A 144,179-nucleotide genomic window follows, 5' to 3' on the forward strand; every position below is an offset into this window, starting at 1 on the left:
AAGTACATTACTTGCGAAGGGAGGTATTCAAATTTACATTCACCCCATTTCAAATTGCTTAGTCATTTATGACATGGCCGAAGAGTGAATGTTCCTAATTTTTTTATATCACCTCATTTCCACAAGTGCTAAAGAAACACTGAAGAATGGAAAACGTTCTGTCAGCCATCATGGTCTGATTAAATTGCTAGTAGAACATTCTCTTAGGGATGTTTCACAGATGGAATGGGGGGTATTTGAAGACATATTGCAGTTTAGGGTTGAAGATGCCCTTGTTGCATATGAGCCAATAGTTGAAAAAGAAAATATTGAAGAACCCTCTTCTCTTATAGTTTTTGCCGAGAATGAATCTCCTACCGTTGAAGGAGTTGTTACTGTTACAGAGAAAGAGATGGCTGAGACAAGCATTGAGCAACCCTCCACTTCTTTTCAAAAAGAAGTGGCATCTTCTAAAAGAAAAGGGAAGGAATTAGAAGGAATTAATGCAGATGATGAACCTATGGTTCAGTTGTAGGAAATTCAAGTTTCTCCTACAACCAAGAGGCGTAGACCGAAGAGAAAAAATCCTGTAGCAAATCCATAGGTAGAAACCATTCCTGCAGCCACTCCAAAGGTTTATGTGAGAAGGACTCGGAGCAAAACCCAGAGGGCCCGTCCAACAGGTGATCCGATAGAGGTTATTTCAGTGGAAGCATCGAAAGAAGGGAGCCTTGTAGATGTTGAAACTCAGAAGGAAGATGATGTTGATAGACTCTCAAATTTGGCATATGTGGCATAGTAGCTTGAGGAACCTATTGAAGAGATTCCACGACCTAAGGTAACAACTATTAGACCTCCATCATCCCTAAGCAGTTTATCTATTGCGTTAACATTTTATAGGCAATGAGAAATAGAGAGGGCTAGATTACAGGGGATTATTAACAAACAACAAAGGGAAATTGAAAAGAGGGATAATAAAATTGAAGAATTAGAGGATAAAGTTGATACAATCACTAGTATGGTCCATGAATAATGCAATGTAGGGCACCGCCAAGAGTTTATGCTCTGCATTTAAGGGAGCAGTATTTAAATTTTAAATTGAACCGCATTGTCAAGGACCTTAGCCCCTCTTTAGAAACCCCTGAGGAATTTTATGATGCTTACCGGACTTCCCCAACAACTGTGAAAAATTTGTTGTGTGAACTTTATTTGCATAACTATGTTGTAGCTTCTAATAGTGAGTGGAATCCCTTGTTATACATTGGTGATATCTACATAAAAGCTTTAATGTCATGGATTCAAAATGAGATTAGCATGGGGGCACAAGCCAGAGCACACAAAGATTTTGAATTTGATTGTCCATTGCCATTAAGGAAGGAAGCAAAAGAGCCAAGAGTTCTTTATTATGAATGGCATAAGCTACTGGTAAGGCAAGATGTTAGGAATCTAGTGCTGTCGATGAGGGAAGAAATATTCGAAGCATATGAACATTTAGTTCAAAATGAAAGTGCAGCTGCAATTGATGGCTTAACTCAACGCTGGAATAATTTGCTAGAAGAATTGAAACAGGGATAACCTCATTCACTGCCAAATTTCCATGCAACTATGCAAAGAGCCCCTAAATATATACAACTGGGCAGAGTGAAAACCAATAACTGGTTACCTTTGATCTTTCAGCCTCCTATTCTTATGTGGCCATTATTAGGATGTAAGACTACAGATAAGCCCTATGAAGTAGTTACAGAAGAGGCCAGATGGTCCAGGTTGGAAAAGATGAAAGGGTTTTACTGGAATTTAGCTTCAGGAGGAACAGGTCAAGGAACCATTGGTGACCTAAGAGTTAGTGCAAGAATCAGAAATTTTCCTCTTGCTGGAGGATCAACAAGACCTTAAAGTTGGGGGGCATGATTAGTTGAGACATTGGCATATTTTTATCCTTAGAACTCTTAAGCTTTTGTCATATTTTGATTTACATAATAGTAATGATGTATCAGAAGTTTACTATATGTATTTTAGATGTTAGCCTGAACCTATTAAAACATGTTTTGTCTTTGCCAGTTTATTCTTGCAGCCATGTTATTCATTCATGTTGCCATGCAGATTGTTTAAGGCAATATCATGTGTGAAATTAATAGATGTCCTGATTAATTAGAATATGTATGTATGTTCTTGTATGTTATTCCTTTTGAAGTGCAGGGAATAAATGATGCTGCGGTGGAAGCTCTTCTATCATGCCAGTTGCAGGAAGAGATATTCAAGGAGATGACTGAAAGATCGAACAACAAAGATGTTGAAGAGCGTAAGAAATGACAAAGGAGAAGTGATCACGCGATACTAATGATGTCTAACTCGAGTGGACATTGGTGTTGTAAATACCGCCACAGTATGTTATGACTGTGGTTCGGTTTAGATCCACATTTTTTGTAGCTTAACTCTAGCTATCTCCTTTCTCGATTAGTTATCTGCCTCTTCTCTTCAATGTGATCTGTGTTGTTTAAAGTAGACATTTTCTTTTAAAAATAAGCTCTTCATCTCTTCTCAAAGGTTAGAAAGAAAAGAGAGAAAGCAAAGCAGAGAATTTTGGAAATAAAGTTACAAGTGTTTTTGAGTTTCTTTTTATGTTGAATCATGTAATGACTTTAGAAGAACAATGAATAAAAATATGTTATTCTGAGCACTTAGAGTTGTTTTTGGGAAGCCTGGAATCACTCATCCAAGGGGGACCACTCGGTGAGTGTTCCTGTGTCTTTGTTAAGATTAGTTTTCTTCTTTAGCTGCAATAGATGTTCTTGCATTGACTGTTCCTGCAGCCATTGGAAACAGATCCACTGACTGTTCCTGCAGCCAAACCAAAACAGAGTAATTTCTATTTATCAACATTGAACTTAGCCACTATTGTTTGAATGAATTTATGTTAATGCATAAGTTTTCCTGTAGCCTTTCAATAGTTTCAATTCTTGCTTATCTTTTCCGCATAATGTTAGTTGTTGCAGTAATGCAGAGTAGCTGTTGCAGGAATTTAGTGCATATATAGTGCAGACTCATTTCAAGTATTACGTCCCTGGGTTGACAATCAAATGAACACTAGTTATTGAAGTAGTGACTTTACCAAGTGAATGTCTAACTTCGGGTTGAGACTTCAACTAGAGTTATTATTCTTATTGTTGGGTTGAACAACACCAAAGAAAGACTAGCTTAAGGATTCTTATGAGTCTTTGTACCATTTGATAGCAAAGGGAACCATTTAAGATTTATCAAATGGGTTATCAACAAAGGGTGAATAAGTTTAGATGCACAACCTTCACAACAAATCAAATAAAAATGAGACACAACAAATTGGGATGCCAATGTATTCTAGAATTGGGATATTTAAGAAACTCAAATATTGAGAAAATATATACAACATTTGTGCCTTGAGTGGTATGGCCTAGCAACTCCTCCCCACCTCTCCCAACTTCGGGAGATTTTCTTGATGTAAGGGATAATGAAAGCAAGAAAACAAACTTGAGGAAAATAGATATTAATGGGGGAAATCACTATTATAACTAATAATTTAAAACCTTTGAAGCTTGGCAAATGACAAAAGAGGAAGCTTAGAGGCTTGTGTAGAGCCTATACATTGTAAAAGAAAATACTTTTTTTATAAACTCCTTGGAATGAGTGCTCATCCTTGCTATTGTGTGTAGAAATGTGAGACTCAAATTTCTTAGAAGAGGTAACAAAAAAAAATGTGAAGAATTTTTTGGAGAGATATTCATAAGATTTGATTCACAATTAGGATTTCTCACTAAGACATTACGAAACTTCGATGCAATCAAGATTGGACTAAATTTAAGTTAGGGGCAAAAAAATTGACATAAAATGATAAAATTTGGGGGTTTCATGTGTTAAAAATGGCCAAATCATTGATCTTGCTACTAATTAAATTACTAAGATGATTTGATAGATTTAGAGTCTTTTTTTCTTTTTTGAAAGCAACAAGATACATAAATAAGGTACATGATTAGTAGAGATGAAATTATAAATAATGAAGGTTTTATGTTTTCATCATCATTGGACTACCACGTATGTTGATTTTAGACACTTACAAATTCATGACATGCTTTATTGTCTCTTCGAAAAAAAACCTATGACTCTAACATCTTATTCATTATAAAGATTAAAGACATATAACTTTATTTATCATAAAGACAATTCAATTTAGAAGGTGCATTCTTAAAAATTATCAATACAATCTTTATTTTGAAGACATGTAAATTTAATTTATTTTATTTACAACAAATATAAAATAAAAATCCGTTTTCTGTGATACGCTCCATATTGAGCTTTTACACTCACCTATCAGGTAACACGCCTGAAGACGATCGAGGCAGATTATTTGATGGTTCAGAATAACTTCAGAGAGCATACAGAAAGGATTTCCAGGCCAACAAATTCGGGCTCTGGTATTCAAAAGAAAAACGAAGCGATTATTAATTTACTGTATGATGGATTTTGCGAGAGTTCACTAAGAGAATCTAAAAAACCGAAGGCAAATAAAAAAGGACAACAATGGGCTGGGGATGGACGAAAAAGGAGAGTGCAGAGCAATCACAACCACCGGAAGACGATGATCAAATTCACAAGGATGTGCTCTTAGCTGGACGAGATGCTTGTTATAAGGTTATACCCACTATTTTTCTTGCATTTTATATACTTTTTAAATTAGGCCACTCTTTGAGTTTTGAGCTTTTCCGAATAAGCTTCTAATGTTAGCTTTATTCAGGGCACTACACACACGTCCTCCGGAGAAAATGTAACTACATGATATACTATTGAATTCCATTGTTTTATTCAACCACATAATATCGTTTATTAAAAATAAATAAATGTTTCTTTCATGATAGATTGAATTTTTGCTTTGCATTTGTTTGTTGCTTGGCGCAGGCTCGTGACATGTTCTACGCTTGTGTGGAGAAGAATGTGAAGAGTAAACCCACAGAAATTGCATCAGTGGGGCTCCTTTATCCTGCGGAATGCAAGCGTGCCAGAACTGAGTATGAAAAACAATGCCGACCCACATGGGTAAGTTCTATACCTACAGTTTAATTAGAAACAAGAAAGAAAAAAGTGGGTTGGAAATTAATTTGGGTATAGTTAGAATTGCAAACGAATGCGGACATAGGCACAACAATTTGGAATTTCAACTTGTGATTAACCCACATTAACCTAGACGATTCAGACTTAAGAATATTTGGTAAGAGAAAAATGGTTGGGAAATAGATTTTGATATTTCTGAGCCTGTATTTATTAGGGATTGTATGGAAAATGTCTGAAACTCTTGGAAATGGTATTGGAATAAGTACTTACTAGGAAGCTGAGTTCTATGGAAGTTTCTAGAAACTCCTAGAGACAGCTCAACATTTTTAGAAAACAGAGACCTTTCTGGTAGCCTTGGCAGGAAAAATGTTTTGGAAATGTGTTTTTGTGATCTAGGTGATTTTGATAAAATGTAAATTCAAAAGTCAGTCGAATTCAGTGCCTTTCAAGCTCGTGTGGAGCATTGGTAAACCCTAGTGCATAACTGCTGTCATTATTCGCAGATAAACATTAAAAAAAGGGAGAAGAAGAAAGTCTTTGATTAAAGGAAAATGAAAATCTGATGACATTTTATGACATTTGAACTTGCGACTAATTTTTCAGAACATCAAAATGTCAACTTCAAATTGCATGATGTGTACAGTGTAACTACTATCATTGTTCTGGAAAAGTTCTATGATAAAAGGGAATTAAAATCTGATGACATTTTATAACATCTGAATTTATGACTGACTTTTCTAAACATCAAAATGGTAACTTCAAATTGCATGATGTGGTTAAAATATGATAAGCTTATATTGGAACTTCATGTTTCAAGTTCTGTGACCAGCAGGTCAAGTTCACGTTCTTAAAAAATGCTACCCAGCTGATTGGGATTTACTTTGTTAACGCTTGTGCACATGCGCAGCTATTAGCCATGAACAAAAAGGGGAAAAATGATAAAGTGATAAAAAGTAAATACCATATGAGAACTGAACAATTTATGCTGTATTAGCACTTTAAAATTTTCTCGCAAGTTGTAAAGGTTGCTTGATCAGCTGTTATGTAATGACAAATTAATCTAATGGTCATCCAAGAATCTATTGTTAAAAGAAATTTATAAGCATCTAACCTGGATCATAATCCATTCTAACATAGTTTTCTAGAGCTCTGAAGTGATATATTAAAAGCTTATATTGATTAATCAGTCTGGTTTAAGTACCGTGATAATGAGTTTTTGTATGTCACTCTCCTTATCTTCTATATCCAAACCGTAATTTCCCATTCTTAAACTTCAGACATCTAGGTGAATGTCTATGTGAAACCTTTCTCATTATCTGAAGAAGATACATGGTACAATAACCTATTGCATACTTTAGCTCTTGAAAAAAAACTCTTCGATTTCTTACTTTAAAAACTCTAGCAATGTTTAGTTGTACATTACGTTAGCAATATAAGGGCAATAACCACCTTTTAAGGCAGCAATACCCATTTTAATCTCTACATTGTACAGAAATGTACAGGCAAACATTATGATTATTGAATAAAATAACACTTTCCTCCCCTAATGGTCATATTTTGACCATAAATCAAGTACAATTTTGAATGTCTCAAATTTGTCTTTTCACAAAGCCATAGCAAAGATATTCACTACTTGCTATTGAGTATGCTCATTCAATTTCTCCACTTCTTTCTATTGACCTTATTACTGTAGCCATTGTTGCCTTGACTGACTTTAGCACTTGGGCCTATTTCCATTCACAACTCAATTTTATCAATCTACAATTGAAGTGTTCTTTTCCTTTGACTGCATAACCTGTAGCTATTGTGGTGTCTCTCATGCACCTCTCCAAAGAAGAGGCAGTTGACTTAGCTAGAGGCTGCAAAACAAAAACTGCATTGCTGGCCTCCGGAAGAGGGGTGATGACAAATTTCGGAGAAGGCAGATCCTCCTCAACAACAAGCATTGATGTAGTCAAAGAAATCGTAGGAGCTGATTTCCTACGATGAAACTTAGGAACGATACCCTGCTCAAACTTATGCTTAGGCAGTTGAGGTGGGGGATTCACATCAACCGTAGCAGGTTTGAGGACCCTAGGAAAGATGCAATAGAGATGTGGAGAAGAAATGGGAGGAGTAGACAAGACTGCACTAAACACCACCTGTGTATGAAGCATGTCTATGGGCTATGAAAATGGAGGGACATTTGGGAGAGAGGTGATAAGAGGTGGCTCTAAGGAGGAAGCAATGAACATCTACACCCGCTTAAGGCGAGGTTCATCCACAACCCCCAAAGTAGCTGGAAGCAACACAAAAGATGGAGCAGAAATAGATGTAGAGACAACATGAGCAACAAAAACTGGAACAGGAACGGAAGCAGAAGGAGTAGAAGCGGGAATTGAAGACACCCTCAATCTTCAAAGCAGCCTCACGCTCTCAAGCCATTGCTCGTCGATGACACTTAGGTTCGTGCACAAGCTGGTTTTGACATAGATGGGCTCTAGGAGCAAAAGCCTGAGAAGACCTCGTAGCATCCTGCGTCACAGGGGGAGCCGTTTGTGCTGTTGCCGGTGGAAAAGAAGGCTCAACTGATGAAAGATGAGGTACCACGAAAGCAAGATCTATAGAATCAGTTGCAAACACCTTTCCTCTTTTTTCTCTGGGAACAGTTGGAGGAATAGGGGCCCTGAGAGGTTGAGAAATAGGTGCCAAAGGAGAAGGGTGAGTATGTGGCGAACACTTACCCTTGCCATACAAAGTAGGGCAAGGGATATCTGCAAGGATGGGAAGCTCAAAGGGAGGGTGGGCCTTAGACTTTGGCAACACAAGTGCCTTTCCTTTTTCTGTGCTAGGCACAGTTGAAGGAACAAAAGACACCATTGGAGGTTGCGTGATTCTCGACTGATGAGGAGGCCTACCTTGAAGAATGGGCTTGTCCTTAACTCTCAACGAAGATGGAGCGGAAGATGAAGCATGTTGCTGTACAGGAGTAGACTCAGATGGAGAAGCAAATGTAGGAGGGGCCAAAGAAATAGCAGGTTGGACTGACTTAGGTGCTAACTCCTTGGTCTTACTTGTAATATGCTTTGTACAACAAATCGCCACGGGGTAGCATGGGTTCAACTGGAGCAGGCCAGAAATGATCAAGAGAAAAGCCCCCATGTGACACCAGTGGCTGATATCTAGTATCTTGGATAGTATGCATGGTGCCCTCATGAAGAAACTTTAAACATGTGCACTACTGAGGGGATTGCATCCATAGAAATAGCAGGTTGGATTGACTTAGGTGCTAACTCCTTGGTCTTACTTGTAATATGCTTTGTACAACAAATCTCCACGGGGTAGCATGGGTTCAACTGGAGCAGGCCAGAAATGATCAAGAGAAAAGCCCCCATGTGACACCAGTGGCTGATATCTAGTATCTTGGATAGTATGCATGGTGCCCTCATGAAGAAACTTTAAACATGTGCACTACTGAGGGGACTGCATCCATAGAAAACAGCCATGGAATGCCTAGCTTCACTCGGAATCAGTCAGACTTAGGAATGATAACAAATGTGATAGAAACTGCCATGAGTCCCAGAAGGACCGTCAAGGCAGTACATCCCATAGGAGGGACAAAAATACCATCATGTGTACGAATGGTGGCCCTACACGTGACATTTTGCCCTATTCAATCTGTTGATGAAGAGAGCCTCCTCCGTGATTACATTGACTCTTCAAGAGGGGTCAACCATAACACTTGTGATAGTGTTACCATTGATCTTGGCAGGGGTGTAAAGAGGATCGGGTTCTCCGCAGTATGACGAGTCAAGAGGTGTGAATGATATATCAGTATTCTTACCCTTCTGACTTGGGGGAGAAATTGGAGTAATGGTGACCATGTTCACATTAAGGACAGTCACTTGGTGGAGGAGAAGATGATGAAGAATTAAAATTAGTTGAATGTGGAGGGAATGGGATGGTGTAGATCTGCAGCTCACTATTAATCTTATGGACAAACTTATTTGATTTATGTTTCTTATCTCCGACTTGGATGGTACCAATGTCTGTATGGTCTTGGACAATGTGTCTTAGATGCATATAACGTTTAGTATCATGACCAGTCCCACGGTGATATTGATAGAATTTTGAACCATCATACCAACGAGGGTATGGTCTGTTGTCTGGGAGAGGTCGTATCTCAGAAAGGGTTACCAGGTTATATTTTAACAATTTTTGCAGCACACTCAGATAAGAATCAGATAGTTCGGTGAACACCCAATTACAACGAGGCTCCTGTGTGCTCTTCTCAGTTGACTGAGGGATTTTTATTACATTTTCTATAGCCTTATTTTTCCTGGACCCACTTGATTGAGGAACATGTAGCTCCAAAGTTATCAACACGAGAATTCGAAGCCGGAGCTCCAAATTTAGTCATCGTGTGCGGATGGTCTATGAGAGTAGTGCAAAGATTAGAGAAAGGTGGTCATTTGTTTAAGGAAAGTTTCTCCCTTAGTGCTGGCTACAAGCTACCAATGAACATCCTCTGGAGATCATTGTTAGGCAGGGCATAAGGCATCTTAGAAAACACAGATTGATACCTCAAAATAAAATCAGTTAGTTTCTCATTAGTTTGCTGTATAGAATGAACAATGTCAGTGATAGTGACCTTGCTACCAATGTTAGCCTGAAACCTTCTGAGTAACAAATTCATTAACTGGTCAAAGGTTTGAATAGAATAATCAGGTAAAGAGCTATACCATTCTAGTGTGGTCCCTTTGAGAGACCAAGAGAATATATTGACCAAAATATAATCTTGATTATGGAAATCACTGGAGAGAGTAGTAAAGGAATCTATGTGCAGTTGAGGACCTCCATCACCATTATACCTGTTGAATTTTGGAATCTCAACCCCTTGGAGTAGGGGAGCATTAAGGATATGCAATGCAAGAGGGCCGTGACAGTAGTATGGAGGAAGCGATGATTGATTAGCAGCATTTGTGAGATTTGCAAGTTGTTGCAGCTGCCCCATATTTTGCAATATGGTATTAAGGATGGGATTGCTAGGTGGCGGAGGCGTGAAAGGAAACTTGCAGCCATACAAATGACAATTTCCACATAACCCAATTGAGAAATAAACAAATAATCACTTAGAATCCATATGCAAAGAATAAACAACAAACCCAACAAAGAGTGAGACAAGATATACCTTTGGAAAACTCTCATGTGGGAAAAACCCAGCCTCAAAAAGCATCTATCATCCATGTATTGTCAGCAATGCAACATTACAATACACCATGAAAGCTTTCAAAACCCTAGCCATCAACAAGCACTCCATGTGAACAAGCATGCAACACACATCCCATGCCATGTTTCCAACCTCCACAAATGCTAACCTGACTTACTCAAACAACTACCCTTGTATTTGCTTTTATAGACACAAGCTGTCACAAACCACCAAGTGGTATTACATTAAAACCATGTGCTAAAACCATGGGCTAACTACCCCATTGACCTCACATCTAATATTGGGTACTTTATTAATTGACTTTCCCCAATATTAAATAAATACAATGTAATATATCCCAATGTTACAATACAACTCATCAAGTGGCCCTGAGAATATTCCCTAGGAATCTTTACATGCTACATGTCCATGTGCAACTCACATAATAAATAAAATATTACAATTATAAACATTATTATTGAAAGGTGTACAACACCTATTTTCCCAACAAGGTGGAGGTGGAGGCGGATTACCCATGCCAATAGAGACCTGGGTAGTAGAGACATTACCGACACTAGCACCAGAACCAGCACCCGTACCAGCACCAATAGCAACACCAATGCCAACACTAGCATTGACACGAGCACCAACACTAGCACCAACACTAGCACCAACACTAACTGCAAAGACATGAACAATGGAAGTAGCGACAACAGAGCTAGGAGTTGGACCGGTATACACCAAGGGAATACGAGAAATGTTGATACTACAAATTGCATTACGAGATAAAGGATTGATGGTAGGGCCTGGATCAACCATATGGACTGACACTCCAGGTATAACAACACCAATTTGAGGACCAGTGATGTCGGACTGAGTGTCTTGAGGCTTAGCCGCAACAGAGGCACATGAGACCCGACAATCATGGATGATTCCCCAAGCACCTCAAGGCCCTTACATTCTGAGATAAGCATCTCTCTTAGATTATTGATGATAGAGCCTGCCTGAGGGAGGACATTTTCTTGAGGGAGGACATTTTCTTGATTAAGAAAACCTTCAAAATCACTTAGGTTCTCCTCAAGGGATTGAATTTGATCAAGCGAAACTGTTAGAGAAAATTCATGATCCACAAGAGAAGGAGATTCAGAGGGGTATTCGTCGAAGTGTTGTTCCAAGAGTTAAGTTGAGAACCAGATGTAGCTAAGCCTCCTAAACCCAGAGGAAAAGATTGAGAAGGAAAAGGATCATTAGGATCTACATTCCCCAATAACATTGGAATAGGTCTTGTAGGACTATATCTATTAGGAGGAATGCTCATTCTCAAAGTCCTCACCACAATCTCCGAAGCAGTTTGGGTCGTAAAGCTTATAGAAGAGCTTCAAAACACTCTAGCAACCTCATGAATGAGTAAGAAAGAGGTAGACAAGGAAGGTTGGTTATTTTAAACTTTGAAAGGTTTTTGCAATAGTTTTTGACAAGTTTCAAGAGGTGAGTTCAGGTTGGGTTCACTAAAATGTAGAGGAGGAAAATTGAATCATTGCGTAGGGTGGTTAGACCCCACGAGGACTCGATATCCTACTCTCCACTTCGAGCAAACCTTCAGGTACCACAACCTTTCAGTTTGCTCACTTAGATGATAAAAGAGTGTCTAATTGTGCAATAGCAATGGATAAAAATATTTAGATCACAAAGGTTGAAACTGAAAGTACAGGTTATTAGGACCATCTAGACAATTTTGTACACTCTCTATCTAGTACGTGCGTGCGGTTCAAGGATGATAGTGCAACGAGCAAACAACCTGTACGAACGAGGCACAAAAGTTCGTACCAGAGGGTGCAAAACAACCAATATATCGTACTCTTCTCTAAATATGATGAAAATCTTGAACAAAAAACTAACAGAATGAAATAGGTTGGTAAAAAGAGAAGAAGAATGGATGAATACTCATAGAGGGTCAAACAATGAAGTCTCCAACACACTCCATGTTCTTCATCATTGCACCTTGTTGATGTGTATTTTGTACACAACCAAACACAGAATAAAATACCGAAGTATCTTATCCTCTCTTGAACAAAGTTCCTGACTGCTGAAGATCTCGCTGAAGGATCAGTCGGAGTAACTCCAAGGTTCTGTTATGTAGGATCTCTACGTGTGGATAAGCTCTTTGTGGTATGATGTGATTTTGCTCTTGATGACTAAACATCTGATTCGCTTTGAATATTACTGGAACACAGCATTTCACTAGTCTAGACTTTAAAAAAAAGGAAAAAAAGGATGAGGGCGAGGAAAGGATCTAATTCTGACACTAAGAATGTAGGAGCAATGAATGATCTTTGATGAAATTCTAACTAAGTCTTGTTTTGACATCCCAGGACCATCTCCACAAGGTTAGTGTGATCTTCGGAGGAAAGCTTTATGATGTTCAGATCATCGCTACATGCATAGACACCATCAGGCTAATGCATGTCAATGAAAAAGCGACAATTGAAGTTAAGCTTAAGCTGAATGATTCCAGTTGGCTACACAAGGCAAGTCTGCAATCAACAAACTGCTAGTAGTATGGATATACGAATTTCACCATCAATCAAACACATTTCTTCCACTCATCTAATAACACGAAATCAAATCTGAGAAGTATAAAGACCATGCAAATTGTTGAATCGACCCATAGATTTCACCATTTCTTCAATGAAGTTTTACAAGTCTTTTCCAACAACATCTTGGCAACAATCTTTGCCTTCTCTTGCTATTCTACTCTAATTGCTATTCTATCAAGTGACTATTCACTATTAGCTACTATTCACCTACTATCAACTATTGACTAACTATTAGCCTTTACAAATGAGGAGCCAGGGCTTAAATAGTGCCCTCAATACAATTCAATGGCTCAGATCAACTTAAGATCAATGGCCGAGATTTTACAATGAAAACTCTAATTAGGGTTTGTTACAACAAACTTAATTCTGACCAATGAAATAATTGCATTATTTGGACCCATGTCTTCTCTGGAATAATCGACCAATGGATAACCGGGGTAGGTACATCAAAGTTTGTGCCATCTTTGATGAGTCAGGTACATTGAATCTGGACACGCTGAGGTGGGCCAACCCGACTAGAGGAGTGATGACTGAGACGCCACCTTCTCTGACACTTGCAACTTGGTTGATATTCAATTTGATGATGCCGAGAAGCTAACTTTAATTAACTCTTTTAAGACTATTTGCTTCTCCAATGGACCCTTGCTTTGACCTCCTTTGTCTTTGATGTGCAGGATGGATGGTGTACCTTTCCTTCAAATGTTGGACTGGAAGAGGTCGTCCTTGATGATGCTGGGCTGGAGAAGGCAGTCCTTGATGATGCTGGGCTGGAGAAGGTCGTCCTTGTTGATGCTGGACTGGAGAAGGTCGCCTTTTAACTGCAAGACAAACAAAAAGATGATTAAGGACACATGATAAATTCATTTCAACATAGCATTTTCAACTTAAATCATCAACGAAAAGATGTCAACATGAAACTTGCCCAAGATTTTCTCCAGGAATAGACCCTATAAGAATTTCGCCCTGGACCCTTTGGAAGGGTCAGGAGCGAAATTCCAACTTTAGCTCAAAATTCACATTTTTGAAGGTCAAACATCTTTCCAAGGCATTCCACATAGCTTTTCTCACCCTAGTCCAGGCTTGACTTAGCACAAAATTTGGAGAAAAGGATGGTTTTAGTGTTTTTCGCTCTGGACCCTTTGGAAGGGTCAGGAGCGATTTTCAAGTTTTGAGCATGTTCCTCCATTCTTTCAACTTCAATTCTCCTCCAAGACTAAGGACACATTGCCTCACTCCTATCTAGGCCATAAAAATCAAAATTTCAACTTGTCTTGCAAAGAAAGTAGGTGATCCTAGGATTTTCGCTCTGGACCCTTTGGAAGGGTCAGGAGCGAAATCCTTGGTTTGGGCTAATTTTCATCATTTTCAACACCAACTAACTTTAAAAGGCAAGAACATGTCTCCTTGCACCCATCCAAGCCATGAAAACCTAACGTTTGACTAGACTTGCAAGGAAAATAGGTGGTTTTAAGAATTTCGCTCTGGACCCTTTGGAAGGGTCATGAGCGAAAATCACTTTTTGGCTCAATTCCTTCAAGTTTGATAATCATTGTTAAGTCAAAGTCATTCCTGAGGACCTCTCCCATCAAAACTCGCCCTAGTCAGCACTTGGCTTGGCACAAATTTGGGAAAAAAGGTGATTTAGAGAAAATTCGCTCTAGACCCTTTGGAAGGGTTAGGAGCGAATTTCTTAATTTAGGCTTATTCCTCCATCATTTCAAGTTGCACTCACCTCAAAAGGCTAGAAAACACTTCTCCTTTCACGTCCAACCCAAGTTTAACTTGATTTTGCAAGGCAAAAATAGGTGATTGAAGGATTTTCGCCTTGGTCCCTTTGGAAGGGTCAGGAGCGAATTTCCTCCTCTGGCCTAAAATCATCATTCCTGGAGACAACAATCAACTCAAGGGCAATCTTAAGGGCATCTTTCACCTTGGTCTAGGCATAGTTTAGCATAAATTTGAAAGGAATAGGTAGATTTTAGGTTTTTCGCTCTGGACCCTTTGGAAGGGTCAGGAGCGAAAATCTTGTTTTCGGGCTATTTTGCCATCCTTTCAACTTCAAATTACCTCCAAGACTTAGAACATCTTGCCTCACTTCTCTCCAGGGTATAAAAACCAAAATCTTGACTTGATTTGCAAGGAAAAAAGGGTGATCTTAAGAATTTCGCTCTGGACCCTTTGGAAGGGTCAGGAGCGAAAATCTCATTTGGCTTCAAAATTTGCATTCTTGGTGACCAAAATCCACTCCAAAGCAATCCAAATGACCTCTCTCATGCTTGTCCAAGCTTGGCTTTGTTCAAAATTTGGAAGAAAAGATGATTTTAAGGATTTTTGCTCTAGACCCTTTGGAAGGTTTAGGAGCAAAAATCTCTTTTAGGCTCAATTCCTTCATCTTTCATGGTCTCTAGTAACTTAAAGTCACTCTTAAGGGCAACTTCCTCTTAATTTTGCCTTATCCCACATTTGACCTAGCAAGAACTTGATAGCAAAAAGAAGTTTTGAGAAAATTTGCTTTGGACCCTTTGGAAGGGTCATGAGCGAAATTTTCATTCTTGACCAAAAATCATTATTTTTTCAACTTGAAACTTCTTTGCAAGGTAGGATTTCATCTTTCATCTTTCATTGCCCTAGGAACAAGGTTTCATGTCCAAGAAAGGTCAAAAAAGTAGGGTAATAAGGAATTTCGCTCTGGACCCTTTGGAAGGGTCAGGAGCGAAATTCACTTTCCTGGCTAGAATCCTTCATTTTCATAACTTCCAAACATTCTCAAAGGCTAAATCATGCTCATTCTTCTTCTCATCATGTCTTGGTCATCAAGATTTGGCTAAATAAGGAAAGAAATGCCTCTTAGAGAGATTTTCGCTCTGGACCCTTTGGAAGGGTCAGGAGGGAAAATCTTAACTTGGACTAGATTCTTCATTTCTCCCTTTCAAAACGACCTCAAGAGGCAAAGACAAGTTATTTCTCTTCCATCCACGTCATAACAAATCAAAACTTGATCTTCTTCATTGCAAAAATAAGAGCTTTTAGGAATTTCGCTCTGGACCCTTTGGAAGGGTTAGGAGCGAAATTCCAATTTTGGTCCAAAATCCTTCATTTCTCAACGCTTTCAAACACTTCAAAGGCAACAAGATTGTCCATCCTTCCTTCCAAGATACCCTGCAAATCAAAAATTAGTCAAACTTAGGAGGAAATGAGCTTTAAGAAGATTTTCGCTCTGGACCCTTTGTAAGGGTCAAGAGCGAAAATCTCATTCTAGGCTAGATTACTCACTTTTCAAACTTCGAACCACCTCAAGAAGTAAACTTAGATCATTTTCCACCTGAGGAAGAAGGTTTCAAGGTCAAACAAGGTAGCAAATGAAGTTTATGATGAATTTCGCTCTGGACCCTTTGGAAGGGTCAGGAGCAAAATTCTCCTTTAGGCCAAAATCTTGTTCTTCAAAATCAATCAAACTCCCTCTCAAGGCAAAAACATACCCATTCATCTCCCATCAAGCCAACGCCTAGCCAAAATAAGGAGGAAAACAAGAGTTATAAAGATTTTCGCTCTGGACCCTTTGGAAGGGTCAGGAGCGAAATTCCTAATCTTGGCCAAGATCCTGACTTCATTTTCACATTTCTTCATTCAAACAAGCGTTTTTACTTTCATTCAAGCCTAGGAATGTATTAGTTCTAGGTTTTGGTCAAAGTAGAATGTCTTATGGAGAATTTCGCTCTGGACCCTTTGGAAGGGTTAGGAGCGAAATTTGACATTTTGGACTCTCCGTCAGGATCATTTTATGGAATATAACATTTAAGTATACTTATACTTTAAGTTATATTCCATATATACTTTCAGGATGTTTGAGAGTGGTTTCAGACCTCCAGGAGTTATATTGCAAAATCTAGTTTTTGGAGGATTCTTCAGTTTTCTAGACTTAGTCAAATTTCAGGATCAAGACATTCCAGACAGCCAAATTTCAGGATCAGGGCATTCCAGACTTAGTCAAATTTCAGGATCAGGACATTCCAGACAACCAAATTTCAGGATCAGGGCATTCCAGACTTAGCCAAATTTCTGGGCATTTGAAGATCAGGATGACATTCTAGACTTCATCACTCACCAACTCGACCTAACTCAGACCTTCAAGAATGATACCCACTCACAAAGCAAGACACAATTAGCAACGAGAGCAAAACCAGGCCCTAAGGAAGACTCTCAAAGAAACCCTAATTCTGGGGCACCTGCTGACTCCCCTGGCTCAAGCAAAGCCTACCATCCTATTGATCCCCTGGCGACACTCAAAATGCAAAGGCTAACAGACAAACCCTAAACACCTAGAAAGCAAACCCCAGAAAGCAAAAAAAGTAGGGGTCCCCATTTGTAATGGGGCGATGTGTGAATACGTCACAACACACCTGCACACATACGAATGAGGACAAAATGTTGGGGTGGCTGTGATTAGAGGTTTGCCATAGTCAAACTCCTGTTTTGGTGTTTCCATCTCCATGGACAGCTAGATAGATAGATTTGGATAAAGGAAGTAAAATGATACAAAGGGAAATAAACGATAATGGAAGAACAATAGATATGTTGGATAATGAGAACAAGATAACCTAGGAAAGGAACACTTCTCTCCAACACTAGAAACCAAGAGCTTGATGGAGTGAAGAAGAGTGTAGGCTTCCCAAGTTGGCAGAGCTTCACTATGAGCAACAAAGGAGATGAGATGAACCAAGAAAATGCAAGAGGCTGTGCGAGATTGAGAGTGTGAGAATTTCGAGAGAGCTAGAGAGTCCAAGAGAATGTCGGAGAGAGTCAAAATGAAGTGAAAATGGCAAGTTTAAAGGGACTGGAAGTCGTCCCGAGGTTGGTGCGAGCCCAAAGAGGAGTTACACTGCTAGAATTAGCAAGTGTAACATCCCAACGGTCACCTTCAATCGTGGATATTTGTGGGACAAATGTGCAGTGCACAATCTGGACCAAATGGTCGGGAAGACAGGCATTGTAGATGGCAAGGAAGGCTGAGCAAGCTGATGAGCTAGAAGCTCGATCATTGTTTTCAATTTGGCTAAAGCAGAGGCCAATGCAACGTGAAATTGCACAGGGTTGAATTTACGACATTACACTTCCTATTAGGGAAATTAGGCAACCATAAGTAGTTTAGTTGAAATTTGCAAGGGAAAAAGTGAACTTGTCCTTTCTTCCTTTAGAAATGATTTATGTATGGGGCATATATATGGGTATCAATGCCTCATTCATAAGTCTAAGAGGCTAACATTGTCGGTTATGGGTATTGATGTTGGTTTTGTTTTTGCTTTATCCTTTGCGGACGATGATGTCAATCATAATTAGGTCAATGAATAGGATAGGAGATTACCCCTACATTTATAAAACAAACATTTAAGTTTATATCTTGTCATTTTAGTCTTCTACATTAAATTTAAGCTACTAGTTTGTCCCTTACCATGCATGAATCTAGTTCTTGTTTGTACTTAGTTTGGATTTGAGATTGTTTCATTAGAGGATTTTGTCAAGGTGTGGGCAAGCAATTGTGGGTTTGTCCTAGGCATTTCCATGAAGAACCTAGTAGAAAATTAGTGTACTCTTCTTGAACCCTCTGCAAATTGCATTGAAAAATTAAAAAAGATCTTTAATTACAATAACATCCCTCTATAAATCACATACTCTTCTCACACCCTTCTTGAACAGAATGGTGGCACCATCAAATATATTGCTAGCACCATTGATTTCCTTCATTTTGTAGACATGATGTGATGCAACATGAAGTGGGGAAACTTTCACATGCAAATTAATGACACTTTGAAGCTACTTGTCAAGGTTGACATAGACATGATTTGTATCACTAAACTCTGTCATATCCTTGTTCATGTTGGAGAGAAGCTTGAGGCCTCTGAACTAGATAAGTGGATTCAAGAAATTAAGGTCGATTTTGAGGGTAAAATTTCTTATGAGGAATTTATTGATATGATGATGGCCAAATGATTTTAAGCTTTTTTTGGAAGCATGTAAGGTAGAGGATTTTTTTTAGCTCCTACAAGGTAGGGTTTTTATAGCAGAAGAGAGAAGAGCTTTTTAGAATAACTATTCCCTCAACTATTAGATTGACTTTTCAACAAATTGAAAAAAAAAGGGGAAAAGTGTTATGTTTTAACTGTGATAGCAAATATAGTCAAGGACATAAATCTACTAAAAATAAACTATTCTACATTAAAGGGCTGAGTGAGGAAGAAGATGGCAATGAAGAAATATTAGAATTTGGCAATGAACTAGATGAGGAATTAGGTCAAGTTAGTGTGTTTCTTGAAGAAAGATAGAGTAATAGTGTGATAGACTCGCGAAGCACTCACAACTTCATCAACAAGAAGTGGTTGCTCATTTGAATTGTTTTATATATTTGGCCCCATAACTTGAGGTCATGATTATTGATGGTGGTATTGTCAATTGTTTGAGGAAACGCCATAGCATTGAATTATCCATGGGAGAGTATTAACTTGATTGCCCTATATTTGCTATCCCGATGCATGTATAGACATTGTGTTGGGAGTCTAGTGACTTATTGCATTATGGGACAATTGAGATCAACTTCCAAGAGTTACTCATGCGTTTTCACTTAGAAGACATGTCAACCAAATTAAGAGGGTTGCAAGTAAAGTCTTTGTAGATAGTAAGCTCTCATCAAATGCAAAAGATGCTTAACAAAGGGGTAGATGGGGTTGTAGACCTATTGTTTTTAGTAGAAGCCTATTAGTCAAATGTTCTTATATTGCTAGTGCTACAAGCAGTTGTAGATAGTCGCTTAGTAGTTTTTGGAGATATGCCAAAGGGATTGTCTCCTAAAAGAGATCACGATTCATACCATTCAACTAGTCCCAGGGAGCCAGTTGCCCAACAGTAGGTTATACAAGTACCCATATGAATAGAAAAGTGAGATTGAGAAGATGGTACAAGAGATGCTAGAGGTAGATATCATCAGACAGTTAGAGTGCTTATGTAGAGAAAAGTGAGATCAAGAAGATGGTACAAGAGATTCTAGAGATAGATATTATTAGGCATAGTCAGAATGCTTACATACAGAAAAGTAGAATAGAGAAGGTGGTATAATAGATGCTAGAGGCAAATACTATCAGGCATAGTTAGAGTGCTTACATACAGAAAAGTAAGATCAAGAAGATGGTACAAGAGATGCTGGAGACAGATATTATTAGGCATTGTCAGAGTGCTTACTCCTCTCTAGTGGTAATGGTGCTAATGGTGCACAAGAAAGATGACACCTGATGGATGTGTCCTGATTATAGAGAGCTTAACAATTACACCATAAAAGATAAGTTTCTAGTTCTAGTAATTGATGATTTGCTAGATGAGCTTCATGGTACTATTTATTCTACCAAACTTGATTTACATTTTGGTTATCATTAAATCATAATTAGAGATGAGGATGTCCATAAGATAGTTTTGCAAACCCATGAGGGCCACTATGAATTATTGGGGATGTCTTTTGTGTTAATGTTTTGTAGCTTCGGTCAGATAATTCTAATTGATGAAATCAAATGCTTAATTGGCCTAGGCCTATCGGCCTTAAGCATTTGATATCTATCCTCTACAAGTATTAATCCATTATTTGCATTATGTATTTAATAAGATTCTTGCTTAAATATTAATCTTGAAATATGATTATGAATTAATCATATGTATATAGTTATATAACTATACATTATTAAATATACACATATAATTAATTTGATTATATCAAATAACATTTATCATATGCTTATCGATATTTACTATCGATCAGATTATATGCGTTTAGCAGATCATATTAACAATGTAACAAATGCAAATTGGTTACCAATAATTATCGACTGCATTACATTACGTATCGGCGTGTTCTTACACGACCGAGAGACATGTCTCTACGTGGACATGATCCACGTGTGATGTCCCCATCTAAACAATCAAAACATGTTAATGCCCGCTCTAAAATAGAATTTAATAATAAACAATAATAATACAATTAAAATATAAAAATATCTATATAAAACCAATTCCTTGTATAGAAAGCCTTTTGACTGATTTCAGATGCATAAAACAATTCACATATAATTCAGATGCTATACCTCATACAGGGAATATTTTCTGATTATTTCTATTGTTAATCCTTGGAGCTGATATTTACAGTTGGGGCCTTTTCCTTGTGGGCCCCACTTCTCCCTTCTTAATGGCTGGTAGCTGAAGATAATGGAAGGACCCAAGAAAACACAAATAAAAATTTCTCAACTCACTTGTTCGTTGAGCTTGATTGCTGCTGCTATTTCAAGTGTCTAGCATATCAAATGGTAATCTTTGTGGCAGACCTGATCTGACACATGTCAGAATGGTGTCCCTAGCAACAATATAAAGTCCTTCAAACTCTTCTGAAGTGAAATACGAATCACACACTGAGCCATATAACTTCTTGTCTTCACTCACACATAACACAATTTTAAGGCATATCGTTTCCTATGCTGTCGAAATAATAATCTTCAGAAATATTATTGGCCACGCTCAAGTATTCATCGGATGCCATAACACATAAGCCCGATCAGGAAAATATTCAGTCACCACATAATTCATATAAACTATCTAACCGACAAATAACTAAATGGTGCGATTAAGCATCCAGTGTTTATTAACCTATTTGGATTTGAAGGCTAATCAATTACATAGTGAGGGGATGTGAATCTAATCGATTATCATAAAGTTAATGAAATGGTGCGATCAAGGATAGATAAGAGAAGCGATTACAAAAAGGCAAGAGACGTGTCTCTTTAGACGCTATTCCTCATCATACATTAAGATGATTCGAATTCTTTCCAAGGGGGAAGGAATAAGGTGGTTTATGAGTGGTATCGGTATTTGAATTTGCTCTAGTCGAACATCTGCCTTAGGCACATTCAGGTTGTATGGATTAGAGGAATGGAATTGGAAATCAGAGACGACACCATTTGCTGTAAGGGAAGAATATATGATTTATCTTTGCGTCTGAATGCTCAAGTAGAATAACAGAAGTCTGAATCAGCATTCAACCAAATCTCTTAAAAGATCACAGTTAGAACAGAATTCATCACGTAAGCAAGAGGATCTTGTATATCAGGAACAGCGATAGTCGACATCTCATCAATCCATTACTGGAGACAGATATTAGTTTGACAAGGACCTGAAGCAGTGATCAACATACTACTTCAGTTTAACTGTCTTGTATCATCATCAAGGATGATGACAGAGATTGTTTGCACAGTATACTGCGCATATATTTCAAGGAGATATCAGAGATAACAGTTGACCCGTACATCAATATTGATATATTCTTTTAATCTTGTATAACATAAGATTCATCCTATACATACCAACATATTACGAACTGTTTACATATCAGTAATTCATTACAATTGCAATCCATATACATAAGACTTACACAGTTAGTTGAGCACTGGGAGCACTATCCTTATGCAAGCTCGGTCAACAATCCAATTCTTGCATAAAGGGAAAGGTGCAAATGTGGTGTGTTGGAAGACAATCGTTATATATATTTAATTGTAAGAGCGTTGTCAATGAAAGCATTATATCAGAGGAAGTGACAGCAAGAGATTTGGATTATGTATCATCTACTCCCAAGAAACTATCAAGATAAGTTTAATCCTCTAAATTATTCTTAGAATTTTAAGTTAAATATTATAAGGAAATATATTCAATTTTGATAAAGTTATATTTATCAATATATTACGGCTCTCACTTTAAGTTAAAAATGTTGTTTCAGGACTAAATGATGGTAAACCCCAAAAGGGGACATTACACCACGTAGAGGCATGCCTCTACGAAGGCATGTCTCTCTTCTTATATAAGGAGGGAGACAATCGTATTGTGGACATACAAAATAATTACAGTGCAGAAATAATTACTGCCTCCCAGAATATTGCAGGCCATTTGCTGTTGGAAATTTAATACATTAATTGATTCTATTTTCATGTAAAATTGCAATAATATTAATATCAGTTTTAATTGATCATTGTACAGCAGTTCATGTTAAATTAATTGATATACAAAGGAATCCTTATATTGATATAAGAAGTGGAAATTGCATTAATAAGATTTAAAAGATCCCATATTCAAATCTGATATAAACATTAACATGGTATCAGAGCCAGGTTTAAGGAAGATCCAATCAGATTTGAGTCTAAAGGCAGTCAAAATTTATCATTTGAATTTATTCAAAACACATACTCTTCTCCTAATGGCCAATGGTGTTAGATTCGAGGATCGTCTTGAAGGCGCCTCCAACTTTGTCTCATGGAAATTCATAATTATGATCACATTAAGAGAGCAAGAGTTAGAAGCCTTTGTAGAAAAGGAAACAACTATACCAGATGAAGAAGATGAGAAGAGACAATGGATAAAGAACAACAATAAGACCATGAAGCTGTTAGTAGACGCAGTCAAGGATCACGTAGTACCTATAATCTCCAAGTTAGATACATCATTCAAAATGTTCTCAACATTAGAAAGCATGTATGAAATAAACAATACTAGCAGGGCTCTATCACTAAAACAGAAACTTGACCATATGAAGATGAACAAAGGAGAATCCATTACATTGTATTTCATGAGGATCACAGAATTAAAGGACCAACTCTCCACCATTGGTCACCTTGATAGATAGCAAGGAGCTAACTATGTTAGCATTAAATGGATTACCTGCTTCATGGGAAGGATTCATACAAGGAATTAGTGCTCGCTCAAAACTTCCAAAATTTGATCGATTAAAAACAGATTGCATTCAAGAAGAATCCAGGCTAATTGCAAGGGGGGATGGTCATAGCCCTATCAATGAAGACATTCATGTGCTGAATTCCTCTTCACACAAAAAGGGAAAGAAAAAGAACGTCAAAAGGAAGAAGGACAAAGATTCAAGAGGAAAATACTCATCCAAGAGGAAGAGGGATATGACCAAAGTACAATGCTTCAGATGTGACCAATATGGGCACTATGCCATAAAGTGTCCGGACAGACCAAGACCTCAAGCTAGTGTTGTAGAAGTTAGTAAGTCAAGAATAGAGAATGATTCAGAGAAACTTGTGTTCTACTCAGCTCTTTCAAGTCAAGTATCAACTAACCCTAATACCTGGGTAATTGATAGTGGAGCATCACGTCACATTACAAGATTCAAAGAACACCTTGATAGCCTAATAGAAAATTTTGATGAGGAAGTAACTATTGGGGATGATTCAAGTTATCCTGTAAAAGGAATTGGGACCTGTACTATAAACCTAAATTTAGGCATCTCCCTTCAACTCACAGATGCATTATATGTCCCAGGGATAAAGAGAAATTTAGTCTCCATTTCAGCACTTGAAGACAAAGGATATAGAATCACCTTTATGGAAGGAAAGGTCTTGGCATGGCCAAAGAACTCAACCATCAAGAAGGCCTATACTATTGGAGTAAGACGTGGGTGCCTCTACAAACTTTGTATTTCCTCCTCTCAAGCTTTAATGCATGAGTCAACAAGCACAAGCGAAATTTGGCACAGGAGGTTAGGACATCTTCATTTCCGAGCTCTCCCTTCAATTGAAAAAATGGTGATAGGTCTACCTAAACTAAAGCAAAATCATGAAGGAACATGCAAAGGATGTGCTCTAGGGAAAAACACAAAAGTTACGTTTCACACCAGTGATAGCAAATCTAAAAATGTGTTAGAAATTATTCATTTTGATTTATGTGGACCCATGTCTATAACCTCTTTAGGAGGATTTTTGTATTATGTTATCTTTGTAGATGATTTCTCTAGGAAGACATGGATATATTTTTAAAATGTAAAGAGTCAGAAGAAATCCTTATGAGATTTAAGGAATTCAAGGCTCTAGTAGAAAATATATCTGGTATGAGATTAAAATACTAAGAACAAATAATGGGGGGGAATATACTTCAGATAACTTTAAAAACTTTTGTAGAAATGCTGGGATTAAGGAGTATACAATTCCTTATAATCCTCAACAAAATGGAGTGGCAGAGAGGAAGAATAGAACTATTGTAGAAGCTGCTAGAGCTATGATGTATGATCAAAACTTAGAAACTTCTTTTTGGGTTGTGTTGACGTGTATTTTGTACACAATCATACACAGAATAAAATACCCAAGGGTACCTTATCCTCTCTTGAATAAAGCCTCTGATTGCTGAAGATGTCGCAAAAAAGGATCAATCAGGGTGACTCCAATGTTCTTTTATGTAGGGTCTCTACGTGTGGATAAGCACCAGTGGTCGTTGTGAATGCTGTTTCATCAAGGGGCCTTACGTCCTCCGAGCTGTAGGAACAGGATTTCCCTAAACTAATAAGTTCTCAAAAGATCAAAAGGTAGGGTTTGCAAGGGATAAATTCTAATCTAATCCTAAGAATGACCCAATGTAGGCTAGACTTGGTAAGATTCTACCAATTTCAATATTGCCATGAAATAACAACCCAACTGAAATTGATGCGATCTTCTAAGGTAACAAATGATTTTTCAATTCATCAAGGATCATAGACACTACCACAAAGGCAGATATCCAAAGCTCAATGACGATTGAAGGTTTAAGTAATTCAAGTCTCTCTAGTTGACCACACAAGGCGTTCCTACAATCAGTAAGAAGCTAGTGGTTTGGAATGTGAATCTCACCAAAGATCAAGCCCAACACTTAGTCCTTCAAACTTAAATACTACTTCGACTGAGAATGATTCAAGAAAACAAACAACCATGAAGATAGCCACAAGAATTGCAATAAAACACCATAACTTCAATATTTTATTGATCCCAAAGCTAAAATAGACAACAATTGCTTGAAATTCTTTCTTCAAAACTCAATCTTGCTACAAAATAACTTTCTTCTCTCCAAAAGCTCTAATCTTCTAACTATTTCTTATTGCTCACTATTTCTAATTACAAAATAAAAATGAATGAGGGTATATATAGCATCCTCAATTACAATGAACGGCCCAGATCAAAAGAAGATCAACGGCTGAGATTCTGACACCTAAACCCTAATTAGGGTTTGATTACAAAAGTTCCCTTTTTATTGAACAATATTAAATGCATAGCCAAATATTTAATTGGCACAAAAATCTAGGAAACATAGACCAATGATAATTAAGGTGCCACATCATCTACAACAACCTCTCTTCTAGAACCTTATTCCCTTTCCAATGCTCCTTTTTAGCATATGCAATGAATCTGGACACGATTCCCTCAATCTCAGCAATAGGAATCTCGGGAAGATTCCTCATTCATTCCTCCAAGTGAATAATCTGATCAAAGGCCTTGAGAAGAGCTGCGTCCCATTCAGGTTCGAGTTCCTTGATTTTCTCAATCAGGAGCATAGTAGCAAGCATTTGATCCCTTTGCTCATCTGTGATAACATTCTCATCTTTGCAAAAGATGACCTTGACCCTTTCTTCCAACTCTTGAAGATCCACATCTATCTCAACTTCGATCCTTTTGCCAAGGATAGTACATTAAACCCCAAACACCTTGTCTTGGATTGGATGGATGACCTCCTCCACTTGGTTGCATTTGGCGCTGGTGTCCTCAAAAAGAACTTCCTTCATCTGGAGTAAGGTTGACCACTGGAGTAAATTATGAGCTCCTCCATCCATTATCTTTTCTTGTGCTAAGGTCTTCCTTGGTGTTTGCCTGATTACTTGAAGAACAGGAATGATAACATCTTTAGTATGAGCAAAGGCGGCTACTGTTATCATTAGGTTGTGGATGATCTCAAGGACCTGGATAGCCCGATGAATGGTCTACATCATTCTTGTTGCAAACTCAATGGCAACTGTATGGGATTTGTCAATCCAAGAGCTCATAAGCTGGACCAAGCTCTTAACTTTCTCTGCTTCACCAACTGATTCAAGGGGAAGTGCTTGCACAGGAGATACTGCTGGATCCTGACGTCCCAAAGGCTGACTGAGGTGGCTAAAGTAGCCTCTCCAAGCACCTCTCTCTCTCTCAAGTTTTCTATTCTTTTCCATTTCTTCTCTAGGCTTGTCTTTAAGTGCCTCAAATGAATCAGTGGCCTCATCTAGTGTCTGCTCGGCTGTGAGTGGACCAAGCTCAATGGTTTCTACATCATATTCTTCTGCAAGGATTTCACCCTCGTACTTGTCCACTGCCGGTGTAGCTATCTGCAACTTCTTGGATCCTGTCTCATCCCTGATCATCTTGGACATCTTGGTAGCCTTCCTTCTTTCTGTCACTTCCTGAGAATTTCCAACAAGGCTTTCTAAATCAATTACATTATCTTCATCTTCGATCACAATCACCCTTGTTAGTCTCTCCTTCAACCAATCTGGAATGGCAGACCTTGTCTCTCTAACTTGTATTTCTTTAGGTAGTGGCTCTTCTTTCCGGAGAGGAGACATCGCTTCATCATCATTCTTGTCTTCATGTAGCTCATTGACCTGGGGAGATGGACTTGATGAACGTTGAGATGCCTGTCCTTCTCCATGTTTATCATTCTGAACCATTGATTCCATAGATTCCTCCACTTCAAGTGTCCTCTTCTCTTGTCGAGAAGATGTGCCAGATGAGCAATCTTGATTGGCTTCTTGCTTCTTCTTGGAAGATTCTCTTTTCTCAGGTCTTTCCTTCCTCTTCGCACCTCTAGGATGAGGATTGCCTTCACTTACGCTTCTGGGGTGAGGATTGCCTTCGCTTGTGCTTCTAGGATGAGGATGGCCTTCACTTGCGCTTGCTCCTTCTGCCGACCTTTCCTCCAAAGTAAAAGTCATAGGTATGTTTTGCTCTCTCAACTTTTGATGTTGCACATCAACCCATCTGCGAGTACAGGACAAAACTGGGGCCATCAAAGCTTTTAAGTCCACAACCTCAGGTTCATTCCAATCTATCTTTACTGCCTTGTCCTCTCTATCATAGGATGACTGGAGGTGCCTGCCACTGTCCTGAGCTTGATCGGCCACTCTGTAAACTTTGCATTTCCGAATGAAATCCAAAGGCAATATGGAATGCATCTTTCTTTTCACTTCTAAATCATCTGAGAGATTCATCCAAAAGTCCTCTACCTGACATTCATGCTTGTATTTTCTACCAACTGTCTCTTCTATATACCCATAAGGATCAAAACTCTCCCTCAATGAAAAGAATGAAAATGAATATAAGGCCAACTCTCTTTCCGCTTCATCTAAAGCTAGAGCATTAGGACATACCTCAACTGAATTCCCTAGTATGATAGGTACAGGAATCCCATTTCCATGCCTGTGTCTGAATGCCTTCGCATAAGCTGCCAACTGCCTAGTCACCTCAAGTAGTACTATCCTGTTTGTCGGATATCTTGGCAACATATATGGAGGTGAAGGACACCCATGAACTCTAATATATGTAAACTTCTGGAATTGGATAAACCAGGCACCATACCTCTTTACAAGTTCTTGTGCCTCCTGAGATAGCCGATTATGAATCCCGCCTTGCAGTGTCCTGGTGATGTTCATTGTGAAGGTATCATTGATTAACTTGTAGTTACTTCCTGGTGGATGATGCAAATGAACATAAGAGTCACAAACTCTGACTTCTCCAGGTCCTCTTCCAATCACTCCTCTGTGGGGTAGTCCTGCATATTCAAAACTCTTGATCAAGGCATACATGATGTACGAGCTCATGTGGAAGGATTTAGTAGCCTTCAGTCTTCTCAACTGCACGTCCAAGCAATGGCTAATAATTCTAGCCCAATGAATTGTTCCTTTTCCTTGAACTATCACTTGGATGAAGAAGAACATCCACTTCTCAAAATAGAAGGCTTGAGGAGCCCCTGTAACTCGATTAAGTAAGGTTATCAAATCTCTGTACTCCTCCTGGAAGTCAATCCTATGTGGTGTGTTGGGAATCTTGCTTAGGCGAGGACGACTTTTGAGTAACCAATTCTTGTTGATGATGCTCAAGCAAGTGTCTGGATCATCCTCGTACATGGATCTAGCTCCTTCCAAGCTTTTGTAAATCATATCTTTATGTTCTGGTAGATGAAGAGCTTCACTGATAGCCTCATCTGAAAGATAAGCCAAAGTGTTTCCTTCCTTGGACACGATCGATCTTGACTGTGGGTCGTAATGGCGGGCACACTCGATCATCAGCTCATGGCACTGGATTGCTGGAGGGAAGCCGACCGCCTTGATAATGCCACTTTCAATTATTCTCCTTGCGACAGGTGATGGCTTTCCAATATAAGGGACCTCTCGAAACTTCTTCACACTGAAGTTTCCCAAGCTGGTATCTCCAATGTTGCTCCATTTTGACACGATCTTGGTCTCCATTTCTTCATTCCTTTGATCTTCCTTCATGAGGGCTGGACGACTGGTGGATGCTCCTGCCTTTGGGGTCGCCATCTTGACACCTACACAACATTTCATAATGAGCAATATACCTTGGAATGTAGAAATATAGATTGGATTTAAGCTTTAAATTTAGGAAACTTCATGATAAATCTTTGAATTATCATTTCCTAAATACGATTATGCAATTGGAAATTCAAAATTTCAAAATTTCAAAATTGGGCTAGGAAGATCTTCACCATACCTCTCTTTGAGAACTAGCTCTAAAAAAAGATGCAAAAATTAAGAAATTCGCTAGGCAAAATGAAGATCGAAGTCTTCTAGCAAATGCACCTCCTTCATCAACTTCACCACCTTGTGGGTCTTCAATGCCTTGAGGAAAACTCGCCCCACCTCTAACAAAATTCGCACTCCTCCTTGGTTCAAAATTTGCACTTCTCCTTGGATGAGATTTCGCTCCTTCTATTGCTTCTCCAAATCGCATTTAAACAATGATTGAATGATGGATCAAAATGTTTCAAAATACCTCCCTTATATAGGCGCTCATGCATTGCAATTGCCCATAGGCCGACTTGAAAAATAAGCCTAAAATAAATAAAAAATAAATAAAAGAGGAGGCCGACCTTTATTAAAATAACATCCCAAGCGCTCTCTTTTTTAATTTAATTTAATAATAATTAATTTAAATGCCTTTGTAATTAAAATTTCGATTTTTTAAAAGGCTAAATTAATTATTAAATGCCTTATGCGAACTCATTAAATGCCCATTTTAATTAAAATATATTCCAAAGTTTTAGCGGATTTAGCATTTAATGCAATTCAAAAAATTTGGCGTCTAAGCATGGGAGATATTTGGGACATCAACAACATCGCTCTGGTCCTTGGGAGAGGGACAGGAGTGCCCATGCATTTTAGCCTTGTATTTCTCGCTTTTCACGTTCAAAGTCTTATCCTGGACGTCCAAAATGGCCTTTTCGCTTGGAATCTTGAGTTTGATTTATTCCATCTATGGAAGGAGTGTATCTTAAAACATTTTCGCCCTAGTCCCTTGGTGAGGGACAGGAGCGATCCACCTTTTGCTCTTGGTTCTTGTCTTTTCCAATCGCCAATTCATGTTGCAGGGCAATCAATGATCTTCCTTGTTTGTTTTATGCATGCCAAACTCGTTTCTCCAATACCAAATGAGCTCTTCCAAGGATATTCGCCTTGGTCCTTCAGTGAAGGACAGGAGCGATTTTGTATTTGTGCTTAAGTTAGTCAATTTTTTAGGGTTGGTTCCTTGTTCATCGCCGTTCGAAAGACATTTTTGACTTTGTACAACCTTGCTTTGGTGTGGCTTTGGAAGGGAATGATTGTTTTTGTGAAAATCGCCTTGGTCCTTGAGTGAAGGACAAGAGCGCCATTTAGTTCTTGGTACAAACCCTTGATCGTGTCAACTTCCAATTGCCTTCAAGGCGAAAACGTCATTGCTTAATCCATCTTGAGTCTTGCAAACGAAAGTAACACTCCAAAATGTTAGGCAATAAGGCAAATTTGAAAATTTCGCTCTAGTCCCTTGGTGAGGGACAGGAGCGCCTTAGCCCATTTCATCAAGTTTTGTGGTTTTTTGTAACTTCGTTCTTCTTTGAAGCATTCCAAATATCATCGCCATCATGTGCCTTGGCTTGGATTCGACCAAATTTGGAAGGGAAGACTTTATAATGCATTTTTCGCCCTGGTCCCTGGGAGAGGGACAGGAGCGCCTTGGCCAATTTGGACTCCACTTGTGCTTTGCAATCTTTCAAAATTATCTTCAATGGAGCGATTATGCCTTCCTTTACTCCTCTCAAACGAAAAACGCGCTTTACCTTGGCCAGAAACTTGTCTTGAGGGAAAATCGCTCTGGTCCCTGGGTGAGGGACAGGAGCTTCCTTTAAAATCGCCTTGGTCCCTGAGAGAGGGACAGGAGCGCCTTAGCCAATTTGGATCGATTTTCTCCATTGTGGTCCATTCAAGTTATATTCAATGAGCAAAACATACTTTCCTTGTCCTTCTCAAATCGCGAAATCATTTAAATCTTGCAAGGATAAGGCAAACTTGGAATTCAAGCTCCGGTCCTTCAGTGAGGGACAGGAGCGATTTTGCAAATCCAAGCCTATTCGTCCTTTGTTAGGCTTCCAAACTATCTTCAACGGGCTAAAAATACCTTCTTTCATTCGTTTCAATCACAAAACTACTTCGTCCTTGTAAGAAAATTGCACTTTTTAGAAAATCGCTTTGGACCTTCAGCAAGGGACAGGAGCGCCTTTTTGCAACTTGGTATATTTCCTTGGTTGTCGACTACTCAAATTATATTCAATGGACAAAACATGCCCTCCTTGATCTCTTCCAATCAAAAAATTGTCTTGGTCCTGCAAGGACAGTGCAAATTTGAAAATCAAGCTCCGGTCCTTCAGTGAAGGACAGGAGCGCCTTTGGTCCTTAAGGTCAAGTCTTTACAATTTTCATCTCAAACTTCCTTTGCTGAGAAAGATATCATCATTTTGCAAGCTATGAACAAAAGTCCAAATCCAAAAAAATGTCTAAGAAGGTGTGTTTGAAGAAAATCGCTTTGGTCCCTGGGTGAGGGACAGGAGCGATTTGTCCTTGCTGGGCCAAAAGTTCAATCTTTTGTTGCCAACGACAAAGTCTGGATACTCCTTCATGCTCATTTCATCTTTCCTCGCGTCCTTGATGCTTTAGTTCGATCAACCAAGGCCCAAAATGATCTAAGAAAACCATTTCGCCCTGGTCCTTCAGTGAGGGACAGGAGCGATTTGGTCTTAAACTTTAAAAACTTGTCATTTTGAGTCCTCAAAATCTTCAAAACCTTCGATTCACGTTTGATCATATCCCCTGGCGACCCTGCACAAAACAATTAAGACAAGTCAATAACCAAGATGCACAAAATATTAATTTCGCCCTGGTCCCTGAGAGAGGGACAGGAGCGATTTTGCCCTTATAAGCCAAAGTATCAAAAATTTAGGTCTTCAAATCACTTCATCATGCAGGGCTAAGTCATCTTCAAGTCCAGGAATCGGTTACCTTGCTTCCAAAATTTGGTTAGAGTTTGCCCAGACAAAATGAATAATTCCATCATTAAAATGCTAACCCCTAGACCTAACTTGAATTTGCCCTCAAAATCCTAACTTGACCCATCCTGAGACATACTCAACTTCCTGACAGACTCAAGCTATTTCAAAATTGCAATCTCCGTGAGGATGCTTAATAATCATTCAAAATTAGACTGGACTCGGCTTGAAAATATCAAAAGGCAACTCCTAAGGCTTAACCCTAGTCCAGACGACTCACTCACTTACTCAAAATCCTAAAAGCGGAGAGAAGAACAAGCAAAACAAAAGCAAAAAGAGGGGGTCCCCATTTTAATGGGGCGATGTGTGAAATGGTCACAACAGGTTGAAGCCTCTAGTACTGCTGTATATGTACAAAATAGAAGTCCTCACTCTCTCCTAGATGACAAAACCCCTGAAGAAACCTTCACTGGAGTTAAACCTGATATAATTCACCTAAGAATCTTTGGATGCCCAGTCTATATTCATATAACTAAAGAGAAAAGATCCAAATTAGAACTCTCAGGCAAAAAAGGCATATTTGTAGGTTATAGTGAAATATCTGAAGCCTACAAAATCTATATACCTGGACAAAGACAAATTGAGTTAAGTAGAGATGTTATATTTGAGGAAGATATTGCTTTTAGAAAATCTAGAAGTACTCAAGAGTTAGAAGACCTAGAATCTCCTCTAAACATGGAAGAGGATCTTGCTCCTGAGATTTAGAGGGAGACTCAAGAAGTAATAGAAAATGAAGGACAAAATGAACTCATGGATCTTGCAAATGAAACTAGAGGTACTCATATGAATCGAAAAAGGCCACTTTGGGCAAGAAAAATGATTCAAGAAGCTAAAGACTATGTAGCACCACAAGGGACCTTCAAGGAAAGCAAAAGACCTCACAGGTTTTCCAGCAATGTTGCCTTGATGAGTGAGATCATCAAATCAGAGCCTTCCAGTGTCAAGGAGGCCATTGAAAATCAAGTATGGAAGGATGCTATGACAGAAGAGTATCAATCCATAATTGAGAATGATGTTTGGGACATTGTGCCCCGACCTAAAGACAAATCAGTAGTATCCTCAAAATGGCTTTTCAAAATCAAACATGCGCTAGATGGCAACATTGAGAAATACAAAGCACGATTTGTAGCCAGAGGTTTCTCTCAGAAGGAAGGGATTGCCATATGGCAGCATTGAGAAATACAAAGCACGATTTGTAGCCAAAGGTTTCTCTCAGAAGGAAGGGATTGACTATGAAGAGACTTTTGCCCCAATTGCCAGATATACTTCTGTTAGAGCTGTCATTGCCATTGCTGCATCTTAAGGATGGAAGATTCATCAGATGGATGTGAAGACAACTTTTCTGAATGCGATAATAGAAGAAGTATACTTAGAGCAGCCTGAAGGGTTTGTCATACATGGAAATGATGCATATGTATGCAAGTTGAAGAAAGCCTTATATGGGCTCAAACAGGCCCCTCAAGCTTGGTATGAAAGAATAGATAAATATCTTCTGGGCTTAAACTTCTTCAAGAATGGTGCAGATCCGAATTTGTACTTCAAGGTAATAAATGGTGAAATGTTGATTCTCATTTTATATGTTGATGACTTATTAATTACAGGAGAAGATCACCTAATTACCAAATGTAAGCAAGACCTTGCTTCAGAGTTTGACATGAAGGACTTGGGTCTTTTACATTATTTCCTTGGTTTAGAAGTTTGGCAACAAGTAGATCGCATCATTCTAAATCAAGGAAAATACACTATTGACATTTTGAAAAGATTTGGAATGATGGAATGCAAACCTATGTCTACTCCTATGGAAACAAACTTGCACAAATTAAAGGAAGCAACAACAGAATCAGAATTTGCAGATCCTACCTTATACAGGCAAATTATTGGGTCCCTAATGTATTTGGTTAACACCAGGCCTGACATTTGTTATTCAGTTAATGCACTTAGTCAATTTATGTGTGAACCAAAGGAGATACATATGGTTGTAGTGAAGCATATTCTGAGATACCTACGTGGTACTATTGGGTATGGTCTTAAATATACTAATGTTGATCTAGATCTTCATGGTTACATTGATTCAGATTGGGCTGGAAGTTGGTAGACAGGAAGAGCACATCAGGGTGCTGTTTTAGCCTAGAATCAGCTATGATTTCTTGGATCAGTAGGAAACAATCCTCAGTAGCACAGAGTTCTACAGAAGCCGAGTACATTGCAGCTTCCATGGGAGCAGTATGGCTAAGGAAACTCCTTGTGGGGTTGTTTAGACAACCTTTGAATCCTACTATCATCCATTGCGACAACCAGAGTTGTATAAAGCTTTCAGTAAATCCAGTGTTTCATGACAGGTCTAAACACATTGAGATTCCTTATCACTATGTTAGAGACATGGTTGAAAGGAATGTGATTTAGCTGAAGTATGTTAGTACAGGCGAACAGACTGTAGACATTCTCACCAAACCTCTATCCACGACAAAGGTTGAGCACTTCCGGGATAAACTTGGTATGGTTGGAAATATAAGTTAATTTGAGAATAAAATCTAAATAATTTAAATTCTGTTGTACTAAAAGGTGTTTAATGTGTAAACCCTTTGTCATGTGTGAGACTCGATGACTGCTTGGGCCTTGTGAACATTTTTGAAAGATGACGATTTTTCAAAATGAACACTTGTATATGGTTGATATTGTAAAGTGACGACTTTGCAATATTTTAATACAGATGCAAAAGCATATGGATTTCAAAGAATCGATGTTGTTCAATTAATCAAGGAGACAAAGCTCCTTTAAATAGAGTTACAAAGACGATGTTTCTAAAAGAAACAATCGTTAACTAGAGGCGAAATTAGAAACAACTTAAATGATCATTAATAACACAGAGAGAAAGATATTATTCTAATACCCTCCCTTAATGGTCATCGTTCTAACTACCAAGAGAAATAACAGAGAAGGTTGCCCCCTTCTTCTCAAAACACGCTGCAACAGAAGACAAGAGCCTGCCACTAACTCTGCCACTTGAGATGAGTCTGCCACCAACCCTCCCAGAAACTGCAGAACTTCTGGAGATACCCAAAACAACACCAACCGTCCAACCTGATGTTGGAGAACTGTTCCTACCTGTAACTAGAGACACACCAAGAACAGTTGTCACGATTTTGAGGAAAAAATCGGCAAACCCTCCAAACTATTGCAGATGAGCAAGATGCCCGAAAATAGACTGCAAATAAGAGACTAGTGTAGATGTTCGCACAACTCCAGGTGTGACTAAAAACAGACTGCAGCAAAGTACAATTTTTGAGGAAAAAATCATAAACCCTCCCATGATTTTTTTTTTACAAGGATAAAATATTTAAAAACCCATAGATAATTTTTTAGGACAAAATTATTAAAACCCATCAGAATTTTTTTAGGTAAAAAAATATTAAAAACCGAAACAAACATCAATACCAATAAGCCATCTTCATGCTTTTCGAGGCATGAAAAACAAGGTACTAAGAAGATGCTAAGTGCACAAAACTTGACTGCCTTCCAACATCAAGTTGGTCAATGACGCCATCTTGCACATTTCCCAATGCATGGAAAACAAAAAAACTGAGAAGAGGCGTTGGCATGAAATTCAAAAAATTCGAATCCCAATGTAGAAACAGAGGCAGATGCAGGTACAAACTTCAAAAAATGAAGTACGACGGGCACGAATTTCAAGAAAAAAATTTCGGTTGGCCTAGAAAAATCCGAAGACAACCCAAAAATCCTTGCGAAAAACCCAGAAAGAATCTGCTGTCGGAATCTGGATCCGCTGGCTCGAAAATGGAGGCACCCAAAAAATTCTGACGACCCAATTGAGATCTCGAAAAACCCACCACAAATCTGTGCTCAGAAATTTTTTTCGACTGAATCTGGAGGGTCGAAACCCTAGCCGAAAATGCAGATTTCTGTCCAAAAATGGCTGAAAAAATTTGCAGGCGGGAAAAAAATCGTGTCCCGTAGTTGCGCGAAATGCAGGAGAGGGCAGAAAATAGCCAGAAAACCCTAGTAGCTGCAGCCAAAACGAACTGCCAAAGTAGCAATTTCGAATAAACAAAGAAATTTTTCAAAAAAAACTGTTAAATTGAAAAATTATTTCGAAATTAACCAAGGCTCTGATACCATAATATAGATGCAAAAGCATATGGATTTCAAAGAATCGATGTTGTTCAATTAATCAAGGAGACAAAGCTCCTTTAAATAGAGTTACAAAGATGATGTTTCTAAAAGAAACAATCGTTAACTAGAGGCAAAATTAGAAACAACTTAAATGACCATTAATAACACAAAGAGAAAGATATTATTCTAATATATTTAACATCACTATCATGCTGGATATCATGAGACTTGATATCTATGAACATGTCATGATAGTTAGCATCTCTGTAGATATTATGGTGGGTATCATGAGACTTGATATCAATGGATAACCATAATAGTTGAGATAATCATGGTGGATATCATGTGACGTAATATTCATGGATATGCCATGATTTATATCCCTATGATAGGTATCATGTGACGTGATGCCAGTGCACATATCATAGTATATATATATATATATATATATATATATATATATATATATATATATGAGAGTCATGGCAAATATCATGTGACTTGATATTTGTGTACATGCCATATCTCTCAGATATCACGGTGAGGTGATATTATTGGATCTACTATGTTCTGGATAGAATTAATCCTCCCTAGCTAAGAAGGAGTGTTAATGTTTTGTAGCTTCGGTCAGATAATTCTAATCGATGAAATCAAATGCTTAATTGGCCTATTGGCCTTAAGCATTTGATATCTATCCTCTACATGTATTAATCCATTATTTGCATTATGTATTTAATAAGATTCTTGCTTAAATATTAAAATTGAAATATGATTATGAATTAATCATATGTATATATTTAATAATGTATAACCATACATTATTAAATATACACATATAATTAATTTGATTGTATCAAATAACATTTAATCATATGCTTATTGATATTTACTATCGATCAGATTATGTGCGTTTAGCAAATCATATTAACAATGTAACAAATGCAAATTGGTTACTAATAATTTTTCGACTACATTACATTACGTATCGACGTGTTCTTACACGGCCGAGAGACATGTCTCTACGTGGACATGATCCACGTAGAGGTATGCCTCTATGAAGGCATGTCTCTATGAAGGCATGTCTCTCTCCCTATATAAGGAGGGAGACAATCGTATTGTGGACGTACAGAATAATTACAGTGCAGAAACAATATCGACTGCCTCCCTGAATGTTGCAGGCCATTTGTTGTTGGAAATTTAATATATTAATCGATTCCATCATCATGTAAATTTGCAATAAGATTAATATCAGTTTTAATTGATTATTGTACAACAGTTCATGTTAAATTAATTGATATACAAAGGAATCCTTATATTGATATAAGAAGTGGAAATTGCATTAATAAGATTTAAAAGATCCTATATTCAAATCTGATATAAACATTAACATTTTGGCCTCATAAATGTGCCATCTACAATTCGAAGTTTGTGTTTAGGCCATTTTTATTGAAATTTGTTTTGGTATTTTTTGAAGACATCTTAATATATAGCAAAACTTGGGAGGAACACTTGCAACATGAATCAAGTTTTGGACATTCTTGAATAGCATTGGTAATCTAAGTGTGTTTTTGGAGTTAAAAAATTAGAGTACCTAGGTCATATTGTTTCACATGATGGAGTCAAAGTGGATCCTCACAAGATGAAGGCAATATTAGAATGGAAAATGCCTAGGACCCTCAAGAACCTAGGGGATTTATTAGGGTTTTCTAGTCTTTTTTGTTGATTTGTAAAGAATTATGGTAGCACAGCATCACTTCTCACAACTTTGTTGATGAAGGATTCTTTTTAGTGGAATGAAGTAGCTACTAGTGCATTTGAGAAGTTAAAGGAAGCCATATGCAGAACTCTAGTTCTAGCTACCCCAAATTTTTCTAAAACATTCTTTGTGGATGTGATGTTTTCAGGCATGGCATAGGAGCAGTACTCATGCAAGAGGGAAGACCTAAAGCATTTGAGAGTCGCCAACTCAAAGGTAAGAATTTGTTGAAGCCAAGTTATGAGAAATATATGATGACTATCTTGCATGTAGTCAACTAGAGAGCTTCTCTAACGGGAGGATGCTTTAAGAGAAAGACAGATCATGATAGTCTCAAATGCTTCTTAGAACAAAGGTTGTCATTTGAAGAACAAAAATTCGTCACATTGGGATATGTTTTAGAGTTCATACATAAGAAAGGAAAAGAGAATGTTTTGGCTGATGCTCTATCTAGGAGGGATGAAATCACAGTCACTATTGTATGCTATCTCCATATTGTAGGCAAAGTGGGTAAATGAAGCATGAGAAGACGGGAGAAGGAGAACGATACTCAAACTCATTAAAAAACTCCAGCAAGATTCAATTGTGTTAGATTTTTTATGGAAAGGAAATACTCTATGATAGAAGGACATGTTGTACTTATGCAAGAATTTAACCCTATATGCTTCTTTAGTAGGTGCACACCTACGATTCTTGAAGACTTATCATAAAATCAGGCAAGATTTCTTTTGGATGGGCTCGAGGGGGATACATAATTCTATTTGTAGTAGAATGGATGATGGTTTGCCAACAAAATAAAGGGGAGACAATTAGAACTTTGGGGCTTCTGCAACTCTTACCATTCCAGGCTAGAGGTAGGAAGTGGTATCCATGTATACCATCATGGGGTTGCCTAGGTTGGAAGGTAAAAATGTCATTATGGTTGTGGTGGACCGATTCACCAAATATGCACATTTTTGTGGTTTGTCACACCCATTTGTAGCAAGTACTGTAGCAACAAAATTTATGGATACCATTCAGAAATTGCATGGGACCCCAAAAATAATATTAAGTGATTGTGATCCAAAATTTACAATTAATTTTTGGACTCAATTATTCTCATGTCTGGGCACTTAGTTGGCTCGTAGCTTGTCATGTTATCTCCAATCAGATGGACAAAGTGAGGTGGTCAACAAGTGCTTGTGGGGATATCTCCAATGTTTTGCTTCGGATAAACAAGAGATATGGGTGCAATTGCTTCCACTAGTAGACTAGTGGTATAACATATGCACCTTAGTGGTGTTAGCTATGCACATCACTCTACAATTGTTACTTCTTTGACAACTAGTGCAAGGAACTAGAAACCTACAGTTTTGTGCAACATGTCCATTTATCTTGAAAATGAAACAAAAGATGCACTCTTGTATCATGTTTACTCACATCCTATTCTACCTCCTTAGGTTTGGCTAGTGGTGAAGTAGGTGGAGTGCAATCTACCCATTTCTTTTTATCTTCTTTGCCCTCTTGAATTGGTTTTGCTCTCTTCTTGCTTAGATTTGCTGCTTATGTGCAGAAAACATATGGAATCATTTTTAGGCTTTACAAAAACAATACTAGGGGAATATTTACTTCTCATGATTTGTCCTTGAATTGTGCCTAGTGAAGACCTCTTAGAGATTTTGCCAATCTCCATGCTTGCATAGCCATGAACCTCAAATGGTGGTCTTTCCTTAACCATGATGGGTTTTAAGTAATCCTTGGCCATTGTTGGCAAGTTTTCTTTCATCATAATCCCATCCTTGCAAGCAATTTGGAGCCTATACCTTCGGTATGTATTTCAAACTTGCAAGTGGAATTACTAGAGATACTCTTTTTGGGATCAACATTATAGGGTTAGAGATGCTTATCGAAGATCATTTTGTAGGTATATTAACCTCCCCCTAGGCTTAAGCACTTGGGAGAGGTGCTTGAAGGTGAAGACAAGGTGTAAAGCTGAAATGCTAGTAGACTATAGTTATGTACTCTATAGACTTAACATACATTAGAGGTGAAATCTCTATCCACAAATCTTCAAAGATCTTTTCTTGGCTACTATGTTCCTTTGCTTAAGTACTCCTTCCTTTAAACCTCTAAGGATGGATCACTTTAAATAGGGTTACAATCCCCAAAGTTCATTTCCAAAAATAGCCAACATCATTAGCTTGACCAATGTTACAATACATCGTTGTCTTGACTGGAAATATTGGTTAGGCAAGGTAAATATACATCGCCAATGGACAAGCGGTAGATAGAACATCATTGACTCCACATCATTGGACTAATTGACAATGTCCTAGCCAATGATGCACAAAAGATAGGAGGCGAAATAAATATTACCAACTCAGCCAATAATGTTTGTTAGATAGGGGGACATCAAAGGGTGTTGAGGATGACATGGAGGAGGGTAATATGGATATGAGGGTTGAGGAACAAATGAGGTAAAAAGGAGGGGACCTAAGGGAAGGGCCACAAGCAATCAATAACCACTTCTCGACAAATACATAAGACAACCCACTTCCATCTTGATTTGGGAGGTTAATGCACCTACCCTTATGTCAGAAAAGTTATTTTTAGGTGTATGCAAGACCTAGATCTTTGTGAATGGCTTATTAATTGTTAAGATCACCTTGCCATTCTGGAGATTACCACATAGATCTCATATTGGTGGTCAACACAATGCTCAATGCAAGCACAAATTCAAAATGTAAGCACTATCTATGAAGAGTGGTATCCTTTAAATCACTATGAGGACAAGTACATGAAATTATAGTAGTTGTGCCAAAGGTAGACTCAATAGGTGCAAGGTGATACAAAGAAGCTACATGACTTCCTTACACATTTGCGAGTTCATGATACAAAGTAGATAAGGTGCTAACGTACATCAGTGGACTTAACTTCTATTTGCACCAACAATGGAATTTCTCATCCTTGATATATTGAGGTAAGCATCTTGCCACGCCTCCAAGATTGAAGCCAAGGCTAAGATGAAGATCAACTCTTCATACATCGTTGCACATGAGTCAGCTTAAGCTTGATAGGCCAAGTCCTCAAGTATAGAAGTCAAAAATTCCATACCAAGAATATCTAAGTAGCCTCCAACATAGATTGATAAGTTTGTTGACATTAGACAAAGGCAAGAAGTAAGGGAATAACTGGTGCAAGTTCCACTCCCACAACAATTATGAATGTTGCAGTCAACAACTATCAATCTCATAGTATACATTAGGCTCAACTCAAGCAAAAGAAAGCAATTTGGATGGTACTTGTATGAGTGTTAGCACCTTTATCATTGACATCTTGAAGGAAAGAGAATACCTCTCCAATCCATGCATAGGATCAACGACCAATCCTTTCATGTCGTTTTTGATTGTGGGAGTCAAACGAACATTGTTGTGCAATATATAATCAAGCATGTATGTTTGATGCATGTCCTTAGCCTAATTTATTGGGGCACCTTTAGTAAGGAATTGATATTCAAATGTGAAATTAATTACACGTGCAATACAATCACGTATGACATAATGCCATTGGAGGTATATGACATTCTAGTTGACGAGACATACGTCTATGGTTGCCACAATACTTATAGTTCTTAAACCACATTGCTGGTCTGTCAAAGTCAATGATACCATCTACAACATCTTGGATTTCCTCTTGAAGATCAAAGTCACTTTGGTATCATCCAAGCAATGCCACAAATTTATATCCTACATGCAAAAGTTTGTGTTGCTTATGGTCCTTTGACATAACGCCATAATGAACATACATGGGTATTGTTCCAACTTCCAAGTGTCAGCATGATGCTGCAAGAATTACTTCACAACTTATTCCAATAGTATGGGGATGTCTTTGAAGAACAAAAACATGTCCCAATGCACTATGTGAAAGCATCAAGTCAACCTTGTTCCAGGATCTACACTTTTGAATAATTTGTTTCATGAAAAATTCATTTGGGAGAATGACAAGATTCAGCGCTAGATCTAGCAGTTCATTGATCAAGGAAAGATATGACCAAACTCTTCTGCTTGTAGAAGTAGATAGTTCTAAGACCAAATAAAGATGGCTTTTGGTGCTTATGCATTCACTATCACACACTCGACAAGATAATACAGAAATCAGTTATCCACTAGGCATGCATTGACAATCTTTGAGGCCAGCTCTGAGGCACACATTACATAACTATTATTGATATTAAATTTGCTTAGCATTAGAATCTTGCTCATTTCGAAGATGTTTGGAAGTCCACATTCAAAACAAAGAATTGTATGAATGGTTGGCTGGGTGTTTTGGTTGACCAATACATTAGCAATATTCATGCACCTTCATCAACTCCTTTGTCATTGTCTGCGTTGATGATGATTTAAACTTTAGTAAGACTTGGGTGGAGCACGTTGAGCATGTAGCATGTGTCTTAGAAACATTGTGCGAGGTGCTAGCACAAGTTGTTAACCAATTTAAGCAATTTTACATTTGGTGTCGTGCAGATCTAGTGTCTGGGCTACATCATCAACCACGCCGGTATACATGTATATATTGGAAAGAATCTAAGTAAATGAAAATCACCTAAACTGTGCACAATCTTCTGGATCTCAGGAGTTTTCTTGGTTTTACAATATCTACAATAAGCTCATTCTAGGATTCTCATACATTTCATGGCCGCTGAAATAAATTTTGTGCATGAAAGCTTCCTTTGAGTGGGCATCTGCACAGCAGTGTGCCTTCAAGGTGCTGAAGCAGTGACATTGTTCAGTGCTAATGTGGCTATGCCAGTCATCTTCAAGTGACATTGTATTTTTAATCATTTTTGTTGTAAGATTCATGGCATAGCTTTGAGTTGGGGATTTAGAAAGATTTGTGATTCAACATATCTTTTCACTTTTCATTGTGCTTTAACAACAACTGCTAAACAACACCATATATATGCAATCAAAGCTTGCTGAATAGTATGAGCAGCAGAATTGATTCATTGCCAGCTGGAAGAAAAGAAGTCCCTTGTCATGATGATGTATGGGGTCTCATTATGCAGAACAAACTGATACAGAGAATTGATCTCAGAATTGGGAGTAACTGCAAAATTGTGATTACAACTAGAGGTAAAGAAATTTGCAGAAATCTGGAGGCTGAAATTTATGAGATGGAATATTTCTCTAACTAAGATGGTTGGAAACTGTTTTGTATTTATGGCTTTTCAAAGTGTGAGGAAATAGATCACTGGAGCACCTTTTGAGTATAGCTCACAATATTGTAAACGAATGTGGAAAGCTGCTGTTAGCCATCAAGACAACAGCAGCATCTCTGGCAGGCCCCACACTCTGGAGGGATCAAGACTTCAAATTTAGCCAGTTTAAACCTGTATCTACTTTCAATGGTACCACGGAATTTCTCAAATTGAGTTGTAATTTCTTGCCTGCACATTATAAAGCTTGTTTTGCTTATTTCTGTTTCTTCCCTGAGGATGAGAAAATAGAGTAATCTCCTTGTAAATCTCCTGAAAGGAATTTCAGAAGAAAAAAGACCAGTGGGATATTGGATGAATATTTTTAGAATTGACCTATCTTTGCTTGTTTGAGGTATATGGGAGGAATAGGAAAAGAGACTAGACAACTTATTTAGAGTTTATCAACTAAAGAACCATTTCAGGGTTCGTGATTTGTTTCTTGAGTTGGCTGTGTATCTATCTCAAGAAAATAAATGTGCTTTAGTTGTTGAGGAGGCCTTCAGAAAATCCTATTCCAAGAAAAGTAGTGTTGATTTTTGTAGTTCCCCCCGAAAAGTATAGGCTATGGTGATGTCATGCCACAGTTTCTTCGTACATGTTCTCTAAGACTTATCTGGACTTGATCATTTTATGAAAATGCATGTAAAAACAATCCCTGCAAAATTCTTTATCGATATGAGAGTGTTAATGGTTTTGACTTGAGCAGGAATTAGATCTCTGCATTGCCTGATTGTGCTGGAAAGCTTCTCTAGGTTTTAAAGTTATCTAACATAACTGTTGGAGAGGTACTCATGGGTATTGTAAGGCTTAAGAGTCGTTGATTCCTTGATATATATGTATAAACTACTGTTTTGGATATGTGAACTGAAACATCTTTACCATATCAATATACGTAAGGTCAGTATGTTTTGGCTGATAGGTCAATAGAGGATGAATGCTTTTTTGTAGGGCTTCTTGGATGGTCTTCGTCCATTCAATATTGTTTGTCATTTTTGTTGGAAAATTCCAAGCATTTTCTGTTGGAGTTTATCCCTCAACCCTACAACTCTTGAAGATAATTGCAATCGAACACTTATCACACACAGAGAAAACTAGGCTATGGAGGCCGAAGTGATTCAAAAAGATGAATCATATTGATTATTTGAATATCTGAATAATGAAATAGTTTTACAATGAATCCTCATAAAGGAAACTTAAAAGCTAAATAAAACAACCCTAAGGAAACCCTAAGTGTGGATGGAACTAGATCATGACATGTGTCCTCATCATATGACTTGAGACATTGAAAGGAACATGACCTAAGTAAGCTAAAGCACGAGAGTACTAGACTACTCTAACACCCCCCCTGAAGTGCAACTTAGGGAGTAGCTAAAACCTCTAAATGTGAATGCATAAAATATAAAGGATGGGTCCAAGCAACTAAAGGCTTGACAAGGTACCCTTGAACAAATGAAAAGATCTCTCACAATTGAAGGAAAGGAGAAAACCACATGGGAAAAAAACTCCTCTCCAAAAGAGAGAAATACAAGATGAAGGATTACGAAGCCTCCAAAACAATGTCCCCAAAAGAATAGGAACATGAAGAACCTCCTCTGAAGCACAAAGAAGCTGCAGACAACTGTCGAATGATGATTGCTATAGTACTGGAAATGAAGAACCTCCTTTGAATTAGGATGATGATCATGATCAAGAAGACAACAATCTGCATGAGTGCCCCCAACGACACTACTTGAACAAAGAACAAATGGCAAACAAAGGCAAACATTTGACAGTCAAAGATATAGATGGTGCATGAATCTATATGAGTGACCCCAACGACACTATTTAAACAATGCAAGAGTAAATTGCAAGTTGAAAATACAAGTAACAATAGTTTGAAGAACATTGAACAATTGAGAATGGAAGGTTGCCTCCACAAGATAGGAACAGAAGAGTGTCTATATGGTAAGTGCTTCATCTCACTGAAATGCATGGGTAACCAGTTATTGTATCTGCTTAGTACATAGGAACAAAAACTAGATACATAGCTCACTCCAAAACGAAACCAAGGAAGCACTAGCACCAATAGTAGAACCTGCCCCCCCCACAATGCTGACAAGGGAGAGGCAGGACAGGTCCATTGAAATTATGTGTCACCAAGTAATGCGTGAAGGAGAAGAAACATCTGAACGTGCACATGGAAGTACCTGCAACTAAAAAAGGGTTTGCCAACTAAGGCACACATGCATGATGCTAGAATCACTACGATTCGTGTTGTTGTGGAAGGGACACTCACTTGAGAAAGGTGTGATGGCAAAACTAAGGCACTAGAACAGCCCCCCATGGCACTTGATAATATAGTGCGAGTACAAGATAGACACCACAGGATGTGTGAAATCGCCAAAAGCATGCACAGTAGTGTCACTTTATTTTAGTGTGTCTACAAATGAAAAAGTGCATTCAAAAGATCCCTAAGATACCCAAATAGGACAAAACACTGGAAATACATTTAGAATAGCCTAATGAAGTCATCCCATGCAAACTAAATGATTGCAGGAGCCAAAACAACCAAGTAATCAACCAAAATGTGAAAACACAAAAAGCTGAATTAAATGTGCCTGGGGCAAAATCTGGAAAAAATGCATGGATAGCCTAGAAAAGCTTCAAGAGAGCTTTCCAATGCTGCAAGAATAATGAAAAGCAAAGGAAATGGAAATTGATACCAGCTCAAGAGTGAAAACTACACATCTAACTTTAATAGGTGATACAATATACCAGCAACAAAAAACTAGAAAACCATTTGGACTATTGGAAATAGTGTGGAACCAATTTTCCAACAATATCTTGTTTGCGAAAAACCAACACCATACACCCAAGTTATGGCAAAAAGAAACAAATCCCCCCTTTAAGCAAGATGAAGGGATCAAAGGGCCACTAGTGGTGGACTGGAATATTCCTAGATCATTGGAAAAGAACCATTGCATTGGAAAAGCTACTTGGTTGTTGAAAAAAGTTCGGGAAAACACAAAAATTTACCGTGAAGTGGAGAAGATGCTTAAAATATGTGGATAGCCAGAAAATGGTACCGTGTTGGGAAAAAAACCCAATTGTTGGAAAAATATTGAGAGGTAAAAAAAATGCCAAAATGTGCCCAAAATGACGAAAAAAAACTGACGGGTCCAAGAAAGTGACAAAAAAAGTAAACTCACCAAAAATTGTTGGTTTCTCTGGGAAATAGTGGAAGCTTGAAAAACTCCAAAAATCATGAAGCTGAATGAAATATTTGTCAGGAGGTTGACAATGCATGTGTTAGAAAACACCAATTATTTTGGAATTATCCCACCATGAGAAAGATGTGGGGCATCAAGAATGTTAAAGCAATGTTAGGTTCACATGAAAAAAGGCCTACCAAATTAAAAAAAATGCCCTGAAAATTAAGACAAAGGATGGTGGGAGCACAAAAGTCGTTGCTGATTGGGAAATATCAAGGCACCAAAAAAACAAACTGTTGGATAAGAAATTGACAAGGGAATGATGGATTTTTACAACAAGGAAAATAGGCCGTTGGTGGAATTTTAAACACACGATGTTAAATTTAATCTTTAGAATGCCAAAAAAATACAACCCGCTGGCACAACTACTAGCTGAAACCCATAGCATTTGGGATGGAAAAAGCTCTGGTCACCAAAGTTTCAAATGCCACAAAAAAACTACACTCATTCACCAAAAGAAGCTTGTTCGTCTAAACAAAAAATTCTTGTCCCTCCAAGGAAAAATGCCATCGAATGTTGATCTCACTATGCATGTTAAAATAGACGTGTGCATGTGAAAGCTTGCATGTATTTAAAAATGCCCGCCCATTCAATAAAATCAGCCAGTAGATCTTTTAAAATGCCTGGAGTTAAAAACATGCAACCTATAGGTTAGGGATGCGAGTGTCAGAAGAGTTACACACTTGCAATGAGATGGGAATGTGATTGTTGAAAAGAACTCTGTTGCTGGCCGACGACTTAAACAATGCTGCAAAAAAAGTTAACAACTACCACACATGTGAAGGAAAAGGCCGCCAAAATGAAGGGTGATGGAAAAACAACCACACAAAGAGCAAGTGTCGCTACCCAAGAAAAACATAGCATGAGTGCCCAAAAACAAACACCTGAAAACACAATGTGTCATCCTTGCCAATTTGAAAAAGGGTTGACTAAACTGGCGCTAATGAAGATTCTTTGATGGTGAGGGAAATCCACCAACTAAGAAGACCCAAAAAACCCAACAAAGCCTCACAAAATCCTTCAACAAATTTTTTTTTTGGTATATTTACTAGCCGTAGAAACCACAAAGGATGTCGCAGGAAGGGGGATATGGCCGCCAAAAAGGGGAAACATGAGCTAGAGATTAGAAGCGCTGTTAGGGAAATCTCCACCACTAGGCAAAATTTTTCTGAAACCCTCAAACCATGGTGCAAACCAGAAATTTTTTTTCTGCAAATTGCAGATCCACTGCCAAAGGGAGCAAAAAATCTCAAAAAACATAGAGATCTAGTATGAAGCCTAGAACCCCTTTAGATTTAGAATAACGAATGTCAAATTACCTAAAAATTATCCAAAAAATATGCCAGAATTAGAAAAATGCTGAAAAGACTAGATTGCATGAAAAATTGTAGCCATAGGGGGGCCACGGGATTGCACAATGATTTTATGACCTGTATGGATCCATACAATTGTACAGGTTCTATATAATAATACAAGAATCAATGTGGCTTGAATCTCATGCCCATAAAAAATTTCTGCAAAACTTTCAAGGGTTCTGATTTCTGTGTTTGGACATAGGTCTATTTGGCTCCACAGTGTACACAAAATTCTCCCAAGACCTGATCTCTCAGAAAACAGACAAGGAATTTCTGATTTGGGGCTCTGATACCATGTTGGAGTTGATCCCTTAACCCCACCGTTCTCAAAGATCACTTGCAATCAAACACCTGTCACACAAAGAAAAAACTAGGCGTTGGAGGTGTATGTGGTTCAAAAAGAGGAATCATATTGATTTTTTGAATATTAGAATAATGAAGTAATGTTATAATGAATTCTTATAAAGGAAACCTAAAAGCTAAATAAAGTAACCCTAAGGAAACCCTAGGTGAGGATAGAACTAGATCATGACACGTCCTCATTATATGACTTCAGACACCAAAAGGAATATGACCTTAATAAGCTTAAGCAGTAGAGTACTAGATTTACTTTAACATAACTTTGTAGGGTGACTTTAGGTAGAAGTGATTCTATGTGTATTTTTGCTTTTCATTGTTCTTTAGCCATAACAACGAGCCAACAACACTATAAACACAAGATCCATGCTTGTCTGCTATTATAAGGGTATTGCTTGTTGAAATGGCTTTGAAAATAATATCTTTGATTAATTAAAGTGTCTTCTTAGTGCCTGAAAGAAGTTATATGATTTTGTAAGTGTTACTTGTTTTACTATAACAAACCTTTAATTGCAAAAGGATAAAAAAGAAAAAAACATCTCTTGAATTGCAAGACCATGGATCAATATTTCTGTCTATGTGCAATCTATAGATTTGGCCATCGGAGGAATCAAACAAGGTCCATTTTCTCAAATGGGCTGCAACTCAAATTTATGATGTAAACATGATGGGTATAGTGGAAGGAGCATGGAGGAGCTTGCGACCTAGCAAAAATAATAAAATAGAGCAGTTTACAGGAAAAGGTTCAAGCTAATGCTTCTTTATTTCTGTCTTTTGTTCGTGAGTCTAGCTCATCTTTAATCCTTTTATGTTGTTTTCCTTGTCATGATTAAGTCATTGAGATAAGCAAGTAGAAAACCAAGCAACCCAAATTCATGTGCAGAAATAACCCCAACTGCAATATTCAATCTAATTTATTGTTCTTCTAGATCAGGAGTTTAGAGATCCACCCCCGACATTGATTGGACTTTGTCTGAAGGAGGAGATGATGGCTTTCTCTAGAAGCCTAGGTCCTATCTAGATAATGCATAACTTCCATGGGACAATAGCATAGGTTAAAAACCAGATTTGCAAAGATAAGCTTAGATCTTTCCATTTTCACTATGTGAAAAAGTCTACCCCAAAACTATATATTTTGTTTCTGTAATGTCCCGTTTTAGGAACAATGCAAAATAACGACAAAATGTAATGTTCTGAAACCACTTGAAATGTCCCCTTATAAGCTAATTAGAAATTGTGGGACAATCACTTGAATTCTCTAAACTTACAACATCTGATTTTGTATTAAATCTATAAATGTGTGTAAAATGACAATAAACAATATCACTTGCTATCTCTGCTATATGTAATTGTATGTATGCTAAAGTGAATTGAAATGCCTTGCACTTAGTGCAATGATTACTTGTTATCTCAGATGTAGATATGAATAAATAAGGAAGGAAACTCAATGTAATCTGCAATACTTAGATACTGCTGTCTGAATAGATACTTTTACACATACAAGGAGAGGTCTGCTGCTACTTATGAATTGCAGATGACAGGGTCTTGCTCTTTCTGATATGCTGATGAAGATGTGCAATGTGCATCCTTGAACTGCTGCTATGTCTGATTCACTGATAAAAATATGCAGGTGTAGATATTAGTATAACTCTGTGGTGATACGTTGCTGTTCCTGATGTATACTTATATGCTTGCAACAATAGATGACTATGCTGTTTCAGATTTGACTATGAAATCATGCAAGATTGGTGCCTTCTCTTTTCAATGACTTTGTTCCTAATGCAACCGATTATGTGCCTACGGCAATTGCTCTTTGAGAGCGATCCAAACTGGATGAAGGAATAAGATATAAACTCAATTGATGCCCTTTGGAAATGATGGGGATTGTCTTCATATATTATAGGATGAGGTGTCTTAAGAGACACGTCCCTTGTCTCTTCCTAATCGCTGACCATTATTGTCTTTAATTGTGCCTCTTCGCATTATAACCAAAGTGGTTATGGTGCATAAATAATATGAGATTAAGCATAATCGCATCCCTTTCATGAATTGAGACTAGTTAAGGGATAATGAGCTATTTGCTGCCTTCATGATTAAACCCGATACTCATTACCAATCACTCTTTATATGCTTGATTGATACCCTTAGGTATTGGTAGTCAAAGATTATTATTTAATGGTCTGATCTGATAATTGGCTTGATTGATGTTCCATCCAATCCTTATTCTTCCCCAATCAATTATGGTTCGTTACACAGATCTGCACCCTATTTCGTACTTGATTCCTTTATCACAGACTCTAATGATGCTATACTGATAAAGACATTGTATCTTTAGCTCGATCAACATCATGCTGGTTGACTTGTTGCTATATTTATTCAGATCGAATGTAGACTATCGCTGAGTTCTTTAGGTCTCCCTTTGACCATCTTCAATATTAAATCTGTTGGGGGGAAATAATGGAGAATGGGCATATATATATGATCAGTGTTATTCTTTGCTGTTTCGATGTGTACCACCTTCATGTTGTCTTGATGATGATGTTCAACATCTGATTTTGATCCTATTATTGCATAGGTTGATCCTATTGTATCAATATGCATAATGGTAGAATTGTGGCCATATGTGTAAGATGGATCAAAGTCATTATGCTTGACATCTTATAGCTTGGTGTGCTGCATATTCTTGAAAACCCCTTTGATGGAAGCTCAACTTCGAAAGCCTTGGATGCTCGCAAGTCTTTATGCCTTGATGGATGGCTCATATATCAATTCCTTATTTGTCTTTACCCTAATAATTCATTGGGATAGGGTGATTTTCTCAATGTTTTCCATTCTGCAGTTAATATAAATATACAACCTAATATTGGTACTATGTACCTTATTACTTTCTAACTCTTAACTACTTAAAGATTGTCATTAAGGCTGCCACCCTTGATCACACAACTGTTTATTGTTTGTTTGATTTTCTAGGCCAAAGTTGGGGACATTACAGTTTCCCAAAGCAAACAGTTGTTTTCTCAAAGAAGAATCCTCCTCACATCCTCACGGTGAGTCCCTCACCTCCAAACTTCTCCTTCTAAGAAGAGGGAACAAATAATATGGCTTATCAAAGAATGTGCCCTAACCTGTGGTGGCATGGGAGCTTTGCCAGGACTGAAAATGCTTAGTTATTGGATCTAGAAGAACAAAACACCTTGTAGATATATTGATTTACTAATGATTCCCAAGGTCATTTTCATGCTGTTTTTGCTTTTAAGATTGAAAAAGATCAAATATTTCAAGGGGGTCCTGTTGACGTGTATTTTATACACCATCATACACAGAATAAAATACCAATAGGCATCTTATCCTCTCTTGAGAAAAAGCCTCTAATTGCTGAAGATTCGCATAAAGGATCAGTTAGGAAGACTCCAAGGTTCTGGTTAGTAGGGTCTCTACGTGTGGACAAGCTTCCAGCGGTATGATGTGATTTGCTGTTTCCTTCAAGGGGTCTTACGCATCCGAAAGTTTAAGATTTTACTAAACTAAAGAAACTTTCAAAAAATAACAAAAGAGTAGGGTTTTCAAGAGGTCTAATCTAGTCTAACCCTATGAATGACTTAGTATGGACAAGACTTGGCAAGATTCAACCAACTTCAATTTTGCCATAAGATAACAACTCAATTGAAATTGATGCGATCTTCTAAGGTAATAAAATGATATTCAATACATCAAAGGTCAAGGACACTACCACGAAGGTACATATCCAATATACAATAATGATTGAAGATTAAGGGACTCAAAGTATTCTCCAGTCGACCACGCAAGGCGTTCCTACAATCAGCAAGAAGCTAGTGGTATGGAAAGCGAATCCTACCAAAAATCGAGTCTCACACTATGTCCTTCAAATTAACACACTACCTTGATTGAGCATGATTCAAGTAGATTAAACAACCATGAAGATAACCAAGAAAGTTGCAACAAAACACCATAACTTCAATATTTTACTGATTTCCAAGTCATCATGTACAACAATTGCTTGAATTCCTCTCTTCAAAACTCAATCTTGCTACAAAATAAAATTGCTTCTAACTCTAATCTCTCTAATACAACAAACTCTCTGAAATCTAACTATTGACTATTACCAAATGAAATGAAAAATGGGGGTATAAATAGCATCCCCAATTACAATGAAAGGTCCAGATCGAAAGTAGATCAACGGTCAAGATCATGACACCTAAACCCTAATTAGGGTTTGTTACAAATGGCCTCCTTTTTACTGAACAATATTAAATACATAGCCAAATATTAAATTTGGCACAAAAACCTAGGAGACATAAACCAATGACAAATAAGATGCCATGTCATCTATAACAACCTTTCATCTAGAATCTTATTCCCTTTCCAATGTTCTTTTTTGGCATATGCAATGAATCTTGTCACGATTCCTTCGATTTCTGCAATTGGAATCTCGGGAAGATTCTTCATACTCTCTTCCAAGTGGATGACCTGATCGAATGCATCTAGAAGAGCTGCGTCCCAAGTAGATTCAAGTTCCTTCGTTCTTTCAATCAGGAGCATGGTAGCAAACATCTGATCATATTGCTCATCTGTAACATTTGCGTCCTTGCAAAAGATGACCTTGATTCTATCCTCTAATTCCTGCATATCCACATCTGTCTCGACCTCGATCCTTCTACCAAGAATGGTACGAAGTACCTCAAATACTCTGTCCTGGATCGGATTGATCACCTCCTCAACTTGGCCACATCTAACACTGATGTCCTCGAAGAAAACACTCTTCATATGGAGTAAGGTTGACCACTGAAACAAACTGTGAGATTCTCCATCCAAGATCTTCTCTTGCGCTAAAACTTTCCTTGATGTGTGTCTAATTACCTTCAAGACAGGAATGACGACATCCTTGGTATGGGCAAATGCAGCTACTGTTATCATCAAATTGTGGATTATCTCAAGAACTTGGATAGCTTGATGAATAATCTTCATCATCCTTGTTACAAATTCTATGGCCATTGTATGAGATTTATCCATCCAAGTACTTGTACGTTGGACCATGTTCCTGAATCTTTCTGCTTCATTGATTGATTGAAGTGGAAGTGCTTGCACTGGTGATCTAGCTGGATCCTGACGTCCCAAAGGTTCGTTGATGTGCCTGAAATATGTCCTCCATGCACCTCTCTCTCTCTCAAGCTTTCTATTCTTCTCCATTTCTTCTCTAAGCTTGTCCTTCAATGCCTCAAATGAGTCGGTAGCATCATCTAGTGTCTGCTCTGCTGTAGAGGGTCCTAGCTCAAATGTCTGTATATCATATTCCTCTGCTAGGATCTCACCTTCATATTTGTCTACTGCCGGTGTAGCTATCTGCAGTTTTCTGGATCCAGTCTCATCTCGAATCATCTTGGACATCTTGGTAGCCTTTCTCTTCTCTGTTACTTCGTGTGAACGTCCAACAAGGCTCTCTAAATCAATTGCACTGTCCTCGTCCTCTACTACGATCACCTTAGTTAATCTTTCCTTCAACCAATCTGCGATAATCGATCTTGTTTCTTGAACTTGAATCTCTTTATGCACTATTTCTTCTTGTCTGGGAGGAGATGTCATTTCATTGTCTTCTTTATCTTCATCTAACTCATAGTCCTGGAGAGATCCATCTGGTGAACCATGCTGTGCCTATCCTCCTTCCTGCCTGTCATTCTGTACCATAGACTCCATGGATTCTTCCACTTGAATTGTTCTCTTCTCAGGTCTAGAAGAAGTACCGGATGATCGATCTCTGTTAGCCTCTTGTTTCTTCTTGGAAGATTCTCTCTTTCCAAGTCTCTCTTTCCTCTTCGAACCTCTTGGATGGAGATTGCCCTCACTGGCACATCGAAGGTTACCTTCACCTGAATTTCTAGGATTAGGATTGCCTTCACTCATACTAGCTCCACCTTCGGCTGGTTTCTCTTCCAAAGTGAAAGACATAGCTATGCCTTGTTCTCTCAACTTCTGATGTTGTATGTCAACCCATCTGCGAGTACAAGACAAGACTGGTGCCATCAAAGTATCTAGATCCATGACCTCGGGCTCATTCCAATCTAACCTTATTGTTTTGCTTTCTCGATCATAGGAAGACTGGATATGTCTGCCACTGTCCTGAGCTTGGTCGGCCACTCTGTAAATCCAGCATTTCCTGATGAAATCCAAAGGCAATCTAGAATGCATTTTTCGTTTCACTTCAAGATCATCTAAGAGATTCATCATAAAATCTTCTATTTGGTACTCATGCCTAAACTTTCTGCCGACTGTCTCCTCTAAATGTCCATGTGGATCAAAGCTTTCTCTCAAAGCAAAAGATGAAAAAGAATACAAGGCTAACTCCTTCTCTGCGTCATCCATGGCTAAAGCATTAGGACATACCTCAACTGAATTGCCCAAAATGATAGGTACTAGAACTCCATTCTGATGTCTGTGTCTGAATGCCTTCGCATATGCTGCCAACTGTCTTGTTACTTCAAGTAACACAATTCTGTCTGTCGGATATCTCGGCAACATGTATGGAGGTAAAGGACATCCATGCACTCTAATATAAGTGAATTTCGGGAACTGAATGAACCAAGCACCGTACCTCTTTATGAATTCCTGTGCATCCTGAGATAACCTGTTGTGAATTCCACCTTGCAACGTCCTTGTGATGTGCATCGTGAAGGTATCATTAACTAGCTTGTAGTTGCTCCCTGGCGGATGATGCAAGTAGACATAAGAATCACAAACTCTGACCTCGCCGGGTCCTCTTCCAATCACTCCTCTGTGAGGTAGTCCTGCGTACTCAAAACTCCTGATCAATGCATAGATGACATATGAACTCATGTGGAAGGACTTGGTAGCCTTGAGTCTCCTCAATTGTACGTCCAAGCAATGGCTAATCATTCTAGCCCAATGTATCGTACCTTTCCCTTGAACGATCACCTGGATGAAGTAGAACATCCACTTCTCAAAATAGAAGGCATGAGGGGCTCCTGTAACTCGGTTGAGCATAGTAATCAAATCTCTGTAGTCCTCCTGGAAATCAATCCTGTGCGGTGTGTTCGGGATCTTGCTTAGACGGGGACGACTCTTGAGTAACCAGTTCTTATTGATTATGCTTAGACAAGCATCTGGATCATCTTCGTACATTGACCTGGCTCCTTCTAAGCTCTTATATATCATGTCCCTGTGCTCTGGAAGATGGAAAGCTTCACTTATAGCTTCCTCTGAAAGGTACGCCAAAGTGTTTCCCTCATTGGATACGATCGTTCTGGACTGTGGATCATAGTGACGAGCACACTCGATCATCAACTCATGGTACTGAATAGCTGGAGGAAAGCCGGCCGCCTTAATGATACCACTCTCGATTATTCTCCGGGCGACAGGTGATGGTTTGCCAATGTAAGGGACCTCTCGAAATTTCTTCGTGCTAAAGTTGCCTAAGTTTGTATCTCCAATGTTGCTCCACTTGGACACGATCTTAGTCTCCACTTCTTCGGTCTTCTGATCTTCTTTCATGAGAGCTGAACGACTAGTGGATGCTCCCGCCTTCGGGGTTGCCATACCTACACAACATTTCATAATGAGAAGCTAGATTTTGCAATAAATAACATAGATTAGAGAATATTTTAGGAAACTTCATGATAAGTCTTTGAGTTATCATTTCCTAAAATAAAACGATTGAGCTAGGAATTCAACTTTCAAAATTTCAAAATTCAAAATTAATGCTATGACGATTTAAAACTTAAAACAATAAAACCAAATCGCCATACCTCACGAAAGAGCTAACTCTAGAATGCAAAATGAACAAAATTCGCCTAGGCAAAATTGACGTTACGAGGCCTTCAACGTGATCTCTCTTCAAATAGCAATTTCGCCACCTTTGGAGATGCCCTTGACGTGATCTCCTTTAAATGATCGATCCTTTATCAATTCGCTCAAGTGAAAACCAAGTTCGCACCTCCTTGGATGATGTTTGCGCCTTCCTTTGGATATGAATTCGCACCCCTTAACTTGAAATGAAATTCGCACTTGAACTCAATTTCGCACTTCTCCCTTTGTCTTCCAAATTGCATGTGAAATGGCAAAAAATGATAATGCGAAAATGAAGATTTTCACCCTCCTTTTATAGCGCTTACCTCTCACCCCCATATAGGCCGACTTGGTAAATAATAAGGCAATTTAAACGACTTTTTAAACAAATAACAAAGCCGACCTTTATATACCAAGCGCAATATTTAATTTTTAATAATAATTTAACAATTAATTATTAAATGCCTTCATTTTTAATTAATAGACTTCGATTTTTACAAGGCAAAATAATAAAATAATACCAAGCGCAATATTTAAATGCCATTTAATTGAATTTTCAAAACATATCGAATTTTAGCATTTAAAATAAATTCAAAAATATTTGTTTTGGGCGCCAAAATTTGAAAATGAAATATACATACCTCATCGCCCTGGTCCCTGACTGAGGGATAGGAGCGATCCATCAATTTGGTCTTGATCTTTGCATTTTTGACGTCCAAAGTCTTCATCTCCACGTTCAAATCGACATTTTAGCTGGGTCCTTCGAGTTTGATTGACTTGTTTGTGCGAAGGAATGTCTTTAAATGTGATATCGCCCTGGTCCCTTGGAGAGGGACAGGAGCGATCCTTGTCTTCTAGCTTGAAATTCATCGTTTTTGATTCTAACTCTTCGTTCATTGCCTTCCAAATGGCGTTTTATACCCTTTGCAACTTGTTTTGTTATGATCTTCGAAGGATAATAGGTGTTTTGGCAAATATCGCCCTGGTCCCTTGGAGAGGGACAGGAGCGATCCTCATAATTTCTCCTTGACCTTTGTAAATTCGAGCCTCAATCATCTTTGTGAAGGACAAACAATGCTATTCTTTCATTCCATGCTCATTTCGCTTGAATTCCATAAGACATTTAAACGTTGGAAGGATCATCGCCCTTGTCCCTTGGAGAGGGACAGGAGCGATCCATGTGTCTTGGCTCAAATTTGCAAACTTTTGATCTTGGTTCTTTGTTCATTGCCTTCGAAATAGCATCCTTGATATTGCCTATCCTTGCCTTGTCTTGGTTTTGACGGGACATGAGTGTTTTAGTAAAAATCGCTTTGGTCCTTGTCCAAAGGACAGGAGCGATATAGGCCTTTTGTACAAATTGGTAGCATTTTAACGTTCAACACCTTGGTATATGACCTTCAAAGGACGCCTTGAACCTTTTACGACCTTGTAAAGTCTTGACTTAACGTGATTTTTGCATGAATTGGCCAATTTATTCAATATCGCTCTGGTCCCTTCCTGAGGGATAGGAGCGAACTGGGGGTCTTGATGTAATTCGTTCAATGTTGACGACCCTTGATGCTTTGTGCTTGATGGAGATGCCTTAAGACGTCCTTGCCACCTTGTTCTCCGTCTTAGAAAGTCTTGAATTTGGAGGAACGATAGTATAATCATTATATCGCCCTGGTCCCTTGGAGAGGGACAGGAGCGATCCTGGCCTTGTGGGCTTCATTTCACTTTATCATCTTCGAAAACTATCTTCAACGGATTCGTAATGTTCCATTCCATTCACCCATGCCTTGGGGTCCATTCAAATTGAGCAAGAAAATCATCTAAAGTAAAAATCGCTCTGGTCCCTCCCTGAGGGACAGGAGCGAACTTAGGTATTTAGGTCCCTTGTTGACGTTTCATAATCTTCAATTTATCTTCAACGGGTTCAACTCACCTCCTTTCTTGCCTTTGAACGTAAAACTGACTTGATCTTTGCCCAGTGCGTGCCCTATGAAGAACTTCGCTCTGGTCCCTGGGAGAGGGACGGGAGCTACAAAGAACTTCGCCCTGGTCCCTGACTGAGGGACAGGAGCGATCCTGGCATTCTGGGTCATTCTCCTTCATGACGGCACTTCAAGTTATATTCATTTGATAAAACATATCTCCTTGGACCTCTTCAAATCGTCAAATCATTAAAATCCTGCAAGGACAAGGTAATATTTGATTTGTAGCTCCAGTCCTTCACTGAGGGACAGGAGCGATTTTGACTCCTGGAGGCACTTCCGTGTTCGTGAAATTCTTCAATTTATATTCAACGGAAAGATCACGCCATTCTTCATCACTTGCAATTCGAAATTCATCTTGACTCTGCAGGGACAGTAAGATATTTGAAAACAAGCTCCGGTCCTTCACTGAGGGACAGGAGCGATTTTGCTCCTACAGGTCAAAATATCATGATTTTGCACATTTAATCACTTCACGAGGCAAAAACAAATCATTCCCAATGCCCGGGATCAAAAATCAAAAATGTCAAAATTTGGTCAAAATTACTCATTTGGACAAAAATTCACACTTCATCTTCAACACTTAGACAAATTTAAGCTCAGCACTCAAAAATTCCAATTGAAAATAGACCACTATGGCGAATTCATTTCATTTAAAATTGCATCCTACAAAAGGAAGCTCAAAAAGCTCCCAAAACTGATTGGATTCTGGCCTGAAAAGACGACAATTAAAACCCTAAGGCTTGACCCTAAATCCAGACAATTGACTGACTAACAAAACCCTAAAAGCGAAGCGAAAAGCGAGCGAAAAACGAGCAAAAAAGAGGGGGTCCCCATTTCAAATGGGGCGATGTGTGAAATGGTCACAACAGGTCCTTAGTTCATAAAAAAATCAAGCTTGTTTATGGAGGATCAGGCTTCAGCATTCAATCTTAAAGAAGATCTCCCTAGAATGGTACCAGTAAGAGTGAGTCTCCTCTTACCCAATGAATAGTGTTGAGAATCATCTTTGGAAAAAATGGGAATGTTTTAGGAGATTACATTGTGTTATTTGAGCTAGCCAAGAATCTCGGAATCCTCAACTACGCTAGAATATGTGTCAATCTAACTCTTAGACCAACCACTCTAGGATAAAATCATTCAAGATACAGGATATATAGAATGGGAGTAGCGTTCTAGCTGCCTTCTGATTATGAGAACATCCCTTTCAGATCAACACTTGGCAAGTGTGTGCCCATCTGATTTGTCATGTAATTGCAAAGAGAGCTCTAAGGCAGATGAAAAGAGTGTAGCAGAGAACCCACCAGGCACAATGTACAACACTCTATCTCTGCAAAACATGGAAAAGGGTTTTGTTGTGACCTTTTCACACATTGCCCCATTGCAAATGGTGACCCCCCTTTTTTTGCGTTGGCGTCTAGTTGCTTTTTAGGGTTTTGTTGATTTGGCAGTAAATTTTGATCTCTAGAAGCAATTCACTTTCAGAAGTTTGCACTTTGATGCTAGCATAGATGAAGGGTCCTTTTAATTGAAGGGTAGAGGCGAGTGCACAATATTGACAATTTTATCAAATGTTTACAATACTATCGATATGTTACAAAATTGTCAAGTTTTGTCATGTTGCAAGGTTGTCAAGAAAGAGGTCAAGGTGAGCGAAAATTGGAATTTCCTTCTTAGGGTCGTTTTTCCACCCTTTGAAGAGTGGTTGAAAGTTTGAAACCTAGCGATGGAGTTTGTTTCAAGACAATTAAAAATTTGGAAATTTCCTTCTACCTATCAAATTTCCACTCCTGGAAGTTGAGTGCTAAGTGAAAGAGAAATTGGAAATCTTCATTGTGAAGATCGATTTTCCACTCTAAAGGGAAATTTACAAGGCAAAATTTGATGAAAGTGAGGATCTTCCTTGTGGGGTGCGAATTTCCACCCCTTCCTTGTGCTAGTTGATTTTCCACCCCTTGCAATTGAACGAATTATCAAGAAGGAAAGGAAGTGAAGGAAATCAAATCTTCCTTCTAGGGGTCGATTTTCCACTCTAGGCAAAATTGTGCTAGTAAATTGGAACAAAGGAGGTTGAAAAACATTGAAATCAAAATCTTCCTTCTACCTCGCAATTTTCCTCTCTTCCTTCTAGGGGTTGTTTTCCCACTCTAATGAACAATGCAAGTCAAAAATGGAATGAAGAAGGTCAGAAAACAAGCAAATCAAATCTTCCTTCTACATGTCGATTTTCCACTCTTCCTTCTACATGGCGAATTTCCACCCTTGATCTAAGTTGAACGATGAAAAGAAGAAAGTGAAATTTTTAAGGCAATAAAAAATGAAATCTTCCTTCTAGAGATCGAATTTCCACTCTTCCTTCTAAATCAAGCATTCAGTGAAATTTTGAGAAGAGAAAATCTTTCTTCTTCCTTGTGTTTTTCCACTCTTCCTTGTAGGGTGCGAATTTCCACTCAAATTTTTGATGAATTTTTTTTAAGAGCAAACCTTCCTTTTGCATTGTGAATTTCCACTCCTTCCTTCTACAGAGCGTTTTTCCACTCCTCACTTAGGCAATTGAAGGATGATTATAAGATTGAATTTGAAAAAATGAAATCTTCCTTCTAAATATCGATTTTCCACTCCTTCCTAGTGGGGTTCGAATTTCCGCCCTTCAATAGCAAATAAAACTTGAGTGCTTGACATTAATTAATGATTATTTAATTGCAAAATCGCATGAAGGAATGAAGGATGCCGACTTGACAATCAAGCAAAGAATGCGAATTTTAATTGCAAAATAAAAAAAAACGTTCTAGATGCAAAGCCTATAAAGTAAAGGAGAAAAGCACTATTCATTTCGAAACAGATTCAAGTTCTCAACCAAATTCACATTAAGAAGGTCTTCGTAAGTTCGCAGTCAGCCAGCAAGAGGTTAAAATTAAAATTCAGTCATATTTTCTTCAACATTGGGAGGCGAAGTTGAAAGCAAAAATCGAATTGTTGGAGAGAACTAGAGAAGGCTGATCGAAGATCAAAGTCTAAATCGTTTTTGTCAAGGAAGAGCAATCGATTTTTAAGGCACACATTCAACTTTCAGTGAAATCTGATCTTATCAAGTAGGGGATGCCAGATTTTGGCTTAATTTGTGAGGAGTTTCATATCCAAATATTGTAAAATTCATGTTCTATTCCTAGAATTATCATTTAAAGCGTTCAATTCTGATTTTAGGATTTAAAAACCAAGATTTGTAAGCAGAAATCAGAACTTAAATAATTCTGGAATTGGTAACTTGGAAACGTTTTTAATCATTATTCGTTTTCAAACCAAGTTTTTGATTTTGAGCTTCATACAGGAACATGTCGAGAGCAAGGACCAAAGGTAGTGCGAGGAAAGTTCAAATGAAGACTGTGCTTAGAGGTTTCTTCTTGAAGTCTCAAATTTCATCAAGATGGAGGAAAGTTGGAGATATCAACTTGGAACAGCTAGATTTGGTCAAGCTCAAAAGAAGAATGTTTGGCACTTGAGATCAAATGCCATCCATATTGGCAAGTAGCATGGTTAAGAATGGAATCTACCAAGCCGCCAGTTTCCCGCCAGCAGTTCAATTCAACAAGTTGATGGTTGAATGTGCAAGGCATTATGATCCCCAAACAAGGACAATAGTAGCACCTAACGGAGTGGTTCTTGCATTCCTCTCGGAAGAAGCAATTAGAGAGGCAATTTGTATTCCTCATTATGACAGGATGTTGAACAGAACAAGGCAAGAATCAACGACATTGTTTGAAAAGGTACCTAGAAGATTGATGGGTTTTGTTCTTCGGATTGGATGAGCGGACCAAAGAGACGACAATCTAAGCTACCAAAGAAACTCATGTATACTGATTTCAAGGATGAGTACAGTGATATGGTATTCATGCTAAATAGAATCACGGGGAGTCCACAAGGAGCGGTGTTTGAAACGTGGATGTTCTATTATGTAGAAGAGATTTCTCTAGGTTTGAAGATGATAAATTGGGCTAAGCTGATTAGTGACAACCTAGATGTACAATTGAGGAACCTAGAAAGGACAAGGACATTCTACATGAGCTCTTCTGTGATATACATATTGGCCAAAAACATAAGATATAAGGGGTTGATATGTAAAGGTGAAGTGGGAAATAAGAGAGACCAACTTAAGGTTTATGATTGCTATCCCCACTTGCAATTACATGAGAAGGAGCACCATAGAAGAGTAAATGATGGATTCTTGATGTATCTCACTCGTCTACTACAAGGAGGAACACATAAAAGATTATCAAAAGAAGCTATGGCGCTAGTAGAGAAGTATGGTTCGTGGTTCATCTAGTTTCTGACTTTTACATACCTAAGAATCTAAGGGTGCACATACCATTCGTATAAGCTTCCAAGATACCCAACAGATAAGATGGTGCTACTTGGGGTGGTGAGGTAGTTATTTGAGTTTGATTTCATTCAGAAAGAGTAGCATAGACTTGGGGTATCCTTTCCTATATCAGTCGGCAAGATGTTAGAGACATGTCATACAACCCAAGCAGTTAAGACAACTAATACAGAGTTGCAATTTTACCAACTTGGCATATACAAGCCTAGATTGAACTGTGATCCTCATCATAAGATTCACACAGTGGAAGGGAAAAGATACAAGCATAGAGTCGATCTAGAAGATTATTGGGCTAACCTCACGGATGAATTTGCAGTTACAAGAAAGATGTGGTCCAAGATGTTAGTTGATTTCATTAGAAGGTGCAATATTTTCCCCGTTCCTAATCAAGTGAAAGATAATGGAGAATATGTATTGCCTCAATACGAGCAAGAGAAGGATAAACCTATCCTAGCACCAAGCTGGTCACAATTGGAGCTTATAGATATAAATACATTGATGAAAGAAGTGATAGACAATTCAAGATGGTGGATTGATCAATAGATTGACAAGTTGAGAAATCACGGCGTATCCCTTACACATGGCAAAGTAGATGATGAGGATTCTTCTTCCGACGAAGATGAAACAATGAAAAGTAATGAAGAAAGAAACCGTGAAGGAGAAGTTTGAGTTTTCAAGAAAAGGAAGGATACTACTGAGAGTCCTCAAACAGAGAAAATTATGGGAAAGGAGGTTGGTAGTGTGGAATCTTGACATAAGAAATAAAAAACAATTGCTACTTAATCAATTATGTGCACTTCATCAGTTAGAGAGCTTGACATGAATCAAGAGAACAATTTGAGAGTGTAACATGGAAAAGAATTCTGAGATCAGGAGCAACGAACACCCTCTCAAGATCAAGCATCACCAACTATGAATCATCTTGAAGTAAAAGAGACAATTGTAGTGGAAGATTTGGGAAATCCTAACCCAAATACAAATGAAGAGCTAGATGAGGTCATCATTTTGGCCTTGAGAGGAATCAATGAGGATAGTCAATTGGAAGATGGAATGGAATTATCTACAACACTTGATTGGTTGAAAGAAAGAATGAATAAGAAGATAGTGGAAGAAGTTCAACCCATTGAGGACATAGATGATTTCTGTGCAAGGATTGGCAAAGCTAAGGAGCAAAAGAAGGCAAAGAAGTTCTCTCATATCGCAAGGGACAACTCAGGATCACATAATCTACAAGTGGCAGTTCCGACGATTGATTAGCCAAGAGAAGTAATCCCTCCAATGGACTATGAGATTAGAACACTATCTTGGACCAACAACGAAAGAGCAAGAATTTCAAGAGTTAAATGATTCCGCTAGGGCAATCTAGGATAGACTCAACAAAATTAAAGAGAAGAAAGATAAGTTGGAATCAAAAAATATGAGATTGAAAGAGTTCATACAATGGTTAATGAAACTAGTGAGGCAGGAAGATGATGTTTGTCCCACCTATTTCCATTCCACAAGAATCATTTGAAAGTTTCGAAGCCATGAGAAGCATAAATCAAGAAGTAAGGAAGTGGATTGAAAATATTTCAAGGCAAGCGAAAGAGTTTCTGTAAGGATTCGTTCAGATATATGATGAGATAGTATTGTTTAAGGGAAGAATCCAAAGTGTGGAAAACTAGTGGGAATATTTTCCAATGGCACAAGATAAGACAATTCCTCGCCTCGAGTTATTAAAAGGGATTCCTATGCAAACGTTAATACAAGAAAATGTAATTGAAGAAGGAAATATCTATGGTTTCAACCATTGGTATAGTTCCTTGATGATAACTGAAGCATCACTCAATAGAATGAAAGGAGATTGTGAGAAGATAGAAGGATCCATCAAGGGGATGCAATCAAAGATCCTTACATCCTTGGAGGAACTATTAGGCCAAGAGACGAGTGAGGTCGATGGTTTGAATTTAGAAGAATTGAAGGAGAAGGTGAAGGCCACTTATTTCTTGGGGTTAGAATCTATCAAAGAAAACCAGTTGAATGAAATCCTTTTCTTCACGATTTTCATGAACCATCCCCAGAGACAACAAGCGAAATGGGAGAGGATCTTCGAAGCATACATAGAAGAATTGGACATGATAGAAGTACTGCTTGATGCCTTGCCAAATATCACCATGGAAGAACTCAATTTGATCTTGACCATATTCATTGAATGTGGTATCGGGGAAAAAGATAAGGGAAAATCGGATTCTAGAAGATAGTCTGTTAGATGATTAGGTGACATCTAATTTTCTCATTGGCTCTTGCTCCTAGTAGTTTGTGATGAGGAGAATATTCCATTTTTATTGCATAATGATTTTCAATAAACCCTAGTTTTTGGGATGATTTTGGCCATTGATTCTAGATCAATTTGGGCCCTTCATTTGGAATAAGAGCTCTATATAAGCTAGCTCATTTCATTTGTACCTCATAAGAGACTTTGGAGAATTGTTGCTAGAATGCTGCCCAAATTGATATGACATTGAAGCTTGGTGATTTTATATGCTATCTTGGAGTATTTGTATGGTTTTCTATCTTCTCAAGTAAATATAGATTTGTTTAAGTTATTTAGTTAAATGGAAGTTATCGTGGATGATTCATTGTGAAACTCATATGTTCATACCATTTATAATTTGTTGATTATAAGTTGTAATGCATGGTTGGCCTAGACCTTTAAAATAAGCTTAACTTCGATTGCTTCTCACTCATTGATATGCATAGCTTTTATGGTGTTGATGATTGTTAGTAGTAATTTGAACATCATTTGCTTTCCTTAGAAGGTCACACCAGCTTTGCCTAGTTATTCATTGCATGGTGAAATAAAGCATGGTTGAGTTTCACTCAGTCATTCATTATCTCTTGCATTCCAAGATAGATTAGGATTTCTCAAACCCTATTCCTTTTTCACTTTTTTATATAAGTGATTAGTAGTAGTAGGCAAAGAACTTCATTGCAAATCATTTGGACAATATAATCTTTGAAGTCAGACTCATAGGGCATTTCCCTTGTCTTGAAGTGATTATCTCCTAGAACAATTATGTAAGTCCCCTTGGATTATCGACAACCACATCAACCATTGTGTTTATCCACACATCAAGACCTGACAGTATAAACCTTGGAGTCATCTCAAGTGATCACATAAGTCAACATTTGGGAAGATTTTGTTCAGGAGAGATTAGAGTATTCAATACTTTATTGTGTTCGAGGTGTCACAAATCACACATCAACAGGTATCACTCAAATAAACAAATCTTATAAGGCCCACAACAAGAACAAAGAAAATTAGAACAAATATCAGAGCATCATCCCTCTTGAAAATACATTTAAATTGCTTACGGAAGAGGATGTGAATAAACAAAAGTTGTCACCTTCTAGGCTAGCCGAAGGTTCAAATCTAGATGCACACAAAAACAAAGGCCCCATGTTCATCTTAGTTGCAAGATCTGTAAAATCCAACACAAGCTAAAACTTTGAGTAAGAACAAATCACTCTCTAGAAGATCTTATCCCTATAAACCTCTAGATCTAGGGTCCTACTGAACTGGTGGACAAAAAGAAGAAAAGAAAATCATCTAGGGAGATCCATTCAGGTCACTTTGAGTTCATGGAAAAGCCTAAATAGTAATATTTAAATTAACAAAATGATTTATTTATGGAGATTGAAAGAGCACAGGGAGAAGACTGAGAGTCCAAGCAGGAACCTTTAAAAGAGAAGATCTTGAGGTGCAGATACTTTCTTGGAATGTAAGGGGAATCCAACAAACTCAAATTCTCAAACTGTTGTAGACAATCACAAGATTGATCAAGTTCTAGTTCATCAAATAACCTACTCAACACAAATCAGGAGTTGGCATTCTAAGGGGCTCTAGGACAACAAACACCTTCTCTTTTGCCAAATACCAAGAAAATGAGGAATAGGTTCCATGCAGGTATGGTCTCAATACCTACATAACCCGGGGATGCGTCCCCGGCCTAAAATCTCCCGTGCCCGTATCGGGGATGTTTCGGGGACTTGGAGACGGCTAGGGGATGGAGGGGACGTCCCCCCGCCATCCCCAAAATTGCAAAATTTGTGGGAAACGTCCCGGAAACTTGAGGACGATAGTGATTCTCAAAGGGGACGTCCCCCCATCCCCAATATGGCTGGGGGACATTCCCCCCATCCCCTAACCGTCCCAGGGACAGCCGTCTCCCTTTTCCCAGCACATTTAAAAAAAAAAGACTCAAATGCTCAAAAAAACATTTTTTAATTTTATTATAGGTCTGTAAAACTGGATTTTCACTAATATGATGGGTAAACATGTCTGGATCACTTCCAAAAGCACTTAGAAATAATGAGCAACAGGCTAGTAATAAATTTCACAAACACTTAGAACTCAATAGTGTGTAAAAAAGTGGTTGCAGGTCTGCAATATTGGACTTTTCACAATCATGAAAGGTAAATAGGTCTGAATCATAGCCAAAAGCACTCAGAAATATGAATAACAACTTGGTATAGAATTTCACAAACACCCAAAACTATGTAGTGCATAAAGAAGCGGTTGTAGGTCATAATAGAAATGGAAGACTATCAAAATATCCTCCATCCAGAAAGAAATAAAGAACTACATACAAACAAGTGTTGGCATATTGACAATGGATTTTAAATTATGAATGCATATTGAGTATTGACAATGAATTCTGAATTCTGAATGCATATTGAGTATTGACAATGAATTTTGAACACAAATGTGGCATGTTAAGGTTCTATAATGTACATATACTTGCTTTATCCATGTTTTCATATGAATATAATGTATACATACATGCTTTACTATTTTTCCTATGAACATTTAAAATTTCCCTATATATTTAAAATTTTTCCCTATATTTTATATAGCTGTCCCCTTTGCCGTCCCCCCGCCATCCCCAAAATTGGCAAACAAATTTGCCATCCCGGAAACTCATCCCGCGGTCCCCTGCCGTCCCTGTCTCGGAAACTCGGGGTAACATAGCTCAATACCTATTTCTCATACCCTCGCGAAACTTTAGCAACCTACTTTCTTTCAATGGCAAATATGATTCATGGTTGTCAGCATCTACATTCCTTAACTGGGTACTTGCTATATAGAATATCTACAAGATTTGCTAGAATGGCTGCCTCACCACAAGGATAATGATAATCCTTATGGTAGATTTTAACTCAATAAAAACTCTATGAAAAAAGCATGGGGGCAGTTAATAGAACATATATGTTGCAGAAACTTTGCTTGATCTAATTCAACATGCTATTTTAATAGGCCTTGAATTTTAGAACGAATCTTATACATGGATAAATAGGTGTAATGACCAAGGAAAATTGTCACTAAAAGTGGACAAAATATTAATTTCCAATAATTGGCTGAGTCCCTGGAAACAAATCAATTCCCAAATTTGTGATACTATTCTCTCAGAACATTGGCCCTGTTAAGTTTATTCAAATTCTGTGATCAAGAGGATAGAAGAGATGAAGATATAATCTGAAATTAAATTTAAACTGCTGTAGTGTGAATGGAAGGATGCACAACACTTATCGATTGCTGTATTGTTTTCCTCCTCATCGTATGAATGTTATATATATGTGAATGAGAGGGTACGTAGTGAAGACCCATGTGGGAAGACACATCTCTTCCCTACGTACCACTCATGATAACACAACACTTTAACAAACACTAAGATCATCGCTTACTTGACTGATCGTAAGGAATGCGATTTACCATGAATCACTTAATCATAGCCTTCGTTAACATGAAATGGCGTGATCGGTGGCAAACACCATAATTCGAATTTGATTTTATTTATCATTTATTGTTAACGTATATACTAATAGTTTATCCATTATTATATATGTTAACATGTAATCAATTTATCATGCATCGGAATTATGAAATTATACGATCGACGCTACAAGAATTTACATTCCCTCTTAGCTAGGGAGGACACATTTCATGTTAGAGAAAACATCACAATTCATCCATTAATTGTGAAAGGGAAGAGATATCACACCATAGTGATATTCAGAGATATGGTTCAACAATGAATATCAAGTCTCATGATACTCACCATAACTCATAGTTATCAAATAAGGTATGTGCACTAGCATCAAGTCACATGATGCCTACCATACTGATAACGATTCATGGCATGTCCACGAATATTATGTCCATAATATTCACCATGAAGATCTCTATCATAATTATGGTTTATTTAATGATATCAACCAACTGATATCTACCATAATGTCTCAGAGATATATACTATCATGACATGTCCACAGATACCAAGTCACATGATATCCATCAAGATAGATAAATTGATAATTGTAAAATCGTCACCTTACAATATCAATTTGAAACAAGTGTTCATTATTGAAAAGTCGTCACCCTTCAATAATGTTCATAGGGGGCCCATGAAGTCATGGAGTCACGCACATGACAAATAAAAGAGTTTACACATTAAACATCTTAAATATATTAGTATATCAGAATAAATGAGACTCTATCTCAAAATTAAATAACATTTTCAACCATACCAAGTTTATCTCTAAAGTGTTCAACCTTGATCCTGGAGAGAGGCTTGGTAAGAATGTCTACAATCTGATGACATGTACTAATATAATTCAGTCGGATCACATTCCTTTCCACCATATCTCGAAGTCAGTGATAAGGAATCTCAATGTATTTAGACCTGTCATGAAATATTGGATTCATTAAAAGCTTGATGCAACTCTGATTGTCACAATAGATGACAGTAGGATTTAAGGGCTGACCAAACAGTCCTACAAGCAATTTCCGGAGCCATACTGCTTCTCTTGCTCCCATGGAGGCTGCAATGTATTCAACTTCTGTAGAACTCTGAGCAACTGAATACTATTTTCTACATATCCATGAGATCATTCCTGATCCTAAACTGAAGCAGCATCCTGATGTGCTTTTCCTATCAACTACGCTTCCAGCCCAATCAGAGTCAGTGAATCCATGTAGGTCAAGGTCTACATGTTTATATTTCAGACCGAAACCAATAGTTCCTCGAAGATATCTTAGAATATGCTTTGCAGCAACAAGATGTATTTCCCTAGGTTCACACATGAACTGACTTAGTGTATTAACAGCATAACATATATCAAGTCTTGTGTTTACCAAATACATCAGAGATCCAATAATCTATCTGTAGACGGTAGGATCTGCAAACTCTGATTTTGCAGCTGCTTCCTTTAGCTTGTGCAGATTTGTCTCCATAGGTGTGGTCATGGATCTGCAATCCATCATTCCAAATCTCTTGAGTATATCAATGGTGTATTTTCCTTGATTAAGGATTATACCATCTGCCTGCTACCAAACTTCCAATCCAAGGAAATAGTGAAGAATTCCTAAATCCTTCATATCAAACTCAGAGGCTAATTCTTTCTTACACCGAGAAATACGATTATCCTCTCCTGAGATTAGTAGATCATCAACATAAAGAATAAGAATTAATATTTCACCATTGATTACCTTGTAGTAGAGATTTGAATCTGCTTCATTCTTGGAAAACCCTAATTCCAAGAGATAGTGATCAATTCTTTCATACCATGCTCTAGGGGCCTATTTCAGCCCATATAGGGCTTTCTTTAATTTGCAGACATGTGATTCAGCCTTATGAATCACAAAACCTTCAGGTTGCTCCAAATAAACTTCTTCTTCAATCTTACCATTCAGAAAAGCAGTCTTAACATCCATTTGATGGACTTTCCATCCTTTAGATGCTGCAATAGCCAAAACTGCTTGGACAGAAGTGTATATGGCAATAGGAGCAAATGTCTCTTCATAGTCAATACCTTCTTTTTGTGAGAAACCTTTGGCAACAAACCTTGCTTTATGCTTCTCAATGCTGCCATCTGCTGCATGTTTGATTTTGAAGAGCCATCTAGAAGATACCACAGATTTGCCTTTAGGCCTAGGCACAATATCTTAGACATCATTTTTCAGAATTGACTGATACTCTTCTGACATAGCATCTTTCCAAACTTGATGCTTGAGAGCATCTCCAACACAGGAAGGTTCTGCATCAATGGCCTCACTCATCAAGGCAGCATTACTGGAAAATGGGTTAGGTCTCTTACTTTCTTTGAAGGTCCCCTTTGGAGCAGCATAATTTTCAGCTTCTTGAAGCATCTTTTTAGCCCAAAGTGGTCTCTTCCTAGTTTCGGGATAAGGTTCTTCTAAAGGTAAGTCTTGAACTTCATGCTTAGTGTTTTCAGGGGTCTCCCTCTGAATCTTAGGGATGGGATCCTCATCCATGCTTGTAGGAGGATCTTGGTGTTCTAATTCATTAGAGCTTTTGGACCTCCTGAATGCTATGTCTTCTTCAAAGATGACATCTTTGCTTAGTTCAATTTGCCTTTGTCCAGGTATGTATACTCTATAAGTCTTAGAGGTTTCACTGTACCCAACAAATACCCCTTTCTTTCCAGAAGGTTCTAACTTTGATCTCTTTTCTTTGGGAACATGAATATAGACTGGACACCCAAAGATCCGGAGATGACTTATGTCAGGTTTGTTACCAGTAAAGGCTTCTTCAGGGGTTTTATTATCAAGAAGAGAATGAGGACATCTATTTTGAATGTACACAACTGTCCTAGATGCGTCAACCCAAAATGAGGTTTCTATATTTTGGTCAAACAACATAGCCCTAGCAGCTTCTACTATAGTCCTATTCTTTCTTTCAGCTACCCGATTTTGTTGTGGGTTATAAGGTACATTTAACTCCCTCTTAATCCCAACATTTATACAATAATCTTTAAACATATCAGAAGTGTATTCCCCCCCATTGTCTGTTCTTAAGGTTATGATTTTCTTACTTGTCATGTTTTCTGCAAGAGCTTTGAATTCCTTAAATTTAGAAAGGTTTTCTTTAGACTCTTTGTACCTTAGAAAATATATCCAGGTCTTCCTAGAATAATCATCTACAAATATTACATAATATAAAAATCCCCCTAAGGAGGGTACAGACATGGGTCCACATAAATTAGAATGAACTAATTCTAATACATTTATGGATTTACTGTTGCTAGAATTGAAAGACCCTTTAGTATTCTTTCCCAAGGCACACCCCTTGCAGACTCCTTCAGAACTGTGACTTAGCTTGGGTAAGCCAATCACCATCTTCTCTATCTTAGGTAGGGCATGAAAATGAAGGTGCCCTAATCTTCTGTGCCAAAGTTCATTCAAATCTGGAGTCTCATGAATCAAGGCTTGAGGTGGAGTGGTGCAAAGTCTGTAGAGGCTCCCTTGTCTTACTCCAATGGTGTGGGCTTTCTTGATGGTGGAGTTCTTTGGCCAAGCAAGTACCTTTCCTTACATAAAGGTTAATCTGTAACCCTTATCTTCAAGTGCAGAAACTGAGACAAGGTTTCTCTTTATACCAGGTACAAATAGAACTCCAGTCAGCTGTAGGGATATGCCTGACTTAGGTTGATATTGCAGGTTCCTATTCCCATAATTGGATAATTTGAGTCATCACCAATTGTCACTTCATTTGAATTTTCCACAAGTGTATCTAGGTGCTCACGAAATCCAATGATGTGTCGAGATGCTCCGTTGTCAATCACCCATGTGTTGGAACTGGAGGTGACTTGACTAGAGAGGGCTGAGTAGAAGACTAGTTTCTCAGAATCACTCCCTTTCTTAACTTCTACCATTGAAGCCTGTTGCTTGATCCTGTCTGGACACTTTATTGCATAGTGCCCATATTGGTCACATCTGAAACATTGTACTTCAGAAATGTCTCTCTTCTTCTTTGAAGACCCCTTTCCATTTGAGCCGTTGTCCCTCTTTCTCTTAAAGTTCTTCTTTCCTTTCTTGTGGGAATTAGAGTTTAGAACTTGAATGTCCTCATTACCATTGTTTTGTTTTACTCCTCTTGTGACAAGCCGAGATTCCTCTTGAATGCAATCGGTTTTCAATCTATCAAACTAAGGAAATTTAGAATGAGCACCGATTCCTTGAATGAACGATTCCCATGAGGTATGAAGTCCATTTAGGGCCATCATAGCAAGTTCTTTGTTGTCTACTAGATGTCCAATAGTGGATAGTTGATCCCTAAGCTTAGTGATCCTCAAGAAATAGGATGTAACTGTCTCTCCTTTGTTCATCTTTATATGGTGTAGTTAATTCTTCAAGGCGAGAGCCCTGCTAGTGTTCTTGATTTCATAAATGTCAGCTAGGGCTTTGAACATCTGAAAAGCCGTCTCGTATTTAGAAATAACTGGCACAATGTGATCTCTCACTGAATCCACAATTATCTTAAGAGCCTTCTCACTATCCTTGCTCCACTGAATTTTCTCCGTATCATCAGAGGGTTTAGGAATTTCACTTTTGACATGGGAGTCAATTTTATTTTCTTTCAAAACAAGCATGATCCTTAATTTCCAAGATACAAAATTGGATGCTCCATTTAGTCGATCTTCAAACCTAACTCCGGTTGCCATTAGGATTATAGGAATGTGATCTACTAAGAGCCGGGTGAGAGTCTATATGATCGTTACAGAATTTAATTTGATCTTCCTTAACTTAGCTCTGATACCATGTCAAGTTTATTCAAATTCTGTGATCAAGCTGATAGAAGAGATGAAGATATAATCTGAAATTAAATTTAAACTGCTGTAGTGTGAATGGAAGGATGCACAACACTTATTGATTGCTGTATTGTTTTCCTCCTCATCATATGAATGCTATATATATGTGAATGAGAGGGTATGTAGTGAAGAGATATGTCTTCCCACGTGGGAAGACACATCTCTTCCCTACTTACCACTCATGATAACACAACACTTTAACAAACACTAAGATCATCGCTTGGGAAGACATATCTCTTCACTACATACCACTCATGATAACACAACACTTTAACAAACACTAAGATCATCGCTTACTTGACTGATCGTAAGGAATGCGATTTACCATGAATCGCTTAATCACAGCCTTCGTTAACATGAAATGGTGTGATCGGTAGCGAATACCATAATTCGAATTTGATTTTATTTATCATTCATTGTTAACGTATATACTAATAGTTTATCCATTATTATATATGTTAACATGTAATCAATTTATCATGCATCGGAATTATGAAATTGTACGACCGACGCTACAAGAATTAACAGGCCCATCATTCTCATGCTCACCATGCCAACACAGCAGGAGAGATAATTGTTCTGTACTGGAATTATGTGGTTAACACATCTAGAATTTCTAGATAAGGTCAAGCAGTGCTGGAAAAGAATTCCAACCTGCTAATGTCATATAATATGTTCAAATTCACTGAAAATTACAATCTCTTAAAAAATGAACACAAGTCTGAGACGTCAACTCATTTGCAAAGTTTTTAAACAAGCAAGGTTGGTGAAAGCTGCACTGGTGGAACTTCAAAAGTGGATAAGGGGAGATGAATTCATAAATACTATGGCAATAGAAGAGCAAAAGATTGATCTCCAAATTATCCACTTTGTCTAAGAGAGAGAGAGAGACAGAGAGAGACCATACTGGAAACAATGTTCTTGTGACAAATAGATCTTGGCTGGTGGCTCAAAACAGTTCCCTCTTTGATAATCCTGCTCTAAATATACAACATATAATTTTATTGCCCACCATCAAAGATAACATGGGAACATAAATATCCTCTTAAGAATGAGATCCTGGAGACTGCAACAAAATATTTCAAAGACATCCTCTCTTATGAAGACTCCAGTCTGGTTGCCATCATAGCTGAAGAGGAAATAATACAAAATATCCCAGGGCTTCTAAATACAGGTGACAATGATGCTCTTTCAAGCCAACAATTAAGGAGGAAGTAAAAACAAATTTGTTTGGGAGAGAAATAGCACCAACTGCTTTACACTTGCATCTGCTTTTTAGGTGGTTACCCATCTCAATCAAACACAAATACCAAAATGGATGATACTTTGAAATGTTCACACATGGTCAAAATCCATCCACTTTTTATGGACTGTATTCCATGAAAAATATTTAACAATTATAGCCCTCCAAAAAAGGGTTGGAGAGGCTTTTTGGTTTCACCTGAGCTGCACGTGAGCATGTGAAATAATAGAACCTATCTTACAGTGCCATTTGGTGAGGGAAATTTGCCAAGCAATTCCATTCAACTTCTAAGTCAAGATCCCTGTTTCTCGATGGAAACAAAAGCAACTGAAAGTATGGTGTAAAGAGACAACAATCTACTTAAAATTCCATTGAGGAGAGGAACAAAAGGACCTTTGAAGCCATGTCGAATTTGACTTGTCAGATTTTCAAATGGGTTCATATAACATTATGGAAACCACTAAAAATATTCAAGGTGTGTAAACATCCTCTATTCTTGTAATGTATGGGGCTTATTCAATGATACATTCTGCTATACTCCAATCTGTAATTGATAGAGTAAACCTTGCTTTCTCTGATTTAGCAATTAAGTTTGCTAGTAGTATAATCACTTAGTGTTTGATATTGATAATATAATGCTATGTCTGATCGTCAAATGATATAAGCATGCACTAACTTTGATATCATGAAATGGTGATATAGTTGCTTTCTCTGATTACAACCAATATATCCACAACTTAGAGGGGCTGTCTCAGATTTGGAAATCGATAAGATTGTGCACCCAATATTGTGCCTATGGCATTGCTCACTAGGAGCAATAATCTGATTGCTATATCTGATTTATCTTTTTAATAACTTGCAATGTTTGAGGGAATTGCTGTGTCTGAATTCTGAATTGGTAATATGCAATGTAATGGCCTTCCCTTATGTGTAATCTTTATACTTATGCCACCGCTGTGCCAATTTGGCAAGATGCTCACCAGAGCAGATCCAATTAAGGATAAAAAAAGTAATAAGTTTCCAAGTTCGATGTCTTCTCTCCCTATGATTATTGATGCCTTTATATCTGCTTCTTTGTTTGGAAGATTGTGACTTTTCTCAAGAGATATGTCCTTTGTTACAAACTTGTTTTAATAACAATTATATTCTTCTTTAAGGCATCGTTCCTCTTGGTAATGATAATCATGCCATATAGACTTTACTAATTGTCTCCCTGAATGATTCTTATTCGCTGACTTCTCTACTACTCTTAATACTGAATATCACTGTTTATTAAGGAATCACTGGCCATGTGATAGTTTCTGTTTCCATCGCTGCATTATATCCATCGATAATATCTTGATCATTTGTATTTTTGTTTGGTCTTCATGTATGATTGATATGTTTAATGATTGCTGCTTGCTCATATATCTATTCCAGGTTTATTTAGTCGATGTTTATCTGGTTGGTCTGCTGTAATACTCCATGATCGACAAAGTCTTCCTCCTTGCTCGTACCGTTTCCTACCCATGAGATTCTAGTGGGTGAACGAACCAAACTCCTCCCGTAACGCAGGACTTAACTCCAACCTTTGTAATGTATCACTGCTACATATAAATATCGAAACTATATCACTGATATCCTCAATATTTATTATCTATTAACCATACTTAGTGGTATTGTAATTTGTCCTCAATTGAATCGTCAGTGATAATCGCTTGCACATAATCTCTTGCTCGGCACAATAGAATATAAAATATAATCGGTGTGATTTGCTAATTCCCTTTATGGCGTCTTCAAGCTCGATATACTCACTAAGTGTATTGCCGCTGATATCTGACATGTAAATGGTTTTGAGAATATTGATGTCACGTCAAATCTTTCCAGAGACTTCTAAGTGTTTGTTTGCGTAGTCAAAGATAAGTCTTTGAAACTCTGATTGTTCATTCTCCTTGTATTTAATCGCTGCATTTTGTTTGATACCAATGGTTTGTACTTTGTATCGTTCATGGTCTCTTCTTGGCTATTGCTTTTATGGTCAACCATCTTAGTTTTGCTATTTTAAGTTTGGATTTTACTTTCAAATTCGTCTCTATAGGAGACTTCCTTAATTTGATTGTCCTCAACGGACTATGCTTATAGAACTAATCTTTAGAATGTATGTTTGGATTAGATGAGGACATTACACCCTCCTATCAACGTTCCAGTCTTTACTTATCACTTTTCTTACATAAGTCATTCTAACCCGATTACCCATCAGTGGCTTGCAATGGAACTGTTTACATATGTATGATCCTTTGATATGCTTTGCAATTTTGTCTCTTCAGAGACTTCACCAAATTGAAGAACTTGGTTGCCATGATGCATAAAGTATAGGGACATCACAGTTCTCCACCAACATGAATGTCTTTGTGTTTGCAAAATTTGGTGAATAGCTATTTGCTTCAAATGGCAAGGCACTAGGGCTCAACCAATGAGGGGATGGGTTTATCCTAAGTGTGATATTGCACCTATTTATTAAGTTTATTTAGGATATTAGTAATACTTTATTTTCCTCTTCTAAGTAGCCAATTATGATGTGTTTATTTTGACTTGATGTACACAATTGCCACCACCACCTCATCAACTCTTGATTGGTGGTTGTGAAGTGCCACCTCTATTCAGTCAAAGGCACCACTATTTCAGTTAGATTAACTCACCTTCTAAGTGGGACAATGTGAGAGCTAACTGTTGAATATTGTCATTGAGCAGAGATGTTATAAATAAGGAGCAGAGATAAAACTTAAATTAATATGTATATGCAGCGATTATATATTCCTAAAAGCAACAACATTGAGTTTAAATAAATAAAAATAAGGTATATGCTGGCTGACCTGCAGTAGAGAATAAAAGAAATTAAAATGTTTATTTTTCTCATTTAGGGCCGACCACCGTCATGTAGTTGGCGCCCATTTTTGGAGGTGCATTTTAAATTAAATAAAAAATATCTATCTTGGCCGACCCCCCTTGATGCAAGCATTTACCTTGGGCAAAGCATTTAAAAATGATAAAAAATATATATTAATAGCTTCTGGCTGACCTCATTGAGGAGGCATGACCATTGGATGAAGGGGTGCTATTTGGAAGGTATAAATGAGAGATGCGGGAGGGTTATTAGACCAGAAATTATTGAATATCCTTCTGATTTTTAAGAGCAGATCTGGACCTATTTGGGAGCAGATTTATGAGCATAAATAAGACTTAGTTGAGAGCAAATTTATGAAGAAAATCAGACATACTTGAGAGCAGATTAATGAGTAAAAGACAGGCATTCTTGGAGCAGATATGGAACCAGATTTTTTTCAGATTTGTGAGCACTAACTGAAGCTTATATTGCAGATCTGAGTGGGGACATTATTGCAGATTAGAGAGAAAAGCTTTAAGGCAGATTTTGTTGAAGTTGTGAGCAGTTATTGAAGTGATCTAGGACAAATCCTAGAGGAGGTTACAAACAAATTAATATATCCCCTTTCGAAGGTTGGTGCTTTGTATTTTGAAGATTGGAAGATTGGTGCTTCTCATCCAAGAGATTGGTGTCTCTTGCAAAGCTGGGAATTGGTGTCTCCTATGGCTTGGTGCATATCAAGTTGTAAGAAGTTTCCTATAAAACAATATTTAACCATGGTTTTCTTCCGTAAGGGTTTGCATGTAAATGATGTGTGCATCTTGTATTCAGTATTGTTAGATCTTACTTGTGTGGATGCTTTTGATTAACGCTTTGTGATTGCTAAAGTTTAAATAAGTGAAAATTGTTGTATATTGATTCATCCCGCCTTCTCAGTTAAAGTTTGTGTTTTCTTCAATTGGCATAAGAGCAGGTTCCTTCTATAAAACCTAACTGCTTGATGGGAGATCTTATAGAACACACGTGGGTGGGCAAGAATCATATGGTTTCTCATCAAACCGAGCACCTCTATTTGATGGGACAAATTACGTCTTCTGGAGGATAAGGATGAAGATGTATTTAAATACCCTAGAGTATGACATTTGGCAAACAATTGAAAGAGGCTATACAACACCTGTTACTCCCCCAACGGATCTGTTGTGACGTTTTCACACATCGCCACGTTGCAAATGGGGACCCCCACTTTTTTTCGCTTTCTAGGTTAGTTGTCTTAGTTTAGTTGTTTGGTAGTGTCTCTTGCTGTTAACCTTGTGCTTGGAAGAGGTGTAGTATCTTAGGTGGCCAGGAGGTAATCAACTCAAGTCTCTCTCTTTGTGTTGGAGTAAGGTCAGTTAGCTCTCAAGGCTTAGGGAATGAACGATATATGATGATCTTTTCATCTGATCATCATCATCTGAGATAGAGTCAATGAATGCAAGCATGAAGATCATCATGAGATTGATGCAAGTTGAAGGCTTAGATTGCCAGAGAAGGCTTTAATAATGACTAAGGACCCTTTGAGTTGGCAAGGTGAGTGCTACTGCTCAAAATTGGCTGTCACAGTCAGTGACCCCCAAAACCCCCACCTGGCCTCAACTATCAGTCAGTGCCCCTTCCAAAGCCCGATCTCTCCCTTGCTTAGTCAATGACCTCTCCAAAGTCCGATCTAGATGAGGATGCTTTTGCTAGGCGGAATGAACATTTCAAAGGGTCAATGCTTGATGTTTGATGAAATTGAAGTGATTGAGCAAGCGTAGCTAACATCTTTTGCTCACAGTCAGTGAGGGGTCAAAACCCTGACCTTGCTCAGTGAATGCTAACTTAGAAGTCCGAAATTCCTTGGATGATTGTCAATGCATGCTAAGAACTCCGCCCAAGGTTAGATGAAAATGTCTAAGTCAATGATCATGTTAGTGGTGGAGGTAAGATCAATTCAATGAATCAGGCAAGATAAAGAGAGATTAAATGAATCATCAATGAAGTGAAAGCATGATGTGATAGAGATTGGAAGTTGCTTCCACTTGAAGGCCCAAAATGTGACTAAGGCATAGTCAATGCCCCCTTGAAAGTCTGGCCTGCCACTGTCAATGCTACCTCCAAAGCTTGATCAGCTTGTGTCCAGTGTCATTGACCCAGCAAAAGTCCGATCACCTTGAGGCTAAGCTCGGGAAATGATCAAGTTGTGAAAGACTGTGTGGTTGAGATGAGTGAAATTCCCTTGCAGCAAATGGGATGTCTCAAACATGGCAATTGAAGGAGTAAAATCAAACATTGGATGGTCACTTCCTTTGACCCTTTCAAACCCTGACCTAGCACTTGCTCACTTCCTTTGACCCCCTCAATCCCTGATCAGGCTTTGAGAGGATTTCCTTTGCCTAGTCAAGAGTCCAAACAGATCTCACTCATTTCCTTTGACCCCTTGAAGGCCCGACCAAGGTGATAGAGTCTCTATGCTTGGAAAAGATGAACTTTAATTGAAAGATCATGGTGTTTGGGATAAGTCAAAACTTCCTGCAATCAGTGGAAATGCCTTGAACCAGCTAATTGAGCAAGTGAAACCGACACCTTATGTGCATTTCCTTTGCCCCCTTGAAAGTCCAATCTGCTTTTGAGTACTTCCTTTGACCTCATAGAAGTCCGATCTAGGTAGGAGACCTCTGAAATTTTGATCAAGGAAGAGCATTCGATGTTTTTGCAGCGATTGGTAAGATATTGAACTTGAGCGAACAAGCTTGATGACATTGCTGGCACTTCCTTTGAGGCATTTCCTTTGCCCTCTCAAAACCACGAACTTCCTTTGAGGCATTTCCTTTGACCCCCAAAACCACGACCCATCACTTCCTTTGCCAAACCAAGGCATTGACACCACTTCCTTTGCCCAACCAAGGTATTGACACCACTTACTTTGCCCTATGAGATCCACTAACTTCCTTTGCCACCTGAGATCAGGTATGTCTCAGACCTGAAACCTATCCAATCAGACATATAAAAGTGAGAAATCAGGCCTGAGACACAAAATCAGACTCAAATTGATGAGAATTAGGTCAAAAGAAGGGAAATCAGACTTAAAATCAGATGTTTCCATGATCAGAAAATTCATTTCCAGATTTAGAAAAGGTAGTGGGAAGCTTTATTAATTACTTTTTTACAATGTTTTGGTTCAAATTATGTTTGTTCCAGGTTTGATGCAATTAGGATGAACATACAAAAGAATGTGAGAAAGTCAAGACTTCAGGGCATGGAAGGAAGATCACATTTACAGGCAAGAGGGTGAATCAAGACATAGAGGGCGAGCAAGTAGCAAGGGCAACACAAGGATAGGGTCATCAAACACAAAGCACTTCAATGCAAGGAGAAGAGATCAAGGAGAGCACAAGAAACTCCAAGCTTGGTATGATCTTTTGCACAAGGAAGAAATTTTGCACAATCTTGAATTTCCTTCGGAAATCCAAGAATCATTGCTAGTATAGCAAGATGGAAGCTCCAAGGCAGAGGTGATCAAGACGAGATAGTTTCAGAAGAGTTAATCAAAGTTAGAAGATGATGCAATTTGGGAATATCTCCTACCTTCTTCTCATTCATGATTGAGCTTGGAAATGTTGAGTATCAAGTGATATGCCTCCATCACTTACCTTTGTGATGTGTTACAAAGATCAAACAAAGCTAAGGTGGGGTCCAATCATCATCCAATCACATCATTCCAAGATAAGGCATCCAGATTCAATGCACCTGACTCATCCAACAAGGCAAATAACCATCACGTGGGCACAAAATCTTATGTACCTACCCTTGTCACTCATTGGTCAATTATTCAAGGAAGGACATGTGTCATATAGAATGTAATTTTATTATTGGTCAAGCATTAAATGTTGTGTAATGGGTGTAAGAAACCCTAATTAGGGTTTCTATCTTTCAATCTTGGCCACTCATTGTAATGAGAGCACTATATAAGGCTCCACTCTTTCATTTGTAAAGGTTGATAGTTCAGCAATAGTTGATAGTTAGTAGAAAAACAGCAGATAGTTAGAGTAGAGTCGGAAGAGACAACAAAGATTGTTGCCAAGACTTTGTTGTAAGCAGCATATTAATTTCATTGAAGATATGGTGAACTTTATGTGTTGATTCAGCAATTCGCATGGTCTCTACTTCTCATTTAATTTTCATGCTGTTTAGATGAATGGAATAACTTTGTGCATGATCAATGGTGAAATTCGTACATCCATGCTACTAACACCTTGCTGATTGTAAAGTGTCTTGCGTAGTCAACTGGATCCATCTTAGCCAATTTTAACTTCAATTGCTACTTATTCATTGGTATGCATCATCTTGATGGTGTCGATGTAGTTGGTAGTGATTTGAGCATCATACACTTACCTTAGGGGATTGCACTAAACTTTATGGAGTTGCTGCTTTGCATGGCAAAGCAAAGTCTAGTTGAGTTTCACCAAAGATTGTTCATCGCTCTTGTTGGTGTTGGAAATAAGCCACATCTGGACTGACGATGGACTTGTCCAAGAGGGGCCAGTAGCTCAGTGGTAGAGCACTCCAGCAGCGTATGGAAGGTCCTAGGTTTGAGTCCTAGCTGGTCCATGTCTCAACATGGTATCAGAGCCAGGTCCAGGCTAGGAGCCTCAAGCACACGAGAGGTGTGGCTTAAGGGGGGGTGTTGGTGTTGGAAATAAGCCACACCCGGACCGATGATGGACTGGGCCAAGAGGGGCCAGTAGCTCAGTGGTAGAGCACTCCAGCAGCGTATGGAAGGTCCTAGGTTTGAGTCCTAGCTGGTCCATGTCTTGTATAAATCTGCTGGTTGGGTTAAGAGCCTTCTACATGGAGTCTCACTTTTTTAAATCTTACCATTTGTTAAATGTCACTCTTGTAAATAAGTCAGCTGCATAGTAAGAACCTTCGCCTTAGTATATAAACATATCAATTTATTTGGTTGTTGAACCCATCTTATCGCTAAAAACAGACACATGAAAGAACCTGCTTTGATACCAGTAGCTTTCTCAACCCTTATTCTTTTTACTTTTTTAAAAAGTAAAATCCCATGTTCTAGTAATATTCAAGCATTCAAGATTCAACGTAAGTCCACCTTGTGATTCCAGCAATATCACATCATACACTCTGAGTCTATCCAAGAGCATGTCAAGACCTGACATTCGGAACGTTGGAGTCATCCCATTTGATCATGTAGTTTAGCACTTGGGAAGATTTTGTTCAAGAGAGGATAGAACACTTAGTATTTTATTCTATGTTGCATAGTGCATTAAAACACCATCAATAGGATCAAGCTAGAAAAAGAGAAAGTGAGAATAATGCCAAAGCCAAGAATGCATTATTATGTGGTCTAGCTGAATCTGAATTTGTAAAGGTCATGTATTGCAAATTGGCGAGTGATATGTGGGATAAGTTGAAATATATTTATGAAGGAGATGATAAAGTAAAGAAAGCAAATTCGCATACCCATCGACAACAATTTGAAAGCCTCAAAATGGAAGAAAATGAGAACATAGCTATACATTTGCTTTGTGTTGATGAGATTGTTAACACGATAAGGGATCTTGGTGAAACAATTGAGGAATCTGCGATCATTCAAAAGATACTAAGAACCTTACCCTATAGATTTGATTCCAAAGTTTTGGCGATTGAAGAGATGAGAGATTTAGACAAAAATGACAAAGGACAAGATGCATGGGATCCTCATTGGATTTAAGATGAGGATTGGAGAAGGACCATCAAACTGGGATGCAGCCTTTAAAGTGTCTGGATGAATAAAGAACAAAGGTTCAAGTGAAAGTTCAAGTGAAGAAGAGGAAGCATATCTTGCAAGAAGATTCAAGAAAGGATCCACCAAATGCAAAGGTGAGTGTACTCTCAAACATAGTAGCAAAAATCGTTCGAGGAAAATATTGGCAAATCAAAAGTATAAGATTTTTTGAAAATCTTGAATATATATATTATGTTTTATTATAATATAATATAATAATTATAATTTATATTATATTATTATAATTATATTATATAATAATCATTGTTTTATTGTAATATAATAATATATTAATTATAATTAATAATAATATTATATTTAATTATAATATAATATAGTAATTATATTATATTAATTATTATGATCGTAATATAATAATAATTATTGTTTTTAATAATATAATAATATATTAATTATAATTAATAATTATTATGTTATTATTATATTATATTTTTTATTATAATATAGTTATTAATAATTATAATTATATTATTATATTATATAATACAATAATTAAATTTATTGTAATTATATATTATAATTATAATTAATAAATTATATTATTATAATTGTTATATTTTTATTATATTACATTATAGTTATAATATAAATTAAAAGAGAAAGAAAACAAAATAAAAAATTTACCTAGTTGCATGCCTCTCGCCCTTTCATGTGTGCCCTGCATGCAATAGGAATGGGGAATTCCATCCCCTTGCTTATTTCATGAATGAATTGTAAAATTGCTTTCGTGATAGAATTGCAAAGGCTCTTACCAAATTGAATACGTAGGAAACCAAGATGGATGATGGGGCAGGAGGAGTTTGCTGTTTTCAACCCTATTTTTTTTTCGGATTTTAGCACGTTTAGACGCTGAAAATTGTCTACAAGTCGCGGGTCATCTATTTTACTAAAAAATGTGATTTAATGAGGGAAAAAATTGGGAAACCTATAGATTTCCGATTTTTACAATTAATTGTGATTTTTGCTTCTATGTTCTCAAATGCTTTAATTGTGGTAACATAGGTCATTTTGCTGCCAAATGTCCACAATGAAGAAAACACACACATACTTATACTGAGAAGGGGGGGGGGGGGGGTGAATTAGTACAAGACCAACTTTTTCAATTTATGATTTTAGTAATCTTAAAGCAATGAACAAAGCATCCACACAATTAAGATCTAAAAAAGGAACACAAGATGCACCCACAATTTTATGTGGAAACCCTTGCAAGAGAAAACCACATCAAAATATTGCTTTTATAAAGAACTTACAACTTCGTAGGCACCAACCCACAGGAGACACTAATCCCCTCCACTGAGCACCAACTCAGAAAGAAATTCCTATCTCTGAGTAAGAGGGACCAACCTCCTGTGTTCGCTAGGTAGAAGGCACCAACCTTCGAGAAGTAAAAGAAGTATTGTATTTGGATTTGCCCTAGATACCTTCAAGGCCTTCAAAGTCTGACCACAACTTCACACAAATTAGCCTTCAAATTGTGCTCTCAAACCCTCTTCTCAGATCTGCAATATGGTCTTCAGAATTTGATTACAAATCTGAACTATATCTTCACAAAAGTCTGCACTAAGTCTGCTTCAATCTTCACAACTTACACTCACATAACCTGCATGTATTTGCCCTCAAGATGAGATTGATTTAACCTCCTAAATCTGCTCACATATATGTCTAATTTTTCTTCATAAATCTGCTCCTTTTCTGCTCTATGTCTTTTCTCTTAATAGGAAAAATCTTCAATGAATGGATACCCAAATGACCCTCCAAGACCTTGAATTTATAGCCTTGATATGCTTCTTCATTTGAGCGGTTATGTCCTTTCACCCAAGTCGGCCAGCATGCATAAAAACTTTTTGTATTTAGTAATTTCTACCCAAAGCTGGGGGCTTGCTCCAAGGGGGGTTGGCCCAATTTTAGGGGGCTCCAAAATAATAAAAACTATTAACCCAGGCTGGCCAAGCATTGATAAATCTTTTATTTATTTATTTATTTAAATTGCCTTAAAAGAGAGGGGGTCGGCCACTGATTGGCTGTGCATTATATCTAATATTTTCCCTTGTTTATTTAAATAATTCGCTCCTTAAATAATCGTCTATCTTTTGACATCAATAACAATATCATTCAACAATCTCCCCCTTTGTTATTGATTGCAACCCCTATAAGAATTTTTTTTGAAAGCAACAGGCTGATTGAAATGCTCCCCCTGACTTAAAGTCTCCCCCTTTGACATCAATGGCAAAGGGTATCCGGGGTTGAATGAATAAGGTAGTGAATAGATCGCCTTGAACATATGCTTCTGTTGAAAACTTAGCAAATGGATGAAAGTGACATCACTCCCAATTTCTCCTCCAGGTACTATAAAGTCTCTTCCGAAAGAGGCTTTATGAAAATATCTGCAATTTGCTCCCTAAGTAGTAACATACTCCAACTTTACTTGGTGGTCAAGTACTTGCTCCCTCCAGAAATGATATTTGATTGGAATATGCTTCGTCCTGGAATGCATAATTGGATTTTTTGAGATGTTAATAGCACTTGCATTATCACGGAATATGGAGATGTCATGTTCTGTCGCTAATATCCCTGTATTGTATTTGAAACAGTTATTTATGAGGACTAAAAACGTCACTTATCTTTTTATGCAATTAATAAAAAGTAATATTTAAATACATATGTAGTCGATAGATAACTAATCTTAATATTTTGAATGGGTGTATTAATTAAAAATAACTAATAACTAATTAAAGGGACATAACCCTCTTGAGAAGGGCGGTGGAAGAGAGAGATGTCTCTTTTCAGAATAACACGTCTCTTTCCAAACAAAGAGACACAGCGCTTGAGTGGCTTAAGAAGGGCCAGCAGATGTTAAGGGAACTACAAGAAGGAGAATAGGAAAAAGGAGAGGATTCGCAGAAGGTAGAAAAACACGTCATCAACAAGTGGCATTTCTGCATATCAAGCATGGTAACATCTTTCCTAAAATATTGATCAGAATTGTATATGCACACTGTTAAGACTCATAGTCACCATATTAGATTCATAAGGATTAAATATTATTAAATTCAGTAATATACAGATAATTGGTAATTATGACATGTATAGATTAATTCACTATTTGATGGTGAATCATTCATAATAGAAGCAAGACGTATAACGCAAAGGAATATTAAGGAATCATGAATGATCAAAGCATACTGCTAAACTATTAAGCACGTAAATCAGAATTACAATCATAAATGGCAATCTTAAATAACAACAACAAAAGGGGATTAATTAAACATCATAGAGTAGATTTAAATTATTTCATTTAAACATAATAATAAACACGATACAATGAATATAAGGTATACACATATAATATGTAAATCTGTATAATAAATCATGGATATAAATTAACAATCTAGCTAAAAAGAATATGCTGATAAGAATTTAAAGAACTATAATCAGACTGATAGCACTTACTTGTGAGGGAGGGAGTAGAGGTGTAATGGAGAGGTTAAGGGAGACTCGTAAGTTGGCTGTTCTAGAACGACCCCAAAGGTGTCTAGGACTTGAGAGCACTTACCTTGAGGAGTCTAGCAACCTGGTAAACAACCTCATCCCAAACTCAAAAGGAAAGAAAGCCATGAAGAGGGTTGATATATGGGAGGTCAGTTGGAGTCACCAAGTGGAGCAAGATGGTTGGTGATAACTTGTGTGAGCAACTCTCACATGTCCCAACCACTCTCACTTTCTACATGAATTCCTACCTAGTATACATAGCAGCGTCACTAAGACTGTTTCCAGGTCTTTCTACCAAAGGTGATAGGTTGTTGGTACCAGTGTGGAAATACTATGATCAACTCACCTTGAGATCTAGCAGGATTCACTACAGGAGGGTGCAGGATGCCTTCTTTGGTCACTTCATGTGTTTGTTTGATAAGACACTTGAGCACAAGAGAGTGTCCGAGGCAGCCTAGAAGAAAGTGAATGAGTATGGATGTCTGTTCCTTCAATTCCCAACTTTCACTTACATGAGAGCCAATGTTTTGAAGGTCATTCATATATGCTTCCGAGATATCCTACTGACAGGATCATATTGATGGAGTTGGCTGGATAGCTGATGACAATTCATGCTGTCTAGTTAGCTCAACATAAGTTAGGGATCAACATATCCTCACATAGACAACTACAGAGTGGCCGATATTCCTTGACAACTTCAGCAAGAGCCAAGGCAATGAGACAAAACTTCAGGAAATCAAGTTGAAGAAGTTCAAAGTGAGAAAAGATTTTGATTATCGAGGGATGAAAGATAAAATCAAGAGAGCCTTCACTCATGTTCATCGCCTTGAGGATATTTGGGATGATCTTCATACGGAGGAAGACATCAGGAAGATGGACTACAACAAGCTTACCTTGGAGCAAATTGTAGATCTGGATCTAACCAAGATTCTAGAAGGCATGGTAGATGATGGGAAAACACTTGATCCAGAGTATATAGAACAAAATGTCGTTGAGGCTCCTATTCCATCTGTCCAATGGTCGTAGAAGGAATTTACCTCAATCTTTGATAGATTTCAGCCCATCCTTGCCAACACCAATGCTTGGCTGAAAAGCAATAATTTTGGCAAAAAATGATTCAATAGGACCAGTTGGGCATAAGTCTGAGGCGAGAGTCAAATCCAAAGAGGGTGCTTCTTCCTCTAGTACTCGAATCAAGCTAAGAGTTAGTAGGGCTTTGGTTATTCCTCCAAAAGAGGTATCGCTGAAAGGAAAAGAGAAGGCTCAAGTGCAAATTCAGGTCGTTGACCCTGAGGATGAACCACATGAGGAGAGTGCTCTAGAATCTCCCACTACTTTGAACTTAGATTCTCTTCATATGGCCATTCCACAATTGTCTCTGGATGTCCCTATGTCTCCAATAGAGACAGATGTGGATTCTTTTTCCACAGTTCACATTCATCTTGTTGTGCCAAGTGCATCTATTTGTACCATCGTGACATCTTCAGCAACAGATATACCTATGGATGTTTCGCATGACAACTTGGAGAGTGTTTTTGATGTAAATCCTTCATATGTTGTTCTTCAAGTGTGTCACTTCCTGAGATTGATACCTCTGCCATAAGCTTTGATAAGTTCATGTCTGAAGCTTACCATGATTTGCCATTTGAGCAAACACTTGTCACCATCCAGACCGAGGCCTCCCCTAGAATGACAACTGTGGTATAGGCATAGCTTCTTTCTACACAAACTGCAGTTGCTGTTACCAATGCAAGCTCATTAGATTTGCCCCCATGGTTGAGTTCAATCACTCCAAAGAGGAAAAAGCTGGAGATAACAAGATGAAGTATGCAGAGGTGGCAGAGCCTCTTACTGATAAACCACAAGGAGAAATGCATTTATCTGACTACAAGTTCATGAGAGTGGAACTAGGGAGGCAGACACATGCTGGAATAGTGCATGATGCTCAAGACTCAGTAGCTTCATTAATTCAAAGTTATGATGTGCTCCTAGCGAAGAAGGATAAGCTTAAGGAAGAAAATGCACAACTCATCTCAGTGATCCAAAAGATCACTAATTCTTCAGAAAAGGTTGATCCCTTGACTTCCTCCATTTCTGAAGAATCCATTAAATAGGTTGAAAGAGCTGCTCAAAAGGCCAAAGCTATTGATTCTTGGGTAGATCAACTGGCAGATCAGAGTACTCAAGTGGTGAAGAAAGCCTTACTGGTGCTAGGCAATGTGAGGACAACAAAGATGAAATTGAACCAGACTTTAGAAGCTTTGAAGAAAAGTTTGGAATCTATAGAAAGAGATTTGAAAATTTGGCATGAAATGGATCAAGTGAAGTTGGAAATCCTGTGCAACAACACTATGATACCAAACGGTCAAAGGTATATTGAGTTTGAGGAGCTTATGATCAATAGGTCATTAGTTGTCAAGGACCTAATTAAAGATATTGAAGCTGCTCTAGAAATGAGTACTGAAGTGGAGCAGGATATTATCTCCAAATTTTAGAAATTTATTGCAAGATGGTAAGTCAAAATGAAGAGTTGCTTCTTGAGAATGTGATACTTTTTGAGTTGTTGTCAAAGCTTCATCAGGAACTTGAATCTGAACAATTTATAGTGGCTTCAATCAACAGATTTGTGAATTGCCAAGTCTTCCTTGATAAGATGCAAACTGTTCTTGAAGAGTATAGAGTAGCAATAGTGAGATACTTCGATGTCATCATCGAAACTGATGCTGTTGCAAAGAATACAGCAGGCCCAAATCCTGATGAATTGCAGGAATCAATTAGCAAGTTTCAAACTTTCATGGTCAGGAATAGAGAAGTACAAGAAGTGGCTCCTGACACTTAAATCATATTTTTGTTTTATGTGTTTTCCTTTTGACAAATTACATGTAGTATCAAAACTTGTAATTACAGGTAGTCTCATTACTTGTAATCTTGTAACTTGTAATTACATGTAAACAAATTACCAGTTGAAGTACAATAGGATTGTATGGAATAAGTCATTGTTAGTTAGTTATGGAAAAAGTCTTAGTTAGTTGGACTTCTCCCACTTTTTGCTCTTAGGCCCTTTCCTATATATTGGAGGGTGCTATATGTAATTTTTATCTTTTTGGCAAATAAGAAAACTCTGCAGAAATTTACAGCCATAAAAAGTTTGTGTTTTATATTTGTAAATTCGACTCCCAAGTAATATAAGGAGAGCACTTGAGCTTTTAGACTTTGTGTTGAGGCTTTGTTCATATATCCATTGTGTTCTTATGTCACAGTGATATACTTTTCTACATATACTTGAGATTCTAGTGAGTTGTTAAAAGGAGCTTTAGTCTAATTTCTTGTAGACTTTGTGCTGCAAATATTGAAGATTAAGTTAGTGTAGTTAAGTGTTCATAATAGAGAGGGGTTACAAGACTTTGTGCTTGTAGGTGTTCCTATTTATAGTAGTCTAGAGGTACACCATATCAAGAAACTTTGAGTTGTACATTGTTGTCATACTAATCATTCTAAAAGGTAGATAGGACAGTAGATAAGTGAAGACTTTGAACTTTGCTTCTATATTCCCGTCCTGGGGGAAGTGACAAAAGACTTTGCGCTTTCATGGAAACTTTGCTTCCTTTCATATAAGCATCTTTGTAGTACTTGAAATTTCTTAAATTTCTGTATTTGTTACTCTAGTTGCAATTTCTTTTCTAAAAAGAGAAAATAATATAATCTTTTTTGAAAAAAGAGAAAAGGATGTTGTCCCACCTAAGTCAGATTAGTGTTTATATATTATAGTTAATTTGTAATAGTAGGAAAGGGGAGCCTTCCTTTAGAATTATGAGAGTTTTAAACTCACACGTTGCGGTTGAAACCATAATTTTGCACACCTTCCCAGGTGTACAAAATTTTCAACCAACAGAGTCCTTGCTGCAGAATATTGTCTCCTTACCCCATGCCTTTCACAATATTCTTCAAACTCATTTGAGGAAAATTCTCCTATGTCAAATCTAAGGCACTTGATTTTCAGTCCTGTTTTATTTGCTACTAAGGCTTTGAATGCCCTAAATTCTCTATTGCTCTAGATTATTCTCTAAGAAATGTTACCCATGTCATCCTGGAATTATCATCAATTAACATGAAATAGTACTCACCTTGCAAGCTTGGACACATGGAGGATGCATTGGATAGGCTTGACGTTTCAAAAGTATTCATTGTAATTTTGTAAGTGTGTGTATTGTTTATTTGCTGAATAATAGATGGAGTATGGCTGCTTCTGGACGCTGGGTTTTTCCCTCTTGAGGGTTTTCCCAGGGTATATCTTGTGTTATTTTGTAGCTTGTCTATTTTATCTATCCATTATGGTTATTGTGTAAGCTTGTATGCATGCTTTTCTCTCATGGGGTTATGTAGGAAATGGATTCAATAAACTAGGGTTTGAAAGCAATATTTCCTAACACTCCTTCCCTTGAGATGGTGGATCAATGGGCCCTATAAAGTTTGGTCTCCACTTTTCAAATAGTTCTAGGACCACTTGAGGTTGGAGGGGCATTTCGTTGGATGTTGTTGGTCTCTCTATTCATTGGCACTCCTCATATTGTCAAACATATCTTTTAACATCTTTGTGCATTGAGGGCAAGCAATATCTAATGCCTGAGATGTATGAGAAACATATATACCTTGGCAAGTGACAACTTTCTATGGTTGATTAATGTTTTGATTCACTTACGAAAGGTGTGTATTCATCCAGATCTCTTTGTAGGCTGGCCAATTGTAAGCTCATGTGATACATCAATTTTAGAACAAAAGTAAGCTCAAGTGATTTTTCCATACATAATAATGGAGCTATATTCAACAATTGATCTAGTGAGAATGAATTTAGCTTTCACCCAGCTTGAGTTTACAATGAACCCGTGGGAGCATGATCTTGTTTCAAACACTGCTACCCCACCTTGTTTGTTTTAGGAGACTGGCAATTCAAAAGACAAAGAACTATCATGTTTTGTCACAGGCAGGAAAAAATGCATAGAAACACTTTTTTAGGAGATTCAGTATTCTATCAATGAAGAAAGATTGAAGCAGGCAAGGGCACTCGCAATGGCCATGTCATGGTTGAACTCATTGCGCTGCAAAAAGAAGCCTGTATATGGAATAGATTTAAGAAAATGATTGACAATTTAGAATCTTGTCTATGATACTCATAAAAAAGAGAGGAAGAACAACTTAGCATATCATCTAGACTTTATGCCAAGTATTGCTGATCTGGTTTTATTGCCTGCTGAATGGTGTCAAAAGATGTTGGACTTAATTAAGTCTTTTGTTTTTGTAATTCTTGCTACACTTGCTTTGTTGGAATTGTTTGCCGTTGTGCCAAAAGCTTGAACTATCAACGCTCGATACAAATGCCAGATTTAACCCGACCCACGGGAAACGGTTAAGCCATGTCACGAGTCCTCAAGGAGGTACTGACCACCAAGTCAACAATCTCCCCCTCAGCACCAACTGAGCCTTCAACACTGACTGAGCCTTCAACTCCCACTGAAGACTTGAACCTGTGACCCAAGGCTTTGATACCAATTGTTGGAATCGTTTCCCGTTGTGCCAAAATCTCAAACTATCAACACCTGATACAAACGCCAGATTTAACCCAACCCACGGGAGATGGTTAAGCCATGTCACGAGTCCCCAAGGAGGTGCTGACCACCAAGTCAACATGCTCCACCACCTGTTTTCTGGTGCAGCAAATTTGAAGCATCTGTTCTGAGTTTTCCTGTTCTTGAAGACAATTGTTCCAAAGAGCTCAGTCATCATCTTGAATCTCTCAGACCTGTTATTAGGCACAGGCAGTTATTTTTTTCAGATAAGAGACTTAAACATTTTGGCTGTGGTAAATTGCAAGAGCTAGCAATTCTAATTAGATGCTTGAAATCATAAGGGAATTCACTTTTAAAGGTTGGCCGACCTGCTGTTGGAGAAATATTTATTGCTGGCCGACCCTACCTTGTGTAGCGCATCCTTAAGAGGATTAAATAATTAATTAATTGTGTATTAATTTATGGAGCCGACCCCATAGAAGGAGCACTCATTTAGGGAGAAAATGCCTATCATGCCTGCTGACTCATTGTTGGCACCCACTTTGCAAGGATAATTTAAATTAAATAAATACCTTGTTTTCTGTTTGGGCCGACCTCTCTAGAGGGGTGCATCTCTTGGATGAAGGGGCATTATACAAGATATATATTGAAGATATTTTGAGGGTAAAAGAACAATTCATTGAATATTGATACGAATTAGAGCAGAAGTAAGAGCAGAAAGTATGAAGAATATTTCTGATTCATATTGAAGGACATTGCAAGTTTACTACAGCAGATCTAAGAAGCAACTATGAGCAGATATTTATGAAGATTGGTGCAGACTTATTAGCATATTTTAGTGACAAAAGACCCATGAGCAGAAAATACTGAAGTTTATGAGCAGATTCTAAAGGATATTATTGCAGATCTATGTAATGTCCTTTTCTTGGATCACCTTATACTTTGCCCTAAATTCACAAATCCAAAACAAAACAAAGAGCATAATATAGTTAGAGATATAATCCTCACCCAAGAATAAGATGAGATAAGTCTGCTTTGGAAACCTGTAACTAAGTTAGATAATAATGTAGATATAATTCATGAGATACATCCATTTCTAGGGTTAAGAAATATATTTGTATTTATAACACAACAAGTTGAAACGATTATGTGGGGGTTCAACCATATTGAGGGTTGAGATGGGGGACATGATAAGGTGCCCCAATTATCCTCTACCCTAGGCCCAAGGGCAGAAACTCTATCCCCCTTGGCCTCATGTGGTCCTTAATCATCTTCATGCTACTAGATTTACCATCAACCTCAAGCAACTTATATAACATATCTTTTTCTTTATCGGCAAGAACTAGAAGTTTCAACTGCCACTGGTAGTTAGAACTGTCCACTTTAGTTACAACCAACAGCTGGTTCTTATAACTTACTGCTTACATTGAAATGTTTACACATATTTCCAACGCATGAGCATTTTCCAAAATCGATAGAAGAAATTTTTAATAACATCAAAGTATTAATGAAGACATTAAAGATCGGTTTGATGGTTATAGATTAGTTGTAACTACTGCCAACTAATCAAAATGGTTACTTTAACTACAGAACCAATCCATTTACAAACACAACCATTGATGACTTACTCATAGACACTGCACAATGTATAATTAAGGTTTATCACAGACATTGTTTAATTTCATTTTTTCAATGCAGATATAAGTGACTCGATACACATAAAAAGGGTTCGATCAATCAATGTGTGTGAATAATACTTATGCAATTTCGATTGTCAAAGGATGTATTTTTGTCACCGCAAATATTATTTCCTTCATTTCTTTGCTTGTCTCAGATATAAACAATCAAATTCATGAATACAAAATCAAATAGAAACAAAAGTAAAGTCCGCCTCCCATGCTTATATCAAACTTCATTTCAGCCAAGATATCGGCCCCGTCAACTTTTAATCTAACGTGTATATATTTTCTGTCTTCTGTTCTTGACACACACGTTGATCATAACACAGTTATAATAAATCTGAAGGAATGTATATCTATCAAGATATTCGACTGCATACAACTTTGTCTGATGTTTGTCTGATATAATAGAGAGCAAATCTAATGGTGTGATCTGCATTGGTATGTATTTCCGAACTTGACATTAATGACAAAACATTCTAACATTAGGTTTGAATATCAGTGGGTCCATATGTCTTTTTAATTCTATTAGATCCAAACTAGGAAATCCAAGATAATAAATGTGGCTGAAGGGGGTTGGAAGAGCACAAGTGACATTCAAACCATAAAATGGTTGGTAGCTTAGTGATTGAGTGCCTTGGCATGCTAGTGGGAGGTCCTAGGTTCAAGTCCGAGCTGCTCAATGGAATATAACAGGATATCAATACCAAAGTAGGATGTCCAAGCAAGCAAATTGTAGCTTAGGGGGGTGTTGAATGAGATTGAACTATACCCCAAACCACAAAGGAATTGGTAGCTCAATGGTAGAGGACTCCAAAATGCTGATGGGAAGTCCTATCTTCAAGTCCTAGCAGGTCGATATAAAATAACTATAAGATTGTATTAGAGTGAGACTAGGATCCCCAAGCAAATAAGTGTCTTGTGAGGGGTACTAGAAGAACACTCCATTACATTGGACTGATAATGGGTTGGTTAAGGGGTTGGAGCACTCCAGCGTGGTAATAGCAAATCCTAGGTTCAATTCCTAGCTGGGAGGTCTTAGGTTTGAATAGTGGGTCCATATATATTTTTTTAATGCTATTAGATCCAAACTAGGAAATCCAAGATAATAAATGTGGCTGAAGGGGGTTGGAAGAGCACAAGTGACATTTCAAACCACAAATGGGTTGGTAGCTCAGTGATTGAGTGCCTTAGCATGCTAATGGGGGGTTCTAGGTTCAAGTCCTAGCTGCTCCATGGAAAATAACATGATATCAATACCAAAGTAGGATTTCCAAACAAGCAAAGTGTAGCTTGAGGGGGGTGTTGATTGAGAATGAACTGCACCCCAAACCACAAAGGAATTGGTAGCTCAATAGTAGAGCACTTTATCATGCTCATGGGAAATCCTATCTTCAAGTCCTAGCAGGTTGATATAAAATAACTAAGATTGTATTAGAGCGATACTTGGATCCCCTAGCAAATAAGTGTGTCTTGTGAGGGGTGGTAGAAGAACAATCCATTACATTGGAGTGCTAATGGGTTGGTTAAGTGGTTGTAGCACTCCAGTGTGGTAATAGCAGATCCTAGGTTCAATTCCTAGCTGATCCATGAGGAATACTGATTTCTGCTTAAGAAAAAAATGGTTTCAGTGCGTTTTGCTGAAGGTCACTGGCTTAGATTTTATTCTCGGCTCAAGGGGTAAATTGTAGTGCCCTTGCAAACAACTATGAGCTGTTAAGAGGACATGGAAGCATTTTGTGGAGTTTACTGTCTACAAGTCAGTAACGCTTTAGGTTTTAGAAAATACACATTAATTTTATACCTTACTAAATGAAAATCAAAGAAGAAATGATCATGTTAAAAAATAAAGTCATCTTTTTCCTTTTTGAAGAAAAAGTGAAAGAGTTGTCCGAATCTGCACCATATAGCCAAGTTCTCAGGTTCCATTCCTTTTGGTGCCATATCATAAATTGGGGCATTGCTTTTGCTAGAAATAAGTGCAATCTTGTGAATCTAGATGAATCTCTCTATTTTATGTCAGCATAACAAACCAGAGTAGTTCAGTACAACTAACAGAGGTTTATTGCTCTGATTTTTAATTATGCCCATGATAGTCATATCACAGCTATCTTCAACACATCCTGCAGATTTGGGTGATATGCTGTTCCTGTCTGTGAGTCCGGGTCCCATCTTATGCCTTCTCAATGTTTGCATCTGCTGGAGATCTTTATGAATATTGTTTTTCTTGAAAAGTAATTGCTTTGGGTTCCCCCAGCTTCTATCATTGTCTGCTCTCTTGAAAATGCTTGCAGGCTCCATATAACATGTTGACTGACGAACTTCCAGTGGTTCTGAAAAAGTATGGAGGAAGATGTATCTGGTTGGGTCCATGTGAATTCAAGGACGATATTCACTTGTGAACAAAATCTGTTTGTTTGTCGTCACACACTTCGAACTTCTAGGTTATTTGTACTATCAACACTAGATGGTTTTAAGAACTATCAAAATCTTAGCTTGAATATTAAAATCTTTGCAGCAATTTAGAAAGAGCAAATAAGTTTGGACAAGATGGTGTCACCTCTTAGCAGCCCGATCAATTCCTTCGTTTTTTTCCTCAAGGAATTATCTTTGTTTTCTACGATCTTTTTGGAGGACTGACATGTTGTCATCCTTCATATTTCTTTTTGATTTCGTTTTTGTCTCTAGATGTTTGATTGCTTTCACAACTTAAGGAAAATAATTCTTTTGCTTCCTTTGTTTATGATACCTGTTGTGACCTAATCACATATCACCCCATTCCAAATGGGAAGCCCCTACATTTTTGGTCCACTTGGTCTTTTTGTTGTGGTTTTTGGGTCGTTTAGCAGCAATCCCTTCGATCTCCCTAGGTCTGCAAGTGTTTTAGCGAATTTTGGTCAAGTTTGCTAGTGTTCTGAGCAAATTTGACCAAGTCCAGAGCTTGTTTTGTCAATTTTAGGGTTTTTTCTCTTCAAACTTAGATTTGAGGACATTAGCTTAGGGTTTTGGAAAATCTGAACCTAGCAATGAAGTTAGAACCCTTCAAGGAAGCTACCAGTGAAATTTGAGCGAATTTTGAGCACTTACCATTTTTAGTAAGTTTCATTGTGTCCCGGATTGGCCTAATTTTGCATTTAAACAAACTTACTATTTTTAGCAGTGTCTAATTTTCCAGAATTCTTCCATTTCCTAGCAAATGTGCTTTAGGACAAGTAGAAGATGCAGAAACATGGTCTAGGAGGAAAATGTCAATTCCATGTAAATCCTTCACCACCTTCAAAATGTGCCCAAGGGCAAACCAGAACGTGGAAATCAAGGCTGAGGAAAATTTCAAAATTTCAAAATATTCCTTCCTTGAGGTAAAATTGCACCCAAGTTGAAGAAATCTAGAAAGTTGAAAAAATTGGCTGTGTGAGAATTTTCTCTCTCTAGAACTTCGGACAAGACAAAAATTCCTTGGACATGGAAGAAGTGGTCAATTGATAGAAAAGTCTTTCTTTAGGACAAGATGTCTGTGAGAACTCAAGAAAAATTCCTTTAGGACAAAAATCTCTCTACAAAGAATTTTCTATCTTGTATTTCCAAACATTTAGGATTCTTTCACGAGTGGAAAAAATTGTTAAAACTCTCCCAAGGCAGAAAAATATTCCATAGTATCTATTATGTGCCCAAAATGGAAAGGTTTTTGCAATAAATGAGTTTGCAACATACAAAGGGAATATTCCATATTTATGACACAACTCGAAAATTTATAGAAGTTTCCATTTTTGAACTCAAGATGATGGCGGGGTCCACTTGCATGGCGAGTTGTCGAAGGAAACATGACGCATGATTGAAGAAAATTAATGCAACTGCCAATTTTATCCCCTTACCAACTTAGTAGCATAGTGGGAGACTTCTATTTAAATGACAATTTGGAATTCATTTCTCACAACGGTTTTTGGACAAATTGGAATCTAGAGAGAAGTGGAGAAAGATAGAAGCAAAGTTTTATTATTTTCTAGAAGTTTTCATCTTTGGAGGTTTTATTTTATTCCATGTCTGGAATTAACAGCCTGGAATTCCTTCCCTAATGGATTTCTTGAATTCCTTTATCATGAATTTAAATGTTTATTATTTTATTTTGTAGGAATGACGAAATCCAGCAAGCCTGTAAATACCTCCTGGCAGGCGCAAATCAAGAATGAGCAAAGAGGATTTCTCTCAGAGTCAAAGATCATCTCGAAGTGGAGAGAAGTCAGTGACACCAACCTAGGAACTTTCAGGCTGGGAGAGTTTAGAAAAAGGGTATATGGAACAGTTGGACGTGCTCCATCAGCCCTTGCCACAAAGATTGTCAAGAGTGGGATTGTTGCAGCTGCCGGCTTCCCTCTAGCCATCCAGTGCCCAGAGCTGATTATGGAGTGTGCGAAGCATTACAATGCAGAAAGAAGGGCAATTCTGGCACCGCATGGCAAACTCTTGGTCAACCTTACAATTGAAGCAATTGGAGAGACTTTTGGAATTCTGACATACTAGTCCATGACATACAAGAGCAAAGAAAGAGCAACATTGATTTATGATGTTGGCTTCGAGAGATGTGCTAGAATAATCAATAAAGTCTGTATGCAGAAGCCAAAGCCTCATATTTCCAAGTTGCCCAAGCAAATCACCAGCATGGATTTTAAACAAGAGTATGTCGATCTTGTGCTGATGATGAGCAGAATCATGGGATGTTCGTAGGCCTTCATGTTTGAACCTTGGATGTTTTACTGCATTGGTGAAGTAATGGAAGGTGAAAGAGTGATAGATTGGGCAAAGATAATCAGCCACAATTTGGATCAGCAGCTGAAGAATTTAAGGCAATCTCAATCTTTCTATATGAGTTCATATGTCATCTACTCGTTGGCTAGAATGGGCAAATTCAATGGAATGCCGAGAAAAGGACCCATGGGATGCGGACCGAGACGATTGAAAGTTCATGAATGTTATCCACAGTTACACTTATATAATACTATTTCTTTCAAGGATGCGAGCGACACATTCACAATGCACATCACCAGATCATTGCAAGGAGGACTTCATACAAGGTTGTCGCTTGAAGCTAGAAAGTTAGTAAAGAGTTATGGAGCCTGGTACATCCAATTTCTGAACTTAACTTAAATACGGGTCCAAAGATTCGCTAACCAACCATATAAGCTTTCGACGTATCCAATGGACAAAATGGTGCTACTGGAAGTTACTAGACAGTTGACTGCCTATGACAAAATTCAGAAGAAGAAGAAGAAGTTGTCATTTGAATTTCCAATTATCATAGGAGATTATGAGGAAATGTGTCCAACATTGGCGGCAACAGAAAAGTCAGTAGATGAGTTATTATTCTATCACTTAGCATTTCATACTGCAAGGACATTATTTGATCCTTGCAATAAAATCAGGATGGTTGCTGGAGTAAAACGCAAACACAAGTTTCAGCTGGAAGATTACTGGGCCAACGCTAAGGATGACTTTGATTTTTGAAGTCAAAAAGAGGATGTTTTCTAGGTTGCCTCTTAATTTGATAAGACTTTGTGAAGTTATACAGGTGCCGGATGAGGTTGAAGAAGATGAAAATATGGTTCAACTGGAGTATGAAAAGGAGGATAGGCCTATTCAGGCACCAGATTGTTCAGAGCTAAAAGTTGATGATTTAAATGTTATAAGTAGGCTAGTCCTGAAGTTCACTAGGCATTGGGTTGAGTAGCACATTGCAATGTTGAAGGCAAAGAATGTCCGCCTGACTTACCAGTTGATGGGAGACCTGGATTCCCATAGCGAAGCAACGAAAGGGTCATTAGGAGCCCAAGCTAGGGAAGAGGAAAATCTGCAAGATAGATCAGAGTGTAGGAGGGAGAAAAGCATTCCTGGCAATTCACAAGCAAAGAAGAGAAAGCAAGTTCAACAGGAAGAGCCATAGTAGAAGAGGCCAAGGATAAAAGAAGTACAGTCACCTGCTAGCTCTTCCAACGTGCATGAAGCTGAAATGTTCCCAGAAGCAGTTACAAGAAGCCAGCCATAGGAAGATGATCTCGACATTGTGTAGGCACAAGATATTCTCAGCGTTAGCGCCTCACATAGGCTTGCTCAATAGAAGAGTCAAAGGCAAGAACTTTCTCCGATTCTAGAACAACAGGATCAGGATTGTTTCATGGAAACAAATCTTGGAGACTTAGGAACTTTTGAGGAATTTTCACAAGAACAAGTGCAAAAGGAAGTTCAGGATCAACAAGCAATTGCTCTAGATTGGCCGAAGGAAAGGATGAGAAGGGAGCCGGAGGAAGAGATAGATCCTGTGCAAGAACTGGAGGAACTTTTAAACAAGATAGACAAGCCAACGAAGAATAAGGTGACAAGGAAATATTCCAAAGTTACATGGGATGAGTCAGGATCTAGGACATTACACCTAGTTGTGCCCAGAGTTGACAAGGATAGGAACGAGATTATACCCAATGAATATGAGATCACAACAGTCGACTTAGGGCATGCCTCCAAGGCACAAGTGGCGGAAGACTTTGATGAATCTTCCTTGGCATTGAAGGAGCAGATGAAAAGGACGGAAGAGAAGAATAAGAAGTTGAAGAGCGAGAACAAAGCTTTGTGCTAATATGTGCGATGCTTAAGGCATCCATTCAGAGAAGAAGATCAATCCTTTGTTCCTCCCTCTTCTCTTCCCAAGGAGTCCATTGATGGGATTGAAGAAATAAGGAAAAGGGTTCAGTGTTCTAAGGAATGGGTAGAGGACATCTTCACTTCAGCTGGTAAATTTATTGAAGACTTGGCTCACTTCCACTGGAGAATTCTAGCTTTCCTGAATAAGTTGGAAGTTGTGGATAATTCATGGGTAGGTGTGCATATCTATCAGGACTTAACAATTCCACGCCTGAAAGCACTAATGGGGATTCCCATGCAAACATTGATTGATGCGAAGGTCATCAAGGAAAACGAAATATATGATTTCCCATGGTGGTTTTATGTAGTCTGGACTGGGAAGGAATTCTTTGAGAGATTCAGTAAGGAGTCAACATCATTGAAGGAATCAGTCAGAAAAGTTCAGGAAGAAGTCCTCAATGTAGTAGAGGCATTGTTTGCAAGAAGGTTGAATAATGAAGAGCTGATAGTTGACCATCTGAAGGATAGGTTGCACGAATTCTTTTTTGTGGAATCCTTCTTGAAGGATCATTTGGAAAATGTTTCCTTGTTCTCCAACACAATATGAAGGACTCAAGAAGTGGCATCAAGATGGGAAAGTTTTTCTCTAAGTGTGAAGAGGACACTTCAATGCTGGAATTCAAACTGGAGATTGTGCCAAGTGTCTCCGTAGGAGAGCTGGAAGCCGTTTGTCGCATTTGCCATCAATGAATGAGATAATGGTTGTCCAATTTTAGACGAGAATCTATTAATTGCATGAAGGCATGATGGGTCATTTGTTGTTGATGGACATTTTGATCAAGTGGTGGCTTATTCAATGCACGACAACTGCCATATTGAGGAGTTAGTGTATCATTAATGCATGGTGGACGATTTGAGAAGTTGAGGTTATTTAATGCATCATGAATGCCCTTTTTAGAGAAAAAGGCAATTAATATGTAGTGGGCGAGATTCTTCATTAATTGATCTCCCCCACTACTTGGCATCATATTTTGGGAATCTTTGGTCAAACCTTAATTAGGGTTTTGCATGTTAAATCTATCCGTAGTGCAAGGTTGGACTGAGCTTTTACATGTGCGTTCTTAACTAAGATTGTTAAATGAGCATTGTTCTTTGATGATGTTCATTGATGGTTTAAAATCTTACAACACAACCTTTGAAGATTGCACCCTCTTTGTGTAGTTGTTTGAAAGTGGCGAAGCAAAGTGTGTTCGATCTCGCCTGAGTCATTGTTATCTGTTGAGTTCCTATATTTAGATTAGCCTTTCTAAACCCTTTCCTATTTTATTTTCCATATATTTCATTGAAAAGTCCCAAAAAAAGAGTTATTGACTACCAAATCATTCGCAAAAGCCTCCTTGAAGTCACAAATTTGTTAAGTCTTCTTCAGTGTGCGTAAGTCTCCTTGGATTACCAACAACATCAAACCAAACGAGTCTATATCCATCATAAAGTTGCTAGTATGTAGTTGGAACCTTGGAATCAATGTATGATCTTCCCGCAATCTTAGCATACATAAGATTTTGATCAAGAGAGGATAAAGTGACCGTTGATAACTTTATTCTGTGTTGGTGTGGTCATAAAATACCCATCAACAATACCAAGTTCAGTCATGCCATCATGCGTGGTCTCATTACTACATCAACATCATTCTTCCAGGATTTTCACATTTCTGATCCTCCTTGTAGGGACAACTTGCAGCTTATATTATTGTATTTGATCTTTCCTCTTTTCTTCTACAACAATACATGTGTCATAGGTAATGCAACTCCATAAGCTTTCCTTTGTTCATACGGGGCACTGATAGCTCTTTTTAGCTATTTTTTTTGGTTATAATTATACCATTTAGAATCTCTGCCTCGTTTCATCCTTGTTTGCCTTATTCTTCTTCTCACCCTTTGCTTTATACTCTAGTGTAGATACTGTATCTCATATATGCTTCTTGCTTCATTTGGATTCCTTCCTTCTCGTTGAGTATCATAATCCTTCTCATTGAGTATCATGTTTATGCTTGCGAGTACTATGTCTTGCTATCTTGAGTATAGCACACCAATCTGTCATCTTGCACGTGTTGGGTTTAGTCTATTTTTAAATAGTCGCTTGTCTTATGATTTTTATGAGCTTTGAATATGTCCTAGTATTGCTTGAGCTCTAAATTTCATCTTTATGATTATGAGTCCACCCACAGGCATATGCATATGGGAGCACATGGTCTGATACAACATTATGCTTCTAGACATAGTAACAATACAATTCATTTACCAAGGTTTGTGCAGATTTTTCTTCAAAGCGATTTATTTTATGAATGCTTTTCTAACTTGTTGGTACAACTGGTTAACATTATATCTATTGTGTTATCAAGTTAAATACATGAGCCACCTAGATGATTAACTTCCTAGATGGTTCTGTTGATGTGTTTTTTACGCACATGCGAACACAAAATAAAATACCATAAGTAACTTATCCTTTCTTGAACAAAATCTTTTGGATGCTGAAGATTTGTTTAAGGATCACTTGAGAAGACTCCAAGGTTCATGAATGTAGGGTCACTACGTGTGGATAAGCTCTGTTGTTTGATGTGATTATGCTGGAATCACAGGGGGACTTACATTCGAATGCCTGAATGCTTGATTTGCTAGAACTTTAGCCCTATCCACTCAATTGAAAGATAAAAAATAGCAAAAGAGGTAGGGTTTGAGAGAGTCTATTCTAATCTTAAGAATGTAGGAAGATGAGTGAATGACTAGATGGAATCCTACTAAGCAAGGTCTCACCATCAATTTGAACAATTTGACACAAGCTCAGTGCAATCTTCTAAGGACGTTTCAAGGATGTTCGAATCAATACCATCAACCATCGATTACCATTCAATTTAATGCATAAGCAATGAATGTAGAACGATTCAAAGTTAAGCTCATATCATTCCAGTTGACCACATAAGGCGTAGTTACAAGCAGCAAGAGGCTAGTGGTATGGACTAAGCGGATTCCACATGAATACATTCAACAACTTCTTCAATTCAATCTAATTTATTTATCATCTAACATGAGGATCCAACAAGAAACCATGCACATTGTAAAGAAACAACACACTTGACCATAACTTCAATGAAAATGGAGTTCATTTACAACTTAGGCAACAATTTCTACCTTCTCTTCCTACTCTACTTTAACTTCTATTCTATTCTCTTAAGACTATCTACTGACTATTAACTCACTATCAGCTATTCACTATTAACTTTTACAAATGAAGAGCTTGAGCCTTTATAGAGAGCTCATTTATAATGAATGGCCAGGATTGATTGTCCATCAATGGCTAGGATTCTACAATGAAAACCCTAATTAGGGTTTGTTACAACAAACTCTCCTTAGCCAATGAGAAAATTACATTCAGTGAATGTGGACCAATAGATGTCAGGGGTAGGTACATCGGAATTTGTGCCATCATGGAGGAATCAAATACATTGTATCTAGACATGCTGGTGTAGACCTTCCTTGATTGGTGAGTGGTGACTGGGACGATGACTAGGATTCTACCTCAACTTGCACTTGTAGAGTTGACTTGTCACCATGAAGGGATGTTGAGAGATATCTCTTGATACTGAACATTATCTAGCTCGCTCAAAGTAGTGGTGATGGGAAGTATTGATGTAGCTAAGTCTTTCTTCCATCCTTGTGTTTCTTGGAGTGATTGCACGGTCTCTCCTTAGCCATCTTATGATCTCTCCATGTCGATGTGATAGAATGAAAACCTTGAAGATAACCCGCTATTGCTTGCAATTGTTGAATGCTTGAAGTTTTTCAACTTAGTAGTACTTTGAGTCTTCTTCATGCATTTGAGGTATTCTTGATGCTGATGAAGCTTCTTGAAGTAGTCCCCTTGTATCTTGTCCTTGGTCTTGCATAGTGATGATAGGAAGTGTTTGTCATGATCGAGTCATCCCTCCATCCTTGCTTGTGTCTCTTGCCTTATGGTGGTTGCATGATCTTCCCTTTTATATCTGCAAAACAAAGCAAGTACATTATCAAACTCATATGATATATAGCTTATATAATCTCTTAATTTTGACACAATCTTTGATTTTGAATGATTGCAATCAATAAGTTCATTGGGTAATTTGAATATCCTAGGGCAAATTTGGGCTGTCTAAAGATGAATTTGCTGGTTTATAGGCCTCCTAGCTGAGCAAATTCGCTTTCCTCAATACTTAAATGATAAATTCGCCTTCTCAAGACATTAGACCTGCATTCTCAATAATGAATTTCACCTATATGCTGGATGAAATTCGCAAATATGCTGATGAAAATCATTGTCCTGCTGGAGTAATTCGCTGACCTGCCACTGATGGAGAGAAAAATGTTTGAATTGATGCTTGGAATGATTGATTTGACCTTCCCTTTATATGCGATTTAGGGTAAGAGACATGTCCCTTGGAGTAATAGGCCAACTTGGTAAAATAAATAACAAATAGCTTCTTTATGATAGCCGACTTGGTAAAATAAATAACAAATAGCTTCTTTATGATAACCGACTTCTTACCTTGAACTTCTCTTGGAATTTGAAATACAAAACTCGTTCTAAAACTCTTGCAAGGTACATCTTTGAAATTCGCTTTGACTTGCTTGTGAAGTACGTGTCCTTGGAAAATTTGCTCTATGTCCTTGCTAGGGACTGGACCTATATGGGAAAGTTCGCTCATTGTCCTTGGTAAGGACAGGTCAAGATGTGAAATTCGCTCTATGACCTCCCTAGGGACAGGCCCTATAATTAATTTTCTCTTCCTAAGAACAAGACCAAGATTAAATTGCATCATTTGATTTGATTGATCAAGGTTTAAAGCAATCAGTTCGCTCTCTGACTAGCCCAGGGACAGGACCTAAATCCAATATTCGCTCATGGTCCTCTTGAAGGACATGACCTATATTCAAAATTCGCTCCATGTTCGTCCTAAGGACAAGATCTATAACTTCACTTTGGTCAGCCCCTTAAAAACGTATACTTTATCAAATCGGGTCATATGTTTGATGATCAAACTCAAGGTAAGGATTTCGCTCAAGTTCTTCTCTAAGGACAGGCCCTATAGTAAGTGAATTCGCTCCACGACCATCTCAAAGACAAAACATATCAATCACTTCGCTGTGTCCTCTCGAATGACAGGCCCTATATGGTTTTTTGCTCTTCGTCCTTGCCAAGGACAGGACCTATAATTCATTACTTCGTTCTATGTCCTTTGTGACGACAACTCTCAAGAAATGGTTCGCTCTAGGACTGCCTTAAGGACAAGTTTTATAGTCAAACCCGTTCCATATCCTTTCCAAGGACAAGACTTATACCTTGAATTTGCCCATTTAAGAAGACAAGTCCGAAATGAAGAAGCTCGCTTTATGTCCTTGATAAGGACAAGACTTATCATTGAAAATTCGCTCCACAACCTTGAGAAGGACAGGTCCTATCAAGTCTCGGTTCATGATCTCTCCAAAGATAAGGTCTAAGCAGATGGAAGATACTAAGTGAAAAAAACAAAAACAAAACTCGCTCCAAGCCCTTGATGAAGATTTCGCTCCATGTCCTTACTAGAGACAAGACCTAAAGTGCAGCTCGCTCCATGGCCGACCCAAGGACAAGACTCAAATTTCGCTCTCAAACCCTTAAAAGGACAAAGCAAAGACACATTTAAATTCACTCAATGACCATCAGCAGATTGCTCTAGAAGGTCACCAAGGACAAGGTCAAGGTAGGTAAATTCGTCCAATGTCCTTTCCAAGGACATGACCTATAACAATTTTTCGCCCAAAGACCAAGGTAAAGACATGAATTAAGTTAAAGATTTCGCTCACCAACCCTCCTAAGGGCAAGGTTCACAATGCATTTCGCTCTTATACTCTTCTAAAGACATGACAAAACTTGTTCCAAGAGACATACTTAAGTTCGGTCAACCATCAGCAAGGAGAAAACTGCAAGCAATTTCGTTCAATGTTCTTAGTGAGGACAAGATTAAGAGAAACTCACTCAATGTCCTTTGAAATGATAAGATCAAGATGAAAATTTCTCTCACCGTCCTTTGCAAAGAGAAGGCTCAAGAGGTGAATTTTCTCTATGACCTTCGGGAGGACGGGACTCAAAGACAAAGTTCTCTCTGGGACCTTAATGAGGTACATCACCTTAATGAACTTCTCGCCCTAAGACTTTGGCAAGGACATGAATTAGGTTGAGAAATTCAAGGACACCATTCAAACAACCAAGGCTTGTGCTTGCAACAAGAAGTATGATTAGATAACACAAGAAACCTAGGCATGATACAAAGGAGTCCTTCTATTTACCTATCATGCTCAACTCACTTGATTTTCTTAGATCCTCATTTCAATCATAACCCTGCAAACAAGATACAAGTCATCCATTTGAAAAGCCTTAACAACTGACTGTCTTTACTCCAATCTCAGGAGACCACCCTGACTTGATGAACCCTCTGGCTACTTAAGAAACTCTAGCCCTTCAATGCAAAGACTAATAGCAAAGACCCTAAGACAACCCAGGACTGAGCAAAAAGGGCCAATCCTAAAAAGCGAAAAGTGGGGTCCCCATTTGCAATGGGGCGATGTGTGAATACCTCACAACAGGCTCCATATAGGCGGATGTTTTTGTGGGTCCAAAATGCCATTGTTGTTCTGGGTTTGGAGTGAGAACCATGGCTTAGTGTTTAGGCAGAATTAAGGCCTTGGGTTACATGTTAAGCAATTACCAACCAAAGTATTGTCTGTTGGAGAGCAGTTGGTGAGAAGGTAAGTTGTTTAAGTTAAGCTTGTTGGGGGACCATTTACCTACAACTAACTTGTCAGAAGGAAGTCTAGTTATTCATATTGACAATTTTCTGGACGGTCCATATGTCAGCATGCTCTCTGAAAAGTATGCATCAGGGAACAGCTTGGGGGACACACTGTTGGCGATCCCAAATTTCAAACCTATGATCTAGCAAATTGAGTTATAAAAGAAGGTTGTACTTTATTATTTGATTCTTTGAAACTACTAGCTGCATAATCAATTGTTAAAATTTTTCTCTTTCAATACTTTGGATCACTTTGTCTTTATTATCTATTACTCTATCTTCTGTTTGCTTATTTATAAAGAGCAAGTTATATTCCTAGAAGATTCGCATATGACTTATATATTGACATTGCACTTTGTATACTCCCTCTCTCACAACCTGTGAAATTTGCTTCCTTTTTGGCTGGAGCCAGCCAACCTTCTTTGGGGTTCTTCCTTAAAAAATATTAGTGACATATTGTTTTTCTGGCTCTGTGGGTTTGTCTTAGTTCATTCTGGCATGCCTTAATCATCGTTTCTGGCTTGATCATTTAGCTGTACCTTTGTGTGTTCCTCTTCTATTCTTGAATTCTCTGATCATTTTTTGTTGTTTTTGTACAGCCATCCATCATATGATCATGATGGTGCACCTACATTGCAAGACATCAAACCCTTATTCTAGTTTTGTGATGTGATTGCAATCACTGGTTAAACTACATTGCAAGACATCAAACCCTTATTCTAGTTTTGTGATGTGATTGCAATCACTGGTTAAACTATGTGATTGCAAATTTGCAACTATAATCTGTCAATATGTGTTGATTAAGACCATGACACGATCAAATATTGTTACATGCATGCCTTTGTAAAACTCTATCTACCATGTCCTTGGACATATATTTGTTAAAATGATTGATTAAGGTAAATCCAGTCCTCTAACTTAAGAAACCATTGGCTTTGCCATCTGTTTGGAAATATATTTGTTTAAATGATTGAATTTGAACTTTCCAGATTCCTTAACTTGCGGTGGTAATTTGCGCTGTTTGAAGTGATATTAACACATTCACTACAATATTAGTAATTTTAATTTTTCTGCAACGGCATTGTCAACTGTTTGCCTGGTTCAGTTACAACCCACTTCCTACTTTTAACTTATTGAGCTACACAAATTTCTAGTGCCAACAGAAGCATACAAAGTAGGGAATGAAAAAGGAAGCAAAGATGGTCTCTGAGATGAGAAGTCAATTGCAAATAAACTTAAATGAGTTGTTATCAAATTAGTAAATTACCCAAAAGTATCTTTTATATAATTCTGATCCCGCAGCATAGAATGTTTTGTCGGAATTTTTTTCTTGTCATTTTAGAGTTTTAGGGAGTGCTTCGTAACTCATAACTGTTAAAAAAATATTCATTTTGTCAATACTGTAGCGTACTTATATTCATATGTATCAGGGTTTTCTTGTTTTTGACTGTAAAATGTCATTTGGTCAAAAACATCATTCCAATAATTTGGTCAACATATACAATTTGCTCAGCCTAAATATTGTTTAATTTAATTAAATTAATTTATATACATGATTTTCAACTCTCCAAAGTACTTGTCATCTTTCATCTTTGCATTTTTTTAACTGTGGTTCCTTGAATTGGTTTTCTAGGGAATGGGTCTAAATTTAAGCTATAACATGTCAATTTTATACTGATTAGTGTGTTCTCTGCATTTTCATGTATCATGAAATCACCTTTTGCTTTCTAATTGCTGCATTTTCCCCTCTAATCTTGTACCTTTGATGTAGAATGACGAGCATAAATTATTAATGTCTCTATGCATTAATATAATATACATTATTTTGTTGTTTTCTTTGTCAAACAGGTTAAACACTTTGACAGACAGTATAGTTCCAAGAAGAGAGTAGAGCGATTGTTGGAAACTGAGGGTTCTCGTAAAGGTCCCATGTCGTTGCCCCAAAGATGACTGATAAATTCCTACTTGATGGTTTACATCTATTGATGTATCTCGCCTCATTTTTTCTTGAATCTTAATTCATCAGGCATATGAGAAGGCACCCGGAAGACAATGTTTTCAACTTCTAAGGTTTGTCTGGCACAACTTTGATGGGTGCTGTGCAGCATCTAGTCAATTAGGAATGGGTGGAAAATGTTTACAGAAGACTAATAAATAGTGTAATCAGTGTGGTGCACAATTATATCTATGTCTTGTGGATAATCAAAGCTTAATTTGAATTTTGCCATTTGAATCTGATACTCTTCATAAAGTTCAAATGTGCATTGCAAGTTTGTCAAAGTTAGGTGGATGGCTATTTTGTTAAGAACGGAAATCTGTATGGTATGATGCAACAGTTTTGAATATTCTGTGATTTTGTGTTACAATGAAAAGTTATTTTAAAAAAATGTGCATCTTATATGTGCAGCAAGGACAATACATTAGGTAACTCAGACAATACCATGCTAGGGTACTCTTACCAATCATATAAGAGGAATGCTAACATTTTTACACTATGAGCAATAGGAAGAGAATGTAAATCTTTAATAAAACCATAAAATTTTGGCCGAAACCCAAGTGGGATAAAAACAGACGATTTGTGGAGGTTAGATAATTGCAAACCTTTGGTGGAATCCTCAATGATTTTTTAGCTAGCCCATTGATGAACCATTCTTGATGGATATTTGCTAATTGTTAAGGGAAACTTTGCCTGAAGTTATCTAAATTTAGTTGCTTGCTTAAGGATTTTTTTGAAGTCTTTCTTATTCTCATTTATTGATGTGTTTTGGATTCATCTTAGGGTGGACTGGAATTCATTAGGGAATCCTTGCATCAACTTTCCACAACTATTACAACTCCAATTTGTGCATTGTTTCATTAATTCTTTTTTGTTGCCAAGTAATTTCACACTTTTGGACATGCATTTCTATCTTCTCAGTTCTATGATATTACATTATCAAGAATTATATAGTATGCCGTTATCCTTCTATCAAATTTACCTATTGCAATTCACATTCTTGTAAGCCTCCACATATAACCCTTATAATGATTCGCCACCCAATTACTTAATGCTACATCTTTTGTAAAGTTCCGTCACTTTTTGATGCATGAACATTTGAGTCCACAAATAATCTTGCATCACAATATCTATGAATAAAAATATGTTATTATAAAGTTTTGGCGGTTTTTGTCTGTAGACTTATTATCACACATGCATACTCTTAGAAGGCTGTTACTTGTTAGTTATATGTTGCTACACGTGTTGTATAGATTGTTGTAGATGTTAATAGGCCGCTGTAGTTATGTTGGATGTTACCGCAGGTCCATTCAGAGCTTATTGTAGTGTCACATACCCCCTAGGAGCCTATTCTCACATAGGGTTTACATGTCAAAAATATAAAAGATAATTAATAGGTGCTCTTTCAAATCAGGCACACTCGAAGGATAGAGAGGTAGAACATGATATGGACATTCATCAATGCATTTAATAAAAGGGTATAACGTTAGGAAAGAGAATTGCAACTTCATTATGAACAATGGCATCGCCCTCTCAATACTTATGAAGATTGCAAGTTGGGCAAAAAAGGGAGGAGAGAAATGTAGTCTCATGGATTTCAATGGTTGCAAGATATCCATGAAATTGATTTCTTGGAAAAGACTTTAAAAAATCTTTCAAGCAAACTTAGTTGACAGGTGTAAAAAAGCTAGAGTCCACAACCTTGGTCATATCCTTCCTTCCTATGCCAAATGAGAGCTTTGAAAAGGCTATGGTTATATATCAAAGCTTAAAGGATGGTGGAATTTCATTAGGCAAGGAGATGAATGTTCCCAGTGCAGATTCACCCTATACAAGAGGTATGAAGGAAGGGAGGCCTACGTGGTGCAAATAGGCGGATCCCTTGGGGCATCATTTGTAGACTACAAGAAAAAGAAGGGGAATGATTTTGTAGAGGAAAGGGTATCCGAGGCTATGGAAGGCAGATTTTATTGCCTAAACTGTAAACTTCTTCAACATGGCATACTCTTTCACAATTACTCTCCTAGAATAGTATTAAATTTATAAATATCTACTACTCTAACTGAAAAGATTAATTTAGAAATATGAGATGTTTAGGTGACAGTTGTTAGTGTTAAAGAGGTGTTTTACCTAGCTAGTTCATCATCTAGGTTTTATTTACATTAATTACTTAAGTTTACTTAGTGTACACATAGGATGGTTATCACTTTATGTCCCAAGTAAAAAAATTGCTTAGGTCATAATCTTATGTATGTCTCACTTTGGCCTATATAACCGAGGGGTTCCCTTTGTAATCTCAATTCTTTGGAAGTTCATCATTGTATATTTGCATAATTTGAAAGAATAGAATTATTCTCTCATATTTGATCTCTCTTGCTCTTTCATAGAATTTTTAAGAGTTTTAGGTGGCTACAATTTTAAAGCAAATCTTGCGCGGTACAAATAATTTTATACCAACTAGGTATTAAAGCTTGTGGGATTTGTAATGCCCTTCTTGTTTGCGGTGTAGAGATGTCTTGGTCTCAACATTATTTTTCAGCTATGTATTAGGGGATGCATAATTCTTGCTTGGGCTTGTTGCTTGGGGTGTTGATTGTGTTTTAACTTCACTACTTTGATCGCTAACCTTGGTTGTGGTTTTTGTTCTTTCTCTGCTTGGTGTATGGGCCACATGCATGTTTTGAGATATGATTCCTCAACATGTCGGTTGTTGGTGTTCTATATGCATTGAGATTCATGTGTATTAGGGTGCCAAATTTCATGTGAGGATTTGAGGTATTTTGTTGTGGAATTTCTTGAGATGCGTATGTGACGCTTATATGGTTGGTTTATCTTGATGTTTTTAGTTTATAGAAATGCTTATTGCTATCCATGTTGTGAATCAATGTATGATGATTCTGGGTCATTTAGATGCATTGATTTATATCTTATAGGATGTTGTACCCTATTGGGTGATTATGTTATGTTTTGGCTATTATATATTGAATATGTATGCTTGGCATGTGTGTTGAGTGGTTACAAGTAAAAGGTTATTTCTCCACCTAGTTATGTAGGTCTAATTTATTTCTCAATGGTATATTTTGGAGATGTCATCAAAGATAGAGAAAATGCAAAAGACATAATTAGATAAACAAATGAAACATATAATGTTACCTTTCCTTTTACCTTCTCATCTTATAGATTGAGCTAAAGTAGAGACATCCTTCTCCGCTTGATTTGCTCCTTTGATGTTGTGTAGCTGGGTGGAATATGATTGCTTATAGTAGCAACATGATTTTAGGATGAAAATGATGAGGATCAATAGAATATATATATAAAATAAGACATGTAGTTAGGATATGAAGAGATGATCAAAATGAGAGCAAAAACCTTGATTTATAGATTTTCCATAAGGAAAAGCAATGACCAAGATGTGTTGATAAATGGATGACTATGATTGATTGAGAGAGATGGCATGGGTTGAAAGCTTAGCCTTGTGACAAGTGTACAAGAAGGCATGAAAATGATATGTGCCATAGTTGTAAGAGCTAGTTGTGCTCATACATGTGCGAGCACATGAGGAAGCTCAAGAAAAAGACATGTCTATGACATGTGTAAGAGGTAAGGTAGCTATGAGGTGACCTTTCATTCTCACACGTGTGAGCAAGAGGAGGTTAAGGACACTTATCACATGATGACAAGTTTAGATCTTGAACCATGTAGATGGATTAAATGGTTAGGATTTAATGGACAAGGATTGAGGGTGAGGTGGAATTAAATATTAGGGAAAATGGTAATGAAGATTAACGAGCCTAAATTAATTAAATAAATAGGCATTAGTTAATTGATTAGTTAGAGGATTTGGGGATGCAAATTTATTTAATTAAGAGTAAAGATAAATGATTAATTAAATAAATAATAAATATGTACTTATTTGGCTAGAACAAGATAAGTCAAGTGTGGTTGGATATGAACAAATTTAGATGTAAATATTTTGTCCCTCTTTGATATGGTGTCACGCCTAGAAGAAGTAACATTATATCAAAGAAGAATAAAATATAGTGGATAGAAAGGGATACAAACTAGTAGTGTGATGCTCTAGTCACTGATAAGATGATGAAGGATGACGAGGAGGTTGTATGCCCCCTTGAGAGGGCAAGTAGGTTCGAGGTACACATACATGTTCTCGAGATAAATTGGAGGGTTATAGGATTAAGGATGCATGAACAAAAGATATGAAAAGATGGATGAAAAGTAGATAGGGATGATGGATAGATAGATATAGAAAGGGGAGGGATGAGAATCATTTTGTGGTGGTATAAGCAACCTAGATTTGATATTTTACTCAACATTATGCACCAAGGTATAAGGAACCATGATGACAATGTGCCAACTACATGATCAAGAAGGTCAAACACAAACATACACCTTCTGACACCATGATACGAAAGACCATGATGCCTTTGTGGCAATAGAATGCAAAGACCATGATAAATGAAAACAATAATAACACATACAATTGACAAGAAAGCATGCACAACAAACCAAAAGCAAACAAATTTTTTGCCCCTAGTCAAGTTGAAAATCAATTGATTCATTGATGGATTGATGATGATGAGGATACCAAATTCATGGAACTTATTCAAACATTAAAAATTAGATTTTAAACACATTACATAGCTGATAAAGTGTTCCAAACATGAAAAGAAATGCTCATAAACATTTCTAGCACCAATGCTAGACATAAAATGGTCAAGGACAATTTGTATGAAGATCCTTCAAGACTCCAAACTCATCAAGATTTGCTCTAACTACAACAAATCTTTAATAATATTAATAGACACCCAAAATTAGTGTTTTCTAGCCACCAAAGATGTGGGTTTAAAACTCACAATAACCCCACGTGCCAAGTGCAAGTGTATGACCCTCTAGAATAGGGCAATTTTTCCTTATAAAATCATTTGATCTTCAAAACCCATTTGTGATAGCTCAATAGATGGTGCTTAGTATAGAGAAGAAATGAGATGATACCTAGAATGATATCTCTGTCAACCACTTAGTTAAGAGCATAAAATGTTTTTTTAATATTCTGAAAAAGCACACAAACACTGAAAAAGAATCCAAACTCTTCAGAAACTCAAACTGCTCTCTAAGAAAGCTCACACCACACCAAAATCCATATTAGGAAACTAAAAATATGTGATTCATCTATGAGAAAATGTGAGGTCAAACTCAAATAACATTAAGTTGTCGATTCATCGATGAGAAAATGTGAGGTCAAACTCAAATATATAATGTGAGGGAAAAGTTAGGGCAACCTTCATTTGAATTTGAATACATTTTCCTCTAATTTCTAATTTCAAAGCAATATGAAATGAACCCTAAAAGGTTCGATCCATTTCTTGAGATTAAAATATTGAATATTAGATAACACTTTATCTCACCTTATGTCTTGGCATCACATTGGGAGACAATAATATTAATATTTTATTTTTCTAAGTTTCCTTAACCTTAGTGTCACTTTAGAAACCAAACTTGTCTTGTAAAAACAACTTAGAACTTGCCACTTTTCTATGCACCAAACAAGGGAAACACTTCATGAACTCTTCACCCTCACTTTAGTTATAAATCACCTTTATAAAAGACTTAAGTGACAAATCAAATATCACCTAAAAACCTTGAAACTCACCCAAGCACTAAACTGGAAAGCATTACACTTTGAATTGAGAGAAGATAGAAGCCAACAACAAGTGATAAAAATAACACTAAAAATAACCATATGCTAAAAGTAGAATCTATGTTGGAAACTTTGAAAACCTCTACAAAAGCTCTCCTTAGGACACTAAGTCCTTTAACCATATCCACTTAGCCTCCAGGAACCTGGGAATAAGCTAACACTAAGTCCTTTAACCATATCCACTTAGCCTCCAGGAACATGGGAATAAGCTAATGGAAACCTCATATTGAACAAGGTGCAAGAAGGTGACATTACAAATATATTGTTAAATGTGGATTAAATGTGATTATGAATTTATGATGTTTTAGATATTAATATTAATGTTGAAATTAAATGATAATATGAGTTAGATTAGTTAAATACAATAAAGTTATATATGTGATATTTGACCTCGTTGGGGTAATTTGCTATGCTTAGGCTATTATGAACATGTAGAGGTACACTTGACATTTTTGGAGTGATTTTAAAGTACAAGATATTTCTTCACCTGGATCCACAGGTATGAGTTATACTTCAATTGTGGTTATATGAGAGATGTCAAATTGACTGTAATTGTTTAGCCTTTACCCATTGTACTCAATTTGAGCAATTTTAAAAAAAAATTATTTTGTTAAAAAATTGCCCCAAATACCATGGTTGGTAACATTCCATAAACCCCAAATCCTATGTGGATGCCTAGTAAATGAGTGTTTGCTATAGTTTAAAAATCGTCATTTAATGCCAAAATTTAAACGCGATGTATATATGCTTGTTAATGATGTGTATTGGGAAATGAGGGCAAATGAAATCAATTGGGAAGTTAAAAAGATTATTTTCATTATTTTAATTTCAAAATACGAAAAAGTGCATTTGGGGCTAGAAAAAAGGGAAAAAGGGTGTTCATTTCATATTTAGCATATTTTTGGAAAGAAAAATTGGGAGAAGTCTCTTTTGGGAGGAAATTTGAGTTGCTCATTATGGAAGCAATTGGGAACCAAATTGCATTGGATCGGTTCCATTTCGATAGGAATTAGGAAGGGAAATGACTGCTTCATTTGTGTGTTCTTTCATTTCATGTGTGCAAAGATCTATTCATTGCAAAATCTTGGTGAAATTTGAGGTATTTTGTTATCTTTTTGTTTTTACTCAATTTTGAATGCTTTAAAAGATTGATTTAGCATTGGTAGGATGTTAACGTTCCTCATTGCACTTTGTTTCATTTAATTTGATTGAATATGAATTTATATGTGGAAATTTTGTGAGCTTCCCAAAATATAGGGTTAATATGCCCAAAATTTTAGGAAATTACTAAAATGTGAATTTTATGTTAAAAGAGGGGTGTTGGGAATTTTTAGAACCAAAAGGTATCTTTAGATTTTTAAAATTTTTAAAATTTAAAATTTGATGAAATTTGAATCTATTTTAATGAAGTTTCGTGGATTTTTTTGGTTTTTAGTAAAATTGTAAAAATTGAAAAAAGAGAATTTATGATGAATTATGATAGATTATTATGGAGAAACAAAGGTATACTTTTTAGTTTTTGAAAAGAGATGCATTTGAATTGTGTTTGAGCAATTTTGTGAAACTAAATATATGATGTGAAAACAAAAAATTGTGCATTATTTGGCTTTATAACACATTTTTTGTTGAATGTTATGAGCATAGGATGTAGGTACTAGAGAGGGTTATCGGAGTGACTTCTAATGTGACCTCGAACTAAAGTGGTTGAGTGAGGTAATCACATGTGGGAGTTGATTAATCAAGTAAAAACTAATGAAAGATGGTTAATTAATTAACCAAGGTAATGGTTGTTGTTTGCATGCCTTGAGTATTTGTAAAGGCTAAGGATGACTTGGGTAGACAAACCCACTTTAGGAGTGTGGTACTTGGATGATTGAGCATCATCATTTGTATGAGAGCATATTGAGTTCCTTGTGGTAGCTATTTTTTTGTTCTCCATGATGACACTCCCTAACTAGCTCTCTAGCATCTAGTCCTAGTATAGTTTGATTAATCTAGCATCTAGTCCTAGTATAGTTTGATTAACACCTGCAAGAATTATTGTTCCTTTCCTATTGGTTTTGAATTTATTTGTGCATACTTGGATGCCATGTATTATAGTTCTTGGATGTTGTGAGAAAATTGTAATTGGATTTCATTTATTCTTCAAGCATGGATGTGCTTATGCCTTCTCCCCATGTTTCTTACATGTGAAAGTGTTTGATTTTGCGCCATTAGTGATCATGCCCAATTATGATGTATTTATTACCTACATTGGTGAGTGTGTGCAATGTGAGTGTTTGGTTTCAGGCCATTTGTGTTCATTCCTAATGAGGAATTGTACCTTTCCCTTGATGTCATTGACAATTTCCTTGCATGATTTGTATGAGTGTGTATACTTATGTATGGTATGTGTATAAGCCCTCTCCCTATGTGTTTGGTGTGAGTGTGCTTATGGATGGTGCGACCATCTCCTAGCATGACGAGAGTGCATATTTTGATTCCATGAGGTTAAGTGGGTGGAAACCACCATTGGGGATGGAGGATCATGGATGTAGACTAAATATGTTACTACTAATGATAGTAATGTATTTATGTTCCATTTTTATTTTATTTTACTGTAAATTATATATTGGAGGGATATTAAGTCCTCATGTAATGTAATTTGTAATATTCATTCATTGGACCTCTTTATTAAGATGGTATGCATTTGGATGGACTATGTTAGTGATTATATTAGGTAACGTGACTTGGTGTTGGAGCCAATCTTGATTTTATAATGATTTGTTTAAGTTACTTTTATGCTTTATGGTAAAATTGGTAAAATGAATTTAGGCACTTTTCAATTTGGGTATAAAATGAATGTAGGAACTTGTACTTTGAGTTTAAAAGGAACCTCTTTGTTGCAATAGTAATTCTTCCCTAATCCCTATAATCATAGTCATAATTGTGAAAAATTATGTGTTTTTGACTTCATTGATTGGGATTTTTCTCTTTTGTTTTTGTCAAGTCAGCGAAAGGGGTAAGGCTTAACCCCAAATCCAAATCATTGATAGCCTCTTCTTTATTATTGAAATTTTCTAAGTATTTTGGAGATTAGATGTTGGGTGTTGATATCTAAAGTGTACACTAAAGAGGTCACTATCTGGATGTTTCTTAGACATAGGATAGTGGTCTGCGAAACAATCTTTGAGTTTTAAAGAAGCCGACTCTTCTGATTTTGGGGTTTTTGAAAAGGGAGAGAGATACTTTACAAGAAACTAAATTAAGAAATGATCGTAGCATAAGGTGATGCAATGGAATTTAAATAAGTTTTGCACGCAATTCATAATGACCAATAAATTCACAAAAAATATTTCTAAATAGATTTGTTGGAATAGTTGTCATTGATATCAAAGTTATATAAACCATTGGATTTGTTCTGGTCAGTAATGTCAATCAAACATGAACAAGATTGTTAGATTAAGTATTATCAATGTCAAAGGGAAAGTGATATATATCTTGTTAAGACCAAAGGCCACTAAATCATAGAACAAGTCACAATGACAAGAAATCAATCAAGACGTGGCATTTGAAGTCAATGGAGACATATATGAGCAGTGACTCGAGGGAATATAATCAGTATGGAGACAACCAGCTTTTTAATATTTTTGATTGAATGCAATTCGATTTAAATCACATGTACATGACTATGTTACAGGTGGTTGGAATCCAGTATTAAAACATGATCAAAATGTTAGTAAACATTAAGAGATGCTGATCGATTGTTAAGACACAATCAACAAGGGCTGCAAGGCAGCGAAGTTCCTGCTCAAGACTGGAAAAATAATTTTGGTTTTGTTTGGTTTATTTACATTTTAAAATGGTTTTGTTTGATTTATTTACATTAAAAAATGACTTGATTTAAGGTGAACGATTAGAGTTGAACACATTGACAAAACTACAGTTGTTCAAATGGCAGAGCAACCAAAGGTGTAAGTAAGGAGATTCTAGGATAGAATCCTTTTGGTATGTGATTTTGAACATGGCATCAAAGCCAAATTAACTGAAATAAACCATTTGTATTTCGAAGTTAGGACTGGAAGGTGAGTCCATACTCCAGAATCCTCAAGCTAAAACACCCAATCTCAGTAGTCATAGAAATTCTTAATAATTTACTTGCATGTCTCCAAATCTATTTTACTGTCATATTTGTCAGACCTGTAAACTAGAAAGGTAAATATTAACAACACAAAATTTGCATAATGTGGCTATGCTAAGTGATATTAATGTACACATATTTATGAAATGTTACCTACCCCATAACAAACTCAATTCATAAGGCAGAAACCCTAACACACAAATGTTATGCCCAATTAAAAAAGTATAAATTCTTTCTTTCCAAAACATTCATTTAAAAAAAATCACACTATTGCAACATAAACTTTTGATTTGTTCTTAACTTACTCATTAGTAAAAATTAATATTTTAAAAGTAAAAACAAAAATTGCAATGTAAAAGAGCTTTATGAAAAATTGCATCATCGCATCCAAAAGAGAGTCATAAAAGCATTAGGAGCTCTTAATTTTAAAAAGTTGTCGAGTTTGTTTACTCAAAAATAAGAATGAGGTAAACAAAAGTTTAAAGTTCAACTAAGAAAAATTGGCCCAAATTTGATTTTTACTTTTTTCTTTTATGGGCTGCCTCATGAATTTTTACTAGTGTCTTTGGCCATTGTGTACATTTCACTTTCAAATACTATTAAAGATGATACAGAGAAGCAATGCACACTACACTATCTAACTAAGTAATAGAACTCTGGTTCAGAGTGGAGAAACAATGCACACTACACTATCTCTAACTAAGTAATGGAACTCTAGTTCAAATTAGAGCACATCTGACAACACTGCAGTGAGAAAAACAAGATCTCTTAAAATAGATTCAAAATGTATTGGATGGGTAAATTTTGAACAATTAAAGCAGATGAAAGAAAGAAATAAAATAAACTCTTTTCAGAGATGATGTGTATTGATAATATACCTGAAATAGAAGGAGTCAATGTTCTATCTCCAATTACCATACATGTGCCTATCATGACAAGTATGAGAAGAGTCCTCTGAGATATAACTCTTGTCTCAAGCAATTTCTTTGTTTTGGAGTTGAAATTGCTCCCATGATTTTTACTTAAGTATTGAAGACAATTGAATTGGCTGCCAGCCTTTTGGCCAACACTAACATACTGTAAAAACAAAGAATAAAGTGCAAATGTGCCCCCTGAAATTAATAGAATTACGCAGCTAAGATAAATTGATACTTAATTGAGAAGATCAGATAAAGTAATGAATAAATAAGCCCTGCATGAGTATCATATTAGGCACAAGTAAGCTCATATTAACTAGATTCTTGTAAAGTCAATATTCTTATTGATTAAAATTTGAAACTTTTCTTTTTTCTTGGGCTCAAGTGTAGCTATCATTATCATCTTGAAGGATTTCACTTGTCTTAAAGCTGATGTTTATTGAATGTACTTGTTAATGCTGAACAAAAATCCCCTTGGTTCTTTGTTTATAAAAATCATCAGTTTTGAGGTTTTCTATTTCAATCATTTGTCTTGGGTGATTTAATTCATTTTGATGATTTCCCATAATCCATGTTATAATATTTACAAATTTAAATTCTATGATAGGCAATGACAAGTTTAATATTTTGGGTCTTTAGATTTATAAACTAAAATGGTGAGGTTCCAGTGTGAGCACTGCCAAGAGAATCTTAAGAAGTCTAGACTATAGACCCATTTTAGAATATGCTCAGCGTACTAGGTGTGGTGGATATGTTTCTTTTAGATTAGACATTTACTTGAGAACATGGTAGCAAAAATCCTTCTCTAGGATAAATCAGCAGACCTAAAGATGAGGATTTTTTTCAATTAATCCAGTTAGGGTTAGGGAAAAAATCAAGGAAAAAGTATGTCTAATCAAATTCATAAACAAACTCATGATTTAGATTTTGTTGTTTTTGGCTACCTAATCAATGCTGATTAATCATGACTCATAAATGATTTCTGCTACTATGCTCGAAAGCCAAAATCAATCACTGTAATGCTAAGCCAGGATTTTAATGATGTCGTCTGATTTATCGATCGATATATATGACTAGTAAATATGGTTCATAATTCATATTAACAGAACATGAACATTAACGTCATATTGATTGGATATAATTAGTTTTTTCTTAAAAATGGTGGTACGGACATCATAATGGCTATTTGTACAAAATCAAAATTTTCGGATAACAATTTACTATAAACAATTTGCAGTTTTTTTAGAAGAATGGAAGAAAAACTGACATGCTTCTCTCATACATGACATTCTTGTGTAGGCATTAGAGAATATAATATTTTGAATCCCATGGAAAGTGTTTGGAGTGGTGCTACTATAAGGGTTAGCAAATTATTTAAATCAAATTTATTTTTAAGCTAATTCTTTCGATCATTTTTTGTATTTAAGCTTGAAAGGCCAGAATCTGGTGGCTCTCAAAAACCTTCTGGCCTTCAAATTTTCAAAACCCTAAAAAAATTGAAAAACATCAATAAATATACAAAACAATACCTAGAGAACATTCGACGAGGTCGCCCTTTCGAATCCCTGACATGGATAGTTATAATAAAAAATGTGGACTAGAGAAATTGCACAAACTGTTATCTCTCTAATAGTAGTTGGAGAAACGCCATCACCATCCTTGGACTACTTGAACGTTTTTATGGCAATGCAGATGCCCTTGTTGCTCTGCAATTTACTCTATGCAAGAAAAATAAGGTCATATGTGCCCTCCCCAATTCTGCACATCATTGATAATGCCTCGGATTAAGTAAACCAAAGAATGGGAATCCTTATCGCTTGGAGATTTCATGCTTTCAATTCCAAGGTAAATAGACTTATTCATGTTGGCCCCACTCTGATTTCATTCGAAGACCATCACTTCGCTCACAAGTTATGTGATTGAAAAAGTGATTTGCATTGATGTACTAAGAAGAATGGAAGCGATCCTAAGTCTTGTCTTGCTTAAATTACAAGTGTTTGGTAAGTAGCAACGTGGAAGATGGGGAGGTTTTACGTTTCCAACACCTGACTGCAAGCAGTGTCTGTCCCTGCAATGCACTGAGAACTGCCCCTGCTAATCCTGCATAGCTCAGAGCAATGTCTTGACGGAGGTGCCTTCTCTTGTGTTGGAAACATAAATCGTAACTAACATCCTTGCAAATGAAAACAATAGCAAATGACAGTGTGCCAAAAAAGTTTAAATTAATATTTGTCTTAAGAAATATGCAACTTCACCGGGTAAAGTAGTATATGGAAATTTAAACATGATAATTGCTGAAATTTGATTGGTTGCTTGTGTGAAGTTTAATCACTATTTAAACCAAGAAAATTTAGAATTCTGATCGGTTGAACCCTTAAATTTTAATTGGTGATTAAGTGTTGCCTCCAAATTTCTTCCTCTTGCCTTGAAATGGCTACGTTCCTGCACAAACCCAAAAATGAGCAAATAATTTTGGTCTTGAAATATCTGCAATCCTGCAGAGCTCTGAGCAGTGTGTTGAGAGAAGTGTGTTCTCTTGCATTGGGTTTGAGGTGCCTCCGCATCCACCAAGGAGAACTTGCCAACGCTCCTATTTTTCAGGCAGCCATTAAAATCCGATCACATTTATGTAGCAACCATATAATTAAACTATAGCAAAGGAAAAATCAGACGATGCTATTGGTTGTTCAATACATGCTTAATCACTGTATAATGCCAACCCTCCACAATAGTTCCATGCGGAGTAGGAACTAATAATAAGACTGTGCATATTCATGATAAAGCCAAATTAGTATAGAAATGGAAATATGGAGAAATCTGCTGAGAAGAGTGTAATGAAGAATGATGGATGAAAAAAAAAGAAAATTTAGTTTGGACAAAGAAGGAAGTAGATAATGGAAGTGAGCCTGGTATACTAGAATTCGGTGCAGGCACACCTTCCTTGAATATCTGAGCATATTGCTTTGGCTTAGGGGTAGTTCATGAAGAAATCTTTTTTGTTCCTCCCTATTTGAGTGGATCATGTCATCGATCCAACATGACTATGGTAAAGAGTCTATCCGGTCATCAGAGGTTTGTGCTGACATCATCGATAAGACACTTTTTGGCATCAAAACTCTTAAGGCAATTTTTGGCAAGATAAGTATCAATGTTTGAAGTCATTTTTCTTTATCATGCTATTAGTGTTTGAAAGTATTGTGAATAGTAGAAGAGCAACAAAGCAAGAGAGAAAAGAAAGTAATCATGGAAGGCAAAATGGTCGTCAGAGAATCAAGCAATGCAAAATTTCAAGTTGTGGAAAAGGTATTTTTGGATGAATTTGACCTAGAGAAGATTAGAAATGTAGAAAAGAGTATGAGTGATACAGAGTTGTAGAAAATCAAGGAGTTAGAGCATAAAGGATTGAATCCATGGACAAAATTTCCTTGGTTTGATGATTAAGAAGTAATCAGAGTGATCCTTAGTCATGTGCAGAATAGCAACATCATTTTGGATAAACCCTATCCAATCACAGAGGAGATTATCTCAGTTATTACTGATTTGTGCAATAGTGGAGCCGTTCCGGTTAAGAAATCAATAAGGAATAAAGAGGTAAAAACCCTAACCAGTGTAACAAGCGATCAACAAGCATTAATAATTGACAAAATCATCCACCCTATTGTAAGGCTTGTTGCATACAACATTTCATACAAAATCTATTTTAGAAATAGGGAAGCTGCAACCTCAACTATTGTAGTTTACTTGGCACATATGCTTGTTATGGAAGATAGAACGTTAACTTGTGTGAATTGTTAAGGGAATTGTTGTTAGAAAAAATTAAGATGACAAAAGAGTAGAATTACCCCTTTCGATTTGGATCATTGCTTATTTTCTTAGCTATGTACTATCTGGGATCACTTGTGGCTAAAGAAAATGTGATATGGGAGTCTAATTGTCTAGTTTCGAGGCAAATCTTTAGATATTTTAATGGTTTAGATAAGAAAAAGGAGGCATGCAATAGTTATTTCAAATATTTCTTGGATATGTGGAGTGTCGGTCTGGTGTCCCCTGCTATTGGTTTTGCTAAAGGAAGTTCTTCCTTCGGTAAGAGGAAAAGAATAGAGTTTGTGTCTATGAGTGTCCCAGAATCTAAGAAGAGCAAGAAGGATAAGAATTTGACGATGACTCCAATTTGTTGGAGATTGTTGGTAGTGCTGATGGAATCAAGAAAATTGGTAAGATGTGGCTAACTTCTGTTGAGTTGGATAGAATTAAAAATGTTCTGATGAATCATCTGGTCTGGAACAATGTCAAAATTGAGGAGGTTGGTAATATGCTTTTGGAGTCCTTGTGTGAAATTATTAAGGAGAAATTTTCTGAGAAATTTGTTGATACTGAGGTTTCATAAGAGAAAGGTGTTGATGTGTAGAGTTTATTGAAGGATTGTAATGATGCAAAAAGAGCCCTATCTATGTGCATTAATGAGATGATAAACTATATATGCAGTGCTAGCAGAATCTACAAGTATTGCCTTTCATGGCTGGCAGCTATAGTGAAGCACAAAGCTAAGATTGATGCTTTTGAGAATGAACTAAGTTCACTGGGTAAATCGTTTGATTTTCTGAGTGACAAGGACAAAGAGCAGAGGTAAAAGATAAATTCTCTTCAAGATGAACTACTATTTTTGCATAGACATAGAATATTTTGTGAGTTTTTTTTGGAAACTAAAGGAAATTGTTGAGGTAAAATTGCAGCATTTTTCAGCATTGCTTGATAGTGCAGTTGAATATGAGCAGAATCCATCTACTCCGAATAACTTTTCCCATGCTATTTATTTGTTGGTAGAGTGCAAGAGTTTTTCAGTTAGCATTAAACTGTTTATTCATTCTTCGAAAGTCCTCCTTCCAAAACTGAAAGAGTAGTACAAGCTAATCTTTTCGAAGAAGAGAAGTTGAGAGTTCATTCAGGTTGGCATGCAATTTTGACATTTCATTTTATAGTTGAAAGCATTCATTTTATTTCTTTCTTTTGTTTTTCATCAAAGACATCCTTTGTCCTTGATGTCAAAGAGGGAGAAATATTATTGGAGAAAGGTTTTGGAGTAAGGAGATATATGAGTTAGGGGGAGTTCTATGCATATATGTTTTTGAGATGTTTTGCCATCAATGACAAAGGGGGAGATTGTTAGACTTGTGTGAATATTGTCACTATTGTCATTGATGTCAAACTAGTTATTTGGTTTGGTTCGGATAGTACTGTTATTTGTGAAGAACCGGTTATTACAAAGAGGGGGTGGTGAATCAATAATAATAATAAACTTTAAAACTTTAACAGCCACCAAAAACTTTTTTCAAAACAACTCATAAACAATGCCGGTAATAATTTAAATCATACTGTTGATCAAATTTATCAAACCGTTCTTCTAAGTGTTCATCAACATGCATGTAATAGAAAGATATCAAATTCAACACATAAGAAACCAATCAACACATGAACACTAGGATTTTCACGTAGAAACCCAAATGGGAAAAACCATGGTGGTAATTGGTACCCACAATATTTTTGCACTCTTTCAGAATGTGCCCTGTTGGGAGCTTACAATTATGCCTGGTTAGGAGTAGACCTTGTTAGGAGTCCCTTGGTTAAGGGATTTACCTTAGCCCTGTTAGGAGCTTTACTCTGTTAGGATTAACCTTGTGAAAGGATTTAGAACCCAAGATAATGAGTCACTCGGTGAAGAGATTTATATAATTAAGCTTGTTAGGACCTATCAGGTTAAGGGATTTTGAGTCTACTGCAACTATTAGGGAACAACAGATGTATGATCTGAAAATAAAACTCTCTACTTGCTTGTATAAATCCTTTCATTCTCCTATATTCTTATCTCTTGTAGACACACACACTGGTTCGACCACACACTTTTCCTTTGATCACCGACACAATAAATCATCACAGACTTACCCTAAATAGATTTTACAACTTAGTCAGTTACAAAATCACCTCATACTGAGATTTACATCATAGATCATCACAAATATTTATAAATCATTACAGATCATCATATGGATTATTAGAATCAATTACAAAATCAATTACAGCCATTGAAAGATCACCACACATCGATCTGATACACTTTCAAACCCTTAGCTCATTCTACTAAGCACTTCACTCATTCCCAAGAAATTCTCTCTTTGATTGCGCCAAAATAGAATTTAAACACTTCACACGGATTCAACCACATCATGTAATACACTGCCGAACTCAAAATCATTACCGGTTATAAGATTTGAATATTGGTTCTTAAACCCTACTAAAACCCTACAGAAAACACATCAGTCAATCACAAACATGATTTTCGGTAGCCAAAACATGATGCAGTTCTCGTCATAACCTCAGTACAATGTTACAAACACATATTCCAAACCGCAACACCAAATTCCTCCTCTAGATCCAATTACTTAAGCATAACACAATTTCACATTTACTGGTTAAAGTCCTATTTGCGAGTTAACTGTCAAATCCATTTTATAGCTTTTTGGTCAATCATAGATGACTTAGATAACACGATAGAACAATGTAACCATAGTTGCCATCAATGACAACACAAACTGATCATCAAGTCATCAAACAACATCTCAACTATATCAACACCAATAGTCCTTATACCGGTTCATCAATATCATCGACAATTATTACATTATCAGTTATGCCAATATGCCAACATTCTCCCCCTTTGGCATTGATGGCAACACAGAAAAACCAAATCATGCTGAACTGAACTAATCTATTGTATACTTTCTCTTCTTTCTCAACATATCCTTTGTATTTCTTCTACTGGTTATCTAGTTCTTCTGCTCATGGATGATCTTGAACTAATTCTTCTCCCCCTTTGAAAACAATGCCAAAGGTGCAAATACCTCTGCTATCTTCATGTCTGTTGCTGCCATCTCTATTTATCTCATCATAGCTACTCCCCCTGAGGAGTAGCCCACTTCACTTCAATCCAAAGCTGAAAGAGATTCAATGAATTCACTGGATTGATGCATCACCAACATCTTAGTTGATCTTGTGTAGGGGTACAACCCCTAATCTACCTTTGAGATATTCAAAGGTTGTCTTATATAAAGGTTTAGTGAATATATCTGCTAACTGCTCTTTGCTAGACACATACTCCATTCTTCCTTTCTTCTCTTGTACTCTTTCCCTCAGAAAGTGATACTTCAACTCAATGCGCTTTGTTCTTGCATGTAGTACATGATTTTTTGAAATATTAATAGCACTAGTGTTATCACAATGAATAGTCACTGGTTGATACATGTCTTCCTTAAAACCTTCCAAAATATGTCTCATCCATATAGCTTGAGTACAATTCATTGATGCTGCCACATATTCTGCTTTAGCAGTAGATTGTGAAATACACGATTGTTTCTTGCTTATCCAGGACACCAATCTTTCTGCTAAAAAGAAATCTCCATCGATTGTGCTTTTCCGGTCATCAACATTTCCAGTCGAGTCTACATCTATGAAAACTTTTAAAGAAAAATTATCATTGTAAGGATACCACAAACCGTAATCAACTGTTCCTTTCAAATACCTGAATATCCTTTTTACCGCTACCATGCGTGTCTCCCTAGGATCTTTCTAAAATCTTGCAACCAATCCAACAACATGTGCAATTTCTGGTCTACTATGAACAACGTAATACAAATTTACAATCATAGACCTATATTCTTTCTCATCCACATATAGTGAATCATCTTGTTTTGATAATTTACAACCTGTCACCATCAGAGTACCAACCGGTTTACAATCTTCCATGCCAAAAAATTTCAAGACTTCTTTTACATACTTAGTCTGATAGATAAATATTCCATTCTCTAGTTGTTGAATATATAAACCAATAAAGAATTTTATCTCACCGATAAGAGACATCTCAAATTATTTCTTCATTTCATCTGCAAAAGACATGCACATGTCATCATTTCCACCAAATATTATATCATCATAAAAAACTTCAGCAAGTAACATTTTGTCTCCATTAGTCTTCAAATATATGTTACTGTCTTCACTGGTTTTCCGGAATCCTATCTTGATCAGATGTGCATGCAATCTTTCAAACCACGAGCTGGGAGCTTGCTTAAATCCATATAGTGCCTTGTGTAGTTTGCAAACTATATTTTCATCTTCACTCAATGCAAAACTATCTGGTTGTTCTATATATACTTCTTCTTCCAAGATACCATTCAAAAAAGATGTTTTAACGTCCATCTGATATACCTTAAATCCTTTAAAAGCGACAAAGGAAAGCAACATTCTAACACCTTCAAGTCTTGCCACCGGTGCAAAGGTTTCACTATAGTCTTCACCTTCTTCTTGTGCATACCCTTTGCAAGCCAACCTCGCCTTATTTCTAACAACTCCACCATTCTTATTAAGTTTGTTTCTGAATGCCCATTTTGTCCCAATAACATGTTTGTCTTTCGGTCTAGGAACAAGAGACCATGCATTGTTCTTCTCAATCTGGTCAAGTTATTCATTCATTGCATTCAACCAGTCTTCATATTTCAAATCTTCTCTAACAGTATTCAGCTCAATAGTTCAAATCAAACAAGCACTTTCTCTGAGCTTTCTTCTCATTTGAACTCCAAAATTTTTATCTCTTATTATCAGATCAACAAAGTGATTTAACTTCACATATCTAGGTATAACCAATTCTGGTATAGAAGTCTCTTCTTCTTCTTCATCATCATCGATCGATTGAGCATCATCATCTACACTGTTCTTCTCAACATCTTTCTGCACTTCTGGTTCAATAATCACAAGTTTCTGATCATCATCTGCTTCATTAGATCTGCTGGTATCATCAAATTTGTTCACAACTAGGGTTTCCAGTGAGAATGCTCTTCCACCGATTCACAAATCTCCACAATCCTCTATCAACTTTAATCAAAGTAGTAGTCAAAAGCTCTTCAATGTTTAAGATGTTCTCCAGATGTTCTCTCAACAATACTAAGTGAACAAATATGAAACTATCAAATAAATTTTATTTGCCTTTTATGAAACTGGTTGAACATACTCTAATCACTCTTCAACTCTAAAACTTGATACTAGCACACATATCACATTCAGTTTACCGGTTTGATCACAAAATCACTTCATAAAAATATTATGCATCAAAGTATGCAGATTTAACTTACCACATACCATTCAGGGGGTCCAGAAATGGATCTGACAATATGTTCCCCCTAAGCCTCATACATATCTTAGTTTTCCGGTGAAGGATTCTCCACACTAGGTGAATAATTGGAGTCCTCAGACGGTATCTCCTCACTTTTATTTTTCCAAATCTTGTTCATCTCATTCTTGGTTTCCTCGACATCTACTTTCTTCTTTCCTTTCTGATCAACAAACTAATTAACCGGTTTGTTCACTTTAGCTCTACAAAACTTTGCAAGGTGTCTTGGTTTGTGACAATGGAAACATGCCATTCCAAATGCTCTCCAGGCTCCAACATTACCTCTACCAGTTCTTCTTTTGCAATTCATAGCTACATGTCCATAGTTATGACAAATAGTGCAAATCACATTCCATCTTTTCTCCATTTCATAAGGACTAGACTGGTTCACATAAGGTCTCTGCCAAGTAGGGTTTCTCCGGTCATTGTATGATCTCTGCCATTCGCCATTAGACCTCTGACTCATGTAAGATATCTGATTGTTCACTCTAGAACTGCACTCAACAAATCTATGCCCATACTTGTTGCAATTGTAGCAATTACCATTAAAAGTACTAGGCTTATATCCATCATATGTATTAGGTCTATTACCATTAACAACACTCGATCTATTTCTACAAACATTAGCAGTATGACCTACCTTATGACAATTAAAGCATACTGGTTTGTAGGTTCTCTTACCGATGTTCTTCTTTTTCTTCTTTGGTGTAGATTTGGCTTCATGCAAGGTGTCCTTGGTACCTAATGGTTCTCCTTGTTCAAAGGTTGTGTATCTATGTTCTACCTTTGTAACTGAATTTGCTCATCAAGCATAACAGTGCTCTTGTTGTATTTAGCCAATATCTCATTAGAATCAACCAACTCCTTAGTAAGATCTTCATTTTTTTTTCATAAGATTCTCTTTAAGAGACATAGCCATGTCTAGATCAGTTTTCACTTCCTCTTTTCCCTCTTTTTCCTCTTGAAGAGTTGCATGCAAGGTACTCATCTCCCGGTTTAGCTTAATAATCTCATGCTTCTTATCTCTTATTGTGTCTTCAGCTATTCTTTTGGCTTCCAACTCTTGACTCATCCTGATAGTAAGGGTTTCTGGTTCTCTCCTTAGATTTGCTTTATCATCATTCATCTTTTCCACCTCATTCACTAAGGCATCAATTTTTTCTTTTTCAGATGAACTGTTTTCACTAATTTCATTCAGTTGTTCAGCTAGCTCTCTTCTTTTAGCCAATGAAGCTTTATACTTGACCCTTAACTCACCTAGGGCTTCTTTAGATTTTGCAAGCCTATTTGAAAGTTCCCTGTAACTCATATCCCCCATGTTATTCTCAAGGATATTTTCCTCAAGCAGCTAAGCTTCTGCACATAAAGGACCAATGCTCTGATACAAATTATTATTTTTGAGGAAGCAATTATTACTAAGAGGGGGGTGAATCAATAATAATAGTAAAATTTAAAACTTTAACAACCACCAAAAACTTCTTTCAAAACAACTCATAAAACAATACTGGTAATAACTGAAATCATATTGCTAATCAAATTTATCAAACTGTTCTTCTAAGTGTTCATCAACATGCATGCAATAGAAAGATATCAACTTCAGCACATAAGAAATTGATCAACACATGAACACCAGGATTTTCACGTGGAAACCCAAATGGGAAAAACCACGATGGGAATCGGTAACCACAAGAGTTTTGCACTCTTTCAGAATGCAACCTGTTAGGAGCCTAGCTCGGTTAAGAGAGTACAATTATTCCCCATTAGGAGCAGACCCTGTTAGGAGTCCCCCTGTTAAGGGATTTGCCTCAGCCTTGTTAGGAGCTTTACTTTGTTAGGAGTAACCTTGTGAAAGGATTTAGAATCCAAGCTAATGAGTCACCCGGTGAAGGGATTTATACAATCAGGCCTGTGAGGACCTAGCCGGTTAAGGGATTTTGAGTCTGCTACACAACAAATGTATGATCTAAAAATAACACTCTCTTCTTGCATGCACATATCCTTTCCTACTCCAATCTGCTTCTCTCTTGCAGACGCAGACACTGGTTCAGCCACACACTCTTCCTTTGATCACCGACATGGTAAATAATCATAGACTTACCCTAAATAGACTTTACAACTTAGTCGGTTACAAAACCGTAACCTTATACTGAGATTTACATCATAGATCATCATAGATCTTTATAAATCATTATAGATCATCATATGGTTCATTATAATCAATTACACAGTCAATTATAGTTGTTGAATGATCATCACACATTGATTTGACACACTTTCAAACCGTTAGCTCATTCTACTAAGCACTTCACTCATTCCCAAGAAATTCACTCTTTGATCACACCAAAACAACATTTAAACACTTCATGCAAACCATATCATCACCATCTTACAAACATAATGTAATACACCATTGAACTCAAAATCGTTACTGATTATAAATTTTGAATATTGGTTCTTAAACCCTACTAATACCGTACATAAAACACATTAGTCAATCATAAACATGACTTCTGGTAGCCAAAACATGATGCGGTTCCAGTCATAACCTCATTAAAATGTTACAAACACATATTCCAAGCCATAACACCAAATTCCTCATCAATCTCTAGATTCAATTACTTAAGCATAACACAGTTTCACATTTACCAGTTAACTATCAAATCCATTCCATAGATTTGCGGTCAATTATAGACGACTTAGATAACATGATAGAACAATGTAACCATAGTTGCCATCAATGACAACACAAATTGATCATCAAGTCATCAAACAACCACTAAACTATATGAACACCAACAATCCTTATACCGGTTCATCAATATCATCAACAGTTATCACATTATCAGTTATGCCAATATGCCAACAAGTACATGCAATTGATATGTGCAGATGATGTATATAGTTTTGATATTGTTGGAAGATAGATATATATGAGATATGATGCAACAAGGCATACATGATCTACTAGAGACTTCCGAAAGATCCTCATCTCCATAATTATGAGTTATGCTTATTCTAGTATCAGTTGTGTGTTCCAGCATTAGTTGCATCATTTATATCTTTTATGTTTTATGATATTTTATCTATGGTACACGTGGCATGTGTATTTTGGAGTTTGGAGTTGTTGTGCTTGGAGTTTTGTGTTTACGGGTTCAAACCTATGGGTCCGATTGACTCTTGTTTTATTTCGGTAATTAAGGAATATGCATTGATGAATAAATTGTGTAAAAGAAGTGTGTAGAGATCTTGCGGAGGACGATTTGGTTATCATGTTTGTGTTTAAGGCTTTATTGGATAATGTGTTGTTCTGAGCAGCATATCACCTATGCTTGGCTGACATATTATCCCGATGTGTAATCTTTTTGATATATATAGGTGTGTGGATATGTATGTGAAGTGATGAGTGAGAGGTAACAAATAATTGTGCAGTGTGTGGAGTGCGAGTTGTGGATAACAAAGTAGTTGGAGCAGAGTCAAAGTGCGACCAACATTGCAGTACCAGATCTGCTGCAAGTGTTTGGTTCAACAAAGCAGTGCAATAATCCTTCATTAGATCCGTTGCAGGTATTTTTGCATAGTGGTACAGAGATATTTTACCAGATTTTTTGTAATTTTTGTGAGTTGTGATCTAAGCTTAATTTGGAACTGATTTCATACATTTGGAGATGCAACTTTCCTCAGTTCATTTTTATCTAATGCAATGAGCCATCCAACAGTGAGCCACTCTTTTGTAAACACCATATAACTAGTTATGTTTTTCCCATTTGGGTTTTCCATGTATAAAATTTGATGTTCATTTTGTGGCTATGTTTTTCATGTTTAATTTTCTTTTGCCATTTCATGTTGATGTTCTTAATTGATAAATCTGATATATCAGTAAAAGGTTAAGAAGTTGTAAGAAAGTTTTTAAAATCAGTTGAATACTGATTCACCCCTCCTCTTAGTATTCCGGTCCTTTCAACCAATCCAATAGTAGGTTTTCTTAGAAAGTTGTTTTTCTAATGATTTGAGCTCATGTGGCTGGAGTAGTTAATGTTTTGAATATTGTAGTTCACATTTAATTGGTATAATAGAAAGAAATTGTTTCTCTTGAATTTTTTTTTTTTTTTTTTCTATTTTTGTTGTGTGTTTGAGTTTTTAATGGAATTACCCTTCATCCAGTAGTATTAGAGTAGAAGTTTCGATTGTGTAAAAGGTCACTAAACATGAGGTAGTTTGCACCAAGACTGTGGTTGTGGGTTTGTGAGAAAAGTGAGAAAATGCCTCCATGAAGGAACTATGGTGGTAGAAATGTTGTTATGACAAATAAGGGTTTTAGAGCCTTCTGGAGACAAGTACTATAATAGGAGCTATTTAGAGGAGTTGATGCTAGAGGAAAGGATGAAAGTGAGGATGAAAATAAAGGAGAAAAAAATGAAGAAGAACAAGTAGAAATAAATTTTTAGGAAGATAGATTTTTGAGAGCCATTTTCAAGACTGGAAAGAGGGAAAAGATTAATTTGGAGGAATTAATCAATTGGATCAATGATATGAAGGAGTATTTTGAGTATGAAGAGGTAGAAGATCCTGAAAGGGTCAAGTTTGCAAAGACCAAGCTAAAGTGTCATGCTAATATTTGGTGAAAGAAGTGCAGTTAGAAAGAAATAGAGGAGGAAAAGATAAAATTTAACAAGATGCAACTGAATGGTGGAAAAATTGAAGAGACAAGCTCATTATTTTTAATTATGAGCTTGATTTGCTGAAGAAGATGCAAGGGTTGAAGCAAGTAGGAAAATTTTCAAAGAGTGTACAAAAGAGTTTTATCGAGTCATGAGTAGAATAGGTCCTTCTAAGGCCAACAAGGAGAAAGTTGCCAACTACATAGATGGGTTGAAGCTGAGCATTTAAGAATTATTGAGTTTGGTAAGAATGTCTACCATTGAAGATGCACATTGGTTTTCTTTGAAGGTAGAAGATAAGTTGAAAAAATGATTTGAGAACAAGAAAAGTGGAAGAGGTCATAGTGGAAGGATTGGTGGAGGGTCTTAAGGAGGTTAAAATGAAGACCAAAATAAGAATGAAGAATATAGTAGTAGTTAGAATCAAAAGGGAAATAATGCCTTCTATTCCTATGATCAAAATAATGGAGATCAAAGAGGAAGAGGAAGAGGAGAAGGAAGAGGAGGCTTCCATGGAACACGTTTCTAGTGTGTTGAAGAAGTACATAGACCCTACGAGTGTCCCCAACATCAAGGTAGGGGAAATAGAATATCTAAGTGTAACACACGAGTTCCCATGTACATGAAAATGCTAAGCCTTCATATTTTGAAGATGTAGAGAGGATAGGTTCTTGTTACTAGAAGAGTTTTGTTGAATAATGTGTAATAACCAACCCAAAGGAAGATTTTGTTTTGCACAAGATGTAAGTGTAAGGTAAAGTTTGTAATGTTATTATAGATGGTGGTAGTACTGATAATATTGTTGTTGACATTTGTCAACCTTATCCATGTTGATAACAGATCTGAGATGACCCAATGGATAAGACCTACTACTTCCCAAAAGCCTAAACCCTAAACCCTAAACCCTTAAGGATTCTTGCCTTAGCCCCCCTTTTTTTTTCTTGGCCTTGTTATTTTTCTTTGTTGATTAGCATAGGCATTCATTTCACTTAAATTTATCAGCTAGAGCGTCCCTTTTCTATCTCGGGATTGGCCCCTTGTTACCCTCTACTAGCAAGTGAGAGGTTTATTGTCATATTATTGCCTTATCACAATACCATGGCAGTCTACGGTAACCATTGGGTTCCCCTCACTATATGGCGATGGCCATTTATTGTTCATTACGGTATTGCAACGGTCATGAAGGGATGTTGGGTCTCCTTTGCAATATTGTGGTGACCACTGTTGTTGACCGATGTTGTTGACCACTAGATGTTATCGTGCTATTGTGATCGTCTGCGGTAGCCATCAGGTGACCTTTGTAGTGTTGCAATAACCAGATGGTGGGAGGATTAGCGATGTTATCACATGGTCATAGTGATAGTGACTAACTATTGCTTGACCCCTGCGATATGGTGAGAGGATGCTAGCGGTGTGAAGGTTTGTTATCGCTCTACTGTGGAAGTTTGGGGACAACTTTTCTCCCCCCTATGAGATTGTAGTAACCTTGGAGATGGTCGAGGTAAATCCACATTATAGTATTGCAACAATTAAAGAGTAGGTTCTATCCTTGGCTGTGATAATGCGATAAGTTTTGTTGGCCGGTGGGGCCAACTGGAATTGATCAGAGTTGCCCGATTTTTCTAGAGTAGGAGATTGATGACTCTATTTTAATTTCTTTGGAGACATTTTTTTGGGGTCCTCCAGGTGCATCTTTTCTGTCCATTTGTGTGTGAGGAAAGGATCAGGTGGCCCAGATTTAAACATAGAATGAACGTTGAATTTCAAACAACTACTCGGGGTGGCTGCCAACTTAATGGGTCAAAAATTAGTTTTTGACCCCGTCAGTGGCTTTGATAAGATGCGATATCTTTCCAACCACTTCCAGAGGCCAAGGGATGATTGTCATTACTCTGCCATGGATTCTGTAGAACCTTCTCTCTGCCTCCCATGCCTATTTATTGCCTATAGAAGACTTTTGAGTCTGACAGAGTGTATTGGACTCCATCCAGATGCAGGGTTTCTCCCTAATTTTGGGGATTGTTTCTTTTACCCAAATCCAGGAGATCTTTTCAGGCATGTACATCAGATTAGTTAGGTCTGATATGATTTTTTCCTCCTCATAGCCTAACCCTAATTATTTAGGGTTTCTAAACCCAATATTCCATTTGAGTTATGCTTGATCTATAAAAGATTTTTTGTAACATATTCAAAGGGTTCTTCTCCCTTTTCTCTTACAAAATTTTATGATTTCTGCAATTGTAATTGCCTTGCCTTTATGATAATAAATTATTTGTTTTACCTTATCTCTATTGTCGAATACATTGTGTTATTCACCTTTTATTCTACAATCTTTCTTCTCTTATCTTCGGGTTTTAGTTTGTGTTAAATTTTCCCGCGTGCGTTGTTTGTGGATATCTCTCAATCCCTCTCAACATCTAGCTTGGTTCTAACTTTCCTGTTTTCTTTGAAGATAGTTGTTAGTTTGAGATTTGTGTATGCTCTTTGGTGGTTTATTGGTGTCTGTGCATTCACAAGCGAGGAAAGAAACATATTTCAATCTAGGTGCATCACCTCTCATTTTCTTTTCAGTATTCCTTCTCTCATTTTCCCTCTAAATAATTAGAATAGGCTTTTCAAGTGTTGGGTTGGTTCAACATTGCATCCTGATTGGAAAGGAAGCTGGACTTCTTCGAAGATTCAACCTCACATGCGCAGGGTCCCACACTTGGAGGTTGTTTCCATGTTTCACGAGGTTGTTGAGCAGTAGTGTTCAACAAGGGTGCAATTTTTTGTGACAACACTTGTTTCAGAAGAAATGGTTAGTAAATTGAAGTTAAAATGAAGAAAGAATTTGAATCCCTACCCGATTGCTTGTTTGTAGAAGGACCACAAGGCTTTGGTCAATGAACAATGTCTAGTAAAGTTCAATATTGGAAACAATCATGTTGAGGTATTATGTGATATTATGCCTACGGATATTTGTCATATGTTGTTAGGGAGACCATGACGATTTGATCATCATGCAGTACATGATGGGTATGCAAATACCTATTTTTTGACAAAGGATAAAGTTCAACACAAGTTGAAGCCATTGAAGAAGATATAGGAAAAGGTATGTAGTAATGTAAAAATATGGTAAGTTGATGGAAGAAATTTTCGAGATGGCATGTAGGATGAGCATCTATGTTTTTCTTTAATTCCTAAATATAACAAAGAAGTAGAAGATATACCTATGGAAGTTGCAATTTTACTGGATGAGTTTCAAGATATTGTATCTGATAGTGTACTTGATGCCTTACTACCAATGAGAAAAAATAGTTATCAAATGGTCTTGATTCCTAGAGTCAGATTTTTGAATAAGGCAGCCCATAGAATGATTCCAACAAAGAGTGAATAGTTGAACAAACAAGTGCAAGAGTTGTTGTAGAAGGGTTGATTTGAAAATTTTTGAGTTCATATGTGGTACTTGCAATACTACCACAAATGAAAAATGGAGAATGGAGGATGTGTACAAACTCCTAAGCTATTAATAAGATTACTATCAAGTATAGTTTTTTCTTTCCAAGGATGGATGACATTATGGTTTGTTTTCTTAGAGATAAATACTTCACAAAAATAGATTTGAATAGTGAATATCACCAAATCCAAATTAGAGAAGGAGATGAATGGAAAATAGCCTTCAAAAGAAAGGAGGGCTTGTACAAGTGGTTAGTCATACCTTTTGGGCTAACCAATGCATTGAGCACATTCACGTGGCTTATGAACAAAGTATTAAAAGAGTTTTAGGTAAGTTATTGTTTATTTAGATGATATTTTGATTTTTAGTAAGACATTAGAGGAGCATATAATGCATTTTTGTAGGGTTTTGAGAATTCATTAAGAGAAGAAAAGTTGTTGATTAACCTAAAGAAGTGTACTTTTGTGAAGGAGTTAGCGTACTTGGGATTTTTGATCTCAATAGATGGTGTTAAAATGGACCCAAAGAATGTAAAGGTTGTCCTTGAATGGCCTACCCCATAGAGTTCTACCGAGGTGAGATGTTTTCATGGTTTGGCTAGTTTTTTATAGAAAGTTTATTAGGAATTTTAGTAGTATTTGTGCACCCCTAACTAAAACAATAAGAGGGGATAGGAAAAAGTTTAAGTGGACTATGAGAGAAACAAAGAGTTTTGATATGTTCAAGCAAAAAGTTACAGAGAAACTCATATTGGCATTTTTAGATTTTAATAAGGCATTTTAGGTAGATTGTGATGCTAGTGGCAATGCCATTGGAGTTGTTCTGAGTAAATAAGGTAACCCATTGCTTATTTCAACAAAAAGTTGAATCATGCAAAGAAGAATTATTTTGTTTATGATCAGGAGTTTTATGCAATATTCTAGGCTTTAAAGAAAAAGAGAGGTTATCTTTTACCAAAATAGTTTATTTTATTTATCAATTGCTCATCAAGCTTTAGAGTAATTGAATAGTCAAGGAAAGTTAAATCAAATAAATTTGAAATGGGTTGATTTTTTGTAAAGTTATACATTTATTTTGAAGCATAGGAGTGTAAGATCTAATAGAGTTATAGATGGCTTATATAGGAGGCAAACTTTGTTGATAGAAATGCAGGTTGAAGTGGTTGGGTTCAATGAACTCAAGAGTTCATATTCAAAGGATCCTAATTTTGTAGAAGATTGGAAAGATTGTATGGAGCCAATCACATTGGATAGAAAAAAGTGGTTGGATTGCATAATTAAGGATGATATGTTGTTTAGAGGAAGATAATTGTACATTTGTAAAAGTTTCATGAGAGAGAACCTAATTGAGGAGAAGCATAGTGAAGGAATAGTAGGACATTTTGGTCATGATAATACCATTACACTTGTTGGAGAAAATCATTATTGGCCATAATTGCAACAAGATGTGAAAATTATTGTGCAAAGTTGTAGAGTATGTCAGATGGGAAAAATAACTAGGTAGAATGTAGGGTTGTATTAGCCATTACCTATACTAGAGAGGCCATGCAAGTATATTAGCATGGATTTTGTTTTTGGTTTACCAAGGACTCAAAGAGGAAATGATTCCATTTTAGTGGTAGTAGACAAATTCTCAAAGATGACATATTTAATTCCTTGTAAGAAGACTAATGATGTTGTTCATTTTGTAGAGTTATTTTTTAGAGAGGTTGTGAGACTTCATGGTCTACCAAAAGAGTATTGTTTCAAATTGAAATACCAAGTTTGTTGGTTATTTTTGAAGGACATTATGGAGAAGGTTGAAGAAAAAATTGAATTTCAATTTAATGCACCATCCACAGAATGATGGGCAGACATAAGTGGTGAATAGGAGTATGGGTAACCAGCTAAGATACTTAGTAGGAGATTAGCCCAAGGGATGGGATTGGATTTTACGACATGCAGAGTTTGCATATAATATTTTTTTCAATAGGAGCACTAGTAAATCACCATTCTGAATTATATGTCGAACTAGTCTAAGAACTGCTTTAGAGTTAAGGAAGATGAATAAAGGGGAAAAGAAGAGTGTTGAAGTTGAAGACTTTGCAAAGAACCTGAAGAATTTACATGAAGAGGTGACAAAGCATATTAATAAGATGAATACTTAGTAAAATGCTAAGACAATTCAGAAGAGGAGATATAAGGAATGTTAGATTGGATATGAAGTTGTGGTTCATATGAGAAAAGAGAGGTTTTCTATAGGAACATATAATGTTGTAGATGAAGAAATTTGGGCCATGTAGAATACTGAAGAAGCATGTTTTGGGAAATGCTTTTGAGGTATAGTACCCAAGTGGACTATACATTTCACATATGTTTAATATTTCTGTAGCGTCGTAAATTGTACGCACTCGCTAGGGTGGTACAATTTCACACCTAGTTTAGCACCCGCCTTAGTGCATTTTGCATTCTGCATTGCATTTCTCCTTAAGCACTTAATTAATCAGATTAATTAGGTCTAAGGTCCCATTTCATCATTCTCTACATCACAAAGTTGGGCCCTTTCACTAAAGTGCGCCCTTCGCATTTTATTCCTTCAATACATCACTTAATCAAAAACCCTAATTAAGTCCTATTCCAAACTTGGGGGCTTGGTTTCGAGGTCAAAACATCTCGAAATCACCTGTAACTTCGGGATTCTCTCTAAAATCATCATATCCGACGGCCTTGAAAATTTGGTGAAAAGTTGTCGGGACCGTGGTGCCCGGTGCACATGGTCCCGGACATTTTTCCCGAAATTTTAGGAGCGCGATCCAATCATAAAATAAAGCTTAACCCCAAGAAATTGGCGGGATATTCAATCTCTAGGTCGGCCAAAATACGAATTTACGATCTAGGGTTTCATACATAAAAGCTCTCTTTCCTCATTTGAAGGGATCGGATTTTTGTTTCCAGGAACTTCATATGCAGCGAAAGAGCAGATCTTTGAGGACTTCAACAAAATTCAACATCATTCTATCAAGCATCTATCAAATTCATTCATCCACTTAGGGCTTGGAAGACATTGAAGAACAATAGGAGATTACCGACTGAAGATTGGCTTGTACTCCTCCCTTGAGGGTTGGGTATGATTTCGTATTGTTTTCATGTCTTTGCATAAGCTTTGATACATCATTTATTCATGCTTTAGATCACATTGCATCTTGATTTAGAGCATTTACATTATCATTTGCAAGCAATTAGGGTTTACTTTCTAGGTTGCTCTAGTTTGCTTTCTTGCATTTTGGACCTTGCACACACACTAGGTCTGCACACACAATACATTTTACAAAACTTGGCTATTCGTGGAGGTGGAAATCACCGAAGTGGGGGTTTGACTAAGGCAAAACCCTATATAGCCGCCCCTCCCCCTTTTCAGATATTATTGCAGGTTTCGGGATTCGGACGACGCTGCGGGATACAAATCCGGAGAGAGAAGGTCGAGACAGCACTCTGTGTGAAGTTGCAGAGCAGAAGACTGGGACAGGGGCGCTGGGTGCCCTGGTCCTGCCAGGACAGGGGCGCTGGGCACCCTGGTCCCTGGGACAGAGGCGCTGGGCGCCCTGGTCCTCCAGACAGACAGTTTGCAGACAGTTTTCAGACAGTGTTTCAGAGTGCAGAACAGTGGTTTTCGGTGCAGTTTTCAGGACAGTGGCGCCCGCGCCCCCGTCCCGAACATTTTCAGTCCGATTTTGACTCCGGGTACATATCTACATTCTTATTTCATCCTTGTACTTACAACTGTTCATTGTTTAATCTCAATTCTGCAATCTTGTTATTAGTTCATACTTGCATTTTGAGATTAGGGTTTTTAATTTGCATTACTTAATCTTACAATTTCAACAAGGGAATAGAAATCCTAATAGATATCCCGTGGCTCTCTCTTTCACCAAAAGAAGTAGCCAATTGTGCGATATCTCTAGGCTCTTTCATATTCCGTAATGTGTGTCAAGAGGTAGGATTAGGGCATGTTAACCTAGTCTCGCTTTTTCCCCCACACAATTTCAGATTTGATAGAGTATCATGAAGAAGACATTGGAGATGAATCAGTAGAATAGTGGAATATTCTAACAACTACTTCAAAAAAGGAGATAGAAGACATCTTAGATATTTGTGTGGGTAGAAGCATAAGAAATAGGCAACATGAGGACTATTTTGTTAAGTGGAAAGGAAGGCCCATTGAAGATTCATCATGGTTGTCTAAGGTTGAGGTTGTCCATCTTAGTTTTCCTCAAACACCTTAGACATGACAAGGTCACTTCTTAAATTAACCTAGGCATCTAACACATGAGAATTGAGTGGTGTAAGGGAACTATTACATCACCCAAAAATATTGTATTTTACATTTTTTTGTAGTTTTCTTTAGTTTTTTGGAGCCTATAATGTTACTTATGAGGTCTAGGATAGCTAGAAGCTTGAAATGGCTAAAAATATTTACTTGCTAATTTTAGTAAGTCAACCTATTTAGGTTCCAATGGACATGAAAACTGACCCAAATGAGGAAAATTGAAAAATAAAATGTTTGGTGAAATAATCATCCCAATATCCTACACCATTTGGAAGATATTAAAGTTTTCATCCTAAGAAATTTCTCTAATGACGTTTCAAACTTAAATTGAGGACCTTAGAAGCCCTAGAAAAATTTGAAATTTGGCAAATAGATGTTTAGATAAATTTTTCATTTTAGATCTCTTGGCAAGATTTCCAATGATATGTTATAATAGAAAATAGGACGCTTGAGTAAAAAGTTATGGCTCTCAAAAGTTGTGCCACCAAAACTCAAGCTTTAATGAAAAAATGACTTGGACAGGAAAATGAATTGTTGGATTGTCGGATGCCAAAAAGAAGAAACATTACACATTCTAGAACATTATAAGGTGGTTATTGATGCCAAATAAAGAGGTGAAATAAGGTTTATATGGGGAAAACTCCACCAGTACAAATTGTGGCTCCAGATTGTATGATAAAATTAGAGATTTGATTTTTGTTCTAAATATTTGAGCCGTGTAGTTGGAGCGAGTAATTTTTAGAGTGTTGTTGTGTTGGTGTAAATAATTATTTATCTTGGATATTATTACACTTTACTTAATTTTACTTAGGAAATGCATTTAATAGTAGTTTGGGTATGAGACACTTGGGTGTTTGTGCCAAATTGGGATAGTGTGTGTAGGAGAAGATCTTGTTGTTACACTCCACCTTCGGTGGGTGATCCACCTCATGTGGAATATTTTATTATTTCTCTTACCTACCACACCCATTTCCTACCTACCCTTGTTTCTTATTGAGCCACATGTCATGATTGTGTGCTCACATATCCATATAGCCTTGGCTATATAAGAAGACTCATATTCATTGTATGCAACATGTAATGATCTAGTTGATCAGTATTTTCTTGATAGAATGCAATTTATTTCTATCATCTATTTTGTTCTCTCTTATTTGTGCTTTTGATTGCCTCTAGATCTTGGCAAAATCTCACCTGTAGTTCTCATTTCATTGGGATAACAAAAAGAAAGTGTTTTTGTCTTGCATTTTCTATTTATTTCTCTATTGTTGCGTGTTTGGGTTTGTAAGGGAAGTACCCTTCATCAAGCATGTAAACACAAAACATAGAGGACAAATATAGTATGGTGACTCATATGAGATCTTTGTTTGTAGAGATAAGACCCAAAAATATTTGGTTGTGTAGATTGAAATGCAAAATGGAAAAAAGGGATCTCAACAAAACTAAAACTCTAAAACTATAACTTATGAAGGGTGAGATAAAGGGATGCTTACTCAGCCTCAGAAGGTTGTGACTTCTTATTTAAGGCTTGAAAAACCCTATCTAGATCAATAATATCCTTAAAGAAGAAATGAAATTATGACTCTACACCATGAACCACATCCGAAATTCAATTTGTGCCAACAACTAAAGGTCAATTACACTTCTTGAACACATGGTGCTTAACTGAGACCCTACAGGACTCTTTAATCATTTTGCTTGTTATCAAGTAACTCTCATATTTAACTTTTTGAGAGCAGTGTGCTATCAACAAGGAAAGGAGAGTGGAGTCCTAGCTAGACCAATTGTTCAATGTGTCCCTTCATTTCCTTCACTACATGTTTTGGTGTATCCAAATTAGCGTTACACTTCAAGGAGGTCTTGTCACAACTAAGAAATTCATTGATCTTTAGTGCTACCCATCCTATTTTTAAATTTACCCACCTATATGGTCTCATGTAAAGAATTATACAATTTTTTCACCAGCAATTGGGAGTTGGTGACCTTGGCTGCAACAAAGGATCAGAGGGTTTAATTAATTGTTTTACTCATCTTTTCACTCAAAGATTTAGAATCTAAAATGAATTTAATTGCTAGCTTCAAATGTGAGGATACTTACTTAATGCATTCCTAGAATGATACATATAGTTTCCGCATCTTGAAGAAAAAATTATGAGATTGAGAGCTCTCAATCAGGTCTTGGTAAATTGGGCATTTTGTTGATCTTTATCTTGTAGTTATTGATGTAGCTCCTACTAATAATCCTTATAGTTTGAAAGACTCTTATGGACTTTGGTTAGTCCACTTTCACTCCTACAAATTTTGGTCAATGGTGTCCTTTTCCTTTTTCAATGCTTCAACTTGGGTTCAAACTTCAACAACCTCTATTCACAATTTGGGTCTTTGATCCTACTCTAGTATCAAAGTTTATTTGGTCACTCACCCCTATATATCATCTATTAGATTACTTAT

The 144,179-nt window shown here is 37.1% G+C and overlaps 1 protein-coding gene across 3 annotated transcripts; it reads left to right on the forward strand.

The window, feature by feature from the left end:
* The first annotated feature begins 4,278 nt into the window (after positions 1 to 4,278).
* Positions 4,279 to 109,711, forward strand: LOC131078950 (uncharacterized). Of its 3 annotated transcripts, none has more exons than XM_058016797.2 (5): positions 4,279 to 4,641; positions 4,745 to 4,774; positions 4,906 to 5,043; positions 48,983 to 49,133; positions 109,215 to 109,711. In XM_058016797.2, the coding sequence occupies exons 1-5, from the start codon at positions 4,531 to 4,533 to the stop codon at positions 109,217 to 109,219; spliced, it is 435 nt and encodes a 144-aa protein (XP_057872780.1). In that variant the 5' UTR covers positions 4,279 to 4,530; the 3' UTR covers positions 109,220 to 109,711. The 3 variants fall into 3 exon arrangements, with proteins under 3 accessions (XP_057872780.1, XP_057872783.1, XP_057872781.1); XM_058016800.2 differs by lacking the exon at positions 48,983 to 49,133 and adding an exon at positions 38,340 to 38,407 and having other exon boundaries at positions 4,281 to 4,641; XM_058016798.2 differs by lacking the exon at positions 4,745 to 4,774 and having other exon boundaries at positions 4,286 to 4,641.
* The last annotated feature ends 34,468 nt before the right edge of the window (positions 109,712 to 144,179 follow it).

This window comes from Cryptomeria japonica, chromosome 10, assembly GCF_030272615.1.
Source record: "Cryptomeria japonica chromosome 10, Sugi_1.0, whole genome shotgun sequence".
Classification (NCBI taxonomy): domain Eukaryota; kingdom Viridiplantae; phylum Streptophyta; class Pinopsida; order Cupressales; family Cupressaceae; genus Cryptomeria; species Cryptomeria japonica.

What these genes read in the sequence shown, in the direction of transcription:
- LOC131078950 (XM_058016797.2), top strand. Translation starts at nt 4,531, where the DNA reads ATGGGCTGGGGATGGACGAAAAAGGAGAGTGCAGAGCAATCACAACCA. An exon ending in GACGAGATGCTTGTTATAAG is followed by an intron (nt 4,642 to 4,744) that starts GTTATACCCACT and finishes AGCTTTATTCAG; the next exon opens with GGCACTACACACACGTCCTC. An exon ending in AACAATGCCGACCCACATGG is followed by an intron (nt 5,044 to 48,982) that starts GTAAGTTCTATA and finishes TGCAATCTATAG; the next exon opens with ATTTGGCCATCGGAGGAATC.